The 134,757-nt window shown below is 36.8% G+C and overlaps 1 protein-coding gene across 1 annotated transcript; it reads left to right on the top strand.

Annotated features, from left to right (window-relative positions):
- The first annotated feature begins 44,158 nt into the window (after positions 1-44,158).
- On the top strand, positions 44,159-124,046 carry MBD2 (methyl-CpG binding domain protein 2). Its single transcript, XM_036741789.1, has 7 exons — positions 44,159-44,729; positions 63,945-64,104; positions 72,683-72,820; positions 100,792-100,882; positions 102,062-102,239; positions 113,626-113,764; positions 123,570-124,046. The coding sequence occupies exons 1-6, from the start codon at positions 44,179-44,181 to the stop codon at positions 113,750-113,752; spliced, it is 1,245 nt and encodes a 414-aa protein (XP_036597684.1). The 5' UTR covers positions 44,159-44,178; the 3' UTR covers positions 113,753-113,764; positions 123,570-124,046.
- The last annotated feature ends 10,711 nt before the right edge of the window (positions 124,047-134,757 follow it).

Here is a 134,757-nt window from a genome sequence, read left to right as displayed (position 1 = left end):
CAAGCTTCAGGTTTTTTTCCTATTACTCTTTACAGAATTAGTTCTAGGCATATGCAAGTTTTTGGTACTCCTAATGTGGTGTGACCCAGGGAAAGGTGTGGTCACTGCTCTTAGGGTCTATGCTCTGGTTTTATCTAGAAAGGGCCCCTGCTCCCTAAGTGCTAGCCCTCTTCTTGGCTCTAGAACTATGACCAGGTTCCCTACTCCCTTGTGACTAATCACAAGCATTCCTTTCTGCTCTGGAAATGTGATCCAGAAATGCATATGGACAATAGAGTTGCCAAACCTACACCATGTCCTGTACCCAGTGCCAGCATAGGGTCCCCTGCAATCTCTTTCTGGCCAGTTGTCCAACTCCCTTACAATCTTCTGGCTAAGATCTCCTGAAACTGCACTGCAGCTACTTCCAAAGCCCACCACTGGTGTTGCCACTGCTGAGTATGCACGCCAGGCCAGCCCCGACCCTGGTATCGTAGACCTCTCCTTCCAACCTCCTAAGTTGTCTTGGGCTTAACTTTTTGTTGGCTTTGCCTCTCCAGAATTCTATTAGAGGTGTTATTATAAAATTGTTTGGAGGAGAATGTTGGGAAAGTCCAGCTGGATTGTTGCCTCTACTCTGCCATCTTGACTCTACTCTTGCAATTTAATTTAGATTACACTTGCAGTGACAGGGATACACTGGGAAATTTTTGGTTGCTTTAGGTTATTTCAGTGATCTGGAGCATTTTGGTATGCTCTGTGTAAAAATGGACCCCTGGAGATTTTTGTCCAGGTCTCTAGTTGTATTCCCAATGTGTTTCAGGGATCCCAGGAGAAAATTAGGGCTGCCCTATGATGCTTCAGAGAGCCACAAAAATTTTACAGCATTAAGTTTACTCTATAAGCACAGGGTCAGAGCAGGAGATGCAGCTTAGCAGAAGAGGCAAAGAGTAAAATGCCCAGTCTCTCCCTGCTCCTTGGACTTACAGCAGGGTTATAATCACCAAACTGATTTGATTCCTCCTCTGAGGGTAGAAGGATTACTGCCAGTCTACCCCAGGTCCTAAATCCCTTCAGGGAAAGCTCCACATAGTCTGGGAAACTCTGTAGGATCCAGTTTTGCTTCTGAGATGGGAAGCTGCTTTTCTTTGTTTTTCTTTCCTTTATTGCCTTCTGGTTGGGGAGGGCCATTTTGAAAACATCAAAAAAGGCCCTTGGTAAGTACCAAGCAAGCAGTAATCTTTGATAAGCTTTGTAAAATAGTCTTTGTTTATTGAATCTTTATAACTCTCTTTTGGGGAGTAATTATCACTTTCACCTATACACGTAGGACTGTTTATAATCTGTGCCACGCTGAGTATTTTGATTCTTTTCTTTATGGCACCAGGCAACCATTCAAAGAGGACAGTGCATATGTCTCCCCACGGTCACAGAGGACTATTCTAGATGGGGATATGAACAATGTTTTCAAAGTGCATGCTAGCTAGTTTGCTGAGGACGGTAATTTTTAAATGCAGGAAGACGAGAAAGTGGAATTGGGGAAAGGGGGAAAATATATCAGAGGACTGGCCAATGACAGCCCAGCCCTAGGAGTATGCACGAAGAACTCACAAGGATTTTGGGTGAACATGCTTCTGGAGGTTCATAGTGACATGGAATGGAGGTGTGTGGGTCTCCACTTTAGAGCATATACAGGTATTCTGGAAATGTTTCCTACATATTTACTGTATCATAAAAAAGGTTTTCTGGTAGGCTATTTAACCAGAACTGAGTCTTTAATCAAAAGGCATTAACCGACCAAATCACATTCTTGTTCCTGGTGGTGATTGAGGCAAGTCCTCCCCTAAGTCAGTGGGTAGACACAGAAGTAGCAATGACCTACTGTTCCCACCTGGGCTGAAACACAGTATGAATATGCATAGTTTCTGAGTATTGATTGGCTGTTTTGGTGTCTCGGTTGTGTTTATTCTTTCCTGCTCTTTGGTGAAGGAACATTGGAGAAAACTATGACTTAGCAAACTTTGAAAGTTTGGAAAAGTGAGCTGCTAGAACTTTCCGAGGACTGGAGTCCATACCATTATTTCCTAGCAACTAAGTGCAGTGTGCCTATGTAGTCCTGAGGATCAGCCTAACCTGCTTGACCAAGTGACAAGATGCCTTGTCCTGCAAGCAAGGGAATTATTATATCCATCAGCTATGCCACATTAGGTAAAGAACTTGTTGGAGCAAATGAATTTTAATAACCACATTAAGTTTGAACCCACTGTCCTTAGGGATTGAGGTGGCAGAGGGAGGAGTATGCCCCTGCTTATGGGGGATAACATTTTCATACTTCTGTTCTTGTTGTATCTTCTCAGTAAATATCCCTATGTAAAAGCTAGTGGCGTTAATTGGTTACATTGATATTGGTATGTTAATCACTGGCTCAATCTATGATATAGGGAAGTTACTATCTACATTGGTGATATTAAGTAGACACTAACTGGCAAATGATATTGTGGAAAATCTATTGGAATTGAGGTTCAAGCTGATAGTATTATATGCTATATGCTATATATAGCTTATGCTATAACGTATCATGGACTTTTGGGGATGGTTTTAAATGAATAAAATTAAATACCTAGTATTACAAAGATAACCAATTATATTGAAATAGTTGTCAAAATATTAAGAAACAAACCTGATGAACCCTGTAAAATCTATCCATGGGTTTCTTTTAAGAACCCCTGGATTAGGAGATTTACTACAACCCCTCAGGTTTACCCCCATAGAACCTTGAATGGGAGCAATAATCACCCTCTAGAGACCTGATTTGCTAGTGCAAATGGGAAGTGGGATAAGGACCTGCACAACCCTTGTTGGGCTATAGTTGTTAATAGTTTGTAATCAAACAAGACAAAATGTAAAAACACTTTGTAAATCTTAACATAACGTATAAATGCTAGGTATTATTATTTGCAATTCATTTAAGAATTGTTTACTTGCGTCCTTAACCACTTATCTATGGGGGAATGACTTTTGATTTCATATATTTCTATTATTGGCTAGTTTTATCATTAGGCCATTACCAGTGATATTAGATACAAAATAAACTATCAAGAATTTTAAACATTATACATATAAAATCCAAACTATTCTCAAAAGGTGATATGTAAAAAGGACTAGGATTCTACCAAAACAAAACAACAGTCCAGAAGGTTCATTAGATACCAGAGTGGGGGTGAGGAAGAAACAGTGGAAAGGAAGAAGAGAGGTCGCTCACAATAAATTTTAGCTACTTTACAATTTTATATAGAACTGCCCCCTGGTAGTATGATATGGTGAGGGGAATACTGTACTTGTTAAGAAGATAAAGGGATGGATATTATTTCTATGAACACCATAAACCTTTAACTCATCTTGACTTTATAACAAATAATATATATTAGCACTTTATTCAAAATAATTGTCTAAAATACTGAAGGAAGGAAGATATCACTTCCTTTGGAATATAATTCTAATCTGGGTTAACAACAATTTCTCCTCCCCAATATCTAACCACATTTTTTTCTCTTTTAAAATTCCCTCTTCTGGTTATTCCTTCTTCTACAATGGTACTTACATGCTTATATTTCCTCTCCTTTGTTCATACTTAGGAAATATTTGGCAACTATTATGTTCCTCTTTTAGCTTCATTAGGCAAGTGATGTTGTTTTCCTAGACATCAGTAAACCTAGTCATACCATTTTTCTTTTTTTCTCATCTATTCTCCCTTTCTGCATAATGTATGTGTACATGTCTTTGTATATACATTAATCTTATATACACATATATGTGACAGTCATATTTGGAAAACATCTTTCAGTTACAGAATCTGCCTTACTAGAAATATATATCAATATATTTATATCTATGTTTATCTATTTATCTTGTGAGCACAGAACTAGGCTATTATCTTTCGTGTCCTGACTCCACTCAGAGCATAAAACACTAATCATCTTTGTGGAGACTATGCTCATGAGGAGCCTGGTGAAGACTGCTTGAATCCTGCATTTCTTTAATGAGGTATAAAATTCCTTTGACAAAGTTAATTTTTTTTTGTCAAGGTTAGTGCCTTGTTAACTATGGTAAAGCATATGAGTCTTTGTTCTGGCAGTGATGATGTCTCTTTGACAGAATGGGAACTTACCTTTTCTAGATCCCAAATTAACCCCACATTGATGATGAGGTTTATGAGTACTTGTCACATAGCTGGCAATTCATTACTGATGAGGTTATTTGAACTACGTCTTTGACTTGGCTTTTTAAAGAGAGATAAATGGAGCAAACCAGAGCAAAGACAGAAACTGTTTTGGATACACATCAAGTTCAGTTCCAAGGAGGGAAGTCTGTGTAGATACGTAGCCCTAGAGTCCTCTAAAAAACTATGTACATCAGAGAACTAACTATGTGGCACTAGGAGAGAGGGAAACAGTATGGCCTCAGACATGACATAAGATGAAGTCAGTGACTAAGTGGTGGGAAGTTTCTAGGCCAAGTGAGAACTACAAGATCACTAGTTTGCAACAGTGAGGCAGCAATGGTGGAGTGATAGAGGAGTTCCCAGACCCAACCTTTTCGACCTGGGAGAAGAACTCAGAGACAGTGCCAAGTTTATAGATCAAATAGAGGAGTTTCTAAGTAAGAAAGGAGCTGGATTCGAGGAGCAACAGAATCATAAGGTTCAGGAGCAAACCTAGACTTCTCTTTTCATGAATTCTATTTGTCATATGGACTGCATGTGCAGGTCCAGGGGTTGGGGCATAGTGATTTTCTCCTTGTTTTTGTTTGTTTGCTTTGCAGGGTCAACCCGAAGGAAGTACTATAAATTTGCAGTATTATATAGGTCTCCAGTGGGGAAGCGGGACTCACTAGAGAAAGGAAGCTGCTTTACTCTTTGACAATCTGTGTATATGTATGTATGAGTGTTTGTGTGTGTGTGTGTGTGTGTGTGTGTGTGTGTGTGTGTGTATGAAACATAAGGTAGTTCTATGAGTTTGAAGTACTGCCATACATGTCTGGATAAGACAAAGAATAGGGAAAGATAATTGTTTTGATGATTCATGAGTTTGTATGAGTCTGTTGTTTTTTTGTTTTGTTTAGTTTCAAGGGTGGTGGTGATACAAAGCCTGTCTTACGTTAGATTGTGATTTAGTATTTGCATGGAAGCTGAAGACCTTTTCCAATTGTTTGGGAGAATCTTGACATTAGACAAATTTTGATGTTCCCGAGGGAAACCTGAAGTGGGGGCATGAACCTAAAGAGATTTTTTTTGGTAAGAAACCCCAGAATTGAACCTAGTCTGTGGAAACCAAGAGCTTAGCTTCTGGGCAATGGGTTATTCTTTTATCACTTTGTCTTTCCCAGTAGTTGGACTTGAGGAAGGAAATATGTATGTTATTATTAATGCTTGATTAAGTCCAGTATTACTAGAATAAGCAATGTATGTATATTAGCAAATTAATAGCATCAAAATTCTATTTCCTTTTGGTATATGTTTTTATAATATTATGTAGAGTATAATATTTAGAAATAGTTCCAAAATCATTCAGTGTCATTCCCAGGAACTTTTTGATATTTCAAGTTGTTCAAGTTTCTCCTCGTTATTGTCACAGTAATGTCCTAGACAGTGAGGTAGTTAAGTTACAATACAGATACTCCAAGTTTCCTCTGCAAATTATTTTAAACTGTTTTACCTGATATCTTTTTAAAAAAATCACCTTAGTGTTCAAATATATTCATTCTTCACCTTCCCAAGGAGTCATGCCTTACAACAAATAAAAAGAAAAGAGAAAAATAATTAAGTAAAACCAATACATACATTAATCTGATATCATATGTAATGTTTTACCCTCAAAGTCTGCCCTCCTCTTCAAAGAAGAGAAGGAAGTTCTGCCAACTATTATGAGTTTTTTTAAATAGATCATCTTGGAGGCTGTCTCTCCTGCATATGACTAGTCTGGAGTGGGAGGACAAATAATTTGTTTGTTAGTCCACAGATCAGGAATTCTTAACCTCTTTTTGAGTTATAGAAACCTCTAGTAATCTACTGAAGCCTATGGACTCTTCTCAGGAAAATGTTTTTAAGCACACAAAATAAAATACATTGGGTTGCAAAGGAAACCAATTATTGTAAACCATTATTATCAAAGTATTTTTTAAATTCATGGACTATAGGTAAAGAAGCCATGCAGATGGTACTGTCTCCACTATTCTAGATATAATTGTTATGGTCAGACCTGGGCAAAATGGCAAAGTAAGGGAAATTTTTCTTTATTACTCCTCATTACTGCTTAGAGTTGGCTTTTGTAATGCAGAATAGCAAGATCAGAAGTACTAAGACTTCACTACCTTCAAAGGAATTCAAGGGAAACTATATGGCAGGGCCTCGAGAACCAAAACAGGAATGTGTCAATGGAACAGTACAGAAAATTTAGAGAAGTTTGGTCAAGCTTGACACCTTATTGCTTACCTTGGTACTGAACTACTGTTGCCAGATAGACAGATAGATAGATAGATAGATAGATCGATAGATCATTATTAAACTCTAGTGCCAAGAACTGAGCTAAGCACTAAGGATATAAATAAGAGCAAGTAAGATAGTCCTTGCCTTCAAGGAGTTTGTATTCTTTTTTTAAATTAGTTGCCATTTGTTTTTAAGGCTACATTTGTTTTTTTGTAATTCAGTTAATTAATTACTTATGCTTAACTTTTTCTTTTTGAATTTTGAGTTCCAGATTCTCTCACTCCCTCCCACTCCTCCCCTATGTACTAAGAAGGCAAACAATATGATATCAATAATACATGTGGAATCATGCAAAACACTTCCATATCAGTCACATTGCAAAAAAGCAAGAAAATTATACTTCAATTTACACTCAGAGTTCATCAGTTCTCTCTCTGGAGGTGGATAGCAGTTTTTCATCATGAGTCCTTTGGAACTGACTCGGACTGCTGTATTGATCAGAGTAGTCAGGTCTTTCACAGGTGATCGTCATTGCAATGTTGCTATTATTGTCCAAAATGATATTTTGGTTCTTCTCAACTTACTTTGTATCCATTCATTTGGATCTTCTCATTTCTTTCTGAAATCACTCCTCTTATCATTTCTCATAGCACAATAGTATTCCATCACAATCATATGGCATTACAACTTGTTCAGCCATTCCCCAATTGTTGGGCATTCCCTCAATTTCCAATTCTTTGTGAACACAAAAAGAGCTGCTATAAATATTTTTGTACACACAGGTCCTTTTCCTTTTTTTCTGATCTTTTTACGGTACAAACCTAGCAGTAGTATTGCTGGATCAAATGGTATGCACAGATTTGTAATTCTTTTGGGCATAGTTCTAGATCATTCTCCAAAATGGTTAGATCAGTTCACTACTCCACTAATAATTCATTAACATACCTATTTTCTCCCCTCCCCTCCAATGTTTGTCATTTCTGGTAGGTATGAGGTGGTACCTCAGAGTTGTTTTAATTTGTGTTTCTCTAAGCAATAGTAATTTACAACATTTTTATATGACTATAGATAGCATTTATTTCTTCTTATTAAAGCTGCCTGTTCATATCTTTTGACTCTTTTTCAATTGGGTAATGGCTCTTATTTTTATAAATTTGACTCACTTTCCCATATACTTGAGAGATAATGAGCCTTTATCAGAGAAATTTGGTATAAATTTTTTTGTGTTACTTCCTTGTCTATGGTACCTTTTAGCAAAATATACTGATCATCTCTTTCAAGTAGGTCTATTTTTCTTTTGCTTTGTCTGAGATCATGATTGCCTCCCTTGCCCTCTTCACTTTACCTGAAGCATAATAGATTCCACTCCAGCCCTTCATTTCAATTCAATGTGTATCTCTTGTACACAACATATTGCTGAATTCTGGTTTCCAATCCATTCTGCTATGCACTTCTATTCTATGGGTTAGCTCATCCCATTCACATTCACAGTTATGATTACTATCTGTGCATTTCCCTTCATCCCATTTTCCTCTGTTTATCCTTCTTTCTCTCTTTTTTTGGGGAGGCAATCAGAGTTAAGTGACTTGCCTAGCATCACACAGTTAGTAAATGTCTGAGCCCAGATTTGAACTCAGGTACTCCTGACTCCAGGGTCAGTGCTCTATCCACTGCACCACCTAGCTGTACCTCTTTTTCTCTTTTTATTCTGTCCCTCCTCAAAAGTCTGTCTTGCTTCTTACCCCTGCCTCCCTCAATCTACCCTTCCCTTTATCATCCCTCCCCATACCTCTTAACCCCTTTTCCTCCTGTATCCCTATTGGGTAAGATAGAATTCTATACCCAGTGGAATGTATGTATGTTTATGTGTGTGTGTATATATATATATATATATATATATATATATATATATATGTTATATCTGTATCTATATCCTCTTCGAACCAATTCCAATGAGAGTGAGGTTCAAACAGTGCCAGTCCTCTTCCATTCTTTTTCCTTTGGAGTTTATATTCTAATGAGGAAAGACAGTCTTGGAGGGAAGCTGGAAAGCTGTAGGCAGAGAATGAAGAGAAAGTCAGGAAATGGTGTGATACCTACACTTCAGTAAAATAAGGCAAAAGTTCTCCTAGCATGATGAGGGGGCTTATGATGTTGCCTTTCAACAGTACTCTTGGATTTTATTCTGATGCTTGTTTTGACCTTTTGCTTTAGACCTTTTTACTTACCACTTCTGGCTCTTCATCTCCATGACCTAAATTTTGGGAAAGTACTAGGCTTAGCTATGTTAAAAGCAAAGGTAAAAAAAGAGGTTAAAGGAAGAACAGGACTGAGCTATCCACTGCAGGGAGGGGATGATGATTATGGATGGGGGTAAGGAAGGACTGACTATTATAATCTTATCTGGCTTTTGTTTTCATTTTCAGGATGAATGTTGTTTTGACTGGGAAAAATAGGACGAAAGTGGTTGGAGATGGTGGAAATGCAAGATTAAGTGAGGAATAGGTGGCTTCTGGCAGCTTCATGAGTCACATTGCAGGTCTGCATCCTAGAGTACTGGGGAAAAAGGAAACAAACAAAAATCTGGCCATTGTGGTTGTGTTTTAAGACGGGAGAAGAATTCAGGAAAGTAAAAGGTCAAATATCCCAATTTTCAAAAGAAAGAAGAGTGTCAGTCAACCAATAAATGTATTATTGAGTGCCCACTATATGCTAGTGCTAACCTCTGGAGATTCAAAGAATGGCAAAAGACAGTCCCTGCCCCCAGGGAACTTCTACTCTGGGGGGGAGACAACATATATACAGATATATACAAAGCATATATACGAAACACATATGCGAATATATGCAAACAAATATATACAAATCAAGCCATATACAGGCTTACAAATGGGAAATATTAAACAGAAGGATGGCACTAAATTAAGAGGAATTGGGAAAGGCTTCCTGTAAAAGGTGGAATTTTAGTTGGGACTTCAACGAAGCCAGGGATGCTAAGAGGCATAAATGAAGAAGGAGACCACTCCAGACATGGGGGACAGCCAGAGAAAATGTTTAGGAGCCAAGAGAATAGAGGGTCTTGTTTGAGGAACAGTCAGGAAGTCGTTGTCACTAGATCAAAGAGTACGTGGGTGGGGCGTTGTAAGGTATAAGAAGACTAAAGGTGGGGTGTGTGGGGGTGGTGGTGGGGGTGGTGTGGTGTGTGGATGCTAGTATGTGAAAGGTTTTAAATGTCAAGCAGAGGATTTTATATTTAATCTTGGAGGTAACAGAGAGCTACTAAAGTTTGAGTAGGAAGGCAACATTGCCGTAATATGGAGTCTGCAAACTATAAACCCATAATTTACCATATTCATGGTAAAATTGTGGAACTCATTATTAAAGGGAGAATTTGTAAGTCCTTAGAATTGAAATCAGTAATTGTTTAAAACCCCTAAGGATTCCAGAACTTGCCAGGGCCTGACTTCATTGAGGGCATGCCAGACAAAGATTTCCTATTGACAAGATAAATAGATTGGTGGATCAGAAGCACATTGTAGACGTAGGAATGTAAGTGGGGAAAAGGTGATGGATATGAAAAATGTTACGAAAGTGGAACTGACAGATATTGCCATTGTATTGGCATGTGCAGGTGATGGAGGAAAGGCAAAGCATCAAAAATAACCGAGATTTTTAATCCAGGTGACTGTGAGTATTATGATATTGTTGATAGATATAAAGAAATTGAAAGCAGGAACTTTGCCTCAATTGAATCTTGTTGTTAGTTTTTGACAATATTTTTACCTTTCCTATATTTTTTCCCTATCTCTCTTAACTGGTATTTATAACATTTTTCAACAGGAGCATCTTGAATATAGTCTAGATATATCCATGTTCCCAATGCATCTTATTCCCTCGATTTCTTTACACATCTTGAAATAATGTGTAACCTTCCTGCTGGGCTCCTTCACCAGACTTGCATTCGTACTGGAAGGTTGAGTCCTCAGAGGTATGGCTGCTAATCTGTGTTCTATGGGAGGCTATGTGCCTAACACTATATCTCACAATCCTCCACTAGTGTGCTTCCTTTTGACAATCAGTAAGTACTTAATTACTGCTTAGCAAAGGCATTTATTCTAATGGCATAGCAAAAATAGTAGTTACAACACTTTTCCCAATAAAACAAAAAGAACCCTCCACCCCTAGTGCCACAATAGAAAGAACAGTGGGTACAAATTTATAGTAGAAGGGAAGTAATGCACACGTGTAAGGAACACAAAAAGCCAAAGCAACTCATAACTACAGAACTGCGGGGCTGTGATATCTTTTCTTTCTTCAGAGAGTCCTCATGACATTCGCTGGGGGACACAGGATTGGTGGTGATGGATGACTCATTTTGGTGCTCATGGGGGATGACATCTCAGAGGGATGGGTCAATTCACTGCTGGAGTGGTATAGATTACTCAGCTGCAGAGCTCACCAGGCTCAGCTACTTTTGGACTCAGCCAGGCAGGTCACTCACCCACTGGGGTAGTGCTGCAAGAATGGACTACGTAAGCTGATTGGCTGTTCAGCTGGGTAGATTTCTCAGCCACTGGACTCTTCACAAGGCACAGTATCTCTGATGGACAGGTCAATCTGCTGGACTCCCTGGGTTCACCCTTTGATGGGTAGCTCGAATCTTCACCAATGACTTCCCCCTGACTTTGCTGGGTTTTTACAGTGCTGGGGTGCTACCGTACTCTTTTAACAAGGACGATAGCCCTCAGCCTAGGATTAGCAAAAATCTCTCCTCTTTGATTCCTCAAGACTTTGTCTCAGAAGTTTTTCATCTCCAGGATGGAGACAGAAGAAATCTAGCCTCTTTGGCTTAACAATCCTCCCTCGTCCATAGGTAGCATCCCTCATTGAGGGCCTCCATCTTTATTTATGATGACAACCCCAGGTACACCTCTCAGGTTACTCCTGGGTTTGATGCAGATGAGTGGTTGGGGTCAACAGGTCAGTTTGTATACTTTTACTTTTTACTTTTAATAAGTATATGAGCCATTCAAGCCAGCCTTGGACTTTTTCTAAGGTCTGAAAGTTTCCTTTTTGCATTCAAAAAATAGTTTTAGCCAGTTAAACCTTCCAACCTGTTGAAGTCTCAACGGAACATATTATTACAAATATAATTATCATTACCCTAACTGAAAGTGTTACCTACATAACTGGAATCTACTCTTTTCTCTGTCTATACTCTGTTGGTGACCTCATCAGCACCAGTGGGCTTAATTATTATCTCTACGCAGATGACTCATAGATTCATGTATGTACCTGAAGTCCCTCCCTTGAGATTCAATCCCACATCACCAGTTACCTCTTGAATATTTCAAACGGCATGTCGTAGAGACATCACGGACTCAACATGCCAAAACAGAACTCATTATCTCCCCCCTCTAAAAACACTCCTTTCCTGAATATCCCAATTTCTTTCAAAGACACCATTATTCTCCTAGTATTCCAGGTTTGTAACCTTGGCATTATTCTGGATTCTTCATTCCATCTTACCCCACATGTCCAATCAGTTGCTAAATCTTGCCATTTCTACTTAAAATCTCTTGTATCTGGTCTCTTTCTCCACCTTAGTTTAGGCTCTCATTACCTCCCATATGGCAACAGCCTCATAATTGATCTCCTTGCCTCAAGTTTCTTCTCATTCTAGGGGTCTACTATTTCATCTAGGATAAAATATAAACTCATCTGTTTGGCTTTTTAATCCTTTCACAACTGAGCCTCTGTCTTTCCCTTTTTGGCTGTCATTTCTGTCTCCAGACTTCATCACCATGACTCAGCTGCTTTCTCATCCTGGAACTTCCCGTAGTGCTTGGGATGTTCTCAAACTGTAATATTCCTCTGCCGTAAACCCAATTCTTTCACTGGTCTTTTAGGAACCTCCATTTTGGTCATGGACCTACACCAGCCATGCATGCTTCATTCCCCTCCCAGTTGTGCTTCTGACTCTGGACTTTGCTAACATTTTCTGCTTGCCCCTCCCATCATTAACTTCTCCCTCCCCACCTCCTTTACCCCTAACTTTTCAGCTCCTTTTTATGTATTGTCTTCTTCCGTTACCCATTTCCTTGAAGGCAGGGACTATCTTTCATTTGGCTTGTATTTGTAGCCCCACCACTTAGGAACAGTGCATGGCATATAGTAGATGCTTAATTAAATATTTGTTGCTTGCATACTTTGTTACTCCAATTTGTGTTTCCAGACTCATTATACATTACTCCCCTTCCATAATGCTACGATCCAGTCGAACAATTCTATAATTTGTTCCTTACACACAAAACACTCCATCTCATCTTGGGTCTTTGCATTGGCTACTACTTAAATTTGAAATGTACTCCTTCCTCATCACTACTTATAGAATCCTTCCTTTCTTTCGAGATGTAGTTCAGGCACCACCTTCTACGGGAAGCCTGTCCTGATTCCTCCAACTGCTCATACCCTCTCTCCCTATCTTGCATTTATCTGTGTACACGTATACATGTATATGTATATACAAAAGTCCCAAAAGTCATTAAACTTTAACAGTTTAAATTAAAACTGCACTAACGTAAAAATAAGCCTTAGTCCTCTCACCTCTGTACTTATGGTTTCAAGATGGCAGAAAAGGGGTCAGAGGGTAATAAGAACATAGTTCTTCAACCTTCTAAAAATATTAATTTAACAGCTAGTACTCTACATGTAATCAAATGATTGATGAATAAAAATATTACTAGAGGAACTGAATTGTATCCATCTTAATGTACTCACTATAAATAAAACCAAGAAACAAAGGGAAGTTACACCCAAATGGAGGGATGACTCACAAGTTCTCACTGAAGAGGTGAATAAAGGAGATGGCAAGAGTCGATTTTATTGGGTGTCACACATCAACAAGAAATATGAGTTCTTGGAACACATGATCATCTTGTAGCAACATACGGTATTTATTTGCTTAGAAGACCTCTGTTGCAATTTCAATCTAACATCTATAGCAAGATATGAAGGAATTGAGAAATTCTACAAATTCAGTCAGACTTTCCAGTCCATCCTCAACTCATCTGTCAAAGTGATCTTCCTAAAGTACAATTCTGATCCTGTCACCCCACTACTCAATTGACCCCAGTGCCTCCATATCACCATCAGGACCAAATATATTTCAGTTGGGCATCAAAACCCTTCACAACTTGCCTTGCCAACCATTCCACTCTTCTTATACCTTACAGCCCTTCTACCCTCCATACATTCTGTGATCCAGTGACATTGGTCTCCTTGCTGTTCCATGAATAAGACACCATCTCCTCACTCTGGGTGTTTTAACTGGCTGTCCTATATGGCTGGAATACTCTTCCTCATCTATGCCTTCTGGCTTCTATGGCTTCCTTCAGTTCCCAGCAAAAATTCTACCTTCTACACGAAGCCTTTCCAGTTCCCTCTGAATTCTAGTGCCATCCTTCTGTTGATTGTTTCCAATTTATGCTGTTTATATCTGTACACAGTTGTTTGCACATAATCTCCTCCATTAGATTGTGAGCTCCTTGAAAGTAGGCACTATGCTTTACCTTTCATTTATTCCCAGGGCTTAGAACAGTGCCTGACACATTTGTTATTCTGTCTTTCAGATGTGACCCCATGGATTATATCACACCAATACTGTCCATGGGGTTTTCTTGGCAAGGATTCTGGAGTGACTTGCCCAGGGTCACACAGCTAGGAAGTGTCTGAGGCTGGATTTGAGTCTTCCTGACTCTAGGACTGAGCCATCTAGCTGCCTCTGCCTGGCATATAGGAGGTGCTTAATAAATGTTTATTGACTGATTATTGACTGACTCCAAATTAAATCAACTTAAATATTTCAATACTCTGACTTAAAGGAAGGCATAAGGGGAAAATGGTAAAAAAAAAATATATATATATATATATATATACACACACATATATATATAGGAAAACATGGTTCAAGAGTAAGGTTAAAGGATTTTAGACACTACAAAGGATTAAGGAGGTTAAAGGATTTTAGACAATACAAAACCTCATATCTATGTAATATATTTTCTTCAAGAAGTTGTACATGTTGTACAAATTGAGCAATGAATAATATCACAAAAATAGCATTGGTTATATTTTAACAGACTGGAAATGGCTGCATATTAATGTGAATCATTTTAGGATCAGTTGTCTATATGTAAGCCAGTCTAACAACTTATTAAAACAAAGTTCAAAATACCCAAATAGAAGAATAAATATAAAAAAAGACATACTTGAGGTAACTGATCTATCTATATAAGCTATTGATGCCCCCAAACAAGAAATAGATAAAGTGACAATGGCACAGATTATTATTACTTCCTAAGGAACTATGGTTGATAAAAATCAATTGCTACAACGAGACAAACAGCAATTTATATTTGAATCCCATTTGTGAAATCTTGTGGAGGAAATTGGTAGGAAGTTATGAGCATCATCTCACAGAAGTGGGAGAAACTTTGAATAGAAATACAAATTCTTAGAGAGCTTAGCAAAAGGCTCAATTAAGCCAGATCATCTTAAAAGAATTTAGGGATAAAACTAGAGGGAGAACAACAGATATAAAAAGTTTAAATATCTGCCAAGACTTCTATAACAACTCTTTTACATTTAGATAACACTGAAGTCACCATACTTAGACTCTAGCAGTACAGTCCTTGGTGTGTTTCTTGAACAAGTAGAAATGACCCTCGAAAACAAGTTGCAAAGAGTAGCTAAAATACAGGAAGTACATACAAAGGAGATCCATGCCCAAGATGACACAATTCTAAGAACATTAAGGAATTAATTCTCAAGATACATTAATGAGGTGAGGATGTAGAAGGCTATAGTAGAAAAAGAATGCTGGATTTGGAATCAGAGGACCTGGATTCAAATTCCTCTGTCATTCTTTGTATAAAATTGGAAAAAGTCACTTAACTTCCCTGAGCCTCAGTTTCTTCATCTGTAAAATGGAAGAGTTTTACCTTCTGTAAAGTCCCTTCCAGTTCTAAATTTATGATGCTGTGACAAAATCCTAAGAAAAAGCCACAGATCTTATTATTACAAAAAGAAAATGACAGTGAGAAAATATAAATAATTACCAACCCATATGGCTACTTTTCTACCTTTACCTTTAATAAGAATAATTATGCACATATTAAAGGCGTTTTTCTTTTTTTTTTTTGGTTTTTTTTTAATTTATTTTTTTAAAGGCATTTTTCAGAAACAGGTTTGAGAAGAAAACATATCATAGTCTCATCATTTCTTAATAAATGTTCGTTAAACTGAATTTCTTTCTTTACACAGTGTCACTGTATCAGTGGCAGTATGAGCTATGTCTCCAACCAACACCAAGACCTGTAAATACCTCCCACCTACCACAATGATGACACACAGGAAGCTACTCATGACTAAAACTGCAAGTCCTGAAACAAGATACTCTATACTTCTTAGCAGTCTTTGAGGCCTCCCCAACTCCAACTCGGATGTACATTTTGTATACTCAACATTCATTTTTCTTGTACTATTTTGTGTGTATTTATAGATATACACATTGTCTACTCAGTAGAGTGTAAGCTCCTTGAGGGCGGGAACTATTTTATTTTTGGTTTTTTGTTTTGTTTTGTTCTTAGTTTTTTTTGCCTTTGCATCCCCAGGGCCTACCACATAGTAGGTGCTTAATAAATGCTTGTTGACTGGTTGGTTGCTTGATTGATTAAATAACCACTAATTCTGTCTTCACCAAATCATTCATACAATAGCAACATTCTATTTCCTGGCACTTCCAAGTGCCTTTTGGGAAATGTAGGCAATGTCAGCCATTGTCCTTGTTAGCTACTTTCATTGAGGCAGGTGTTACAAAAGGAACTTCCTTTCATCCTTCAAATGGAAGAATCTTTTAGTTTCAAAGTTTCCCAATACCTGTTGACGCTTCATCTCTCAAGCCTATCTCCACCTTTCCTAAAGAAAAAGGGTAAGAGAGGCTGACCCATATGCCCCAGAGGATATCAAATAACATTTTCAAGGACTATTCCTTGCTTAACTGGAAATCTGCTAACTAGTCTTATGCCTAGGTGGTTAGGACAAAGTGCTAATGTGTTGCCTCAGTGAGTCTTTATCCCAAACTGCCCAAATTTAATGTTCCTGTCTGCCTGGATATTTACTAGCTGTGAGACTATGGGTAAGTCACTTATGCCCTTAAAGCCACAGTTTCCTCATCTGTCAAAATTGGTATAATAATATTTGTATTATCTATCTCACAGGGTCATTATGAGAAAACTGATTAACAAACCTTAATACTCTATGTAAGAGTGAGTTCTTGTTATTATCTAGGGAAGATTTATTGCCCAGGGCTCCTATTGAGAAGGGATTAGTTCTGTTTAAAGCTTTGGGCCAGGTAACATACTACCACATGAAACTTATGGGCCAAAACTTAGAAAAGCCATCAAGAAGCATATAATTATATACATATAATTGTATGTCATATACTGTGCTAGGCCTTGGGGAGACAAAAATAAATATGAAATAGCCTCCGTCCTCAGGTAATTTACATGCCTTCAGTGGAAACAACATGTACATATATAAGCATAGACAAAATAAATATGAGGTAATTTTGGAGAGATAAAGTATCCACGGGCCTCAGGAAATGCCTCATGTGGAAGATGGGACTTAGGTGAACTGAATTTTGATGGGACAACCAGTGTGCAAAGATGCAGAGATGGAAGGAAGAGTGTTGTGTATCAGAGGAATATCAAGGCCAATGTAGCTGAACTATAGAGTACATGAAAGGAATAATATGTAATAAATCTGAAAAGGAGATTAGTATCAGATTACTGAGCATCTTAAGTGCAAATAGAGGAAATTATATTCTATCAAAGGGGTAACATTACTTTATCTGAAATTATTGAGAGGAAGGACTGGGTTAGATTTTTTGTTCTTATATTTTGCTTTTTTTTATATCTCTAGGACTTAGTGTATTGCCAAGCACACAGTGGTCATTTAGTAGATGCTTATTGATTGATTTTCATCCCATCTCCTCCTATGAAAAAAATATTCTTTGTCTTCACCATAACCTCCAATCTCTTTGTTCCTCAGGACTTTTCACAGGCTTTCATTTTGCTGTAATGGCATTCTCCTTCTTTCCCAATCTTGACACTTTAGAGAAACTAGTTCAACTCTATACTATCCTTTACTCTTGAACCCCTTGCTCCCTTGTTGTATTGTTAGCATACTCCCACCCAATCATACTCTCTCCATCCCAGTGCTCTGAGATCCTGGCTTTCATTGCAATAACCCTATTCCAAGTCCCCCACTGCTTACTCCCTTATGATATCTCTCTCACCCTTGATATACTCACTCCCTTCCATTGTGCTCTCTGGAATTCTTGCTCCATAGGTAACAAGCTTTATCACCACCTCTCACTCAATCAATTTTTGGAAAACTGTTATCTAGCAAACCCTAGGGCATCCTTCTTCATTCCTCAATGAGTTCAACGCCTGGCTCTCTGCCCTTCTCTCCTCCCCAACTTCTGCCGATATACTGAAGGATTTTGACATACATAATGATAGTCCCTAACTTCCTCACTTCCCAGTTTCTCAATTGAGTAATTTACTATGACCTCCATTCTACCTCAGCTACACAGAGATGATCATACCCTTGATCTTGGCATCATCTACAAGTGTTCTACTTCCATATTCAATTAATGAAATTTCTTTATCTGAAAACAGTCTTCTATCATTCTATCTTTCCCTCTGCTTGACTATAAACTATATGACTATAAACCCTGTTCTTTGTCTTCATGATGACTTCCAAACCCTCCACCCTTCAATTATTCCCAAGGCCATTACCGCTGCATTGGATGCACTTTTCTCCTTTTCTAATCTTGATCACTCAGCAAAGCAGTCCAACTCTACACTAACCTCTATGCTTAGTCCCTTGTCTCCTTAACTTACTATTAATCCATCCTCTGCCAAACCCCAGCCTTGGATTAATTCCAACATTCACTGCTGTTGTTTATATTTGTGTGCTGATAAATTGAACTAGAGAAAATCAGAAAAATGTGCTGTGTTCATGATAAATTTATGTTACATAATTTTAATTGGGTCCTCACTACAGCAAGCCAATCATTTTATACCTTCATAATTGATTTACTATCCCACTCACCACAATAATTTTTCCAAATCTTTTCATTTCTTCTCAAACTTCCCATGACTTCCCCTCTTCCCATTTTCTCCGCTAAAAACCTTGCCTCATGTTTCACTGAAAAAAAAATTGAAGTCATTTTTTGAGAGTTCTGTTTTGAGCTCTGTTTTCCCCCTCCTTATCTCTTATCACTCAGATGCTTTCCCACTATGTCCTCCTTTACCCCTGTTTCACATGAGGAGATAGCCTTTCTCCTTGCGAAAGGAAACTCCCTCTATACGCACATATGGTCACATTTCATCCAAATTTCTCCCACAGATTGCCCTCTCTATCATCCTCACTTTCTCACTAATCTTCAATTGGTTGCTTCCCTATTGCCTATAAATATTCCTACTTCTCCATCCTTAAAAAATATTCATTTTACTAGTTCAATCCTGCTAGATATAATTCTATATATCTTCTCTCTTTCATGGCTAAATACTTTGAGAATGCTATTTACAATTAGCGCCTCTACTTCCTTTCCTCTTCCTCTCTTCTTAACTCTTTGAAGTCTGGCTTCTTACCTCATGATTCAACTGAAACTGCTCTCTCTAAAGTTACCAGTAATCTCTTAATTGCCAAATTGAATGGCCTCTTTTCAGTCCTCACAATTTTTTCTCTCTCTGAAACCTCTGATACTTGATCACCCTATTCTCCTTGAAATTCTCTTTCTAGGTTGCTTTTGACACTGCTCTCTCTTTAGTCTTTTCCTACCTGTCTGACTACTCTTTCCTAGTCTCCTTTTTTTGTCTAGGTCATATCCACCAACTGAAGGTGTTTCCCAAGGCTGTGTCCTGGGTCCTCAACTCTTCTCCCATACTATTTCACTTGGTGATCTAATCAGCTCTCCCGTATTCAATTATCATTTCTACATAGATGATTCTCATTTCTGTCTATCCAGCCCTAACCGCTCTTGATCTCCAGTATCACATACCCAACTGCCACTGAACATCTTGAAATGGATATTTCATGGATATCGTGAAGTCACTATGCCTCAAACTAACTCATTAACTCCTCCTAACCCCTTCCCAAGGCTTTCCCTCTTCCAAACTTTGTTATTACTGTTGAGGGCCTGATCATACGCCTATTCATCCAGGCTGGCAATTTAGGTGTTGTCCTCATTTCCATTCTCTCTCCCACCTCCCATAGCCAATCTGTTACCACATCCTGTTGATTCTCTCATCAAAACATTTCTTATGTGTGCCCCCATTTCTCCTTTAACATTGCCACCTTCCTGGTACAGGACCTCATCAACCCAGACCATTTGCAATAGTCTTCTGGCTTTAATTCTTTCCCTATTCCAGGCAATCCTCCACTCAGCTGCCAAAATGAACTTCTTAAAACACAGGTCTGACTGTGTTTCTCTCTATTCAACAAACTTCATTAGCTTTTTGTTTCTCCTAGGAGTAAATACAGAGTCTTCCATTTGATTTTTAAAGTTCTTCATTACCTGGCCTCCTTCTTTCTTTCTAGTCTTCCTAATGCTATTCCCCTCAATGTACACTGTGACCCAGTGACACTGGCATCCTTTCTTTCCCTCACGTAAGACACTACATCTCCCACCTCTCATTTTCACTGCCTGTCCCCCGTGCCTGGATTATTCTTTCTCTTCATCTCCATCTCCAGGTTTCTCTGGCTTCAAGTGACAGCTGAAATCCCTCCCTCTACATTGAGCCTTTTCCAGTTTCATTCAATACTATTGCTCTCCCTTTGAGATTACCTCCAATTTATACTGTATATATCTTGTATGTATATAATTGTTTGCATGTTGTCTCCCTGTAAGGGGTGGGCCTGATGTATGTACTGTGTTACTTAAGATGTGCTACTGGGACAAAAAGATGCACTTATAAGCCACTGGACAGTCAACCAAAGGAGGTTTATTTAGAACTAACATATCAAGAATATGCAACAATGAATCAGTGGCACTTCTATAGTTGTTGCTCCCTGTTTCCATATGGAAATGCATCTACTTAGCATGGTAAGGCATGGTCCCTAGATATCCACCAAGTCTGAGGGGGAATTCAACTGGATGGGACTCTTAATGCCTTTAGGTGAACACCTAATGTGCTTAAGTGAAGCCCATCAGTACAGCCACAGGCTACCAGGAAGTCAACCATGCTGGCCCAGACTGTGACAAATTTATGTTAGCTAATTTCAGCTGGGTCTTTGCTGTAGCAAGACAATCCTTTTATTCCCTTTAGAAAATTGTCTATCCCACTCATCACAGTGACTGTTTCAAATATTCTTTGTCACTTTCAGCCTCCCATAGCACCCCCTTTCTTCCACTCCCTCTGCCATAGAACTCACTTAATACTTCTCTAAAAGAATCAAGGCCATTAGGCCATGAACTCACTTTTCTCTCCTTTTCGTTTCAGTCTCCCTGACATCACTCCCTCTATTTCCTCTTTTATCACAGTGTCTGGTGAAGAGGTGGTTTTTCTCCTCACCAAACCAAACCCTTCTATATGTACTCTTAATCCCAGTCCTTCCTGTCTTCTCTAGCAGATTGTATCCATTATCATCTCCTCTCTAATCTTCCACCTCCCCTATCTCTCAGGTTCTTTCCCTGCTTACTATAAATATGACTACTTCCTCCATTTAAAAAAGTCATTAGTTCCTACCATTCCTGCAAGCTATCAACCTATGTCCCTCCTTACCTTCTCAACTAAACTACTTGAGAAACTGCTCTCTCCAAAGTTATTAATGGCCTCTTAATTGAAAAATCAAATGACTTCCTCTCAATTATCATTCCTCTTGAACTCCTGCATCAATTGGCAATGTCAAACACCTTAACCTCATGAATATTCTTCCCTTTCTGACTTTTTATATTAGTTATTGCTTTTCCTCCTACCTGATTCCTCCTCATTCTCCTTTGCTGGCTCCTCATTCATATCACACTGACAGCTATGACGTACCACAAGGCTTTGTCCTAAGCTCTCTTCTCCTTCTGCTCTATCACTTGGTTATCTTATTAACTCACATGCATTCAATTATCATTTCTATGTGGATAATTCACACATATGATATACATGTATGTATATGTGCATCTATCTATATCTATCTATATGTGTGTTTTTGTGAATATATATATATATATATATACCTACATATCCCTAGGTATATATGCATGTATGGGTGTATATACACATATACAGGTGCACACACACACACATACATATACATGTATGCCTCTTTTCTGAGCCCCAGTTCCACATCAAAACTGGATGCCTGTAGACATCTTGAACTCAATATGTCTAAAAAAGAACTCAATAACTTTCTTCTTCAACCCATCCTTCTTCTTCTTATTCTATTTTCATAGTATTATTCCTATTAAGACACCACCGTAATCCTAGTTACTTCACAACCTTGGTGTTATGCTCAATTCTATAGCCTTCCTTACTACCCATATCTAATTAATTGCCAAATCTTGTTTTGATCTCCACATCTGGTATATATCTCTTTCTCTCAACTCACACAGTCACCACCCTAGTTCAGGCCATTATCATCTCTTGACTATATGATTGCAATAGCCTTCTATTTGTTCTCCCTGTCTCAAATCTTTCTCTAGCCCAGTCTATCCTCCAGAAAGCTGCCAAAGAGAGTTTCCTAAAGTACATGTCTGGCAACTTCACTTTCTTCCTCAATGAATTCCAAAGTCTCCCTACAACCTCAAAGTTAAATATAAAATTCCTCTGTTTTGCATTTTAAAACTTTCACAACCTGGCCTTTTTCTATCTTTCCGGTCTTGCATATTACTCCTCTCCACACACTCCACATTCTAGCCTACTGTCCTATTCACTGTTCTTCACATGTAGCACTCCAATCTCTATCTGTCCCTTTGAACTAATTAGCTCCCATACTCCCATCCTCATTTTCACCTCTTAGAATCCTTAGCCCCTAAGAAATGATGAGCAAGCAAATTTCAGAAAAACTTTGAAAGTCTTACATGAAGAGAGCAGAACCAGGAGAACATTGCATACAGTAACAGCAACATTATGTGATGATCAACTATGATTGACTTAGCTCTTCTCAGTAATACAATGATCCAAGACAATTCCAAAAGACTCATGATGGAAAATGTTATCCACATCCACAGAAAGAGTCTGAATGCAGATGAAAGCATACTATTTTCACTTTATTTTTTGTCTTTTTCCTTTGATTTGTTTCTTCTTTCACAACATGGAAAATGTTTTATATGATTGAAAATATATGTATATGTATATATATTATATATGTATGTGTATGTATACATATGTATATACACATGCACATAAAATCTATATCAAATTACTTACCATATTAGGGAGAAGGGAAAAAGGAGAAAATTTGGAACTCAAAATTTTATTAAATGAATGTTAAAAATTATCTTTACATGTAACTGGAAAAAATGAAATATTATTTAAAAGAAAGGAAAAAATCCTAATCTCCTTGAAGATTCAGCTTAAATATTAACTTTTGAAGGAGGCCTTTCTTGGTTCTCCCATTTGCTGGTGCCTTCGCCCCAAAGCTTACCTTGTAACTATTTAATTTATTTCTATGTATGTACATGTTGTATGCCCCCATTAAAATGTAACTTTCTTGAAGTCATGGACTATTTTAACTTTTTTTTTCTATCCCAGTAATTAGCATAGTACGTGACACATAGTAAGGGAGAATGAGGAGTAGAAAATGATTTTGATGTTACCAACTTGGATGACTGAAAGGACAAAGAGAAGAAAGGGGGGGGAAGAAAGTAAGTGAGCATTTAGTAAACACATGCTGTGTGCCAGTTTCTAGTTGAATTTCCACAAGGAGAGGGAATTCACTACAATTTGAGGTGGAACATTCTGTCTGTCAGCTCTAATAGTTAGGAAGCTTCTCCTGACATCAAGCTTAACTTTGCTTCTTTGCAGCTTCCCCTCATTGCTCCTGGTTCCACCTTCTTTGGCCGAGGAGAACAAATTTAATCTCCCTTCCATGTGATAATTCCTCAGGTACTTGAAGGAGGCTAGTTTGTCCTCTCTAAATCTTATGCAGTTTAAACATCCTCATCCAATATTCATACGTGATTTGAACTTAAGGTTCTTCATCATCCTGGTTGCTCTCTTCTGTATGCTTTTCAGCTTACCAATGTCTTTCTTAAATTGCAGCGCTCAGAACTGAACACAGCATTTAATATGTGGTCTGACCAGGCCAGAATACAGAGGGTCTCTCATCTTCTTATTCCTAGAAGGTACATATGCATAATATAGACCAAAATCACTTTTGGGGGAAGGCAAAGACTGCCATATCACAACTACTACTGACTCACATTGAGCTAGGAATTCACTAAAACCCCCAGATTTTTTTTTAGTCTAACCATGTACCCTGTACTGTAAAGTGGATATTTTAAAGTCAAAATATAAGCCTTTGTTTCACCTTACTAGATTTATCTCACTTCTTTCCGGATTCTTAACCTGGAGTCTATGAATTTTGGTTTAAAATATTTTGAAAACTATTTCCATGGAATTAGTTTCCTTGGTAATTCTATATATTTTATTTCATGCATTTAAAACCTTCTGAAAAGAGGCCCATAATTTTAGCTAGATTGTCAAAAGGGTCCATGATACAAAAAAGGATAGGAATCCCTAATTCAGCCTGTAAATATATTTTTTGAATTTTCACTCTTATCCAGCCTGTCAGTGATGTCTCCTAGTTTTGTTCCATCTACAAATTTGATAAATATTCTGTCTATGCCTTTATTCAAGTCATTGATAAAAATGTTAAACTGAACAGAGATAAAAACAATAACATTCTGCTGAAGATATATTGCCAAATTGACATTAAAACAGTTTTGACTACTCTCTTGAGTCTAGCCATTCAAACAGATCCAAATTCATCTAACTGTACTATTGTCTCATTCCCATATATGTATAATTTTTAAATTAAAAGCCTGATTTTATCTGCATAAACAATATCAATAACATCCTCCTGTATGAGTATAGTTACCCTATCAAGAAAAAAGTAAGGTTAGTCAGGCATGACCTGCTCTCACTGCTTCCTTTCCTAGATATTCACTAATAATATCTCTCATGATCTGTTTTAGAATTTTCCCAGGAATTAAAGTCCAGTTAATTGACCTACATTTTGCACACTTTATTATTTTCCCTCTAAAGAAAAAATGAGGCAAGTGCCTTCTCCAGTCCTGCAGTATCTCCCCTGCTCTCCACGATTTTAAAAATATTTCTATCAGGCCTTTGGGTCCCTAAGGATGTAGTTTATTTGAGGCATGGGGGAAATTAGCAAGGGAGGGGGAGGAATGAATTATAGTTATAAAACTGGGTCAAGAAGATCTGGGGTGGGAATATGGAATAATAGCTGAGAAAATGTGTCTTAAGTCATGTAGAAAACAATAGATGAGGGAATAGGGAGAGAGAAGAGAAGATGATTTGTGACAACTGGACAAAGTTTTGTGAAACAATGGTTGAAGATCTTATATCTACTCTGAAGATGGGCCCATGGGAGCTACTGAACGGTCCAAAGAGGAGAAAAACATAATCAAAGCAACAGGCTTCAGAAAAGAGTATTTTGGCAATGGTATTAACAATCACCTGGACACACTGTTGAAAGCCAGGTCTGGTGAAGAGTTATTTGTGTTAGTCAAGAGCAGGTCTGTGGCCTGGCAAATAAAGAGAGGTTACATCAAAGCAGCTCAATTAGGTAGAGCTTTTGTATACATAGCAGTGTAATTACCTGGGTTCTTTAAAATGCCTGACAAAGCATTGGGGATTATTGTAGCCATAATTGCCCAGCTTTTCTTAAGTAATCCTGTTTAGCAACAAGGATAAAAACAAACTCACCAGGCAAATCTACAAATCCATACACTTTGGAAGCAGTGTAAACTTGATCCAATCACGCTTTCCCTTGGAGTTGCTTCTCATCAGGCAATCAAGTATCAATTGAGTGCTTCCTATTCCACTCAACAAGTTACTGGGGAAGAGCAGGACAACTCCAAGTAGCTCTAGAAAGCATGAAGCATCTGGGCCAAAGCTGAAAGGAAGCTTAGCTGCAGATGTGTCTGGTGAAAGTTTGATGCTGTAAAGATCAATATTGCCGAAGTAGGAACCTGGAATGTAAGACCGATGAACCAATGTAAGCTGGATGTGGTCAAACAGGAGAAAGATTGAACATCGACATCTTGGGGGTCAATGAACTTAAATGGACAGGAATGGTTGAATTTAATTCAAGTGATCACTATACATACTACTACCGGCAAGAATCCCCAAAAAGAAATGGAGTAACCCTTATAGCCAATGAAAGGGTAAGAAAAGCAGTACTGGGCTTTAATCTCAAAAATGACAGAATGATATCTCTTTGAATCCAACTCAAACCATTCAACATCACAGTAATACAACTCTATGTTCCAATCACTAATGCCACAAAGGCCAAGGTGGTTGGCTCAGTTCTATGAAAGCCTACAACATCTTCTAGAAATAACATTAAAAAAGATGTCACATTCATCATAAATGCTAAAGTAGGAAATCAGAAAATAATAGGAATAACAGGCAAGTTTGGCCTTGGAATACAAAATTAAGCAGGGCAGAGACTAATAGAGTTTTGTTAAGTTAACTCACTGATCATAGCAAACATTCTTTTTGCGACAACCCAAAAGGTGACTCTACACATGGACATTGACAGATGGTTAACAGAGAAATAAATTTGATTTGGTATTTTCCAGCCAAAGGTGGAGAAGCTCTATACAGTCAGTTAAAATAAAACCTGGAGTTGACTGTGGCTCAGATCATAAACTTCTTATTGCAAAATTCAGACTTAAATGGAAGAAAGTAGGGAAAAGCTATCAGACCATATAGGTATAAACTAAATAACGTCCCTTATGAATATCAAGTGGAAATGAGGAATAGATTTAAGAGATTAGATCTGGTAGATAGAGTGCCTGAAAAACTATGGATAGAGGTTCACAATATTGTACAGGAGGCAGCAAAACCAAACCAAAATGAAAACAAAACAAAACAAAAACTTCCCAAAGAAAAAGAAGACCAAGAAAGCAAAATGGCTACCTGATGAGGATTTCCAAATAGCTGAGGAAAGGAGGAAAATAAAAGCAAAGGAGAAAAGGAAAGACATATGCAACTGAATGCAGAATTCTGGCCAGTTCCAGTTGAGCAACTCAACTTCTCCTCTCTTCTCCCCTCCCCTCCCCTGCTCTCCTCCCTCCCCTCCTCTCTTTTCACCTCCTCTCATCTTTTTTCCTCAGGGCATTCTACCCAAAGGAAGGTAAATTTTGATGGCCAAAACCTACCTAGTTAAATTGGGGTTTACTGGCTAGATTTCTTTCTCAAAGACCATGCCTTAAAACCTATTCACTCCAGATCTCATTGATAAGACAATAGGTCCCATCCAAGCACCACTTAATGGTTATTTTGGGGGGCCAATCTCAGAGTGAATATTGTATAACTTTCCCTTTTGGCCAGCAACCCTGAGGGTCTTCCCCTCCCAGTTTGATTTTTTAAAAATTTATTAAAGGGTCAATCCCTTGACTCACTTTTTAAAGAGGCCTATTCACTGAATGGTTGTTGCCTCAGTCAAAGGGAGTACCGGAAAAGACCATATCTTCAAAAGACCAGTCTCTCACTGCATCCTGGGCCACCTGCAGTGATCCTGATCTATATTTGGCCAGTAGACCCAGATGTCTCTGGAGGAGAAAGTGAGGCTGGTGACTGCATAGCTCTTCCTCACTCAAATACAATTCAATTACAAGTCAGGTCATCATCTCCCTGATGTTATGGTCCTCTTCAAGAACAAAGGACAAACCACAACCACAACCACACAATAATGTTATATTATTTCTTTCACTTATATACAAAGTACACCATGTGAAATGCCAGGCTGGACAAATCAAAAGCCAGAATTAAGGTTGTAGGGAGAAAAATCAACAATCTCAGATATGCAGATGATAGCACTATGAAGACAGAAAGTAAAGAAGAATTAAGAAGGCTCTTGATGAGGGTGAAAGAGGAGAGTCCAAAAACTGGTTTGAAGCTTAACATTAAAACAAACAAACAAAAACAACTAATGGTATGGAAACTGGTCCCATCACTTCCTGGCAAATAGAGAGAGAAGAAATAAAAGTAGTGTCAGATTTTATACCCTTGGACTCAAAGATCATTGCAGATGGCAACTGCAGCCAAGGACACTTGCTGAGACACTTGCTCCTTGGAAGGAAAGCTATGGCAAATCTGGAAAGCATACTAAAACACAGAGATATCACTTTGCCAACAATATTGAAAGAAATTAATTCAGACTATTCATTGGAAGGATAAATAATGAAGCTGAAGTTTAACTATTTTGGCCACTTAATGAGAAGATGGGACTCATTGGAAAAGATCCTGATATTGGGCAAGATTGAAGGCAAAAGGAAAGGATGAGATGGATGGATAGTGTCATGGAAGCAATGAACATGAGCTTGGACACACTTTAGGAGATAGTGAAGGATAGAAGGGTCTGGTGTGCTATGGTCCATGGGGTCCTGAAGAGTCAGACTGAAGAAATGAACAACAAACTCCTATGTGACCAGTATAGTGATACCTACTATGCTAGGAGGCTATACAAGGATCAGAAGCAGGCTTCATCAATCAATCAATAAACATTTATTAAACACCTAATATGTACCATAAACTGAGCTTGGAATCTAGATACAGATTATATTAGACAATGAGAACAATGAAGTGTGAAAATGTGTAGTATTGGTCTTTTCTCTTTTGGTGTCCTATGAGGACACCTTGAGAGACCCATTGTCATGCTTTCCATCCCTCTGCATTAGGAATGTTTTATCACAGGTAGGCACACCCTCCACTCTATATTTTTCTCACAGAGAAAATCCTCACATTCTCACAGGTCAGTGTAACAGTCACATGAGGTCTCAAATTTCAAAGTATGTTCAGATAATATTCCCTTATCTCAACAGTTTTATGATAAACCATGATTAGCCAAGAAAAAAAAGTTGTGAACAAAAACCCAAATGTTTCCTTTCAGATTACATTGCTGACTCTTTTCTCCCCTCCCCTATGATGATGAAATTTCAGGATTTTGAAATTCCTCTGAAATATGTCTGGCACAGTGGATACAGTATTGGATCTGCAGTCAAGAAGACTTCGGACATTTACTAGCTGTGTGATCCTGGGCAAGTCAATTAACCTGTCTCAATTTTCTCATCTGTAAAATAAGAATAATAATAGCACCTACATCACAGAGTTGTTGTGAGAATAAAATGAGATAATAATTTATAAAGCACATTTCAAGCCTTAAAGTACTATATAAATGCTAACTAATTTGGAATGCAATTTTTTTAAATGAATGTTTAAATTTTTAAACGTAATTGGGAAATATATCTAAAATTTATATTACAAAATATATCTAAAACATTTTTAAAAAGAAAAAAAAACAACAAAGCCAATTTATGACTGTGAGACAAAAGGAAATATTAAGAAATGTAGGAATGAAATGGACCCCACAGAAACCTTCCACATGACAAAGAAAAGACTCTTCTATGATATTCTAGTGAAGTAGTCATTCTTCCTCCAAGACTTCCACTATCTGGGAATCCACTATGACCAAAGGTAGCTCTTTGCATGTCTGGGTTCCTCTAATTTTAGGAATTTTTTTCCCTTAAAATTGAACTGAATTCTTCACTTAGCAATTTCTACCCATCACTTTAAATTCTCTCTTCTGGGGCCAACCAGAACAAGTCCAATCAATTTCCCACAAAATAAATACTTTCATGTTCCTCCTAAGTCTTCTCTTTTACAGGATAAATAGTTCATCCAAAGATTTGGCATGCTTGACTATGATCATACTACCTTAGTTACTCTTTCATAGAAACTCTTCAGCACAGAGATATCTTTTCTAACATGAAGTACCCAGAACTTCTCCAGATAGAATCTGACCAGTTTCAATTATAGCAGGATGATCACTTCCACAAGTATGCTGGTAAATCAAGCCTTGATTTGTAGCTGGTTTCTCAGCTGTAAATGTTCACACAGAAAATTTAACAATTGGATCTTGAGAGCCCATTCAGGCTAGCTCCAGAATACACCTGTCACATCTTTGTTCAAACATTGTACTTTTATTAATGCAGCCTAAAATAGTCATGCTTTTTTTTTGCTGTTATGTGCCAATGTTGACTCATATTGAGATTGCAGTACACTAACATCCTCAGATCTTTTTTATACAAATTGTTGTCTAGCTACATTCCCCACTTCCTGCATTTAGCTGATTTTTTTTGAAGCTAAAGATAAGAGTTTTAGAAAAAGTTCTATTATTCTCATTAAGCCTAATGCTAACACATTTATTTGAGTCAGCATGATATAATGGAAAGATCATTGGTCTTGTTATAATAGACATGAAATCCATGATCCCATAACCTAGCAAAGCTCTCACCCAACTAGTGATCTGATCTTGGTGGTGTGCCTGATGCTGTCACGTGGCTCATGTGCAAGCATGAGTCTGTAAAGCCAGAGTGGCACAGGATCATGTCACCAAGCAAAGCAATATTATTTACTTGGTCACCTCTGTGAGACTGAATGATCATCACTATTACTATATATCACTGCTTGGCCAGTATAATTTTTCCACGCAGTGCCAGCAACAAAATAGACACTGTTGTGAGTAGAAATAACTACAACACAACACCTTAGAAAAGAAAGACAGAGGTTACTTAGTGAACCCAGCTATAAAAAGGGCATTGGACTAGTAACTGACCTCTGAGATCCCTTCCAGATCTAAATAGAGGATCCTATGATTTAGGTAGTATATATCTTATTTTATTTATATTAATTTTATTTGAAAATAGTAATATTATAATGTAATTAATAGTTATATTATTTATTATATATTTACTTAAATGTCTATGTGTTTCCCATTAGACTATAAAGCCATCAAAGGTAGGGACCCACTCATCTTTGTATCTCTAACAGAAAACAAAATATCTAGAACATAGATACTGACAACTAAGTAGAACACTAGATAGTATTGGAACTGGAGTCAGGCAGACCTGAGTTTAAATCCAATCTCAGACACTTACTATCTTTGTGACCCTGGGCAAGTCATTTAACCCCTGCCTGCTTCAGTTTCCTCATCTGTAAAATGGGGATAAAGGTAGCAGTTACCTTCCAGGAGTTGTGAGGATAAAATGCAATAATAATTGTAAAGCACTAAGTAAACACTAAAACATTATATAAATGATATCTAGTTAGGTAGTTAGTAGTAGTAGTAGATACATTTGTTGATTACAGGATGTTTTAATCAGTTAATGCTTATTGAGACAGTGGCAAAACAAGCCATTGAGCATCAAGTCTTGATCAATCATATTAATTTATCCAACTTGAACAATGTTTAGTTATAGCACATGGCTACCAGTGGTCTTGACTTTATTGCAGATGGAAAAAAAATGTCTTTGTATTTTCTAGGTCTATTTGAAGTTCATTTGCTGTCTGATTGGAAGAACTTCCTAGTAAGGACAATATTTATGTACAATAAATAAACCTATAGTAGATAAACAATGCTTGTTAATTAATAGATTGCGATTATTGGGTCCTCTCCACTGGTATTCTTTCTGTATTGTGCCTGCTATTCTTTTTGGTTTCCAGTTTGACATATTTTTATAGAAAATTTTCTTCCTGCTTAAAGGCCTTGATCATATTTATGTCTTTTGGTAGCTATATTTTTAACTGCCCTCATCAGATAAACCCTATGGCTGGCCAATAAAAGATTATACCTATATCTTAAGGCATGATACAGAAGTCCAAGTCCCATTCCCAAATACCACCTTCTTACTTAGACACCCTCTTCCCAAATCTGTCCTACCTTCAGACACCAGTGGTGATGAAAATACCTGTGTGTTACTTTAAATTGTTTTCAGTTTCTACCTAGGACTCAGTAATTCTAACACTTTCCAACTTTTTTCTAGTGTTATGGTTTGTTCCCAAATGAATCACGAAAAGTGGGTAGGGGTCATCAAAATTGTCAAGTCTGGAGAAACAAGTCTCTACCAACATGTTTAAAGTAAATGCCTCTGAAATGCCCCTTTTAGTCTGGTCAGTATATGGTCAACTTAGCACCCCTTCTTAGTGAGCTGCAAACCATCATTTATCATCTCTTTTTTCTCTGAATAGTATCTGATCTCTTTTGGTTGCACTCTCTCTGTGGAAAAAGCATGCAGCATGTAACCCCCTTCTTTACCAGGTTGAGGTTCTTTGGAGGATGAATATCCCAGGTATTCTGTTCGTCTGCATTTATAGTTTCAGTCTTCTTTGATGGTTTTTTTCTTAACCATTTGGTTGACACAATTAAAGACATTCAATGAAATAGTATAGTATTTATATTAGCACATTTTCCCCAAAGCAAGGGTGTATTCTCCTACAAGTACACATTCCATAAATGAAGAAACTTAGGAATGACAAAGGCTGTCCTTGAGGACCCTCAGAAAGGGTAATTTCCCAATGCTACTGGACTCCTGATACCCTCTCTTGATATTTTTGTCCTCTTCCTTTATGGGATGAGGCTCCTCTGCTTGACCAGTTTCTACCGCCTCTACCGCTGATTCTTTTGAAGTTCTTATCTAGGACATTGCTGGACTCCTTCAGAACTTTACCATAGGATTAGTGGGAAGCCTTCCCAGTTGTATCATCTAAGTCTCAGCAGAAATTCTACTCTAGTCACTGAGATCTCTTTCTTCCAAAATCACTCACCAGGGTTACTTTCTGTTTCGAAAATTGCTGGCAAGACAATCTCTGGTCAAGTACAAATTCACTATTTCTATAAATCATTAGCCAATTTCATGACCCTTCCAAATATTTCTAGGCCACTTAAAATCTCTTGCTCTTTGTGAGCTGCAAATGGAGCTCCAATGTCCAATAGCCTTACAATAATAATAGAAATAATAATACTAGCTAACATTTATATAGAGCTTACTATGTACCAGGCACAATGCTAAGTGCCTTACAATGTTTATCTCATTTGATCCTGACAACAACCCTGGGAAGTAGGTGCTATTATTATCCTCACTTTACAGATGAAGAAACCAAGGCAAACAGAGGTTAAGTGACTTGTTCAGGGTCACAGAGCTGATAAGTGTTTGAGGCAGGATTTTAACTCAGGTCTTCCTGACTCCAGGACCAACACTCTCTCCACTGAATCACCTAGCTGCCTAACAACTCAAAAACTACTACTTAACTCAAAAAGTTCAGTGATTCTTCTTCCCTTGCTTCTGATGATCACATTCTTCCTTTATCTAGTATTCCCATCTCTTCAGATGCTTTTCCCTCTCTTGTCCCACTTTAAGCATTTCTTCCATGACATCAAACTCTTCCTTTGTAGTAGTGAGAATAGAGTATAGAAATGTCTTTTGAGTCTGTGTGAGTGGGTAGAAAAGGAGTAGATGAGTTTTTATGTGGTAATATACTTAGGGATAAATAAACTAAATTATGTCATGAAAGTTTCCGTCAGTTATAATACAGTGGGAACAATTTTGTGCGCAGTTTTCTTGTAGGCAATTTTCTTCCTCCTCTACAATTTTAGCTTAATATCATCTCAATCTGGACAGCAGACTTTGAAGATTGTAGCATGTTTCCCATTTCCAATTGACTATAAAGAATATTCTGATACCTTTTTGTTGAGCAGAGAGTTACCTGCTCTAATCCTTAGAGGACCATGAAACCTTATCTAGCCTATGACATGATCCTACAGATCCCTGGGTCTTATCTTCCATCCTGTCTCTGTGCCATCCAGATCCCCAGGCATTATCATTCATGTTGCTACCGAACCTTAAGGACCTTAGGGCCTTTCTATTTGCCCAGCAGCCATGCCCTCCAAATGCTGTATTTACTCCAATTAGAAGGTAAGCTCTTTGAGAGTGAGGACTGACTTGCTTCTCTATTTGTTTTCTTAGCATTGTGATTGGCACATAATTTCTCCATAAATGCTTTTCTCCTCAATTGCTGGAAAAGGGACCAGATAGTCAGGATAGTTTGTTCCCAGAGGATACTGGATCAGTGTGCTCTATAAAAAAGGTCAATACAATGTTGAATATCATTAAGAAGAATATTTTAAATACACTAGGATATGTTTACTTCTAAGGTCTCTTCTAGCTCTATGACATTAGGAACTTTCATTTTGATAAAACAATGTCATTTCTATACTTAGCTTAAGAGAATGATAGAAATAGAACATGTCCAGAAAAGGGTAACTAAAATGATTAGAAGAAACAAGGAGCTGCTATATAAGGACAAGCTAGAAAGATTAGGATTTAGCAGTTTGGAGAGATGAAGGCTTAGGAGACAGGATTAATATCACAAATAACATGGGGGAAAAGGACATATTAATTAATTTTTTAAAAGGTAAGGAAAAATGGCACCTTTTAAAAGAATATAATTTAGAAAAGATAAAACCAAATACTGAAAATTGCAAGTAATAAACTTTTGGATCTCAGTCCTTTCCCTTTCCCCTCTTCCCATCTCCTCTCTCTACCTAAATGTAGAACTGAAAGGAAAAATAAATTATTCCAAAAGGGTTTGGACAAATTAGTGACAGCACCATAAATGGCTACTAAGAAGAGCTGAATCTTACCTGACTTTCAAGATGAACTTCAGGGAGAATGATCATACTCTTTTACTTTAAAGATTCTTCTGGTCCTGAGTAAAATAACTTGGTCCATCTCATTGTTGTGAGATATCCCAATATAAATTTTAAATTGCTTTAGAAGATGAGGACTGCACAAGAGAGGAGTTAAATCAAAAGTTCTGGCCATGAACAAACTTTGGCATCTGTTCTTTATAGAAGTTCATGACCACCTGTGCAGGGGAACTTTTCTCAGAAGTTGAGCCAAGCCCATGAAGAATAGGATCCTATATTTATGAGAACAGGCCCAGAGTTGGCCTTGGGATGAGTCAATCTCTCCCCACTAGCTTTTCCTTCCTTTTCCCTCTCAAACACCAACAAGACTCAAACCCTCCCAAACAATTACAAGGCTCAAAAAAACAAAGCATAGGTCTAGAAGTGAAGGAAACATGCTGCATCTTGCTTTCTCATGAGTCACCACCCTTGAACCCCCAGGAAGGGAAGCAGCATTATTAACAGGTCAGAGATGGTACTTTTCCCATATAAAAATGAAAAACTAGGAAGTCATCTTCAGATCTGCATATCCCACAACTCCAACCTTGACAAAGTCTTTGAGGACCACAGTATTTGTACCATCTCCAGACAGCTATAAAGAGTATCCTTTACAAAATCATGTTGGATATGTAAACTTTATGTGTGGTTTTTTTCTTTTCCCCTTAATGTGGACATTGGTTTACCATATAATTGCTCATTTAGAGAAACACTTGAAGCCAAATGTGTAAGTTGAAGCAGGTAGGAGAAACAGATCAATTCTCCTAATTTTAAACTTGCAGAATTCACAAAAACTTTCTCCATTCAAATTACTGCTGTGAATGGCCCAAAATCACCTCTCTTGGCAAAATCCCTGGACTGTATGACTCAACTTGGCAATTCTACTCTGCTTAGATATACATGGCAAGTATAAAGTAATATGATTAAAAAACCTATAAATACAAAAGAAGTTGTATCCCCAAATAAGTGGCATTCTTTTCAAAGTAGTGATTTTTAAAGCTATGTGTTTGTTCTATAGATCTTGCCATCACTCAAAACATTGTTGGGATCTCTTAATCATCAAGGATATTTACTCCCTCTATGAGGATTGTCACCTCTAGATGCCCTTGAGCATGAATTTGTCAATAAGTTGGGTTAACAAATTGGATAGTGTGTTAGATTATAAGTTAGTGTAGCTATAAAGAAGTTCTTAACCAGCAGTCTATGACCTTGTCATAAAGATAGTGACTGGAGCCAAACAGAATAACAGGTTGAAGGCAGGAATATGCTCATTTTACTATCAGTTCATACAAGTCTTCCCAGAGTTCTCTGAAATGACCTTTTTGTCATTTCTTGTAGCACGATGTTATGTTTATACACCATAATTTATTTAGCCATTCTCCAACTGATGGGCACTTCCTTAATATCCAGTTCATTGACAACAATAACAACAAAAAGAGTTTATACACACACATACACACACATATACACACATTTAACATACCACTTAATGTTCTTAAAAAGGAAATTTACTAAACAAACTCTAGAGTCTTGAAAAGACATCATGTGCCTCCAAAATATGAGTAATGCACAGCCTTTTCACCAAGAGAACTTTTCCTCTTTCTTTGATCTCTTTGAGGTATGGGCCTAACATTGTCAGAAAACTGATGATGAAAAATGTTAGCCTCCTCCCAACAAAGAGATAACGGATTAAATATGCACAAGGTCATATAAATTTTTGGACTTGGCCAATGTGTGAATTTGTTTTGCTTGACTATGCATATTCATTACAAGGAGTTTTTTCTGGGGGGGAGGAGAGTAGTGGGAGGTGGGGAAATTAATGCTTGTTAATTAAAAAATAAAATTTGTCTGAAAAACAAATTTTATTGTAAAAGAAAGCATTGGCATGTCTGTGTTGAAGAATATCGCATTTCAAAATGATTGTTTTGAAGGATGGCAGTAATTTGTTGTACAAGCTTGTTATATTTGTTTATACATATACATGCACACACACACACATACACACATACACACACAATATTTCCTGCCTCATCATTTTACAGTTAAAAGTTACACAATGTGCCCAGTAGGATATCATGTAGCCAGGAATTTGACTAAGAATGTTTATTGGGGAAAATTCTGGGTGTTGCAATGGAGAATCTTTAGAACAAGGGTTCTTAACCAGGAGTCTACAGATCCCAAAGAGGTTCACTGATAGATGTCAAGGGTTCTTAGAACATAATTGAAAAAGAAAGCTACATTTTCAATCAAATATTTTCTTTTGTAATCTTATATATTTTGTTTAATGCATTTAAAAACATGTTTCTGAGAAAAGGTTCCTAGTTCTACATGCAAAAAGGTCCACAACATTAAAAAAAAAAGTTAAGAATGCTTGCTCTAGAAGAAGAGGGAGTTTGAGTTGGTTTGGAATTAGAGGAGCATCTTCATTCTTTGCCCAGGAAGTCATATTTTCAGTATAAAAGGAAAGGCAGAAGTCATTTTTTTCTATGAATTTGATTTGAGAATTGTACATTCTAAAAAACAAAAGATTAAAATTCTGCAACAAAAGGAGGTGCTTGCAAGTCAAACATAAGTCTTATTCTCAAATTAAATTTAGTCAGATTTATTGATAGCTTTCTCATGGAATATAGAAACCTATCAAAAATGTATATGGACAGGACAGTTGTCAATGCTATCATCTTATGTAAGTCCATGGGAACTGAGTCTAATTCTCTTTGTGAAAAGGCTGTGCATTACTCATATTTTGGAGGCACATGATGTCTTTTCAAGACTCTAGAGTTTGTTTAGTAAATTTCCTTTTTAAGAACATTAAGTGGTATGTTACTAGTGGCCTAAAACCTAACACTTACTTTTCTTCCTAGTATTAAACTCTTTGTTTCTAGGTAATTAAACCAAACAAGCATCCATCTTGTCTCCTTTCCCCTCAATGCCATTATTTAAAGCATGTACCTCTGACTAAGTTACTAGCTAGCATGCACAAAAGTTCCAGGCATTGAACACTTAAGTTTTTCCTCAGTTTATTTTTCTTCCCCTTGTTTTCTCTGCCTTTCAACTCATAAATTCCCTTTTTCATGTGAACTTAATAGTGCAAAATTCCTCTGTAGTCTTTCCAAGTAGAAAGTAATAAAATCTTTATTTAACCTGTAAGTATTTGAAGGTATCATTCTGCCTCCTGATATGCAGTGCCAACGGCATTTAATTTTAGTTGGAAGTTAGGGGAATAGTAGTTGAGCCAATTTAGGTGAATCATAAAACTATATTAATTACAGCTTTAAAGTTGTTTAGTTGAGTTCGAGTTTCTCTTTAGTTTTTTAAAAATAAATTCTAGCCATTCATTTTAGACTCACGATAGGGAACAATGAACAATTCCAAATGAAAGGGGGCATTTTCTTGAAGTAACATATGTATTGGTCAAAAATGAGAAGATTTCCACATTAGCTCAAGAATACTTGAATTCTGTGTGACTGTAAAAAATGAAATTAATGCCCAAAGATTATTTTGAACATGAAATGGAATTTTTGTTTGAACTCAAAGCATAGGTTTAAAAATGGGTAAAGTGCTGTACTTGATGCAAGAAAGTCTTGGGTTTAAATCCTGTCTTTGGCACTTAGTAGCTTTATGACCCTGAGCAAGTCACTTAACCTTCTTGTACCTTATTTTCCTCATTTGTAAAAGGAGGGGTTTGGGCTTGATGGCCTCTAAGGTCTTATCCAGCTCTAAATCTATGATCTTCTCATCCCATGAAGTGTATATGTATGTATGTATGTGTGTGTGTGTGTGTGTGTGTGTGTGTGTGAAGGGATTTGCTCAAATTGGAAAATCTAACACACACACACACACACACAACACACACACGCACACATGCACACGTGCACGCAGGCACATGCAAATTTCCAAGATTAATATTTTATCACAATCCAAACAAAAACTTAAGTACAGATTCTGTACTTGTCAACAAAATATTTTTGTGAAGTCATCATATTTCTAAAGAGCTTTTAAACATTGATTCTGTGAATTTCTTCTCTTTTGTCTAATAAAAGTCCACATTACCACTTATTTTAAAAAAGTGAGAATTACTTTCAGTTGCATGACCTTACTAAAGCCTTTCCTGGAAAGTGGAATGAACATCATTATAAAGAAAAAAATAATACATCTTCCAAGAGGTGACAGTTGGCTTTTCAGCATCTGCTTTCTCACACCTGTTAGGTAAAAGATCCGAGCCTATTCAATTTCCATTGTTTGCTTGACTGGCTGGTTTCACACAAAATCCTTTCTTGTTGCAACTCTTTTACTTCAATCCAAAGACATAACTGGCAGCACCCTGGGTTTAAAATGTCAGCCTGGGAAAATTGGACACAACTTAATTCCCTAAGGAAACAATGTTGCTGTGCTTCTCCATGCAGCAAAATATACAGTATTTTATTCCTGTTACAAAAGGTTATTTGTAAAATGTTTTGAGGAAAAGAAAAAAAGATACTTTTAAAATACAAAGTGTCTACACTTGGTACTTTTAATACTCTCTACCTAATTGACAAGGGAATTTAACTCGTCACCGCCAGACTGTTTTACTCACCTACTGGCAGAATAAACATTAGCTCTTTTCTGTTCCTTGATTCATAATATAAGAGCAGAAATATTTAAATATTACAGAAACTGCTCCTGAAACGCCTAAATTGTCCCCCTTTCAACACAATGCTATTGAGGCTGGGTCTGCAGGGAACTACTAGAGAGAACCAGAAATGAAAACTGTGATTTAATCAGGTCAGCCTGCCCCATGTGCATGAGTTTGATCAAATGGAAATTTACACTTTTATCTGCCCTCAAATAGTACATACTGCAGCCATAAATAAACCAGCAATTATTTTTTGTTTGAACTTTCATGCTACTGAGTGTTCTTACCTGTGATTATGATTACTATTATTATCATTAGTAGTAGTAGTAATAGTAGTAGTAGTTTATGTGTATATGCAATAAATGCTTGTTGAATTTGAATTGATGGTAGTAGTCATGGTAATGATAGTACTGGGGGAAGAAATGCCTATTAGTAATTGTAGCATCTCACATTTATACAATTCTTGGTTTCTAAATATGCTTTTATACCTATCAACTTTTTTCATCTATAGCCCAGTGGCCTTCTGATTTATTGTCATAACTATGATGAACTTCTATTTTTAGTAGTTAGAGTTCTATCACTTTTGCTAGTTAACCAAGCTCTAAGTTATATGGTAAATGTTTAACAACCAGCTCTCTTAAAAAATGTGTGCATGACACAATTTAAGTTTAAACTGAATAATTGACATTCTCCATCACTTTCTTAAGTATAAGCTATCAATAAAATAATAAATCAGGCCCTGATTTGTAGCAGTTGCAGATTTCTGAGGTATAAGTGCTCACGCTGAAAATTTTATAGTCAGCTCTTGAAGCAGTGTGAGCTGGTTCCAGTGCACTCCTGGTAAGACAGGTGACTGATATTGAATCGTAGAGGGATGTGCTTCTTCCTCTGTAATCTTTCCATCTGTCACTCCCATCTACCAGTCCTTTGCTAACCCTGCTTGACTAGGTTTTCTCCTTAACCCAGACAAACTTATTGGAGCTCTGGGCTGTCAGTCTTTCCTTACACTGCAGATACCTTGTTACTCCCCTTTCTGCTTAATTTTGAATTATTTCTGATTCTATATTAAATTACATACTGCTTTTTCACAATATAATTTAAGCCATCATGAGAAAGGAACAGAAAATGAATTATGTCATTTAAGATGTAAAAGTAAATAATTATAATAAAAATTCAGTGTTATATCTATCTACCCTAGGATATTTAACAGTGTTTCTGATCTCTGACAAGTGTTGCATAGTTCTACCTACCTACTGAGCAAGTTTGAATGTAGCAGTGTGGAGCTGTACAGGCTGAGTCTTTGCTTTCACTTTTGACAGCCAGCACAGTTTCAAAACCTCCCTTTAATTCTCCTTCTACTTCCTTACCTTATTCTTTTCCTTCCTTTTGCTTTCTTATTCTTAGCAGCCTTTCTATTTCAGTTATTGTGCTTTCCCTAAGCCTGAAATGGCTGGCTACTAGAGAGTTTGCCAAGAGTCCAAAGTTACAGAGGGCTGTGTTGGGGACAGGGAAGAAATTGTTCGTGTTTCTTCTTTTCCTCAGCCCAAGCACTGGTTATACATATCTAAAGAAGCTAACCAGTATATTAAAACTATATCTAGTTGAAGCTATATTTTTGGAATGCATAGTTTAATTTGGTTATTAGTTGATCTTCCATGCTTCAAAGATTCATAATTTTGTTGGTGTGGGTCCACCTTCCCGAAATGCATATCACAACCCCTTTATGTATCGGTAGACCATCTTGGTGAGTTGTTACTGCTAAAGAATTCATTACCCTGTGGCCACTGTGGTAATAATCACTCTGTGCTTAAGCAGGGTGATTCATAAATAACAGACTTAAAATTCCTGGGTCTCTCAAAGCTTCTCTCCTTAGGTGGAGCTTCTCCTTTGTTGATTGCTAGCTTCAACAACCCAGAATTACCTCAATTTCACCAGCAGGAAGAGAGTTTTGAAAGAATATCTTTAAAATAGAGTAAAAGTTGTGCTGTTAGAAAATTCATTTGGAAGACAATATTTTGGATATTGACAATTTAGTATACTGTTAGCTAAGATGTCTCTTAATTATGATAAGGGAGCAAGCTGGTCTCCTGGCTTTGTCATTTACTTCTGGTTTAGCCTTGGGCAAATTACCTAACCTCAGTGGATCTTAGTGTACCCTTCTGTAAACCAAGTGATCTGTACTACATGACTTCTCAGGTCCCTTCTGTGTCTAAATCTATGGTCCTATAAGATCACAAGATGCAATTTGAATTAATTCTTGTTAACTGAGTGATTTTAAAATAAGCAATATATTTCTGGGCCCCACTGCTTGCCCTACCTCATTATTTAATATTCTGGCTAACAAAACATTCTTTACTATAAATGTCTGACATTATATGCATAGTCAACTCTTGATTAACCACAAATGAGTTGTGTTGACTTTTTTGTTTATCTAGGTTCAACAGGAGACTCCTCCCCACTGATGATATGCCACATTCCAAGTTCTAGTCCACAGATAAGTTTGGGAAAAACCAAGTGTAGATTAGGGTCAGGAGGAAAGAAAGGTGAATAAACATATGTGAATATATTAACATTTCTGTATTTGAAAGACTAGTTTATACATGAATAATGGGCAGTTGATTGAACTTAAATTGACTCAAATTTTAAAATATTTTTCTTTCCCCTAGGATGTTACTATATGACAAAGAAAATGCAATTGAATTAAACATATAAGTATGACAATATCTTCTAAAACATTCCCTTTTATCACTGTGCCCTCAGAAAAGAAGTTTGGGTTATGAGTTTACATATGTAATTAATTCTGCATCAAACTCCAAGAGTCTTTGGCAGTGGATAAAATGATCATTCAATATTTAAGTAGAATCCATTGAGACAAAAGCCATTTAGGTTATAATTTGAATCTGGTTTGGGGAGAGGCTTTAAGAGATCTGGGCATTTCCAGGTTAACCCAAGCGTTCAGATCCACTGTACTGAGGGTCTGGAAATAATGCTGGGGAGCTGGAATGAAACTTTTTACCAGGCTGCATGGTATAGTGACAAAGGCAATGAACAAATAGTCATGTAACGAGGCCGTTCAACGGAAAAAGGAGAGAAGAGAGCCAGAGAAAGAGTCACTCCTTTCTGCCCAGTGATCAGTAAAGGGGTTGCTTCATCATCTCAAATTCAAGCAGTTCAGCACTTAGTCACAGATGACTGGAAGCAGCCAGGGGCTTGTTATCTCCAAAGGATCCAAGTTCTGAGTCACACATGTGGTTGATCAGAAGCAGGAAGAACAGCTCTATTTTCCATGGAGTAGTCCCATTACACTGAGAACACCAGGGTCCCATTCAGCTCTTTAATTTATTGGTTATATAAGGCTGTGTAAGTCATTTAATCTTGCTGCCTCAGTTTTCTCACTTGTAAAATGGGATAAGAACATTTGCACTTTATAATGCCTGGAACATGGTTTTTGTTGTTTCTCCTTCATTTTCAAAGAGGACCAATGACATCACTGGGTGAAGTCTTAACTCATGAGTGAATTAAATTGAAGTGAGGCAGAGTTGCACAAAGTTGTCAGCCTCACTCTCTGTCCTAGAGTCATAGAAGTCCAGTGGCAAGACAAAAGTCAGGATGACTACTAGCAATGGCCCAGGATGGAAAGTCTGACCAAGCTCTAAGCTTTCCACAGTGCCTCCTTCAGCCAGCTTCATGGCTGTTGGAACAAATCGTTCTCATCACCCCATTACACCCTGGGGACATCTTCACATGCTTGGGGTTGACATCCCCCTAACTCACAGACAGGTTTGAGGCCTGTTGGTTACTCTCAACCTGGTTTATCCAGTCTGCCCAGACAGTTTTACTGGGGTGTGGCCACTGTACATGCTATATAGCTCCTTGGAGGCACAGGTTAGAGTTGAGTGACAAGTGGACACCAAAGGTGGATTAACAGCTCAGCAAGCCCTCACACCAGAGGTGCTAATTCTCTCTGAACACCCCATACACAAGTGGCACATAGTAGGTGGTATATAAATGCTAATTATTATCGTTTACCTACCTAAGCTGCTTGTTGAAAGCACCAAACAAAAGGCTTAGGGCAGTGCTTTGCAGGGCTCTTAGCTCCTGATTGGTTAAATTTCAACATGTCAAGATGCCCCCAGGCCCATAGATCTCTGGCCATCTTCTTTCCATAATGTCACAAGCCTACTTTTCTTCCCTTCTCCACCCCCACCTTTCTAGTTTTGGGAACAATAATTGAACTCACTACCATTCCTGGAAAAGACCAGTCAGCAATTGTCCTATGACTCAAAACTCACACTCTCCTATATTTGTATTATTCCCTATTAAAACGTAAGTGACCTGAGGGGAGAGATGTTCCTGCTTTTTACATTTGAATCTCTAGCACTTAGGATTAGATTGGCTCTTGGTAAGCACTTAATAAATGCTTTTTAATTCGTTCATTAAATATAAATATGCTATTAGGAGACCTTCACTCTTAGGACATCTCTATAACAGGTATATATACCGTGTAAAAAAACACCATTGGATTGAGGATCAGGGTTCAAATCCCCACCCTATTTATAACATGCCCCCTATGAAAAGTTACTTCCTTTTTGCTAAGGCCTCAGTTTCCCTATCTGTAAAATGAGAGGGCTAGACTAGATGACCACTAAGGTCCCTTTCAGTTTTGACCCCCTAAACCCGTGACCGGACCGGACCTCTTCAGAGCTCCCTGGACACTGGAAAGTCAAGGCTTTTTAAAGTGCTTTGAGATCCTATTGGTAAAAAGGAAGCTTTGAGGAGAAGGGATCACTCTCCTGAATTTCCCAAGTTGATTTACAAAAGTTATAAACTCTCTTTGTCATTCCCTTATCCACTGGGAGTAAACTGGACTAAGACAAGCAGAAGAGGACACCCCTTGAGCCAATCTTAAAACCGTCGACTGCTGCTCCAGGGCCTCAGAACTTGCCCCATCAACGGCGCCCGCCCTTCCCCCACCCTGGGGTCGGGCACGCGCTCGGTGGCGGGGTGGGGTGAGTGGAGGGTGGAGGGAGGCGAGGGGAGGGGCTTCGAGGGGGCGGGGACAATATGGCCGTCCGGGGCACTTGGAGGACCTGAGAGGCGGTGGCCGCGGCCACGCCCCGCGCGGGAGGGCCTCTCTGGTGCGCGCCCGCCCTGTGATGCTCGCGCGCGTCCCCCGCGCGCCGCGCCGCGGGCGGGGCGGGTCTCCGGGATTCCAAGGGCTCGGTTACGGAAGAAGCGCAGCGCCGGCTGGGGAGGGGGCTGGATGCGCGCGCACCCGGGGGGAGGCCGCTGCTGCCCGGAGCAGGAGGAGGGGGAGAGCGCAGCGGGCGGCAGCGGCGCTGGCGGCGGCTCCGCCATAGAGCAGGGGGGTCAGGGCAGCGCGCTCGCCCCGTCCCCGGTGAGCGGCGTGCGGAGGGAAGTCGCTCGGGGCGGCGGCGGCGCCGGCCGCGGCCGGGGGCGGTGGAAGCAGGCGGGCCGGGGCGCCGGCGGCGGCGGCGGCGTCTGTGGCGGTGGCCGGGGTCGGGGCCGTGGCCGGGGACGGGGTCGGGGACGGGGCCGGGGCCGCGGCCGTCCCCCGAGCGGCGGCGGCGGCGGCAGCGGCGGCTGCGGCGGCGGCAGCGGTGGCGGCGGCGCCCCCCGGCGGGAGCCGGTCCCTTCCCCGTCTGGGAGCGCGGGGCCGGGGCCCAGGGGACCCCGGGCCCCGGAGAGCGGGAAGAGGATGGACTGCCCGGCCCTCCCCCCCGGATGGAAGAAGGAGGAAGTGATCCGAAAATCTGGGCTCAGTGCCGGCAAGAGCGATGTCTACTACTTCAGGTACCGCCCCGGGGGCGGGGGCCGGGGGGGGCATGTCGGGGTCGGGGGGGAAGAGGGTTTGGGATGATGAAAGGTGGTGGGATGGAGCCGAAGGACCAAGGACAGGGGCACGAGCGAGCTCCAGGGACAGGGGCCTTAGGTCAGGGGTCAGGGCTAGGGGCCAAGGGCAGAGGGGAGGATGTGACAGCTGTGGGTTTGGGGGTGGGGACGGAGGCTTGGCTCGTTGAGCGCTAAGCTGGGTCTAGGAACTGCTAGGACCATTGGCTAAGATGGGGACCAGAGAAGAGCAAAGATAAAAGGTCAAGGAGCCTTGAATGCTTGGGACAGGGGGCGGGTGTGAAGGCATGTGGAGTTACAGACGTCAAGAGAATAGGTTTGAAGAGAAACAAGTTAGGCTACTGTGGTCCTCCAGTTAGGCAACTGAAGGGTTAAAAGAAGGTGCTATTCACCAGAACTGTAAAACCAAGTCACTGTTGGCTACCATCCCAGTCAGCCACGGATTAATCACCGGAGTGTTTAATCATACACATGTGGAAATACTAGGTGTGTGTACAGATACACATATATGTATGTATGTAGATATATAGTAACAAGGTTTTAGTTACTTGTAACTTTCAGGGAAGTTTCACAGAGTAACTGCTGTAGAATGCGTAGTGTTCCTTTCCCATTCTTTGATGTAGTACAGGACCGTGTTCTCCTTTGAAACTTAAGTACTAATAACAAAGTTTAGTGGTTCAGAGGAGCAACATAGTCTTTCCACCATGGGTGAGGAGCAGAAAACCTTTCCTTTGGGCTGTTGGTTGTCTCTAAAAACAACCTACTAGCAGTAGTTTGAGGGTGATTTTTCCTTCCTTGTTCTCATTAAAAGAAAAAATCAAGTTTATTTACTCATTAACAGTGAATTAGCTCTTCTAAACCTTTGTAGACTCATGGGTAATTAATTACCCATATCTCCAGAAAAGATTACTCAATTTTTCTTGGCAAGTTTTCCCCCTGGAATTTAGGATTTTTTTTCAGGAATTCATGATCAAGAAGTTTCCCCCCCCCTTTCTGTCCTCTAGTGTAAATAGAGAAGAGCTAATCAGGGTCTTTTTCTTTATTACTCTTCACAGCACTTAATAATAATTATTTAATCTCATCTTAACTATTTTTCAGGATAAAGAATTCTAACTCTTTTCACCTTTAAAAAAAAGTTTCTTACGATCCGATTAGTCATGCTGTGTCTACATGCCTGTTAGGTTTGATGACTTAATAAGCCCAGGCAACAAAGCAGCTATGTCTTATGATGTCAGTGGAACTACTTCACAATAGATAATTCTATTGTTTTCCCACAGTGTTTTCAGTAAATAGAACAATAAAAATGAATGTATTACACTTAATGGTTTGTTAGTGTTCTATTTTAGTAGGCTACTTTTTTTTTCCCTCAGAGAATGGCTTTGTGTAAAGTTAGGATGTTCTCATTTCATGAAGTGGGGTTGAATTTTATGATTTATTTTTCTGTCTTTGATATCCACTTGATTAATATTTTTTGAAGTGAATATCCTTTGTGTCAGTATTTGACAAGACTGAGACAGATGTAAAGAGTTTTTAAAAAATCTACATAAGGATATGGTTGCTGATTCAAATTTGCTGACTGGTTCAGTATATTTAAATATAAAGTACTATTTTAGCATAGTTGGTAATAACTGATTAGTTTTGCCTTTTAGTATAATCCACTCAAATGGTCATTTATGTATGGAGATTCAGAAAAGGTCAGAATTTCAGCAGATCCCCTCAATTTATGGATTTGATTAGGAAGAAATATAGCAATAGATGATATTCTGCCATCTGGCCTGAGTCCGTTGGTCTTGAAAAAACAAAAGACACAATGAAAAACTGTCTAAAACAAGCATGTGATGCTGTTTAGCTGGACATTTTATTTTCCCATAAACAAACCTATATCTCTCTTTTGGAAGAGTGTACATTTTCAGTAAAAGTGTACACAAATTTCCTCAATGTCATTAACTACTTCTTACCTCTTAAGTTCATCTTAGTAAAATATTGCATTCAGGGCTAATTATAATTTTTGTTCAGTGTATATAAGTATCCAAATGCTAGCCTTCTGCTTTTCTAACAGATTCTTCTGGACATCTTTCTCTCTAGATGGTACATACAACGTACAAGAATTGTATCTTGTTGATGTTCAACAAGTTATTAGATTTAACAAGAGTATCTATGCCCAAGACTGAGCTCTTAGAGGACTAGGCACTTAGTAAGTGTCCTAGTAGGAAAACCTTTGGCTTTGGACTTTATTGCCTGTAACATTTCTTCAGAGAAAGATTTTATTTGCTTTTAGAATGAGGTGTTTTATTCAAACTGTATTTTGGTTATGAAGTCTTTATTGTTTCAAGTGTAAAGTAACTTAGAGTTATTTAAATAATGACCATTTGTAGTTATCTTTCAAAAAATGACTTTTTAGTCATCTTACATTATTTTGTACAAAATTGGAATAAAAATGATGGGAAGAACATATGAAATAATAAATTTTACTGGTTTTCAAATTGTTATGCTTCGAAGGCTAAAAGTAAAGTTAGTTTAATTTGTTTGCTCTTTAAAAATGACACTTTTAAAATAAAACTGTTTCTCATAATAGTGAACACTCTTCATGTTCCTGCTCTTAACTGATTTCTACCATGAGGTATTTACTTCAGGCAGCAACAAAATATTACTGAACCCCTATAAAGTATATGATGAGTTGATTTTATTAAATTCCAAGGCAATATCATATATACAGCATGTGCTGTATGTACAGCAAATTTATGATACCACACATATGTATAACAGTTACATTTTATGACAACTTTCTATTTTGAATAACTGTTAGCCTTAGTTATGAAGGAGTTCCTTTATGAGTTAATTTTAGCTTGATTTGTTAGTACAGATGCCTATTACATCTTCCCCAAATTGATACTGGTTATTCCTTCCTCCACACTCATCTCCTACCTGAGGTTTACCACTTCTCCTCCCCTCTCCACTAATACCCATGAAATCTGCTAGAAGACCAGGTAATTTAATCCATGGAAAGGAATAGGATTTGGGGTGTGTGTGTGTGTGTGTGTGTATGTGTATGTGTATAAAAGAGTTAATTCTGAGTGATAATCTGAACACCTGCATCTATTGTTCATGCAGATGTTAAACTCTGCTGTAGACGGCCCTGAGGGAGGTTGGTTTTTTTTTTTTTTTAACAAATCAGTGTCTGTTAAAAGGGTGTGGCTGACACTTATTAATTGAACTAAAAATAGGCTATTTATGACAGCTTTCAATTGTGGAACAATTTGAACTGTTCCCTGAGACTGACAGGTTTTAGTAGGAACCATGCCTTTGGTTGCCAGTTAAGTAGTAGGACATTTCAAGATTCTTGATAGCACATTGACTACTATGATATCATTCAAATTCTGTTTTTTTAAAGGGGTGTCATTTGAGGACAGTAGCATGACATTTTTATTGTTCTCCATTCCTACTGTCAGCAAGCATTTATTAAGTACCTGCTATGTGCCAGGTACTGTGTTAAGTGTGCCATCCTAGCCTAAGACTTTACCACTTCATGCCTCAGTTGTTGTTACACTCTCCTAGCTGGTCTTCTTGACTATTGTCTTTAAATCCTGCATATCTCTGCAAGACTAATCTTTCTAAGACATCTTCTCATGTTATCTGTCTAAATAAAAAATGTATAGTAGTTCCCTACTTCTAACGACTGCAAGACTAAACTTGCTGGTGCAGATCTATCAGTTATAATCCCCTGAAAAGGACCTTGGAATAATTGGATACTATCCCCTGAAGATATTGAACCAATGTGACTGTTGTTAACAAAATTTTGGATGTAATTTTCAATTCAACAAACATTTTGTCTGTCATGTCCTAAGGCAAATAACGAAGTGAGACACAGGACCCTGCCCTTGATTTTATAGCCATATATAAGTTGTTCCAACACAAGGCTGAATGTGATAAAATACAAAGAAGAGAACCAGACAATGTAAAATAATAAATTTGAAGCAGTTTGGCTTCTTTTATTTGGGGAGGGGGTGAGCATCAAGGAGGGCTTCATAGAGGAAGTCTTGCCTGTTTTAAGCCTTGCGGGAAGGAAAGATTTTAAATTGGTAAAGCTATGGGGAGGGGAAGAATACATTCTAAACATGGGATGGGCGGAGGGGAGAGATGTGAGGGAAGGTTCTGAGGTAGGAGAGTCCAGGACAAGAATGGTGATAGTAAATCATCTAGTTTGGCTAAAATATTAAGTATATGAAAGGGAGTGCTGTAAGAAAAGGCTGGCTCCATCCAGCCCAGTTGTGGAAAGCCATGACTATTGGGTGAAAGATTTTATTATGCTTAGGTAGACAAATATGAATTGTTGAAGAGTTTTAAGGAGATGAATGTGGCATAGTGGTTTGAGTACTTTTCTTGAGGTCAAGAGGCCTAGATTCAAATGCACTAAGACACTTTAAGCTGTGTTAGTATGGTCATGTTACTTGACCTCTCAGTCTTAGTTTTCTCATTTGTAAAATGATAATACTAATACTAGAATTATTTACTTCATAGCCATGTGGTAAAGAAAACACCTTATAAAGCTTAAATTGCTACAACCATGTGAATTATTAGTATTATTAGAAATTGATTTGATTGGAGCAAGGTATGAGGAGAATTACTCTGCAATGTGAAGGTTGGATTGGATAGAGGAAAAGCAGTTAGAAAGCTATTACTGTAGTCCAGAAGAGAGGTGACAAATACCTGAATTAGGGCAGTGGCAGTGGGAGTAGAAGCTAGGGAGCATGTGTGTGTACGAATGTGAATAAGTATCTATTAAGCACTTACTGTATGCCTGTCAACTGTGTTAAGCTCTGGGTGCACAAAGGTTTTGGAGGCAAATTGTTAAGGACTTGCCAACTAATTGAATTAAAACTAAATTGGAGTTTTCAAGTCTGAGTAGTGTGGAGGATTCTGGTGCCATCAACAGGCATAGAAGAGTTGGAGAGAAGGCCAAGTTGTTGGGAGGATAATATTGAGTTTGAGGCACTTGCACAACATCTAATTGGGGATTTCAGCGGGCTTTTGGAAATACAGGAGCTCAAGGGGTAGAGGTTGCAAATCATCTACATAGATGTCGTAATAAAAGATACAAGAAGTAGTCAAGATTGTTGTCCTTTGTTCTCAAAGAAGACCAAAATGACATCACTATATTAGAGTTAAGTTACAGTGTGTCTGACTGTGGCTGATCAATACTAGCTTGGAATGCTCTACTATAGGTCAAGCACAAGTAGTCCATGTGAACATTTGGGGTGGATTCTCTAAATTTGAAGATCTTGAGTTTCTTTTGAGCTACTTCAATTATGCTTTGCTTATAGAGCACAGCACCTTCTTTGATGAAGGCTGGGCATGCTGGGCAGTCCTGTACCATTGTCTCCCATGTCACACAAGCAATTCCAAAATTCTTAAGAGAGACCTTGAGAATGTTCTTGTATCGCTTCTTCTGACTACCATGTGAGTGCTTACCCTGTATGAGTTCTCCATAAAATAGTTTTTTAGGCAAGTGTATATTTGGCATTTGAACAACATTAAGACAATCAAGGGAAAAGATAGAGGAGAAGAGAGGAGATTAAAAAGATTTAGAGAGCATCCATATTTAAGGAGATGGAAGGAGTATGAGAAGTCTACAAAGGAAAGGGAGTGGTCTTAGATATATGAGAATTTGTAGAGTATGGTGTTTTAGAAGCTGAGGGAGAAGAGTCATAAGAAGGAGGAGGTGAATCAGTAGTGTCAAAATGCTGCAGAACAAGCAAGGGGAGTGAGGGTTGAAAAAAGTCCACTGAATGTAACCCTAAGCAACCTCAAGAAAGAGTAGTTCTAGTAGAATGGTGGGGAAAGAAGCCAGGTTCCTAGGGATTGAAGAGGTGGTACAGGAATTGAAGCAAGGAACATTAACTATAAATTTGGTAATAACCTGGTATAGAAAAGAGGACAATAGCTTTAACGATGATGTAAAGTCGAAAGGTGGCGTAAAGTCAGTTTTGGTTTTTGTAAGTTTAGGGATAACCTGTATCCACTAATGTGGCATTGTTGGAGATTGTGCTAGTAGAACACAAATCCTAACAGATTCTACTGAGTTATTAAACGGCTTTTAGTATAGGTCTGATGATGAACAGTATATTTACTGTTCAAAGAGCAAAGCAGCCAAGTTCATAGAAAATTATCACTAGATTGGATACAGAGCAGTAATTTTTTAATTAAATTAAATTAATTTATTTTTGTTACATTTTAAGTTCTGAGCTCTTTCCCTCTCTTCCCACCCCACACTAGAGAAGGCCACAATTTGACACAGATTTATAAATACATGTAGTACCACTGTTTGTCAGTTTTTTTTTCCTCTGGAGGTGGATAGCATCTTCCTTCCTAGGTCCTTTATAGTTGATTTGAATTTTTATAGTACTAGGAATAACTTGGTTGTTCACAATTATTCCAATATTGATGTTACTATTATACAACGTTCTTTTGGTTCTGCTCATTTCACTTTCCATTATTTCGTGCAAGTCCTCATATATGACTCTCCTCTGGACCATTTCCAATTTCATTGCTGTAACTTGAGAATTAATTACATAAAACATTTTAGGTACTTGAAGGATATGCATGTTTTCTGTCTTGCTTCCAAAGAACATTCTTAATTATGATCCTGGAATCAAAACAGACAGTCTCTGTTCCAAGAGACAAACACTACTGGGGAGAACAATTACAAAATCACACTGATTTAGTCCACCTCAAATTTATGCTGTCTTTCATCAACTGAACCTAAATTGTCATGAAACAATTTATCTAAATATTGTTTAGCCACACATTACCCACAGGAACTGTTTCACATATTCTTTTCTCTTTTTTTCTCCTACTCTATCTTAACCCCTTTTTCTCTTTCATCAGATAATTTCACCTCTAAGATGACCTAGGCCAGAGCTATCAAATTCAAACAGAAAAAGGTGCCACTAAACTCTACCTAAGGATCCCTATGGCTGCATGTTAACTTAGAAAACCACATACTGACATTATCTATGTTCTGTTGTATTTTTATTTTGTCATTATTTCCTAATTACATTTTAATCTGGTTCAGGAGGCCAGCAGGGAGTTTGACATCTCAGATCTAGGCCATCTATCCTTAAGGATCTCACATTCTAATGGGGGAATGAACATGTACATATATAAATATATACAAAACAGATACAAGGTAGTTTTGATGGAGAAGGCACTAGCAGCTGGCAGCATCAGGAAAAGACCTGATGGGGAAGGTAGCACTTGTGCTGAGCTTGGAAGAAAACCAGAGGATTCCAACAAGTGGAGTTAAGGAGACATTCCAGGCCTCTAGGACAGCCAGTACAAAGGCAGAGATGTGAGGTGAAGCATTGTGTGTGAGGAACAGCAAGGAGGCCGTCTGGCTGGACTAGAGAGCATGCGCAGGAGAGTAATAGGTACTGTCTGGAACGCAGGTTGTGAAAAGTTTTACAATTTTAAATGAAGGAGTTGATCTTAGAGGCATTAGGGAACCACTAGAGTTTATTGTGTAGGGGAATGACATGGTCAAACCCATGCTTTAGAAAAATTACTTTGGCAGCTGGAGTTGGAAGAGACTTGAGGCAGGGAAACCTATTAGGAAGCTACTACAATAATCTAGGGAAACACAATGGTGGCTGGAGCTAGAGAATGGATATAAGTGATGTTGAGGTAGAAATGATAACATACTGGTTGGTTATGTGGGATAGGAAGAGAGAGAATGACACTTATGTTGTGAATCTGGGTGAGATAATCCTCACAACTTGGTGAGATATACATATTATTATTGTCCTTATTTTATAGATGAGGAAACTAAGCCTGAGATCAGTTGCTTGCCCAGGGACACAGAGCTGCTAAATGTCTATAGTCCATCAACAGTGGTACGGGAGTTTGGGAGAGGGGTTATCACTGCAAGTCGGGAAGAAACATCTCACTGTTGTTTTTGAGAGCAATTTCAAAACCGATGGTGTGTTTCATAGCACAGTGAGCCAGGGAAAGTGAGTTTTAAAAATTTAAAGATCCCTCGGAGTACAGCCAAATAAGGGTAGGTTTGCTATTGGTGAAAGTGCCTCAGGATACTGGTTCTATGCACATATATCAGTGTGAATTAGAAGTTGATTGAACTAAGATAAATTTGGAAGTAAATTCTGAAGAGGATTTGAATGGGGAACATTTTTCATACATTGAGTCAAATTCTGAAGGAAGGAAAAACTATTAAGTTCAATTTTGGACTTGTTGAGTTTGAGATGTACATGGGATATTCAATTTGAAATGTCTAATAGGCAGTTGATAATGCCAGACTGGAGCCTCAGAGAGAGACTAGTGTGGAGTAAATGAATCTGGGTGTTATCTTCAAAGAGATTTTTATATTATCCCTTTAATAAATCACCATCCATATCCCCCCCTTTAAGTATGGATGGACCCCAAGGCTCTGTCATGTATCCTCTCTATACCTAAAGGAGTATAGAGAGGCTACGTCAGCTTCCATTGGTCATTCGTCCAGGAGCTTTGCTTTTATTCTTTTACTTTCCAACAGAGTGTTGGGCATTTTGCTTAGGCCTAATAAGTACTTAGTGATTGATATATAGTTTTTAAAAGATTAAAAAAAAATCTTTACAATGAATTAATACACTTTTAATGCCTTTCCCTTATTGTAACGTGAACTATTTTTCTACCTGGGTCCTTGTGTTGCCATGAAATTGGTTGAAATAATAAGAAAAAATTGCCCATGTAGATTGCTTTTTTTCTTGTTTTTTAGTTTCTTTTTGGTTCTGTAGTTAAAATATTAGAGTGCTTTATGTAATACTGATCATTTTGGATAGGTGCTATTTCAGCTCTGTAGGTATTTCCATAACTGTTTAGTTTCATTGCTTCATCATCGTGCCTTGTATCAAAACTGTTATGGGGTCTATATTACAGTGACTATACAGCACTCAAGTGTTACAAAATTTCTTACTAGTTGTTTTATCACTGAATTTGTATGATCAAAATAAAATATAAAATAGTTTGAAAAATTATCACTGCAAATCAGGAAAAAATATCTCACTGTTTGAGAGCAATTTCAAAACCGATGGTGTGTTTCATAGCACAGTGAGCCGGGGGAAAATGAGTTTTAAAAACTTAAAGCTCCCTCAGAGTACAGCCAAATAATGGTAGATATGCTATTGGTGAAAGTGCCTCAGAATGCTAGTTCTATGCACATACATCAGTGTGGATTAGAAGCTGATTGAACTAAGATAAGTTTAGAAGTAAATTCTGGAGAGGATTTGAATTTGGAACATTTTTCATACATTTAAGTGATAACTTGAGTGGATCTGTGATCTAGTCAATATGGATACTCCTACAATTGGTGCAGATTAAAACTCATCGATGTCTTGTCACGTGCAACTCTTGCCTATATCCTTCTCTCAGTCATCCACAGCAGATCCGTTTCATGTGCTATTGGTATTCTTCTAGGTTATCTGACATTCTGTGGGTACTAGTAGAACATATGAATTAGTCCTTCGGTTATCGCTTCCTTTTGCTTTATGAATGGCCCACCATTTCTCTCTATGTGTATGTGTGTGTGTGTATACACACACATAAACACATATAGGTACACATGTACATATATGGAGAACTTTTAAGCTACTTAATCGTCTATATGTGACTGAGGGAAATTGAATCAAATTCTAAATCACTTTAAAAAACCCACATATAGAATTGCTTCCTCTGAATATATGGAAAAATTACTCTCTTCCTAATTCACAGTATACTAAGAAAAGATTTTAAATTTAATTTTAATTCCCCTTGGTCTGTTTAATATACAGAACATATCTTTTTGTAGAGTTGGCTTAAAGTCTATACTTTTACATTTGTGGTGAAACATTGTTATATACTCTTATTATATAATTATTCAATGATGGCATTACCTTACTTCCACTTCAAACTTATCAAATAAAGGCTTTATTTATTTTAAACAATTAAAAAAACCCTACCAGAATCAGCATTGTAGTTTTTTGGAGAATGTAATGAGCTAGCCTCATAAGTTTAAAAATAATTTTGGAGGAAAATTTCAAAAACATTTAAAATTTTAATCATGGTAGTAGAGTTTTAAACAGCATTGCTGTTGCTTATGTGTTATGTTTTATAGAATCTTAGTTACATATTTGCCTTACCAGTTTGCAGTACATAATTATATATACTTCTGTAGTTGATGATGTAATTTTTATATGTTTATTATGCTATGCAATATATTTCCTTAAGAGCGCATTACATTGTAGGACCTTAACTTTTACTTTAGGAATCTTCAAGTTGCAATTTGAGGGTCAGCTATAACTTGTGAAATGGTAGTATAAGACTTCCTCAAAAAATGAGAAATGATATTCTTCTTTGGTATCCATTTTAGTTTGTAATTGAAATAGAGCCTCACAAGAAATGTGCTATAGTGTACATGCACACGTGTTTCTTCTTTAGAATGTTCTTTCTCAATTTGCAATAAGAAGATTGACAAGACAGAATTATAATAGCTATAATTCTCTTTCTTTAGAGTTGCTTCATAATAGTGAGGATTCAGAAAGTTAAAGCTGTACAGTCATAGTAGAAATGTTGATTTATAAAGACAATGCACTGTTAAAATTAATCACTCAGCATGCTTAATTTCTTTTCCATCAGTAGATAAATTCCAGTTCTGTATAAATACTTTATGATGGGTTAGATTGAGTTTTCAGTTGGGGTTTTATTTTGCATTGCTGGCAGTTACAAAAAGACTTGTGGTCATTAAAAAAAAAAAGAAACTTCTCACCTGCCAAAACACATAATTGAAGTAATTAGATCTTGTAAAATGAAGAATGACACATATCTTTCTAAAAATAGGAGTCAACCAAAAGTATTAAGTTGCATTTTTGTTTTTGTTTTTTAAAAAAATTGGTCAAGATATGTAGGTATAATTCTACTTCAAATTAATGAATATAAGAGATGCTGATTCAAAGAAAGGGGAAATAGGAACTTTATGAAGGGATGATCCAGATCTGTAGACAAAATTGTGACTATTTCAAATGAATGTCTTTAAAGACTGGCATGATGAATTAAAACTTAAAGCACCATCTAATTCGGTCATCTGTTTTCCATTTTCTGTTTTTTTTTGGTTCTTAAAATTATGTTAATATCTTGTTTTTATCTCACCTTTGTTCTTAAATATTTCCTTCCCCATTTCCCTACCCCAAAATCTATCCCTCCTAGCAAAGAATTAAAACAGAAAGAGGAAAAAAAGCACAGGAATCTAACATTTCTTCTGATGTCCCATACTCATAGTACACTGTGAAGAAGTGAGTTGGAATTTTCTCCTCTTTTCTCTGTGTCTTGGTCATTATAATGGTTCAGTAGTGAGGATTTTTTGTGTTCTTTTGCAGTGTCTACTTTTTGTCCATTTCGATATTGTAGATGTTGTATATGTTGTTTTCTTTGTTCTGCTGACTTTGTTTTACATCAGTTCACTTACATCTTCCCACATTTTTCTCAACTCTTTATACTCATTATTTCTTGCTGTGCAGTAATATTCTATTAGCTACATTACTTCTTTGGTTTTTCCTGAAGAGAGTTGTTGAAGAAATGAAGATGAAACTAAAGCTCCAGTAGCTCATTTTGCTATGTGAATTTTTGAAAACGATTGCTGATAAAAGTTTTTTTTTCCTAGTGGAAGAAGTTGAAATTATTGGTTAAAGTAGTTTGGAGGATCTATGGATTTAATTAATTCATCCTTTCAGTCTTTTATTATTGTTTTCTATAACTGAGTCAGCTCATTTGTTGAGTATTCAAAAATAAATGATACTAAATCACATTTAAAATATAGAAATTAAATAATCAATTCTCTTTTCTATTTGTATCCCCAGTGCTTAGCACTATGCTTTGCATAGAGTAAATATATACTTAATATAAATATAATATATATACTTTTTTATTCATTAATAAAACACTCATGGATGAATTGGACTAAATGATCTTTAAGATGAGGTCCCTTCCAACTCTAAAGCTGTGATCCTAGCTAATAGTAATTAGCAGTTGTATAGTGCTTTAAGTTTTACCATGTGCTTTCCTTACAATAGCCTTGTGAGGGGTAGGTAGCACTAGTCTAATTCTCATCGTACAGAGAAGTAAACTGTTCAGAGATGGACAGTGACTTAACTGGGGCTGTAGGGCAAGTGAGTTCGTATTGGATTTGAAGATGGATCTTCTGAGGCCTACATCCCCCACTATATTAAACTATCCTCTACTGGGGTAGAAGTGCATGTTAATGCCTCTTTCTATATAATAAATATTTAATAATAAAATATACATAAATATTATAATATAATTATATATTTATATAATATATAAATTTATATAAATAAATTATAAATATAAATATTTCTCTGTCTTGTTAGAAGATGCATAGTAGCAGGACTTTGTTTATCTGTTACACATCATAATCATTGACACATTTTTTTTAAATTTAAATTTATTTATTTAACATATTTGGTTTTCAACATTGATTTTCACAACAATTTGGATTACAAATTTTCTCCCCATTTCCACCCTCCCCCCCACTCCAAGATGGCATATATTCTGGTTGCCCTGTTCCCCAGTCAGCCCTCCCCTCTATCACCCCCCTCCCCTCTCATCCCCTTTTCCCTTCCTTTCTTGTAGGGCAAGATAAATTTCTACGCCCCATTGCCTGTGTATCTTATTTTCTAGTTGCATGCAAAAACTTTTTTTTTTTGAACATCTGTTTTTAAAACTTTGAGTTCCAAATTCGCTCCCCTCTTCCCTTCCCACCCACCCTCCTTAAGAAGTCGAGCAATTCAACCTAGGCCACACGTGTATCATTATGTATAACCCTTCCACAATACTCATGTTGTGAAAGGCTAACTACATTTTGCTCCTTCCTAACCCGTCCCACTTTATTGAATTTTCTCCCTTGACCCTGTCCCCTTTCCAAAGTGTTTGTTTTGATTACCTCCACCCCCATCTGCCCTCCCCTCCATCATCCCCCCCACCTTTTATTTTTTTTTTATCTTCCTCCCTCTTCTTTCCTGTGGGGTAAGATACCCAACTGAGTATGTATGGTATACCCTCTTCAGGCCAAATCTGATGAGAGCAAGGTTCACTCATTCCCCCCTCACCTGCCCTCTCCCCTCCTCCCACAGAGCTGCTTCCTCTTGCCACCTTTATGCGAGATAATCCACCCCATTCTATCTTTCCCTATCTCCCTCTCTCAGTATGTTGCTCTCTCATTCCTTAATTTCATTTTATTTCTTTTAGATATCTTCCCTTCATCTTCAACTCACCCTGTGTCTACTCTCTCTCTTTTACATATATATATATATATACACACACACGCACACATATATACATATACATACATACACATTCACTTATATATACATAAACATATATATATATACATATATATGAATATTCCCTTCAACTACCCTAATACTGAGGTCTCATGAATCATACGCATCATCTTTCCATGTAGGAATGTAAACAAAACAGTTCAACTTTAGTAAGTCCCTTGCAATTTCTGTTTCTTGATTACCTTTTCATGCTTCTCTTGATTCTTGTGTTTGAAAGTCAAATTTTCTATTCAGTTCTGGTCTTTTCACTGAGAAAGCTTGAAAGTTCTCCATTTTATTGAAAGTCCATATTTTGCCTTGGAACATGATACTCAGTTTTGCTGGGTAGGTGATTCTAGGTTTTAATCCTAGCTCCATTGACCTCCGGAATATTGCATTCCAAGCCCTTCGATCTCTTATGTAGAAGCTGCCAGATCTTGGGTTATTCTGATTGGGTTTCCACAATACTCAAATTATTTCTTTCTGGCTGCTTGCAGTATTTTCTCCTTGATCTGGGAGCTCTGGAATTTGGCCACAATATTCCTAGGAGATTTCTTTTTGGGATCTATTTGAGGAGGCGATCGATGGATTCTTTCAATTTCTATTTTGCCCTGTGGCTCTAGAATATCAGGGCAATTCTCCTTGATAATTTCTTGAAAGATGGTATCTAGGCTCTTTTTTTTGATCATGGCTTTCAGGTAGTCCAATAATTTTTAAATTATCTCTCCTGGATCTATTTTCCATGTCAGTGGTTTTTCCAAGGAGATATTTCACATTGTCTTCCATTTTTTCATTCCTTTGGTTCTGTTTTATAATATCCTGATTTCTCATAAAGTCACTAGCTTCCACTTGCTCCAATCTAATTTTTAAAGTAGTATTTTCTCCAGTGGTCTTTTGGACCTCCTTTTCCATTTGGCTAATTCTGCCATTCAAGGCATTCTTCTCCTCATTGGCTTTTTGGAGCTCTTTTGCCATTTGAGTTAGTCTGTTTTTTAAGGTGTTGTTTTCTTCAGTGTATTTTTCAGTATTTTTTTGGGTCTCCTTTAGCAAGTCATTGACTTGTTTTTTATGGTTTTCTCGCATCCTTCTCATTCCTCTTCCCAATTTTTCCTCTACTTCTCTAACTTGCTTTTCCAACTCCTTTTTGAGCTCTTCCATGGCCTGAGACCAGTTCATGTTTTTCTTGGAGGCTTTTGGTGTAGGCTCTTGCACTTTATTGACTTCTTTAGGCTGTATGTTTTGGTCTTCTTTGTCACCAAAGAAAGAATGCAAAGTCTGAGACTGAATCTCGGTGCATTTTCGCTGCCTGGCCATATTCCCAGCCAACTAACTTGACCTTTGAGTTTTTCAGTGGGGTATGACTGCTTGTAGACTACAGAGTTCTATGTTACACGTTTGGGGGGGAGGTGCCAGCTCTGCCACACCAGCACTGCTCCTTCCCCAAGAACCCCCAACCCGAACTGGGCTTAGATCTTCGGCAGGCTGTGCACCCCTGCTCTGATCCGCCACTGAATTCCTCCCACCAGGTGGGCCTGGAGCCGGAAGTAACAACAGCTGTAGCTGCCCCACCTCTGCTGCCCCCAGGGCTGGAAGCCGAACCACGAACTCCTTCCACTCCTGCAGCTTTTCCCACTAACCTTCTCCGCAGTCTTTGGTGTTTGTGGGTCGAGGGGTCTGGTAACTGCCGCAGCTCACTGATCCAGGGCACTAGGGCCCCCTCCGCCCGGCTTCTGGTCTGGATGTTCCAGGCCGCTCAGGCTGGGCTCTGCTCCACTCCGTTCCCAGCTCCCAGCTCCATGTGGGATAGACCTCACCCAGATTCCATCCAGGCTGTCCTGGGCTGGAGCCCTGCTTCCCTCTGCTGTTCTGTGGGTTCTGCCGTTCTAGAATTGGTTCAGAGCCATTTTTTATAGGTTTTTGGAGGGGCTCCGTACGGAGCTCACTCCAGTCCCTGCTTACCAGCTGCCATCTTGGCTCCGCCCCATCATTGACACATTTAAAAAATAAAGACACTGGTATGGTATTTATTTATCTTCCACAACATCAAGTTATGCTATCTTTTTAAAAACTTCCCTTGTAACTCTTGTTCTCTTTTGCTGGTTTCTCTTTTTATTCCCCCACATTAAATATTAAGCCCCTTCCCAAATATTGTCCTTCAGCTTTCTTCTTTTCTTTCTATTCTTGGCTTTAGCAGTTTGGTGAGTGAATGAATGAAAAACCATTTATTAAGCTCTTACTCTGTGCCAAGCCCTGTATTGAACACTGAAGACACAAAAAGAAAAAGTGGGACTTGTTTCTGCCCCAAGGAGCTCATACTCTAAATGAGGGAGAAGACACATAAAAAAAGTTCAGCTGCAAGGATGAAGAGGCTCAGAAGTCCCAAGGGCTCAGTGGCAGTGAGGTTGCAAGGCTCAGTGTTCATTAGGTTATATCAGCAGATCAGATGACAGAACCACCAGGTGTCTTCAGAACCTGGAAGCAGGGTAGATTGTAAGGATTAGTTGTCCTCCATCTTGCCAGAAGGAATAGAATTTGTGATTTTCATCTCATTCAAACTATGTGAACAGTCAAGAATCCCAAATGGATTCAGGGAAGCCAGGAGAGGAGGTGTAAATGGGGAAAAGAGAAGGGGAAGGACATTCCTGGTGATATTGGAAGAGGGTCTTGCCTGGCCTTTGGGAAAGGTTCAGGGTTGGGCCAGGCCAGGGGAGAGGGGTTAAAGAGAGGAGAGGACCTCTAGCAGTCTTACTTTTACTCCCCTAATTTCAACTATCATCTCTATGTGGTTGTAACCTGAGCTTCTGTCCCAGATTGAAGTGGCTGTGGTATACATATTTTTTTTTTAAGGTAAGAAGCTTTAAAGGGGAAGGAGAGATAAGGAACTTCCATTACTTGATGAAATAGATTGTAAGTATCATAATTAGGGTCTAGTCATTGACTTAAGAGGAAAAGGTTTGTAACAGTATTGTAGGGCTATGAGGCATAGGATTGATAAAAATAGCATAAAGGAATTGTCAGGCATCAGTGAGGGCCCTGTAGTTATGACAACAAACTGATTTTACAACTTTTTTCGTATGTTCATCAGCTGAGTAGGAACAGAGAAATCAGATGGTGGTGCTTATTCAGACAGGATTTGTAGGTTGGGAATACTTGGTTGGAAGATGAGAGATTAAGATCATTAAAGTGCCAGATTAATGCTAGGTATGGAGGCAAGTGGAACTAGAGTGGACTGGTAGAATAAAGATGAATGAAGAGATTGTATGTAATAATAAGGGCAAAGAAATTACTTTTGTGTCAGTCGAGTGAGTACAAGAAGAGGAAGGAAGGAAGGAAACAAGCATTTATTAAGTGCTGTTGTATGTTAGAGGATTTGGGGACTGCTTATCACCAAAGTTAGAAAATTAAAGTATCCCCTAAAATTAGGAGTCTAACAAATGTACTCTTGCCAATAAATCTCTCTAAATGTGTGATTACTATTTTCAAAAGAGTTGTAAGTTCTATTCAGTCACTTTTCCTTTAAAGATTATTAATGAACTTTGTAACTGTCAATAATAACAGTCTAATATGCAACCTTATGAATTGTGCAAAAAAACCCACAAAAACAAAGTATCTTTGTACATCTTTTAGACCTGGCTGAAATTTTGTCACCTTTAAAAAATCTATTTTCTTTCTTTTCTTTTAAAAAACACAGTTGTAGTTAGAGTGTGTACAGTTTGCTTCTCTGGCTAATAATCTACCTCACCTCATACACACATACACATACACACCCACACACACCCACACCCACACCTTTCCATCTTTCCTTATGTAATTAATATTTCCCCCTTTAGTTTTTATGACATTAATTGATATTGATGGAATAAAACAAGCATTTCCGTAACATAGTATAATAAAAAAAAGATGATTGTACTGCAAATCTACTACGCACAAATTGCTATTCCTTTCAAATATACAACAAAATTATCACGTAGATTTCTTTTTCCCTCCTTTTTTCCCCTGCTCCACTCTGATCTAGAGATGACTACCATTAGACGTAACTAGGTATATACATATACACATGCATGTATATACACACATATACATATACACGTATGTATAAAATTATTCTATACCTATTTCTATCTGTCAGTTCTTTCTCTGGATACAGATAGTGTTTTTCTTCATATGTCCTTTATAGTTAATTTGAGTATTTATAATAGTCAAAATAGCATTCACTCAAAGTCTGTTCTTAAAATAATATTGCTGTCATCGCATACAATGTTCTCTAGGTTCTGCTCATTTTGCTCTTCATCATTTCATCTAAGTCCATGTTTTTCTGAGATTACTGAGCTCATCATTTCTTATAGCACTGTAGTATTCTATCACAATCATATACTATAACTTGTTTAGCCATTCCCCAATTGATGAGCATCCCTGCAATTTCCTCTTCTTTGCCACCACAACTGACATAAACACAAGCTGCTATAAACATTTTAGAACATATAGGTTCTTTTCCTTTTTCCCTAATCTCCTTTGGAAATAGACCTAGTACTGGTATTGTTGGATCAAAGGGTATAGGCAGTTTCATAACACTCTGGATAATTCCAGATTGCTCTCCAAAATGGTTGGATCAGTTCACAATTCCACCAACAATGAATTAGTGGCCCTATTTTTCCACATCCCCTTGAACATTCGTTACTTTCCCCTCCAATCATTTCAACCAATCTGGTAGGTGTAAAGTGATATCTCAAGATTGTTTTAATTTGTATTTCTCTAATCAATAATGATTTAGATAATTTTTCAAAAGGCTATAATAAATTGTTTTGATTTCTTCATTGGAAAACTGACTGTTCATATCTTTTGAGCATTTATCAATTGGGGAATAACTCATATTCTTAAAGATTTGGCAAAATTTTTAAAATAGAAAAGTTGTATTAATTAAAATAGGCTTATTTTATATGTTCATTTTTGTTGACATAATCAATTGTGTTAATATAGCATAACTTATTTAATCATTCTTTAGTTTTGGATGCATAGTTTCTGTATTCTTTTCTTTCTTTTTTTGCTATTATATACAGAGCAAATTTAAGTATTTTTGTACAAATACGTTCTTTTTTTCTTATGAATTTATTGAGATAGAGACCTAGCAATGAAATTGCTAGATCAAAAGATATGCTTAATTTTGTTATTCTTACTGTATGTTGCCACATTACTTTCAAGAATTGTTTATTTATTTATTAGACTGTAGTCCAATAAATAATATATTGTCATTTCTGTTCATTCTTTTTTTAAAAATCTTATTACTGGTTATGTCCTTGGGATTGAACAGCCCTTAGGCACATGATGCAAATCTCTTTAAAAATTATTATAAAAATCACTTAGCAAGACAGTCAAGTCAGAAGCACATTTGTAATGTACCTACCTTGTATTGGCACTATTTTTTTATGTAATTGATGGTGCTTCTTAGGTAGGTAGTAGTCATTACTTGACGAGTTTTTTTAAGTGGGAAAAAAAGTGAGGTGACCTAATTTCTCTCTTTTGTACCCATTCACTGTGCTATATATATAGTGGCACAGTTAAGTTTTATATGAAAATAGTTTAATATAGGTAAAATATATTCCTGCTTTGAAAAGAACTTTTGTTCTTTAGCACAGGAAGTCATATAAAGATGATAGTAGGGACGTTATTATTATTAATTTTGTTGTTAGGTAGAAAAAGCAGCAGGATGATGGCTCTGTATTTCCAAAGTCTGAAGATAAAGACTACAGTGTCTTGTAAAATAAAACATAATGAACTTTTTTTTTTTTTTATTTTCTAGTCCGAGTGGTAAGAAGTTCAGAAGCAAGCCTCAGTTGGCAAGGTACCTGGGAAATACTGTTGATCTTAGCAGTTTTGACTTCAGAACTGGAAAGATGATGCCTAGTAAATTACAGAAAAACAAACAGAGACTGCGAAATGATCCTCTCAATCAAAATAAGGTTTGTTTGTTCTTTATGGTTATATATAAACTCTGTAGGATTGTGAAGTGCATTTTATGGTATACTTAACCATCATATTTTTCCTTATTAAATTTTTAGATTGTCATTAGCTTTTAATTGTCATTTCCACTTATCAGTGTTTTTCTACTGCTGCAAAGACGATAAACCTACAAATCTACCATGTCAAATATAAACAACTTATTTTCTTACATCTGGCAATGTGTATCTATATAGTGTGAATCATTTGTAAATCATTTAGAACAAACATCTCAATCTCCCTTTGGCAAAGCAAAATATGCCATGAATTTTTTTTAGGGGGATTGTGGGGAGGGTAGAGTGGGGAACCTTCTTGGGCTGTTACTTATAAGAAGTCTTTCTGTTCATGTTCACTATTATAATATCTATCTTTGTTTTCTGAATCGAGTAATCAGATCGTAGATTTAGAGTTGGAAATTACCTTACAGGTCTTTCTTTCAGTTCAATTCCCTCTCTTGTGACTTTCCAGATCTTTCCAGTGTTCCTCTTCCCCATCTTCAGTAAAGTGTATTTTAGACAACATTTTGTGTAGGTTAAGGACATAGGTGAGCCTTGACTTACGTACAAATCCAATGTTCAAATATCACAAATATTTGCGTAGACTCTACTGTGTAAAGAGGCTATTTCACTTGCTGGGGGAACTACAAAATTTCAATTAGAACTAGTCATTTAACCCTTATTCAATTTGTAGTCTAGTAGCAATGTATGGACATATACATAAATGAGGATACTACATGAAAAGTGTATGAGAGAGGTGCAGAATGCTATGTGAGGTCAGAGTGGGGCTTATTTCCAATTTAAGGGAAGTATGGTGGGTTTTTTGGTTTAAGTTGAGGTAAATGCTTAGTAACAATTCTTTAGATTGCAAGTGAGAGAAAGAGCTCCTTGGACATTCTAGTTAGATGGTACAATGTGAACAAAAGCATGGAGATGGAAAATCAGAGGGGAACAAGAGAAGTCATCTAGTTTGATTTTAGTGTAGAACACATGGAACAGGGAATAGTATGAACTAAAGGTGGAAAGATGATGCCAAATTGTGAAGGTCTTGAACACTAGGCCAAGGAGTTTGAATTTTGTTTGTATTATTCCTGGATGATTTTGAGTAGAGGAATGACATAACCTTATCTGTTCATAAGGAATATTATTCTCCTATGAGGTATGAAAGATGAGGGTGACCTGTGGTTGTGGTTTGTCCTTCATTCTCAAAGAGGACCATGACATCAGGGAGATGATGCCATGACTTGCAAATGAATTGGATTTGAGTGAGGGAAGGCTGTGCAAAGTCACCAGCCTCACTCTCTCCTCCAGAGTCATCTGGGTCCGGTGGCCAGATAAATAGATCAAGACAACTGGAGATGTCCCAGGATGCATGGAGACCTTGGCCTTTTGAAACTAATGTCTTTCCAAGTTCTCACTTTGACTGAGGCCATACCCATTCAGTGATTAGGCCTGTTTAAGAAGTGAGGGATGGTCACTTTAATAAACAAAAATAAAAAAAAAATCAAACTGTGAGGGGAATACCCTCAGGGTTGCTGGCTTTAAAGGAAACAATTACTATTTACATTCAATCTGAGCCATCTGGGCCCAAAAAATAACCATTAAGTGGTGCTTGGGCAGGGACCTAATGTTGGTAAGTCAATGAGAGCCAGAGTGAATTGGGTTTAAGACTTGGTCTTTAAGAAAGAAACCTAGCCAGTAAACTCCAAGATAACAAGGTAGGTTTCTGCCATCAAAATTTACCTTTCTTTGGGCAGAACACCCTCAGGTAAAGGCATGAGGGTGAGCAAAGTTTAGGAGGCTATTTCAGTAGTCCAATTGGGTGGTAATAAACTATTGTGCCGGATCAAAAGATAGGAAGGGACCTTTGTTAGGAGATAATGTGATTGGAGAGACTGAGGATGTGCATTGCTTGAGCTCAGGAGTTCTGAGTTGTAGTAGGGTTAAAGATGACTGAGTGTCCATACTGCATGTAGGACCAATATGGTTAGCCCCCTGGAACAAGGGGCCACTAGGTTATCTAAAGAAATACAAATTGACCTAGGTTGGGAACAGGGCAAAGCTTTTATGATGATCAGTAGTGGGATAAGGCCCATGAGTGGCCAGTCTGAAAAAAAGATATTGAGGAGATCAAATGGGTAGGATTTCATGCCTGATTGCATATGAGAGAGAATAACACTAAATTTTAAAAAATGGCTTCTTGTTTTTATTATTTGGAGTCTTTTTCTTTTTCTCTTTTTCTATGTGTTCACTCTTTTTATGTTCACTTTTCTTCCCCCACTGGTTCCTGCAGGATTATTAAGTGAGATAATATTTCTAAAGCACTTATTAGGACAGTGCCTGGCATATAGGTGCTTAATAAATTCTTGTTCCCTTCCCTTTATTCTCCAGTACCTAGTGCTACCCACCCTTACTATGGCTAGCTTCTTATTCCTCAGAACTGGTAGGGAGAGGAAGATAACCTGTCCTGATAGAAATGATTATATTAAGGTAGGAGAGGACAAACTCTAATCACTTTTTCTCACTCTCATAGCTATCATTGATGATAATTGCTGTGTCTCAATACTGGTTTTAGCAATGCAGCATTCCATCTCTTCAACCTGTACCCAGAAGTGATTATCCCAGAGCCCTTGCTTCTACCATAGTTCCTGTGATAAGATGCTCAGATAGTCTGACTCTGGTTTTCCTTCATAGATAAGTCTTCATGCTTTTTTGTGCAAAGACTCATCATTAGTGTGTCTCTGCCACTTTCTTATAGGATCTAAGTCAAGGAAAAAAGAAAAAGAGATGTCAGTGGGAATGGTTTTACTCCCTGTCTCTTCCTTCATTATTAGTAAAAACTGTGTTTGAGATTGTTTTCTTCCACTCTGGTGCAAGAAAAGAGAAAAACTCCTGGTAGTGAGTTATAGGTAGGTAGTGGTCCTAGAAAGGGAAACAAGTAGATCATCAGAAGAACAGAATGAGAATAACTGAGCACTTATAGACAAAGAAGATTTTAAGGATTCACTTAGGGTGCCCTGATGATCCAGTTCCTTCTTATCCCCTTATATGTGTGGATCATAAATCCTGTGACTCAATTTCTTGGCTTCTTCCCTTCCCCCAAGAAGTAGCACCATGGAATTAGAGTAGCTGAGGGACTACAGATTCCTCTTGTCCAGTAGTTTGAGAACTGAAACAAGGTAAAGAGCCCCAAATGAGTAATTTAAATTCTTTAGCACATGGTATTTAAATTCTTTAGTACAATTAGTATAGCACAATGCTTAAAGTACTTTATAGGTTAAATGAGTTTGCATGATGGGAAGGCTTGGGAATCTTCCTATCGTTTGAAATATTGTTTCTTTTCTTTTTTTTTTTTTGCAGGGGGGAAGGCAGGGCAATTGGGGTTAAGTGACTTGCCGAAGGTCACACAGCTAGCAAGTGTGTCAAGTGTCTGAGGTCGGATTTGAACTCAGGTCCTCCTGACTCCAGGGTCGGTACTCTACTCACTGTGCCACCTAGCTGCCCCTTGAAATACTGTTTCTTTAGGGGAATACATTCTGATTTCCAAACAACCAATTTATGAGGAACTTTTGAAATACAACCTGTTAGTAAGTTGAAGATTGTTTACTATAACTAGTAAGCTTCTGGTAGTCTAAAAAATGTATCTAGGTCATTTGTCTTGGTGATTAGACTTTGGAAAGCTAGGATTTATTTTTGAGGGTAGAAATCAATGAACTTTGAATAATTTTGGTGACTGATTTTTAAAAAAAAATCTTATTTTTATTGCTTTATTTTTTTTGTATTTATATAACCTTCATTTCTGAATATATCCCTCCCCATCTCCTACCCAATGAACAATCCTTGTACCAAAGGAAAAAAAAAAGAGGAAAACAAGTAGTTCAGCAAAACCAAAGAACATATGAACAATTTCTGATGACATATGCAGTATTCCAAATCATTCACCTCCATCTCTGCAAATAAGAGAGGTGTAGTTTCTCAATTTTCTTTCTTGTTCACTATATTTACATAATATTCAGATTCTCTTTTTTGCTACTTATATTTTCATGGTCATTGCATTTTTTATTTTCCTGATTCTGCTTACTTTATTCTGCATCAGTTTATATGTATTTCCATGCTTTTCTGAATTCTTCACAGTCATTATTTTTTAGAGTGTAATAATATATTCAATTACATTCATGCATCACAATTGTCCATTTTCCAAACACTGGACATTTCTTTATTTCTACTTCTTTGCTGACACAAAAAGTGCTGTTATAATTATTATAGCATATTCAGGACCTTTCTTTCTGTCTTTGACTTCTTTGGGGGTATACATAGCCTAGCAATGGAAACTGTGAGTCAAAGACTGTGGACATTATATTTCATCATTTCAAATTGTTTTCTAGAATGTTTGGACAAATCATAGCCAATGTACCAACAGTACATTGATGTGCTGGAGACAATTATATTTAAGAACAATATTTCTGTCCTAATATTGTCAATCAAGATTTTTTCCATTAACTTTAATTTTTGTTAAAGCCATTTCTAAATATACTATATAGTCCACTGCTGTGGAATCCAGACAAACAGCAGTTTCAGTCATGAGATGTCAGTTTACCCAATGCACACACATAATTTATTTCAAAACTTGCATGTATACAGGAGATATGGAACAGGAGATATGGATAACTTTTCCTAACTGAATTTATTTGATTTTTTTTTTACTTCCTTGATTAACTCTTTATCACATTCTCCATAGTGGCTATTATAAATCCCCTCTCTCCTTAGTTCTCTTATACCACCCTTTCCCCCTCTTAGAAGATTTCTTTCCATACTGAAAATATAGATATATAAAGGAAAACTCTTCACTTGTGCTTTTGATAACATTTCCTCCCATCTCTTTCAGTAGCTTGTTCATTTCTTTTCTTTTTCTCTTCAGTCTCTCCAGATCCAATAACATGACAAATTAACATGTCCAAGAATTACAGCCTTAAAAATCCATCACTTTATTCTTTTGTTCTCTCAAGCTGTCCTTCTAATCCTTTTTTACAACTAACCTCCTAGAAACAGTTGTCTACACTTGTTAACTCTTTGGTCTTTATGTCCCACTCACTTTTTTCAATGGCCTATGACCCTAACATTTGATCAAAACTGTTTCTCAAAGGTTAGCAATGAATTCTGAAGCACTAAATGCAATGATCCTTTCTCATTCTTTATACCTCTTGTTCTTTGTACCTTTTGACACTGTGGAACACTCCCTCCTCCTGTTATTTTCTCCTAGATAGGCTTTTGTGACCTTACTCTGTCTTGATTCTGTTCCTGCTTGTCTTATATCTCATACTCAGTCTCCTTTACTCCTCTATCATCTTTTTTTTTTCTGGCTAAGTGTGGTTATTCTTTTTTTATTTACTTTCCATTGGTGATCTTACCAACATCTGTGGATTTAATTATCTATATGCAGATGACTTTCAAATCTATATATGTACCCTGAGCTTATTTTTACTCATTTTACTCCTTATTTGTTTGTTTGTTTGTTCGTTTGTTTTACTCCTTATTTTACTCCTGAGCTTCAGTGACATATTGTGAACTCTGGCTGTTGATTTTCAGCTGTAACATCTGTGGCCCATAGGCATATCAAACTCAACATATCCCAGTTTGAACTCATTTTATTTCTGTCCTCCCGCCCCCACCCACACCTGTCCTTGGTCCAGACTTCCTCATTTATATTGAGAGTACTGCTATTTTTTTCCAGTCACTCAGGTTCACAATCTTAGTCTTGTTTAACTCTTCCTTCTTCCTCACCTCCCATATCCCACTAGCTGTCAAGTCTTGTCAGTTCTACCTCTGTTAAATCTCTCGAATCTGTTCCCTTCTCTCCATATATATGTGGAGATATATATGTATATATCATATGTAAATATGTATATGTGTTATATATATGTTATATACACATTTATTTGTTCTTAACTTAAGCACCAAATCGGATTTACATTTTAATACATATAATATAACAAAAAGATTGTACATGAAATTGTGGATATCTAGTATGTACAATTTGTTGTTTTGAAAAAATATATAATAGATTCAATGTATAACTTCCAAAGCTGTCATCCTTCTCTGTGATTCTGCCTTCTGTTCTCTTCACTCTGTTTAATAATAGCTAGCATTTTAAAAAGTACTTTAAGGTTTGTAAAATACATTGCAAATATTATCCAATTTGATCCTCACAATAACCTTGGGAGGTACATGTTATATTATCCCCATTTTACTGTTGAGGAAATTGAGAGAAAGATAGTGCTTAAATGACTTGCCCTGAGTCCTTAAGTGGCTGAGGCTGAATTTGAACTCAGACTGGACATGTCATGCATGCCCTGTTTAAATATTTTCAGTGGCTCCTGATTGCTTTTTAGGACTCTGGCTTTAAAAACTTCCACAATCTCACTTCCATTTTCATTTCATATTATTCTCCTTCATGTATTCCACATTCCCATCAAAATGGTTTCCAGTTGTTCCCCACACATAACAAAGTTCCCTTCCCCTCCCTGATTCTTTTGCCCAGGTGGTTGTCTTGAATGCACTCTTCACGTATACCTTATAGAAATGCTAGCTTCCTTCAAAGCAGAGGATAGATGCCTCCTCCTTTGTGAGGCTTTTTTTTCCCCCCGTTTCACTCCCCTCTCCTCACTCTTATCTCTCTAGCAATTATTTTTATTTGTGTGCATGTTTTCTTCCTAGTATATAATGTAAGCTCCTTAAGGGCACAAATTGTTTTGTTTTTTGTCTTTTTAATCTTTAAAGTCTGGCACAATGCCTTGCACACAGTAGGTGCTTATGATGTTTCCAAGTGGCATTAAATATATAAGAAGGACTTTTAAAAAAACTATAATCTTGAGGAATTGTTTACTTTTTATAACTCATGTTGTGAGAAAAAGGTTTTTTTTTTTCAAAGTAAAATTAAGTAGTTTTCTCCTTGGATAGAGTGCTGGGCCTGTAGTTGGGCCAACTTATCTTCCTGAGTTCAAATCTGGCCTCAGACACTTGCTAGCTGTGTGATCCTGGGCAAGTTACTTAACCTTGTTTGCCTCAGTTTCCTCATCTGTAAAATGAGGTGGAGAAGGAAATGGCAAACCACTCCAGTATCTTTGCCAAGAAAACCCAAATGGAGTCACAAAGAGTCGGCCACAACTGAAATAACTGGTCAACAACAATTTTGAAACTAAGTTGCACAGGAACACTAAAAATGATTTTCATTTTTTTTGTAACTGCATACCTTGGTTTCAGGTTTTCACATAATTTATACCTTACTGAAAGAAGGATTAATGAAGGTATACAGTTTTCCTTGAATTGATCTGTGTGGAATTGATTTGTTCATTAAAGAGAGTGTTCACAGAGATCAAATCATTTCTCATATGATGTCAGATAACTTTTTCACAATACTAATGAAGGGTATGTAAAGCATTTGGGGTATATAAAGATTTTTGAAAATAGGCACCTGTAAACTTGGATATTGCTGCCATTTTTCTGAAAACAATAAATTTATTTCAATATATAAGGTGTTGGGGGATAAAGGCATTTTTAGCTTAGGAAGAAAGATAGTCGACTGTTTAATGGGACACATTCCTCCCCTCTCCCCCACTCCCCCAGCTGTGTTGGTCCCATTCTAGCTCTATAGTGCAAAATGTGCTGCTTAAAGGGAAGGGGAAAACCCTTCATTTATACTACAAATATAAATTCAGGCTGAGCTTTCCTTTGTGGATTTATGTAACACTTAGGTTTTCAGTCAAGCAGTCAGTTTAATGCTGAAATATGGTTTACCTTTTGGTTTTCCTTTTGGTAAGGTACTTAAATGATTTGAAATCCTGAAACTAGAACGTACACTATAAGTCTTATTCTTAGTACTTCTGTACAACTGTCTCAAATTATTCTACTTAAAGTATTTTAAATTATTTTAGGATTATAGGCTAAAGACTTGGAGCTTTGGCCTTTAGAGGCCATCTAACCCTACCCTTTCTCCTCATTTGACAGATGAGGAAACATGCTTCAAGAGAAATAATTTGACTATGGTTACATAGATAGTGTCAGAGGTGCGATTTGACCCCATATCTTCCTTTTCAAAGTCCACCTGTCATGATGCCTCTCTTACACACAAATGTAAAAAGCCTTTTCATCCTGCTATAAAAGTGAATACAGGGTTTCCCAGTACAGTTTGTTGCACTAAGACATTTGCAGCCCTATATAAGTAAGTTTATTTCAATGTATTTAAAGTGCCAAGAAGATTGACTTAGACATTTGAAATAATCTTCATTGGATTACATATTTCATAGAACTAGGACATTTAGACTTAAAAGGAATATCAGAGTGCAGAATCCTTATTTTTACCAATGGGAAAAAACAAAGTCCCCAAGAAGAGGTCACACAACTAGTTAATGGTGGAGTCTAGGACCCAGTTCTTTTGATTTCAAGATTAGTATTCTTCAGTATAGCATTTCACAAACCAATAAAAATTAATTTGATTGTCTTCATGTGTGTTATTTTTGTCAGTAAAGAATTATATTTGCATTTACAGGGTAAACCAGATTTGAATACAACATTGCCAATTAGACAGACAGCATCTATTTTCAAACAACCTGTAACTAAAGTCACGAACCATCCTAGTAATAAAGTAAAATCGGACCCTCAACGAATGAATGAACAACCACGTCAGGTAAGGGTATCATCAGTTTTTCAGCCTTACAATTCAGGATTCAGTATTATGACTGGAAGAAATTCAAATAAACTAATATTAATTTTCATTATGTTTGGAAAGTAAGCCTTATATGTTAGAGAACTACACAAAAATAAGAAAGCAAAGATATGATTGTAAAGTGGATTTTAAAGATATTTTGTGGAATTTGTCTTCATACTATTAATATGTAATTTCTTAGTTTTACTATTGGAATGCTTTTAGGATACCCACTTAGATTTAAACTCTAATAGTTTGATAATAATGAGTATCAACTTTAGCATGTTATAGCCTTTCACCCTTCCCCATTAGAATTTGAATTTTTAAAAGTGAAGTTTCTAAGGATAGTGTTTCATAAGGGGGTGAAATGTAAAGCATTTATTTTTAATAAAAGACTTTCTTATTAATTCAAAACTGACTTGCTTTTGATTCCTTATTTCATTAAGTCCCCTTTAATTATATGAAATAATTATTTTTATCAAAACAGTATATTATATCCCTGTACATCCTCCATTTTTTATAAAATTTAATTTAAACTCCCTTCCATCTTTATGTCCAGCTATTCACTAACAGAATCTATTCTCAGAAATTAAAATATGCAGTTATTATCAGAAAGGCCTACCTGTTGTGTAATAATGGCACATAGCTAGAGGACAGAGACTTTTCAAAGGTTTAGAGAGATCTTTTATTCCTGTTGGTGTTTGAAAAGTTTAGCTACTTCATTAGTTCTTAGTGCTAGTTGGGGGTAAAGACAACAATAAATAATTATGTTCTCTTTTTTCCTGCTTCTTCCTAGCTAAGGAACAGAAAGTAATGATTTACTTACAACTTTGACTTTTGCTCTTTCATTCCCTTTCAGATTCAGTTGTCTCGCTCTACCCTTTCATTTTAATTTTGGTTTTCATTAGTCCCTTAAATTTTTCATCTTCAGACTTCATAAGGATTTGGCCAAACTTTCAGACAGTTGCTCTAGAAGAGACTGTACATAAAGAAATTCAGTTCCCACATCCTCTGTAGTGTTTTTTCCTCTTCAGGTGAGCCAGGAAAACAGAAGATATTTGGAGCCACATTGGATCAGCATCTTGCTATAGATGTCTCAAGAATTGAAGGTCTAAACTTGCTTTACTGTTGGTCCCCAAGAGAATCAACAGGGGCCATGTAAGTGTATCACATCCAATCTAAAAGATGCATACCTGCATGTGCCTTTAGGTTCTTGTCACCACTTAGGTTTTCCTTTGAGCCATTCATTTTTTTGGTACCAGGCTTTGACCACTGCTATAGTGATAGTCATCAAATTGCTAGTACATTCATTACAACAGTGAAGAAATTCTGCCATTCAGAACTTTGTCTCCTGGGGTAAAGTTCTTCTGGGTATTTTCTTTTTTCAGATACTGTCTGAAGTCTTGAACATCTTTTCCTTTGGCTTTTTGGTGAATAAAAATCCTCTCCTATCCTAAAGATTTTTATTTAGTAATAACTCGTAGTACGTAATTGGGTAAGACTTTACTTTTAAGGGAGGGGGAATGGATCCAAAAGATAAAGAAGGTGGAATGATATCTTTAAATAATGCCTTTTTGATTGTAGATTTTAGTTTCCTATATAGAACAGATACTATTTTACAGACTCCATCTTCATCTTTTCCTTGCAAGAGCACATTCAGTAAGCTCTAGTGTCTTGACCATAGACTAAAATGAGGAGTGTTTCAGTCATTTGCAAGACAAATTTAGTGATAATTGTATTTTTAATAATACTATGTAGCATATATATAGTGCTTTAAGGTTTCCAAAGTGCTTTATATATTATCTTATTTTTTAACCATAAATTTTAGATACCATTAATATTCATGTTAAAATGGTTTTGAAGATATTAATATCCTGAAGTGAGAAATTAAATAATAATTTTGAAGATCTGAAGATGACTTTAGCATGACTTTATTACCAAAAAACCCTTAAATTTTGTAATCAATTTATGTTGGAGTTTTTGATCTTCCTTTCTTCCCAGTGTAGATAGGAAGTATTAAAATTATGGAGGAAATTGCTTCTTCTAAAGTATGGACTATTACCTAGTTTTATCTCTTATTTTCTAGGTAGGAATATTTCCTGGATGATAATAAAATTTAATTATCATAGGACAATTACCTATTTTTCCCCTTCTTTATCTTCTGTGTAAACATCAAGTTGATATTGTTTCATAGTTCCTTTTTCAATATCTTAAGTTAGAGAGAGGACTCTTATTTTAGAGTGGCATAGGAAAAGATAGAAAGAGGAGGAAAATTTATTCTGCTAGTGTTTTTAATAGTTTTTTTTTCTGTCCTATATCAGCCATTCTGGTTAAAATTAATTATAACAGAAACCAATCTTTGACCAGTAACAATTTATTGTAAAAGATCTTTGCATTTTAGCATTTGAAATGAAAGGAACCTTAAAAGTGGTTTTTCTAGGTGAAGAAACAGATTTTACATGTTTAGTTGAAAATAAGTGACAGTGAGTTCTTGTTGTTGAGATAGTACTAGGACATACATAAATAGCCTCACCCTCAAAACCCTTAATTTGACTTTGATATTTTGTAAATTTATCGAATTGAATTATTGGATGGGTGCTAAAGTTCCTTCAGGGGAAATTCTTTTTTCAACTCATTGAACAATTGAATTAAGTGTTGAGTTTTGTTTTATATTCTCATAGTTTAATAATTGAGTATTTTTTTTTTTTTACTAAATCAAGGTGCTTCACTCTATAAAATAAGATGGAAAGTAGGAAACATAGCTCCTTTTAAGGATTTTTGATATTAAGGCATAGACTGGGATTTAGGTTTCCAGACTTCTGGTATAATTTTCTTCCCATGAGTAGTTTTGAAGCTATTTATTTATAAGATAATTATTCGGATGATAAAGTAATTCTGCCAGACTTTGCATTTAAGTAGCGATAATAATGATGATAGTAATAGCCAATATTTCTGTAGTGCTATGTGCCAGGCTCTGGGCTAAGTGCTTTATGATTATTATCTCATTTGATCCTCACAACAACCCTGTGTGGTAGGCACTATTATTATCCCCATTTTACACATAAGGAAACTGAGGCAAACAAGTTAAATGTCTTGCCCAAGGTCACACATCTAGTAAGTGGCTGAATCAGGATTTGAACTCAAGCCTTCCTAACTCTAGGCCCAGCATTTTATCCATTGTGCCACCTAGTTGTTAATAATGTGTAGTAACCTAATTTGCTATACACTTTGTATTCTGTAAGTATTTTAAAGATTGATAGATTGTGAATCTGTTTAGTTTAATGACTTTGGTAATTCTATAGTTGGAAAGACTAAAAATTGTTATCACCAGATAAGGTAATATAAAAAGAATGCCTTAAATAGAATCTACCTGTGTTGTGCTTGTTTACATCTAAGGAGATTAATTTCAAGAAATCATATTTATAAAACATGGTAGAGTAAGTAGCCAGCCAGTGTTGGATATATCGCCTAAGATGATTTGATCTTTGGTATTAAATAACAATTAATGACAATTCCATACTGGGTAGTTTAGAAAAGTATTTTGTGTATTACTAGTAAGTTTTGCAACAATCATTTTAATATAGCCCCCACTGGCATTTTTAATGAACAATTTAATTCTCATGGGTTGATTGATATCCAAATGAGAAAAATCTATTGGAATTTTAATCAGATTAGTAGGGCTATTAGAATATTTGCCAGTCAATTTCATAGTACCCTGAAGAACATTTTTCTAAATTTATCTTTGTCAATACAGGAAGAACTCACTGTATGCCATACTCATTGTTTTGACATTTTTCTTCCTGACATGTTATTTTTTTTATTTCATAGGTCTTCAATTGAGAGTCTCAGTTCTTTTGATATTGTTGTTACATGTATTTTTAGCTTATAGGACTAGAAACTTAATGTTTTTGCTATTTCTTGATTAAGTCCTGGAAGCTCTGTTGAATGTAATAGCACACTATAAATATTTATCTCCCTAGGTTATCAAAATAATTTCTTAGATAGTTTTCATTGTATTATTTTTTCAAATGGGGAAAATATTTTCAAAGCTGGGGTGAAGCTATTTAAGGATCCTTTTGTTTTCTATTTGTATTGCTCTCATATAAAAGAATGTCAAACTTTGATTTATTTTCAGAAACCAAGCTTTTAAAATGTGTTCTTAGTAGAAACTGTACAGGCTGCATAAACAACCTGGGGCAATGTAATCTATAAGGAATCTTTGGCCCAAGATTTATGTATTATTAAAATTTTATCACCAAGAAATATTCTAGTCAATGTGAGAAATTTCAGGCACATTCCCTTCAAAGGCACACTCTACTGCCAGTTATTTCCAGAAGAGTTTTATTGCATTTTTTCTATTTCTTAAGAACTGGATTAGCTTATTCACCTAGTACCATATAGAGTATTATATTCCTTATTTTAAGTAGGAAAAGTAAATCTACACATTCTCTCTGAAACCATATTTTTAAAATTTAGTTTTAATGATATTAACAAGATTGTTATAAAACATCACTAGCGCATTCAGTGTAAACTTTACATTTTTGCCTGTGGATTAATATTATTACTAAACTTCATAGTTTTCAAAGCATTTTCACATCATTTTTATATATATATATGTATATACATATGTATATAATATATAATATGTAACATAATATCTGTATATATGTGTATATTATGGTAATCTTGTGAAGTAGACGCAACAGGTCTTTTTGTTGTTGTTCTTCTTCTCCTTCTCCTTTTCCTTCTCCTCCTTTCCTTCCTCTTCCTTCTTCTATTTTAACCTTTATTGACATCTATGCTTTTACATCACCTTCATTTCCAAGTGTGCCTCTCCCCTCTTCATTACCCAGTATGGTGTCTCTTGTAACAAAAAATAAAAAGAAAGGCGGGGAGGAGGAACTCATCACCTCTAATCAGCACATCAGCCAAGTCTTTACAATATTCTGTACCCTTCACATCTTACCTGTGTAAAGCAGGTACATTTTCTCATTTTGAGAAAAAGTAATTTTTATCCCTGTTTTACAGATGAGAAGACCAACGCTCAGAAAGATTGAGTGACTTGCTCAAGTTCTTAGAGCCAATGGTAGAATCCAAGTTCTAGAATTCAGGTTTTCTGTTTCCTAATCCACCAGTCTTTCCACCATTCCTTGATGTATTTGTAAACCTGATATATAGAACATTGCATTTTATCCAATAGGAAATGGGAAACTACTGAAAAAATATTAGGAGGGCAAAGCAGAGTTTTAGGAAGACTAATTTGACAGTTGAATTACGATGGTATGTCTATACATACTTTTGCCATAATGAGGTGATGAAGATTTAGACCAGAGTAGTAGTGGTAGGAACAGAAAGACAGAGGTGGATAGAAAAGATGTTATTAATGAAGAATTAACAGAATATGGTGATTACCATGTATAGTGCAACTTAAGGAGAAGGACTGAAATATTCCCTTTCTTGGTGTCTTGGAGAACGGTAGAATCACTGACAGAAATAATGTGATTGTATTGGGGCTTTTGGTTTTGCTTAGGTGAATTTGATTTTAGACATGCTTGGTTTGCAATGATCACAAGAGAGTCAAATGGGAATATTTAGTGGATAGGAAGAAATTTAGTACTTGAACTCAGAAGACAGGTCAGGACTGGAGATAGTGCAGATAATGCAGAGTTTTAGAGTTAGAAGGAGTATCAGAGGCTTTTCAATGCAAGCTATGTTGGCATTGGAATCCACTCTATAACACTCTAACAGTTAAGTGGTCATCTATATTTCACTTTATAGTATTTAGCCTATTGGCCATTTGGATACCTATAACTATTGGGAAATTTTCCCTCAAATTGAGTCAAATTCTCCTCTTTGTAGTTTCTACTTTTTATTCTTAGTTCTGTCCTCTGTTGTTAAAAAAGACAAATTGAATACCTTTTCTTTATTACAGCCCTTCACATACTTAAAAGCAGCTGCCATGGCTACTCTGTGTCTTCTGTTCTCTAGGTTCCTTCAGTTGATTCCCTTATGGCATGTTCTTTAGTTCCTTTGCTAAAATAATAATATGTGACACTTATATGGCATTTTAAGGCTTGCATACCATCCTGCTTTTCCTCCTTCATGTCAGTTTCCTTTCTGAATGTGTGGCACTATTAATTAAATGCAATAAATTAGGCGTGGTCTGACCAGGAAAGAATACCATCACCTTTTTCTCTCCCTTTGGACTTTGTCTCCTCAAATGTCATCTAGAATTAACTTTTTGGCTGCATTGTCTGTCACACTGTTAACTCTATTAAAACCTACAAATAATTTTCACTTGAACCATTGTCTAGCTATACCTTCCCCTACTTCTCTTTGGAAAAGAAAACAAGTAAAATAAGTAGGGAGGCAGCAGGACATGATTGAGAGAGCAGAATGCTAGTGGTTATAGGACGTAAGCACAAATTCCAGTTCTGCTACTTGGTATCTGTGTAACCTTGGCAAGTTACTGAACATTTTGGGGCCTTAGTTTCCACATCTGTAAAATGAGGAGGTTGAACTTGATGACATATAATGTCCCTTTCAACTCTAACTCTATGAACCTATTGCAAGTTGAGTAGTTTTGGCTTCTAACTATCCAGTTATGGTTATTAAATCCACCCTTAGGCAGATGTAGTCCTTTTCAGATCTTCTGGAACCCGGAATAATATAAAAAGCTCTTTTCTTTCTTTTTTTCCCCCAGAACATTCATTACCCACCTCATTTTGATTTGGTGTCTTGGAGAATGATGGAATCATTGACAGAAATAATGGGGTTATGTTGGGGCTTTTTGTTTTGCTCAGGTGTATTCAATTTTAGACATGCTTGAATTGAAATGGTGGCAAGAAGAACAGATGGCAAGAAAAGATGTCAATTTGGGCCTTAGAGCTCCTGGAACCTTTCTTATAGAATGGTGTTACTCTTTGAATTTATCATCTAGGCATCATGAGCCAGTTATGTTACTAGGTGACATAATGATGAGAGCCATGGATGACCTAGAATCAGGAAGACTTGAATTGAGTTCATACCTTCTTTCACCACTGGCTGGGTGATCTTGGGCAAGTCACTTAACCTCTCTCAGACTTGTTTTCCTCATCTGCAAAATAGGGACAGTCACAACACCTATCTCTTAGGGTGGTTGTAATGATAGAATGGGATTATATATGTAAAACTTTTATCTGTTGTAGTTATTATCTGTAGTTTTGTGTTCTTGCTCCCATCTTCTTTATCTTTTAAACCTAAGTTATTTTTTGTTTTGTTTTGTTTGTTTTTTGCTTTTTTGGGGGGGCAGGGAAATTGGGGTTAAGTGACTTGCCCAAGGTCACACAGCTAGTACATATGTCAAGTGTCTGAGTTCAGATTTGAACTCAGGTCCTCCTGACTCCAGGGCTGGTGCTCTACTCACTGCGCCACCTAGCTGCCCCTTAAACCTAAGTTATTGACCAAGTTGTAAATGGAAGTGGCTGTATGTACTTGTTTATTTGGGATCTCATTCTTAGTTAGTAGCATTTTCAGCTGTTGGGTCCCATATCACTTTGATTCAGGGACACCTCTCACATTTATCCATATAGCTAGTGGTTCTCCTAGACTTAAACATTTATCTTCTATCTCAACAATATTATGAAAATAATTCCTCAGAAAGTGGGGTAGGAAACAAACATGAAAACAGTAACAAAAACAATAACATTTTACATTGATGTAATGCTGCAAAGTGTACAAATGCTTCGCATACATCATCACATTTAACTTCCACAACCTTCCTGTAAGGGCATTGTTGTTGTTCAGTCATTTCATTCTTGCCTGGGCTCTTTATGACCTCATTTAGAGTTCTCTTGGCAAAGACACTGGAGTGGTTTGCCATTTCCTTCTCCAGCTCATTTTCCTGATGAGGAAACTGAGGCAGACGGGGTCACACAGCTAGTAAGTGTCTGAGGCTAGATCTAAAATCAGGAAGATGAGGCTTCCTGACTCTAGGCTTGGCACTTTGTCCACTCTATCCTAGCTGCCAAGAGATATTGGAGAGGGGTACAAATGCTACAGGACTTCATCTCGGAGTCTCAGTTTCATCATCTGCACAATGGGTTATTATAAATAAATGAGATAGTAAAGCACTTTATAACAAAAAGCCACATATGTCTGTAAATTATAATTCTTAGAGCACAGGTGACTTGGTTACTTAAGGGCAATACAGCTAACTTATTCTAATTTACAGAAGAGGAAACTGAGGCCTAGAGGTGAAATTTCCAGCCTACACTCAGACTGTGGAGAATTGAGAGTTAAGTCCAGATTTTAACTCAGATTATAGTGTTTTTGCCAACATAGTAATGCTGTCTCTTTGTCTTTGTCTCCTTAGGGCTTAGTATAGCTGTTGCAAAGAGGAAGCATGTCACCTACTATGTACCAGAAACTGTTCAAAGGACTGGGGTTACAAAAGAGGCAACCCTGCCCCCCAAACCCAATCACTCCTCTCTCAAGAAATTTATAATCTAATGAGGGGAGCAACACGAAAATTACTATGTACAAACAAACTATATATACAGGATGTTCACCCACAAAAAGGAAGAATGAAATAGGATAGCTAAGTGGGAATGGAACCCAATAAATGTTTGATAAATTCTTTCACAAGTATTAGTTCATTTTATCTAAGTTTATTTGGGCTGCAGTCACTTCAAAGCAATTTTTTCATCCCTGAAATCCTGTCAGAGAGAGAGAGAACATGAACATTACCCATACTTGGCAAAAGAACACTATTTTGTTTAATTCCTCTGCAAAAATGCCCTGCTCATTGGTACCAATTGACAGAATATGTTACTGGGACTAAAAGGTCTCCACAGAAAAATTATATGATTCAGTCACTTTTAAACAGCCCTTTATTTGTCATGTTTAAGGGAAGGCCTTAAAAGACAGGTATACACTTCAATCTGAAGGACTTGGAGGTGGGAACAAGGAGAAAGGTGCTTGAGTAGCCCAATGAACTCCCCACGCTGAGGGACCAGGGGTATAGTGTCTTCACGGTGGGAAAGGAGTGAGGATGGGCTACAGCCAGGGAAATCACCAGGGATCCTTGAGCATGATGCTGTTTAGATCAAGGTGAGAAGAGTGAGTCTTTATGATTTAGGGCAACTTAAGCAGTTTCAAAGTCTAAGACACTCCTAGATCACGGTTGCGCAGGTGCCTATATGGGGGTAGAGGGGTACTTCTTAGGTAGGTGCCATTGAATCCCAACCCTGAAGTCACAGGTGGAGAGCCATTGGTTAGCTAACAACCTGGAAGCCTCTAGCCTGAAATATGTTTTTAGCACATGTGTTTTCAGATTTAAAGGTTTCTGGAGAAGGGGGAGAGGTACTGGTCAGAAAGACTAGGCTCATAAAAAACAGAAGTGTTTTCAAGACTACAGTAACTTCTTATCACACTCCACAGAACAGCTATTTCAGACCTTCCCTTCTTTCCTAAAATCTTGCTGTCATTGCTTTAGTTTCTTTACCAAATCTAATCTGCCCTTCATTCCCTCTCATCTTCATTATCTCCCTATATACTAACTCCTTTGCTGACCATAGTCATGCTCAGGGCTCACTTTATCTCTATGGGAATAAACAACTGTTACAACTTGGTGTGGGTTTAACTTGTAACTAACTGAAGCATGAACTTTCTGAAAAACTTGCCAGGAGAGATGCCCATTATTCAGTCCAGCATGTTCAATGAATTTTCAAATGCAATGAATGTGAAAGTAGCCTTGTTTAAAAAAAAAGGAAAAGAAAACATGAATGAGTATCAAATTAACTGCTATAAACTTAGTGAAGAGTGCCATACATAGATTATAATCTCATCCCTCGATTCACTTTCTCTTAGTTAATCTCTTACAAGAGGGCATTGTCAGCAACTTGAGGTCACAGGTCATATTCATTTGCTGAGATGCAGCTTCTTAGCTACTCTGAACATTTTCATTAACAGACTAAAGATCCTGCAAACTCAGAAGACCATTTTATTGCCTTTCTTTCTTCATGCATTTCAGCCTCACTCTTAAGTTATGTTCTGTCAACTTAATGAAATGAAACTTCCCTTTTTCAAATTTAATTGTATCCTGGATAAAAATAATTTAGTTCATTCACAAGGAATGCTTATTTTCCATAATTTAATAGTCTGTGGTGAACACATTCAGAAATCTCTATGACAGGAAGCAGTATTAAGGTTCAATATGCCATTGGTAAGTAATTTTCTCCCCTAGTTATAAAACTGGTCGTATTAGAATCAAATCTTCCAACCCATTCTCACTCACAATCCAACAAATCTATATAGGTGCACCTCTAGCAGAATTCAGATTAATGAAAGTAGAAATGTAAAACATAAAGCTCTTCAGATAACCATGTTCCGACCTATAAATTGAGCCTTTAAAAAAATTAGTTTAGGAGCATTTATTAAAAACGAGGTGAGAAGAACCAGGAAAATGTATGCAATAACAGCAATAATGAAAAGAAAAAAAATGTTGGAAGACTTAAAAATTTTGTTCAGTGTAATGACCGGGATTTCAGAGGATCAGTTGAGGAAGCTTAATATACTCATGATAAGGTCCTTCTCCCTCCCTTTTTCTCTCCTTCCCTTTCCTCCTTTTTTTTTTTTTGAAATAGGAGCAATGTAGGTGAAGGGAAAAGAAGCAAGGCCAGAAGGAATCACAGAAAAACAGGACAGTCTTGAAGGGTATATGATGAATTTATTGTTTGTTTGAGATGAAAAGCAAGTTCTACACAGTAGAGGTTCACAGTTGGATGTATAAAGCCCCCTTTCTGTTTTCTAGTATATACGAAAATGCTCTTTTTGTTTGAAATTTGTCAAATACAGAAAAAAATAAAGAAAAATTTAGGAGCTCTCCAGTGGAGAGAAAGGGACCTTCTAATCAAAAGTTTTGATTTGCTTTGTGTAAGTTTGTTTTCATATCAATTCTGAAATACATCTATTGTGAATAACAACCAGCAGGGTTTTTCAGATTTTTAAAACTGAGGAGATTTTGAGTAAATCTATGCATGGGCTGTTTTTATTAAGGTTAGTATAAAAATAGGGAAATAGATGAAAAATTGTCTATATGCACTGAGTGAAAGCTCTTTTCTCCCCATTTTATTTTCTTTTTATTACTTATTAAAATAAGTATTTCCATATAAAATGTTGAACAGATGATTGTGCGTGCAACTATGAATCTCTATTACATAGAACTTATTTTTCTTTTCAAATATATAATAAATTCAACATGTAACTTTCAAAGTTGTCCTACTTGTGTGATTTCTTCTGGCCTTTTTGTTCTTAGTTTTTTAAAAGTTTTGAATATTATCACTATCCACCCTCTTCCTCCCTCTGTCCACCCCATTGGGAAAAAAAAGAGAAAAACAAAACTCTTGTAACAAATATATAGGCTCAAGCAAAACAAATCCTAACATTGGCCATTTGGAAAAATGTATGTCTCGTTTGATACTTTCTCTATCCATGGTTTATCATCAGGCCTCTGTAATTCTGATTTTTCATTGCATAAATCAGAGTAATGAAAGCCCTTATGTTATTTGATCTATTTAATGTGGTTGTGGGATGTGTGTATGTGAGTTTTTATACTATCACACCATCTATATGGGAAGATAAGAAAAGCTCAACTTTGTGAGACATTTGACTTATTGAAAACACTTTGTGTGAGGAGCTGTGGGTTAACTTGGGGAAGAACTATAAAATAGATGACCTTTTTTCTCTCCTATCTTCTACTTACATTTTGCAGTTTAGTGACAGGTCACTGAATAAACAAGCTTCTTTGTTCAACTTTTAATATGATAATAAGCTGCATTCAAAATAAGGTCACTTGAGACAATTCTATGAACTGAATAGTGATACAGAGAAGATGGGGCCAATTTGAGAGTAAGTTTAAAATACACATTATCAGTTTTTATTTTGTTACCTTTAAATGAGCAAAGGAGCAACCTGTTGCTATTGGCTATTAGGATTGGGAGAAAGCCATAGGAAAATCAATAAGCTATCTATTGAACTTGATGAAAACAAAAGCCCAGACAGTGTAATTCAAAATATTTTAAAGACTTTTATATGTACTTTATATTTTTCAAAATATTTGCATGTTTTCTTAATTCTCAAAACCCTGTGAAGCATGGAGTAAAATATTGTCCCCATTTAACAGAAGTACAAACTGAAAACCAAAGAACAGATGGTTTTCAAGGGCGTAGTCCTAATTAGTAGAGGAACCAGAATAAGACTTCAGATTCCTTGGCTTCCAACCCTATACTTTTTATACTATATCACATGTCCTGTAAGTATACGGGCATAAAATGTGTTATAAAAATATTGTTTAAAACTCTTGGTATTGCCACATGTATATAGCTTTGTGTTCTTATACTTTCCCCCCAGGTATGAAAGAGAAGAGTTTAAAGGAGACATATTTTCAATAGGGAAGGATAATAAATGAAGATCTTGTTTTTAATAATTAAACTAGCAGAGAGATGTAGTTTAGTTTCAAATAATGCATATTATCTAAAAGCAGAGTTTACTTGATAAGAATGTAAATTTATATTTCTAATTTGAGTTGAGAAATAGTTGGGTTAATGCTAAACAGAATAAAATTAGAGTTTGAGAGAAGGTAGATGCACTTTATATTGTTTTGCAGAGGTAGGGGGACTGTGGAACTCTGTATATACTGTCAGACTCATTCTTCTTTCCTTTTTTATTCTTTGTTACAAGGCTAGCTCTGGAAAATGGTACAAGTTGGGATGAAAGTGATATAATATTGAAAATATCAATATCTTCCTTCCCATGTTGCTCTGGTTAATCTTGCTAATCAAGTGTTGATTTTACTTCATTTTTATCTGTCTATCTATCTCCTTCTAGTTTTCCTTTGAGTTATCTTTGTGATCTCTTTCCTTTTCCTAAGCCTCTCATCCCTTAAACCTGAACATCATTCTTATTTTTTTCAAAACCAATCTTCCAATTAAATATTAATTTCAAGTACTTCAAGGGTAAGAGGAAAGTTAGTTTGGGGGAAATGGAGGATCTTTGATTGGAGAAAAGGATCTCCTTATTTAAAGTGATGGTGGTGGTAATAGTAGAGGTCTGATGAAGAGAAACTAGGTAAAAAATATGAGAAGAGATCTGTAGGATCTTGAAGTGGCGATGGTTCCCAGAGGCTATTTTGTTCAACCTGTATCTAAGAATTGCTGCACAGTTACTGCAGTGGTAAGTGGTCATGTAGTCTTTCTTCACTGTTCCTGTCCTCCCCTGCCTGGAATGGTTCTGCCTGTTCTTTTCCCCGTGATTCATCCTTAGCTCAAGGCCCATCTTCTACATGAGTCCCTTCCTACCATATCAGTTGTCTGTGATCATTGTTGTCTCTGATGAATGATGATCATGGGGGAGGGAGTGGTGGAGTTCAGTTTTTTGACATTGGAAAAATAGCATGCATTGTTAACCCAGGCACAGTGCTATGTGATATTTAGGCAAGAAATTCTTCTGTGTTTACAGGCTGATTGTTTTATCCTATTTATAATAAACCATAGTAAATTCGAATTTGAACCATTGTAGATTATTTTTTCCTTTTCCTTTTAGTTATTTAAAATTATTTTCCTCTTTGGGATGAATTTAGATAATAATGGTTCACATTTTACAGTTCTTTATAGTTTACAAGTACTTTGCTTTACTGAAGATTCTAATCTCAAATAGATTCATTTTAAGAGAGTGAAAAAGGCATTGATTCTTTAAAAAAAATATTGCTATTTTCATTACATCATTTTTATCCTAACTTCTTTTGTTTTCCAGAGATATCCCTTGTAAAAAAGAATTAAAAAAAGAATGAGTCTGATAATATACACAGAATTTCATGCCTATAGTCTGAACCTCTGGAAAATAATGCATTGATTCTAGAATCAGTTCTGAATTATGGTGGTTGCAGTATGAGGGGAGAGAAAGAGATGGATATGAGAGAGGTTACAGAGGTAGAACTGATAAACTTTGGCATCTGAGTGGATAGGAGGTGTGAGGAAGAATCAAGAGTTGAGGATGACTTGACTCCTAGGTTGCAAACCTAGGTGACTTAAGAATTGTGGTACCTTTGTCCAAAGTAGGAAAATGAAAAGGAGAGGTAATTTTACAAGAGAAATGAGTTCAGTTTTTGAGCATGTTGGGGTTCTGATGACCATGGGACATTGAATTGGAAATATCTATTACGCAGCTCTACATATGGGACTAGGTCTTAGGAGAGAAGGCTCAATAAATAGATTTATGAATCACCTACATAGATTTGATAACTGAACTCATGGGAGATAATGAAATCATCAGGAGAGGACAAAGAAAGGAGAGAAGACGACCCAGGTCAGAAGCCAAATGTAGACAAAAACTGCTGGGAAAACTCTCAGGACACTATACCTCTATTAATGCAACGTAAGGTCACGATGGCTCTTTTGGTTGACATATAACACTAATGAATAATAGTGAGACCCTCGTTCTTTTTCACATGATCTGACCATTCTCAAGAGCAATCTAGAACCATGCCCACAGATATATACCCTTTGATCCAGCAATACCCCTACTAGGTCTGTATCACAGTTTTTTTTTTTAAGGGAAAAGGACCTATTATACAAAAAAAATTTATAGCAGCCCTCTTGTGATAGCAAAGAACTGCAAACTGAGGAGATAGCTATTGATTGATGGAATGATTGAGCAAGTTGTATACAACTGAATTGGAATACTGTTAAGCTATAAGAAATGAGAAGCAGAACAATTTCAAAAAAACCTGGACTTACATGAATTGATGTCAGATCAATCCACAACTCTACCAACAGTGCATTAGTATCCTAATTTGCCCACATCTCCAACATTTGTCATTTTTCCTTTCTGTCATATTAGCCAATCTGATAGGTATGAGATGGTGCCTCAGAGTTGTTTTAATTTGTGTTTCTCTAATCAATAATGATATAAAGCATTTTTTATGACCGTAGATAATTTTGATTTCTTCTTCTGAAAACTGCCTGTTCATATACTTTGAACATTTACCAGTTGGAGAATGACTTAAATTCTTATAAATTTGACTCAGCTCTCTATATATTTGAGAAATGAGGCCTTTATCAGAGATACTTGCTGTAACCCCCCTCTCAGCTTTCTGCTTTCTTTCTAATCTTGGTTACATTGGTTTTGTTTGTGCAAAACCTTTTAAATTTAATATAATCAAGATTAATAATTTTACGTCTTGAAATGTTCTTTATCTCTTTGATCAATAAATTCTTCCCTTCTCCATAGATCTGACAGGTATACTATTCCAGATTCCCTAAATTTGCTTATGGTATCACTCTCTGTGTACAAATCATGTACACATTTTGACCTTATCTTGGTATATGGTGTAAGATATTGGTCTATACCTAGTTTCTGCCGTACTGTTTTCCAGTTTTCCCAGCAGTTTTTGTCAAATAGGAAGTTCTTATTCCAAAAGCTTGGATCTTTCGGTTTATCATAGCTCTGGTCTTTCTGACTCTAGTGCTCTATACACTATGCTACTTAGCTTTCCCTGAGAATGGTTGGTGATAGTCATATTTTACTCTGTCTTTACAGTATTGTGTGTAAGTCTACATGTTATATTTTAGAAGGGACATTGACACATTGGAGAGTGTACAGAGGAAGGTAGACAGTAAAATGAGAAGTTTAGGAACCATGTTTTTATGAATATTGGTTGAAGAAACTTAGGATATTTAATCCAGAGAACAGAAGTTGTCGTTGTTGGTTTTTTGGAGGGAGAGGATGGCAAGGCATATGATAGAACTTTTCAGATATTGAAGGATCTTATTTTGGAATGGGCCTGACTCAAGTTAGTCCCCTGGTAGCTTAGGTTTAATACTGGAACAACATGAGGCAGTTTTAGGTTATTTGATGGTCAATAAAAGGAGATTTACTAAGCCATAAGGATATTTAACAAGGTTATGCACTGAAGACACCATTGACTTGATTCAACCGAGTGAAACTTTCTTCCTTAAGTTACCCATTATGGTCTGCCAAGCATCCCAGAGAATACCTGGAATTCCTTGTGGTTGTTCTATACTCAGGCAGCCAGGAAGTGTTGTCAGCAGCCTAAGCCTTTAGCCCTTGAGCCAATCAGTTCTCAGTGATGGTTTCAATTCTTTTTCATAAAACAAAAACAAAAAAGTAGCCTAATTTTCATGGGGAGAAGGTGTTAGGATATTGCTCCCCCACAGATCCTTATATAGAATAGAGATTAATTTTGTTTCACTTAGCCTTGGAGGGCAGAATGACTTTTGAGTGGAAATTTGGAGTCAAATTTGGGCTTAACTTAAATGAAAACTTCCCAATAATTAGAGCTTTCCAAGATTGGAATGGTCTATCTTGGTATTGAGTTCTCTGTTTCTGGAGATCTTCTAGGAAAGGCTAAATACTATATCATAGACCTAATAGAAGGGATTCATGATTTTGTATGGATTATACTAGGTATCTTCTCAGGTCCTTTTCAAGTCTAAAATTCCTTGTCTTCATTTAGATAGCCTCACATTTAAAATTGCATCTTAAGTATACTGTTCTTTTTATCATGTTTTTCATTTGTTTTAGAATGATTTTGTTGAATAATATTTGGTTTGTAAAATCTATACAGATCCATTCAAAATATATTTTTTGAGTGAAAATGATAAAATTAGACTTTACTAGCGACTAAGGATTATAAGATTCATAGGATCATGGATTTAGAGCTAGAAGAGGGACCTTAGAGGTAACCTAATTTAGCCCTCTAATTTTATTGGTGAGGACACTGAGGCCCATAAAAGAATTGTCCAAGGTTTTGTCTGAGGTCACATAATAGGTGGTAGAACTGGTACTTAACCTCAGGTCTTCTGACTCTATATCCAGTGCTCTTTTCATTACCGTATGCTAGCTCATGATTTCAGAATTCTAGATAGACATCTTCTGCCTCCATACATTGGCATAAGCCATGTTCCATACCTGGGATATACTCTCCTCTTCTCTACTTTTGAGAATCCTTATCATCTTTCAGGTCTCAGCTCAAGCTTCCTTTTCTGTCTGGGGTCACTATCCTTTCATTTGTTAGTGTTCTTTCCCACCTCAGTTTACTTCATATAATGCTTATTTATATACACAATAAGCCTACCAAGTAGCATGTAACTACCCTGAGGGCAGGTGATTTTTTTGGTTTTGTTTTGATCTTTGTCCTTAAGAACCTGCTTAGCCCATAGAGGGACTTAACAGATATACGTGTGTGTGTCTGTGTGTGTGTGTGTGCATACACATACAAGTGTGCATAGTTCATTCTATGATAAACAACTTTACCTGATCATATGAATACAGTCTAAACAGGAATTTGCCTTTTTAAGTAGCCAATGACCTATTCACAAATCATTAAGCTCCCTTTGAGGTAGAAGACTTCTTAAAGGTAATTTTGGCACATAGGGAGTTACCAATTGAAAAATTAGTAGTGTTCTAAAAATGTGTAAATCAAATGTTGGAGCCCAAACAACCTTTGAATGTACCTGATGCTTAGAACTTAAACAGAATTTATAACAATGTATTTGATGGGAAAATGTTACTTCTAGTTATCCTCTACCCTCAGTGTGTGATCCCAGAAAACACAGAACTTGAAAACTTTATGACAAAATTATCTGGTACAACTTTATGCACTACATGGTTTGCAACTCACTGAGATAGAGGATCAGTGTGAGCTCCTAAATTCAGATTAACTGTTGTTTCCTGTTAACTATATCATGTTATTAGATACTTTCTGAAAACATACAAGGGTAATCCATATCTACTCTATCCACTATTCATTGCCCAGCTGGTATGTAGTATTTTCAGTAATTTACAATTAGCATATAAGTCTGCTTTTGGGTATGGAAAGTCTTTTTTGCTGAATGGTCTTGGAACTTCTTTCTCATTTCTTTTACTTGTTCAGTGATCTCATTTCCTGTCCCCCTGTTGCACTTTGTCCCCTTGGACGTCATGGAGGATTGGATACTAATTTTTCTTTCTTGGGATGAAAAGGCTATCTTTCTCCTTTATGGTAAAGGGGAATTCTACACTTCTATTCCTATGGGCTGGATAAGTGTACTGATGAAGGAGTAAGAATGAAGAATCCAGAAAACCTATTTGTTGGTGTTGTACAGTCTCTAGAATGTGACTGGGGCCATGAGAGAAAGGATCCTTGGGGCTGGGCTAGGATGTAGCAAATATGGCAAGGGTCATATAGCAACTTCATCTCTCTCTCCCCTTCTCTCCTTTTCCCCTTCCCCTACCTTCCCCACTGCAATGTGAGGCCCACGACCCTTTGCTAGTACAAAGTCCTGTGAATATTTTTCTAATCTAAAGATGAATCCCTATTGTCTCCTTTCTTTTCTTTCTTAGGCTTTAGATTTGTATACTTGATTCCCCCTTCCCCATTGCTATAAGTAGTTATTTATGATCAGGGATATAAGGCCATTCTCTGTACTTCAAATAATCAATCAAACATAATAAATCAACACAATTCCCATGTCTAAAATTGTAGGTCTCATTCCACACCTCTAGACCAACACTTGGGGTTAGCATGCTACTTCATTAGTTCTCTGAAGTTTTGATTGGTCACTTACTCTAACAGAGTTCTATGGTAGTCATCAACTATTAATGGGCATTGTAAACAGAACATTCTGCTAAGTGCTATGGTGTGATAATTCAAATAGATTTAGGTAATTATAGGAGATGCAGAAATAGTCATTAGTTCATATATATTTTCTCCCTTACAAAGCTGCAAGTTCTTTGATGGTAGGGGCTGTCTTGTGTATTTATTTATCTGTTAATTTGTTTGTTTATTTTTGGTATCCCTCACATAGACAAACAGACACTTCCCTCTCTAGTTGGGGAGATAAAAATAAAATCTGCAAAACAGCAGGGAATAGTTTATCACAGGTGAAATACTTTGAGGCATTTAGCAAAGAGGAAGTTTGGTTGTAAAGGAAGGTTAATTTAACATTTATTAAATGTTTGCTGTGTCCAAAGGATTGTGCTAGATTGTGCTAGACACACAATGGATACACACAAATTATAAAGACATCATCACTTTCTTTAAAAATAATTTTATATCTATTTAAAACAGACCATGCCTATTAAGTAAACTTTACTATTTAGGGCATGTAATTATGATAGAATCATCTTCTACTCAGTTACAAAGTCAAATTTTGTGGGACTGATTATATATCTTGAATGTTGAATTCATAAGCCCTAGTATATACGTTGTAAATATAAGATACTTTGATAGCTCTATGATTAGTTGATATAGGTACTTCAAAGAGGCTAATTGCAAAAAATTTTTCTTTAATCTTTCTGCAGACTCTTTTCCATGTCCTCCTACAATTCCTTCATGTTGGGGTGGGAGGTCCACCCAAATACTGGGGCTATTCCCCAAGATTTCTTACTATTTCCAGGATACCAGTGTAACATATTGGTTGGTCTCTCTGTTTTTTCTTGCTCTCACTGTTACTGGCTTACCTTATTCTCCAGTCATATTTTTCCACAGATGAAAATCTTTAGGCTATTTCTGTGTAGTTCTTCATTGGTAATGTGTTGTAATCTATTCATACTCATTGTGTATCTTCCTTTAATTCTTTAATTTAATTCTTCAATAACTAATTCTTTAGTATTCTGTGACTTAGAATATTATACTGCATTTCAGCTTCATTGGAAAAATACTAATATTAAAAAGAAGGACCTCTATTTCAGGGAAACATTTGAAATCATTAAAATTACTGTATTGTTTCACAAAGTCAATTTTGTCTACTCTGTTCCTCCCATGTGATACTGGGCCTAGTTTGCTATCCATCCATAGCGTCTGCCAAAATGAACTGCCTCTATAGCGTGCATATCTTAGAGTGGACAAGAGGCATTTTGTCCATTTATTTTTTCCTGTGTGGATTGTTAGGCTGAATCCTTTAGTGATTATTGTTTTAACTTAGGAAATTCTGGAATCTTTTGGAGTTTAATGCAACCATAACCTTATTATCTGCAAAAAGCAACATCAGGAGGCTCTTACTATTTATAGAGAATTCATCTTCATTATGGATTCCATGTTGTCCATCTTCTATGACAAAGGAAAACACCCTTGGAAAGTCATACACTTTCTACACTTTCAGTAAGTTTTGTGGTGCAGATTTGCGATCTATTTTAAGTTTTTTTTAAAGCCTGTTTCTTTTTTGTATCTTTATCAAGGGAGTTCTTGATATCTGTTTAGGTCAGGCTAGTTCATATTGTATAGACATAGAAAAAATATACACAGATCAGTACCTATTGCTATTTTTACATATCTTTTTTTTTTGGCATTAGCAGTGGTTATATGGTATATTCTTTCTAACTCAGTCCCTCAAAGCCTTCAAAATTCTATTGCCTCCACCATGGACTCCTCTGTATGTGCTAGACATTATGGAGTACAGCCAATCTTTCCATCTTTGTCTTCTTCAGTGCCTTTCTTCAGGGTAGAAGTGTGATGTAGGAGGAAGAGCACTAGATCTGGAGTAAGATAAGTAACCTGGGTTCAAGTTCCTGCTCTGACATTTATTGTGTGACCTTGGGAAAGTCACTTTACTTCTCTAGGTCTTAGTTTCCTCATCCACAAAATGAAGGCATTGGAGTAGATGAGTTTTGAGATTCTCTAAAGTTCTAAATCTAAGGCCCTTTAATATTTATTTGTCTTTCAACAAATTGGTAACTGTGACATTAGACTCCAGAGTGTGGTACCTCCACTATCACTAACAGAGAAAACAGTTTGTTTTTTTTTCTATTTTTCTTAATTGTTTGTCATCCTCCCAATTTCATCTTTAAATGCTCTTAGAATGATTTGGTAAAGTGGGTGTAATGCCAAACCTGTTGTACTCTTGTTTTTCCCTCCACTGATTTCTATTGTTTTATGAGGCATTTTCCTCCATAAAGTTTCAAAAACTAACCTCTAAACCAGCTTTGCCCTTAGCTTCCCATTGCCTCTCTGCTTGGCAAGGAGATCAAGTATTTGCTACCTAAAGATATGTCAAAGTTTTTTTTTTTTCAGTTTTTTGGGGGGGTTTTGTTTATTTTCTTGTGGCAAGTGATTTACATTGGTCCAATGCCTTTAGGAAATGGAGATAGTTTGTGTTGATTTCTGTTCTTTTATCCATTTCCCAAATTTTAATATTCACAACTTGTTCAATAGATCAAGTTGCTTTTGCATGAATCGCACACTGTATTTTCTCATTTCTTTTTCTTTTAGTTTGGTGTTGATTTTGATTTGTGATTATAAGTTAGTGGTCTGACCTGCACCCAGACACCTGTTTCAGAAATAACTTCCACATTAACAACTAGTTGTTTCCTGTCCTGTTGAAATATAATGTCTTTCAGCCAGATTTCCATTCAACTGCAACTTCTTTTTGTCTTCTGATTTCATTTATAGCCAGAATATGAAACTTGATTTGATTCAGTTGCTCCAGTAATATGTCACTGGACAAGGATCTTGTATTTAGAGTATCAGCAGTGTAGTTATTGTTTATAGATGGCCTCTAAATCCTCGTGATTCCCTGTTTCCACTTCTCTATCACTGAAGGGGAAGGAGTGCTGCATAGTGCTGTGGGCCATCTAAAATGTTTCTTTGTTTCATGTGTTGCTTTGGCTAAAGAATTAATTACTAAGTGTCTAGTGTGTTGGTTATAAATCTCACTGTACTTGGCTAAGCTGACCCTTTGGAAAGAAAACAAAATCGTAGGACTCTACTCAGAACTTTTCCAACATGATAGAACCTGCCAGAACTTAGGCTCTGCTGGCAGTTTAAGAATTTAGAGTCATGTTATTGACATACTGAGTCATCAGAATAGGGTTTTGAACAGGGCTTTAAGTTTACACCTTCCTTATCAGAACCTTGTGAGGTTGGCTGGGCAAGTATTTTTTTATCTCCATTTTACAGATGAGAAAACTGAGTCTCAGAGAAGTGAAATGATTTACTCATGGTCACACAGTAAAGATCAAACTTAGGTCCCCTATATTTAAGCCTAGAGATCTTTCAATTGTACCATATAAAGTGGGGACAGCAGTATCATAGCGCAATTCTTAAGAGTTTTTGGCCACTAATTGGATTCTAAACTAGGGATTCCCTGGATCTTTTGTAATTTGACATGAGTGACAGATTCAGGGAATTTTAATCTATAACTCTTAACAGTTAGCTAGTTGACATCTCAGCAGTCATTTAGGTATTTTTTTCATTTTTAATCCAGCCATAACATTTATCATATTGGTTTGAATATAGACCATGTCAGGACATAAGCTGGAGACCTTGAATGAGATTCCTTTGAAAGGAAAATAAAATACATATACACAGGTGTGTATGTGTATGCACACATGTTTTTGTTTGTATGCTCGAAAACATCCCCCACCAATTACACCAATTATATCTGGGCAATCAAAAGAGCACTCAACAAATGTGGAATCAGAGGACCTGAATTTGTTTCACCTCTGCTACTTGCAATCTTTGTGACTTTAGGCAAATAAGTCCCTTAACTGGGCTACAGTTTTCTCATCTCTAAAATGAGGGGACTGGATTTGACAGCCTCTGAGGGTCCTTCCAGCTTTAAGTCTATGATCCTTTGCTTCTGTAGGTTGTACTTAAGTTTTGTAGTATCCAGATTTGGGTATAAGGTACTGTTTATGTTTAATTAATATGATAAATCCCAACAAATTTGTCTGGTTCTCAAAGATAACAATTTCACAACTGAAAATTTGGTTTTTAAAAAGCAAGTGCAATACTGTTTCTAGAAGTTGTCGATTTGGAGACATTTTCTAGAAAAAAGAACTTCCAGAAAATATTTAGTTAACTAAAATACTATGCATTTTACACATCCTGTTTGGTGTTTCAAAAGAAATTTTAAGTATTTTGTATCTTACAAGCCTTATACAAGGGCACATCCAGTTTTTGATTTCTTGAGAACTTTAGCAACTTGCCTGATGCAATCACATAAAAAAGTAAATTACATCTAGGCTGACTTTCCAAACGTGTTCTAACTTGTTATGCCCTCAGGTTGCATCTTCATTATTACCCTAACTTGTGATTCATGCTTGGATCGGTAAAATAATAAGCTCTGCTGCTAGGTCTTGATAAATTTTTAACCAGTCATAGCAAAAAAAAATATTTTAAGCACCTCTACTGTGTCCACTACAATGTATCCTTGACCTTGAAGAGTTTATAGTTTATTTGAGAAGTTAGTAAGGTAATCCCTTGGACATGGTCACACTTTGCTTTTCTCTGTGTCCTAAAGCATAATGCTTTGAGCATAATTGACACTTGATATATACTGAATGGATGACTTACGAACAATAGAAGAATATATATGTTTAAGTGCTACAGCGAAGCATTATAGATATTTAGAGAAGAAAAGTATCCAGGAGGGATGGAGTAGCAGCAGTGGCAGTACTATTACTACTGCTGCTACTATAGTGGTATTCAGAATCCATTCCTCTGAATCTAGACTATTCTAAGACATAGGTCATAGTTCTTAAATGAGATCCCTTTGAAAGTAAAATAAAATACACGTGTGTGTACGTGTTTGTGTGTGTGTGTGCACGAGTGTGCTTTAGTGTATGTATGCTGAAAGAAAAACACCTAATTGGTGTATCTGTGTAGTGGAAAAAAACACTCACTGGATGTGAAGTCAGAGTATCTGACTTTAAGTTACAGTTTTGCAACTTGGAATCTTTGTTGGTTTGGGCAAAAAAAAAAAATCTCTTTACTAGGCTGTAGTTTTTCATCTCTTAAATGGGGGAAGTAAATTAGATGGTCTCTGAGGGCCATTACGGTGCTGGTGGTGGTGGTGGTAGTAGTAGTGGTAGTAGTAGTTGAAGCCCTAGGAAGAGATATATTTTGAGGAAATGAATATAGAAGAAAGACTAAGGACTGAGAAAGAGAAGGATTAAAGAAAACCCTGGGAGTTCCATGATGGAGGGAAGAAAGGACTCAGTGTGGAGGAAAGGAAGTAAGAATTACGTTAGTAGAGTTTATGTAATTTGAATAAGGAGAGAGTTTCAAATAGCAATGGGCATTCAAAAGTGTTGTTCTATGAACAACTCAAGGAGGATCAGAAAAGCTATTTGGTTCATTTAGATGACAAAGGGATTAAATTAGCCCCACTGGAGATGGTGCTATAAACTATTCATTGGAGAGGGTTTGTTGAGAAAGAAAGGAGAAGAAAATTAGTATGTTTGTTTGAGCTGGGTCAAATGTAACCTGTATGTGTTTGACAACTGGGGGAAGAACTGGTGAGATTAAGTGTGGAGGAAGTGAGAGACAGTATATTTTAACATTTAAAAAGGCAGGTGGGAAGTTCATTCAATGACAAATTTTTATTAAGCAGTAAACTTTTATTTTGCAGAGATTTATAACAGGCTCTCTAAAGTGTTGCTAGGAAAGATAAGACACATAAATAACTGGTTCGAAGTAGAATATGAAAGGTGCTATAAGAATGAAACACAGTATTATGGAATTTTCTAGATTGGAATGATCAGAAAAGACATCTTGGAAGAAGTGACATTTAAACTGGAATTCAAAGGGTCAGAAGAATTTCAAAAGCCATAAATGGGAAACAGTTGGGAAGTGGCAGGAACCATATGAGTAAAAGATTGGAAGGCATTTATGTGGAATGATGGTATAGTTTGTCTAAAGCATAAGGGAAGTATTGTGAGAAGAGGCTGGAAAAGTAGGTTGGGATCAGATTGTAAAAGATCTTCAGTGTCAGGCTAATTAATGGTAAGCAGTACGGTGACACTGAAGTTTTCTGGAGAGTTCCATCAGGGCTGTGCATTAGAATGATGTATAGCATGGTACTTTCATAACATGGTATAGGATTGATTAAAAAGGGGGAGAAACTGGAGGAAGGAAGATGAAAGGGAGGCCATTTCTGTGGTCAAGAGAAAAGGGAGTTTTGAAAGAAAATGATTGCAGGGGAAATGAAAAGGATTATATTAGCAAAATAAGAGGTCAGATAAGTAGCTTTAAATGAGAGTTTCTTAGGGCAGCTAGGTGGCCCAGTGGATTGAGTACTGGACCTGGAGTCTGCAGGACATGAGTTCATATTCTTCCTCAGACACTTGACACTAACTAGCTGTGTGACCCCAGGCAAGTCACTTAACCCTGATTGCCTTCCTCCCTCCCACAAAAGGAGACTGCCTTGCTTCATAGAATCCGACTTTCTGAGTTGGGAGGGCCCTCAGAGGTCTATACCTCAAGATTCTTCTATACAGCATATCCTACAAATGGTATGTTTTTGTTTGTTTGAAGACCTTTAGTATTGGGAGACCTTCAAACCTCAAATCAGATTATTTCATTCTTGGATGTATGCATCAGGAAGTTTTTCCATATTCTTAAATATTCAGATGGTTCTCTGATCTCGTAATTCCTCTAGGTTGCAGATTGCAACCTATTCATTACTCCACCCCTACCTCCCAATTGTGTGAGACTCTTGTCTATGTCCTCTTGACATCACATTTATACAAGGATATCTGAGTTTTTACCCATTGATTATCCCTCACAATTACCATGTGATATCTTTTTTAATGATACATTTCTTTAATGACATCCTTTATTCTTCCCTTCTTTTGTAGTTCCTTTTGATATAGTGAAGCCTGCTCATTCTTACCGTGCATCTCTGCATTGCCTTTTGGGTGACCATCATTTTTATTTATTTTGAGAAAGCAGTGTTGTTCCATGACTCACAGCCCTATAAAACTCTTGGAATATTGGTATTAAAAGAATAGAACTTTGTTTCAGAGAGAAATTTGGGGCCATTAAAGGAATTTTGCGATTTCCCCAAAGCATTCCAGCCTTTTCTCTGGCTTCTCCTTAGTTTTGTACCCAACTCATTGTCTATCTGGAATAGCTTTTGCCCATATAAAGGTACCTTATAATCTGGACAAAAGACATTCTTCATCCACTTGGTTTTTCCTATGTGAATGGTTAGGCTAAACACTTTTTTGAATATTCATTGGTATCATCCAGAAAGAGGCATTAGGTGTTCTTGGGCTTGATGTAATCAGTATAGTATGATTTGCAAAGAGGATCATCTGGGGACTTCCCTATCTACAAAGAACCTGTCTTCAACTTGTACTCTGTCCTGTATCTCCTCCATGACAGTGGCAAACACCTTTGTGGTTTTTTTGTTTTATTTCTGTTCTGATATGAAATATCAGATAGTTATTAAACATGAGTATTTCTGTTAAGTCTATCAAAATTTTGCAAAAATTTAATGTATGAATAAGGCAGTGTTTTCCTCTGGCAAATGAAATACTTTTTAAATTAACTTTTTCCTTACATCAAGGCAAACTTTACCTCTTTAAAGTTTCCACCAGTTGTTCCTAGTGCTACCTTGGGGCCAACTTGATCAAGTCTAGTCCTTCTTCTATATGACAGTCTTTCAAATACTTGAAGATAGCTATTATGTTTTCCTCAGTTTATTTTTTTCCTATCCTGTGCTAACCGTCTTTAGTTCCTTCAACTAAGCATGCCATGATTTTGAGGCTTTCACCATCCTGCTTGCCCTTCCTCCAGACAGTCTTCTATTTACCTGATTCCTTTCTAAAATATGGCACATAGAACTGACTAAAATATTCCAGATATGGTCTGCCCAGGACAGAGTGTAGAGAGATTATTACCTTTCCCTTTCTTGATAATGTATCTCTCTTTAATCAGACTGAACTTGTAGTCCAATAAAATATCCAGTGTTTTTTTAGATAAACTGCTTTCTCCCCCATTTTGTACTTAAGAAGTTGATTTTTGGTTCCAAAAATAAGACTTTACATTTTAAAAAATTAAACATCATATTAGAATTCACACAGCATTCTAGCTGAGCAAAAATTTTCTGATTCCTATTAAAAACACAAAACTAGAAAGGGATGAATGTGCTAGAAGTAGAATTGGTGATAGCTGACAATGAAAAAGGAAGCAAGAAGAACTGTCTCAAGAATGAAAAGCATAGAAATCTAGGCTCCGACAAGTATGCTATATTTAATAGGTCTTAAGTGCATTACTATTTGGTAACTGATGATTAATAATGATGACCCTGAATTATCAAGATGAGATTTTAGTTTTGAACTATTAGTTTCTTTAAGAAGACAGACATGTATATAATAAGTTTTAGAAATATTCTCATCAAAAATAGCTTATATAACAAAATCTTTTTCATATTTTTAATGAGTAAACTTCAGTATCTATAAGATTTACTTATTTGGATTGAAGGCAATGTGGTTGACTGGAAAGATTAATGAACCTGGAGTCAGGAGACTTGGGTTCAAATTCTGGTTCTGAATTGAGTGTAATTCACTTAACCATTCTGAGTCTTCATTTTCTCATCTTTAAAATGGAGATGAAGATATTCATTCTGCCCCCATGTCACTTGGTTGTTTTGAGGAAAGCACTTTGTAAACTGTAAAGTGAAAAACAAACATAAAGTTGATGTTGGTACCCAAGAAGTCTGGATTAGTGAGGAATTACTGCCTTTATTATTTATTCCCTGGTTAGGTACAACACCAAAACTTTGATGCAGCTTGGATCCTTGGAATTGAAAACTGTCAAAATTATCTTTTTCGGAGACAACTTTCATAATGATTTATCTCTAGCCATACTACAAGGAGAAAATAGGAACAAAATAGGACTGTTACTTTAAATTAGTAGGGCTATTTAAAATTAGAAATGCATGTTTTGAAATATTTAATGATACTTGTATGTTTTTAGCATTTCATTATTTGAGAACTTACAGAGCAAATAAAGCTTGTGTCCCTAGCACTTCTGTGCCCTGGCATATAGTAGGCACTTAGTAAATGTTTGCTGAGTTGCATTGAAATTACTTAGGAAGAAATATAAATCTTTAAATTTCATGATTCAGTAGCATGAATTAACTTTGTGTTTCAAGCATGTGTCTATTAATGGTACTTTTGCCTTTCAGCTTTTCTGGGAGAAGAGGCTACAAGGACTTAGTGCATCAGATGTAACTGAACAAATTATAAAATCTATGGAACTTCCAAAAGGTCTTCAAGGTAGCATATTTAGCATTTTATTATCCTTATTGGGTACTTAGCACTTATGGCACTTTTTTTTAAGCCGAGGAGAGTGAATTTAAATTTACTATATGTTGTATTTTGTGCTTTTACCCCCTGTATGAATAAGTCAGAACTTTGTGAAAATTCAAAGTTTACACTTATGCTATCACACCTGGGTTGGTGTCTTTCCTGCCATTGTTTTTAGCAGTAGCTGCTAATGGGCAGTAGAATCCACCTTCTGATTTCTTAATCAATTTAGTAAACAGGAATGAGAATCACATTCATTTCAATCAGTTGCTGCTTGAGAAGCAGCAGTAAGTGAAGACTTTCATAGAAAGTTCTTTTGCTAGTATGCTTGGTACCTTTTAAGTCTACTTTTTGGAAAATAATGTGTGCTGTTTTTTAATCTTTGAAGTCTGACTTACCCAATGTAAAATGTGCAGTTTTATTCACAAATATCTATATGTAATTAGTGGTTCAATATTATCCCTTAACATTCATGAAAATGATTGCTTTAAGAAGTTGATATTCAGTAATTTTGCACTTGTTGCTGTAGTTCAATGTAAATAAAACTAAATATAAATTAAAATTTATAACCATTTCTTCTATTACTTTGGGTGTTTTTAATAGGGATTTGAAGGATCATAGAGTTAGAGCTGGAAGGAGTTATAAAAGGTATTACTATAGCACAGTTTTGAAGCCTTGATATAATGATTATTGAGATATTGTTATATATGATTATAATACAAGTGGCTTGGAAGAGATGGTCTGGAGGTAGTGTGGAGGCCTGGTTAATGCTAAAATATAAAACTATTTGGGATCCAAAGGATATATTAAGGATATTCAGACATAAATGTTACTTTAGAAAGAAACTAGATCATGAAAATAGTTGGTTTGATGAAATGTAGCCTATTTATAAAAGTATAATACCTTGAAGTCTTTTTGGTTATTTTGAATGTTTATTAACATGCTCAGCCATCTTTATAGTATAATTTTGTGTAAATGTTAAAAAAAAAGAGTGTGTGTGCATACGTGTGTCCATCTGTCTGTATAGGCATATAAGGTTTGTTACTAAGTTAACTTGAATGCTGCTTTCTGCAGGATATGTTCATTAAAAACAAGCTATTTCCAGTTGTTTAATATATCTTGTTAATTTCTTGTAAACATTTATTTTAGGGGTTGGCCCAGGTAACAATGATGAGACTCTTTTATCGGCTGTTGCCAGCGCTTTGCACACCAGCTCTGCACCAATAACAGGGCAAATCTCTGCTGCTGTGGAAAAAAACCCTGCTGTTTGGCTTAATACATCTCAACCCCTTTGCAAAGCCTTTATTGTTACGGATGAAGATATTAGGTAGGTGATTTAGCATAAAATTGTTTTGTCTTTTAATCAACACTATTAGAAATTATCCCATTTCTGCTACTTAGTAATATTATTTTTTATTTTGGGTAAATCACTAAATCTCTCTAGGCTTTAGTTCTTTTCTGTAAAATAGGGTTGTTGAACTAGATGATCTATAAGGTCCCTTCTAGCTCTTATTCTATGATCTATATATTGTTCTTTGTGTTCAGCATGATTGCTGATTTCTAAAAATCATTTTGTTTTGATTTCTCATCTGTCAAATAATTGTTGTTTGCCTTAATTTCCTATGTCACAGACTTGTAGGGATAAATGAGATAATAAATGATGCTTTTAACATGTAACTGCGTTGACAATTATAAGTGCCATTGTGATGTTAATGGGGTTAACAAAAATGAATGTCTACCCAGTGGTGTCTTTTGTTTGCTTTGTATTTTTCCTTTAGTTTGCATGTATAATTGTTTTAGCAATGCCCTTCATCGTGGTTTAGCTTTTTTGTTTTGTAGACTTGGTAGTGTCCTTGCCTAAATTTATCCCATTTCTAGTCCCAGTTCAGATTAGTTTGTCTTGCTTTTATTTTGAAGCATCCTACAAACATGTTGTGTTGATTTAGTTGTACTTCAGGGGAGAAATTATTCATGTGTGTAGGCATATCACTTTATCTCCCATGAGTAATTGCTTTGGTATAGCAGGAAATTTAATTTTTACATGTCTAACTCAGCAGAATTGTGTGATAGGGAATATTGATTACTTTGGTGTTGGTAGATTCCTCTCCAGGCTCTACTTATGACTATCATGCCACGGAATGCTTGTCTGAAGAGAGTCTTCAAGATTGTATTTAGTGCTACAGAATCAAATATTCTCTTGAAATAAATAAATGAGTCCATTATCTTCTTGCCATCTCTTTCACCTTTATGATCCCAAAGATGTAGTCTCCTTTAGAAAGTCACTTATGGAATCCTGATTTCTCCTTAAATTTAAATAATAATGCCTTCAGTGTAGGTATAGACCATTCTCAAAGATTTTATAAAGATGAAGGAGTGTATTGGCCAGTGACTGTTAATCAGTTTTATCACTTATTTGGGTGATACATATACATATATTTATAGAAACCACATTATATTCTTTTCTCTATTTGATTTTTTTCTTCCCCTCATTTCCCAATATTTATTTTCTCCCTATATACCAAGTCCTTCTTTGTTCCCAAAATTCCCTCATGTTTAAGAAATTCTTAAGGACCCTACCTGTTGTCTTCTCTTGCTCAACCAAACCTCTTGAATAAGCTATCTACACTGATTTTTTCCACTTCCTCTCCTTTTACACTCTTTTAAATCCTCTGCAATATGACTTCCAACCTTACCACTTCTTCACCTAAACACTGTCTTTTCTCTTGGTTTTCTTGATATTGTGCTCTCTTGGTTCTCCTTCCTATCTAATCACCCTTTCTCAGTCCCCAATTGAATCTTCATTCACATTATGCTATGTTCCCTAACTATGAGTGTGCCCGAAGGCTCTGTCCTGGGCTCTTTTTTCTTGCCATAAATTCTAATTTTGGTGACATCAACTAACATTAGTTTAATTATCATCTTTATGCAGATGGCTTTAAGATCTATATATCTAGCCCAATTTTTTTCTCCCAATCTCCAGTCTAGTATCACCAACTAACTGCCCCTTGGGCATTTTGGACTGGATGTGCCAGAGCATCTCAAACTTAACAACAAAAAATGTGCTTTTTACCCCTAGCCCTCTCCCGAAACCACCCCTGTTTAAGACAAAACCATCCTCAACTCCTCCTCATTCAACTCTTACGTAGCCTGCCAATTGCTTAATCTTGCCATTTTTACCTCTGCAGAGGTAAAAATGCATTTCTCTCCTCTCCACACAGGTAGCCACTCCCCTTGTTCAGACACTCTTCACCTTTGTTCTCCATTATTACAATAGCTGTCTTAAATTGTGCCTAGTCTCTCCTTTCTCTACCATCTTGACTTTGTCTTACCACTGGACTCTGATGACTGCAGAGGAGAGAGCGAGGCTGATGACTTGGTGTAAGTCTGCCTTACTTAAACCCAATTCACACACAAATTAAAACTTCACCCCCTGATGTCATTGGTGTGCTTCAAAAGTGAACCTCTGAAAATACCTCTTAATGCTTTGTTTTGAATTTTTTGTTGTTCTTTCCCTAAATTCAATCTAAAATTTTAAACCCCACCATTGTTCAAATTCAGGTCAGCTTTTTCTCCCTACATATTCTTTTTTTTCTCATCTTTTCCATTTTTATGGGATATGCCCCTCTAGGAACATAGTACAGTGTATAAAGAGCCTTGGACTAGGGTCACAATTTATTAAGCTTCTCTGAAAACTTATTGAGGCTCTGTGACTATAAGGTGAACCTATATTCTACTCATGAGGAAAGCACTGAAATTGTAATCAGGAGATCTGGGTTTCAGCTTTGACTTTATTACCAAGTAGCTGTGTGATCTTATAATATTGATTCCCCTCTACGAGTTATTTCTTCATCTCTAAAGTTTTAATAAGATATGTATGGAAGACTAGAGGAGAGAGATTTTAAGAAGGTGCTTACTGTGGGAAACAGTTTCAAATGAGTCACATGTATGACTAGGTTTTAAAATGTAAGTTCTGTCCTTAACTTTTATGTCAACCTGTCTTTTAGGTTGAGGGTGGATCACATTGGGAATGGTTCCAACTTGTTTTAAAAACAATTTCTAAATTATCTTTTAAGGCTTTCCAAAAAAGGGAACATGATTTCTTTTGTCTCAGAATTTAACTTCACAAGATGCTCCAAATGATTGTGTGTGTGTGTTTGCCTTAACTGTTGTGCTTGAGCATGTACATGAGTGTGTGTGTGTTCATGTGTGTGTAGAAATATCTTAGTCTCTTCTGTTCATGAAATTAAATGGAAAAAAATACATCAGCCAAAATACATCTAAGAATGTATAGTATGTTCTTTTTTGGTATTTTTCTTCAGTGTTGTATTTTTAGTAGTCAACAATCTTATTTACAAATGTAATCTAATTTTACTGAATTATCTTGTCTCAAGTTCAGGTTCAGTGTGTGGATTAGCTTTCCCTTTACCATCTTTTTGAGAATGTTTGGAGAATTAAAGGTAGCCTATGAAATGTATTTTAGGAGGTAAGATCTATTCAAAATTAGAGCTTTTTTAGTTCCCTAGAGTCACAAAATATGTTTTGTTGTTGGTTATTTGATTAAATTAAATATCATGTTTCACTCATTAGCATTGGTTCTTTTACTCTCTCTCTCTGCTAATTTGTGGTTGAACTAGTGTCTTTCTTCCTGGAATACTTTCCCTTTACCAAGACAAGCATTTTTCTACATGTGAATTGTTAGCATCATTCCTTCCCCCAATTCTGATACTCTTAAAATTCCACATCATCTATAAAGCATTTCCTGACTAACTGGAAATGTAATGATGTTTCCCCTCCCCCCCCTCCATTTCACTTTGTCCGAACATGTAATTCCCATGACTCACTCTTTATTCATATTCAAACAGAATGAACTTATACCTTTGGCTTGGTACAGTGGCAAGAGCAGTAGATTTGGAGTCAGAAGATCTGAGTACAAATTCCATTTCTTTCACTCCCTGGGTGACTTGGGACAAATCACATCATCTCCCTGAGTCTCGTTTTTCTTGTTTTTGAAATGAGAAGTTGGAATGCATGGTCTCCAAAGTCCCTTCCAACTCTAAATCTGTGATCTTAAGTATTGATATTTATGTTTTTATAATTGTTTATGTCTATGTTGATTCCCAAGAGTTCTGTTTCTAAGATAGTATATTGAAACCTAAGTTTCTTAAGTTTCTATGGGATGGGTACTTTTTATATATAACATGTGCTACACAGTACCTGGCACAGAACTCTATAACAGAGAAGAGGAAATAATGAACTCTTTGTTGCATTGATAGCAATTACAAGGAAAAGAAGATTATTTCTCTGTGATTAAAATTAGCATATTCAATTCAACAAACATTTATTAAGCGCCTACTATTTCCTTGGCACTGTGTTAAATATGCTAAGTATACAAAAAGAGGATAAAAGTGACACTACTGGCGATGAAAATAGTATTTGTAACCAGAATGATCATGTTACAACTTAGATAACTCTTTCTACACTGAACTCATGTGAAATTTGGTATTTTATCAACATCTATAGCCAATTATTTGCCCGTCATTGTTTGCAACTATGCCTCTTAGATTTACAGACAGCACAAAGTTTTTACTCAGAGCAGTTCTGTTCCTAATAGCTTCCTGCTGACTGGTCTGTCAGCTTTGGTGGCTTCCAGATAGCCGGACATATGCCTCACTGCTGTAGACTGTCTCAGTGGATCTTAATTGAAGTGACTTGTTTCCTTGTTCCCATCCTTTTGTGATTACCACACTTTATCTGCTTTACATTTCTGCTTTAGGCAACACCACAGTAGCAAAGCTTTATGGGAAAAAATTGGTCTATTACTTTTAACATGTATAAAGACATTCTTTAATTTCTGGTAAAGCCAGATGATCTTTTTCTTGTTTACTTTCTAATAAGTTTTTAAAATTACTATGAAAATGTGTAATATACTTTTTTAAAAAAAATAAATGCAAGAAAACTCGTGATAGCTGGAAAGTCTGAACTTCTAATTCAGAATTCAATGTTGATAGTGCTTCAGTATAGAGAGGATTCTGGGTGTAGAAAGGCTAGAATAATTAAATTACAGAAAAGAGAGTAGTCTAAATAGGCAGAAGGACATTTTAGTTGTTTAGATTATGAGAATATCATTTGTGGCTGCTGCTTTTGAATTCACAATATTAAATTAGTTAAAGTGAAATAATTGATTTTTAGGATCATGAAATCCTAAATCAATCTGGGTAACAAATCTTTACTACTACATATTTGAGCACATTTAAATACTTTTATTGAACTTTGTTGCTGGTTGGAGCAGATGGCCTTTGAGGAACCTTCCAGTCCAGAGCTCTGATTTTAGCAATGTTGATGCCAACATAGCTCACAGCCTCTCGTAAGCTTAGTAGCTAAGTCTTCATAAGGTTTTTAGTTAAAAAAAAAAAATCTGCCCATGGGGGCTTGCCAATCTGGTGATGAGCCTTTCTGATCTTAGGTAACAGGCCACTCCACATGTAACAGATCTACAGTCCATCACCAGACCTGTACTTGAAGTCTTTGCAGCTTGGTGTAGGATGAACCTAAGCTTATATTCTGCTGGTGTAGCCTTAAAGGAGTTAATGCCATGTTCATGTCATTATAGAGCATTGAGTTCAGGCTATGATGGGAGATATTTGAGTAAATGTCTTAAGTATTCTGTCGTTAGATTTATCCATTTGGCCCTAGCACTCTTATAATAAAGAACCATTTAATGAGGACCTTGCAGTGGAAATAACAACAATAACAACTGCAGTAGCAGCAGCCAGCATTTAGGTGACATTTCCAGGTTTGCAAATACCTTTCCGTGTTATCTCAGGCAATCCTTGTAACCACCCTTGTGAGGCAGGTGCAGTTATAATCCCTATTTCACAAATGAGGAAACTGAAACTGGGAGAGCTTAAGTGACTCGCTCACAGTCACATAGCAGGTCAAGAGGCTGAGGCAGGATTTAAACTAGTCTTTTTGACTCTCTAAGTCCACTTCTGTATCAGCTATGCCAAACCTTTCCTTTTGAGAAGTGTTGAAACTTCACGTAGAGATTATCATACATTCATTAGTGAATCCTTGTGAAGTAGTTCTTTTCTCCTCCCTTATCAACAAGAAATGATTAAGATTAAATAGTCTAAAAAAAGATTAAATAGCCTAAGGAAAATCTATACATGGAAAATAGTCAATGCTTATTTCTATATTTATACCTATGAAGTTAATTCAACTCTCCTTCCTCTACACTGGCTCCTTCCTTTCTGTCTTACAAATATTCTCAGGAGTCCCTCATTAAAAAAAAAAAATCCTTCTCTTGGCCCTTCTGGTCTATCCATCTTGTGTCTTGCCTCTCTTTTTCACGTTCAGTGCTAAACTTCTGGAAAAAAATATCTATATTTGGAGTGCCTGTTTTCTCACTACTGTTTTCTCATCTTCATTCAGTCTGATTTTCACTTCCATGACTCTGCTTTCTCAAATCTGATCTTTCAAACAGAACTAGCAACCTAATCTTCAAATTCAGTGACCTTCCTTTCTGTCCTCATACTCAGACTTTTTTTTTTTACTACTTTTAACAAAGTTGACCTCAACCTCCTCCTGATAATTTCAACCCTATTGACTTCAGAGATATCATGCTCCCTTGTTCTTATCCTAACCTCTTTAACCACTTCTATTCTTTCTCTTTCATTGCTTCCTCAGTCTCTTTCCAACTTCTTTATGTGGGTGTTCATTAATAATTGGTTCTCTTCTTTCCCTACTTGATCTCTTTTTTGGCAATCTCATTAAGTCCCAATGTCTCACCTACTGCTCTTCACAGGTAACTTTCATATCAGAGAGGGATTTTATTTGTTTTATTTAGAGGGAAGAATAACAGGTAGAAATTATAAAGAGGCAGTTTCAATCTAGTATAAAGAAAAAATTCCTATAGTTATGATTGTCTCAAGATGGAATAAGATGCCTTGTGAGGTCAAGAATTTCTTGTCCCTGGAAGTATTCCAGGAGAGGCTTGATGATTCCTTGTCGGGGATGTTGTAGAGGATATTCCTGCTTCAGGTTGTGTGCCCAAATGATGACTGCTGAGTTCCATTTCTGCTCTAAAATTGAATGAGTCTGTATTTTTATCATGACTTGTATATCATCCTGACACTTCAAACTCAGCATGTCCCAAACCAGACTTGTTATTTTTCTCTGGTAAGTTTGTTCCTCCATCTGATTCTACAGTTTCAGCTTGTGGTGCCAACATTCATTCAGTTTCTTGTGCTCATAACCTTAGAGGATTTTCTTTCCTCTAATAACCTTTCCTCTCTCTCACCTCTTCTATCCAGTTACTAAATTGTTTATTTGACCTCCACAACATCTTTTTCATGTATTCTCTTTTTTATTACCACTGTCACCTTTCCCCATCACCCATTATAGATCCCTATTACCATTTGTTTAGCCCTAGACTGTTTCAGTAGCCTCCCAACAGGTTTTCCTGGTTATACTCTTTGCCACTCTCTAACTCAGCTTTTATATCCCTGCCATGATAATTTTTCCTTTGCAAAAATTTGGTCATGTCATTCTACTCACAAATTTCAATGGCTCCCCATTGCCTTATAAGTAAAGTTTAAACTTTTTTGCCTAATATTCAAGGTGCTCCACAATCTGATGCTAGACTTTCTAGACTTTCCTCATATTATTCCATTTTTATACTTGTTATAGTCTGACCAAACCAGTCTGTTCTCTATGCCCCAAATAACTTGTGTATCCTTCTGTTGGTCTGTTACCTGTATCTAGAGGGCATTTCCTCATCCTTTTTTTCTTACTGAATTCCTCTCCATTCTTTAAAGCCTAACTTAAATATTGTCTTTTTCATTAAGTCTTCCCTAATCCTAGTAGTTAGTGACAACTTTCCCCCATGGTCCACATATAGTGCCTGGTTTTACAGTGCATTTGTTTTATAATGCTTTTTTTTTTTAAGAGGAAGCTTGGTATAGTTGATAAAGAACTAATGTTGTAGAGAAGATGTCAATTTACATTGGCAGGGGAAGTTCCTTACCAGGAACTCTCTATATCAATTATGTATCATAGATATGTTTTTAAGAATGAATTGTTGGGTGCAATATTAGGTATTAGTTATGTTTTAAGAATTGTATTTTTTCTCCCACTAAATAATAAGAGCATGTGAAAAGACCCTTTTGTCTAAATTCTCTTGGTCTCCTAGAAGCTAGCCCAATGTTCTGCACATGTTATAAACTGATTTATTGAATGAATAATCTGGATTATGTTTATATTCACCTATTTTTTATTTCCAACTTCTTATACTCATTATCTTCTCCATGATCCATCTTCAGTATGGATTTTAATAGTCTTACCTTTAAAGGAACACATTCAGTATTTTACTCAACAAGTAGTTATTGAACATTTCCTTTGTATGGCCCCTCTGTACTTCAGGAGCTCTTAATTTGCGGCCCATGAACTTGTTTTTAAAAGTATTTTGATAACTTTTTCAGCATAATTTGTTTCATTTGGAATTTTATGTATTTTATTTTATGCATTTAAAAACATTATTCTGGGAAGGGGTGCATAGGCTTCACCAGACTGCCATCAGATTGCATGGCACAAAAATAAGGTTAAAAACCTCTGTTTAAGAGAAGTATGAGATACATAGGAATAATCCTACAAATAATTTTCAATGTAGATGATTGTTTTAAGAACTATAGTTATTTATGAAGAATTGATTCCTGTTTTTCTCTTTTAAAAAGTTCATAAAATTGACTTACCATATCATTTATGGTTTTTATAATTGTTGATTTTGGAATGAAATATCAGAGGTCTCCAAAGTGGGTACCCTGCATTGCTAGTGCCCTGAGGCACGACCTGAACAGGTAATCTAAAGGTGGGTGGAAATATGGTCTTATTTTACCACTCCACAATAGCCAACTTGCATGCAACATAATTATACCACCTCCTTCTATTTACCCATTATCTCAGCATTCATCCACCTTACCCTTTCCTACATCTGGTCACTGGTGGCTTTCTAATGTCCCAAAATCTCTCCCTCTGTGTTGGGTATAGGTTATAACCCAAACATGATCCAGGTACTTGCAGCAGCTACATGGACAAACTAATGCCATGCTCTTAAACCCCTAGCATTCCTACGCCCTGCCCCCAAATCACCTTGAGTCTAGATCAGAGACTCCTTAGAAGGTTGGCTCTCTTTTCTAGAATAGTGGGTTGAATAAGACTCCCTATCTCCTTTTATGTTTTTTATAGTAAAGAGCAAAAACCAGAGAATGGGTAAGCATGGATACAGATCTCATTATACCTCTTCTCCCTCAAACTCACACTTTTTTTTTGAACTTACATATCTCTGTCCAGGACACTACCATTCTTCTAGTTTCAAAGTTTGCAACATCCTCTTGATCCTTGATTAACTCAACTGAAGCTGTTCTCTTCAAAGTTACTAGTTTAATTTGCCAAACCTAATATTTCTCAATCTTGAACTTTTTCCAGGATTTGACAATGTTGACCTATCTCTCCTCTTTTATTGTTCTCTCCTCTCTGGATTGCTGAAAATGATTTGTGTCACCTATAAAAACTCACCTCTGTACACTTAAACTTGGAAAATGAATCTTCTAATCTGTTTAAAAATCTTCCTAATAAAGATTTTTTAGTGTTAAAACCCATTTGCTAAAAATACTAAAATGCAACACCTGATTAGTTTGCAAAAAACAACAATTGATTGACATCAAGGAAGATAGAATATTTACTAGCTGAATTTCAACAACAACAACAAAAAAAACCTTTGCTTAATTGATGGATGGGATTGAAAACATTAGTGTCATGATTTAATAATGATAGCCAACCATGTACTTATTCAGTATGGATCTCTGGGTCTTTGTGTGAAATCTTTTTCAACTACAGCCATCAAAACCAAGTATCAAAATACATTAAACTTCAAACTAGTCTTTTGGTTGTTGTATTATAAATTGTTAAGTTAAGATTTAAAAATAATAAAGCACATTGAATCATACTGCTCTCACTAAAAATAGATTGTGGTGTGCACTGGTAGAGGCCACATTTAATTCACATATTTCATCAAATTGTCAGTCTGGTTTTTATGAGCATCAAGAGGCCCTAGGAAAAAATAAAGAACAAGAACTGCACTGATTCTTTTCTAAGAATTTAATATTTACATTAATTAGTGTTTTTAGTGAGCAGGAAGAGTTTTTTTTTCCCTTACCATTAGTAATTACAAGATATTTATTTGTAAATAAATATTGTTTTTAAGAATATTTCATCTTTATCTCATTCTTTTTAAATTTTTAGATTTTGAGATAACTATATATCTATAATTTTAAGCACAGTAGTATATGTATGTAAGTTATAAATTCAAATATACTTATTGTAGAGGAACATGCTCTAATATTGTTTTTTAGTGGGTTATGCAATCAGAAATTTTGAAGATCTCTGTGATAGACCAATGATGTCTTAGGTATGAGGTGTTCATCAGTTGGTTGATATAAATACTACCTTTTGGGGCTTAACTTTACCTTGAAATGAGGAAATGAAAAATTGATATTTTGGTGAATAGGTCAGAGAATCTGTAAGGAATAATTATGTATATTCCAATAAAAGTCAGAATGATGTCATTGTGTATCAAAAAACAAAGCTATTCCTGAGAATTTGAGCCTAATTTCAATGGAGTATAATAGTTTTCTTCATTTGTTATATACAAAAATCTAAAGTTGATGTGATTGAGAAACTTTATTAGTTTCTTAAATCCTGCCTGAATAAATATTAAAAAATTAATAAGATTTATATGCGATTGTTTTATTTTCCTATTCACTGATAGTGTGGGGACTAAGTAACCTCGTAGTATGAGTTTTACTCAAGATGTTTAACCTTAAGATATTGTTTAGTATAGTATTTGGGATTTTGGGGGTATATTTTAGAAGTATGTTACGCCTAATAATTTTTCTCATTGAATTATTATCTGAATGTAAACTTAAAGGTCTTTTTTCCATGTGATCTTTGTGTGTAGTTTCATGATATCCACAAAATACTAAAAAGTACTAATGAAAGGCTTCTAGTTCATTGGGTTGATCCTCTATGAGGAATTTATGGAAAGAATGGGCAAGAATCATACAGAAAGAAAAGGCCTGGGTAGTTTGTGTTCTATTCTAGTGGAAGAACGTGTCTGATGTGGCATGGAGGATCTTGAAGGCTTTGTCAGCAGAAGTTAAGTTCTGATAATTCTCTGAGACTGGAAAGGCTTAGATTGAGTATGGTCCTGGTGGTAAACTATTTGTTTGTCCAAAGATCTGCCTACCAAAACTGGGTATGTTCATGGCCAGTTTGTTCATAAGGTCTTAAAGTTTTTAGGCCACAGCAATTCTTGGAAACCATATTCTGAGTCATCAAGGGGCTATTCGTGGGTATGCTTTCCACTATATGAAGTCACAGATCCTTCAAGTTTTTAAGGGTAGACAAGAATTGTATAGGATAAGAAGATAGAAATGAATTGAGGTCTGCATTGGTGGAGTCCATGTTGAGTTCACAGATTCATCACATTCTGAATCTGATTAAGTAACCAGAGGCCCTTAAAAACAAAACAAAATAACCACATTGTTTCTGTCAAGAATTTAAAACTTGGAACTTTCTGAAGTTGTAATAAAAGTATAAGAATGGACTTTTGATTTTCCTGTGAGTGTCTTAAATGTTTTCTCATTTTTTAAAAACAGAAAACAGGAAGAACGAGTACAACAGGTGCGTAAGAAATTGGAAGAGGCACTGATGGCAGACATCTTGTCACGAGCTGCTGATACAGAAGAGATGGATATTGAAATGGACAGTGGAGATGAAGCATAAGAATATGATCAGGTAAATAAAAAGTAGAGCTAGTAAGACTGCAATCTTGTTTTAGTTGCACAGAAATGAACATTTTTAAAAAGATCTGAATTTCTAAGATCATTTACTTATATCACTATATGAAAGAGACTGTTCTTTGAATGAATTGATTGATTAACAAGCCTTTATTAAGCACCTGTTAGTGCACAAGACACTTCCAGGTGCTGGGGATACAAAGACAAAATTAAAATAGGCTCTGACCTCAGAGAGTTTATATTCTATTTGGTTAGACACATATACATGGAAGTACATACAAAATACATGTATGTTATTTCCAGGGGTGTGAGGAGGGAAAAGTATCACTAGGTGGAAAGGTCAAGAATGCATCTTGGAGGAAATAGCATTTGAGCTTAGCTTTAACAGAAACTAGAGATTCTAAGAGGTAGAGGTACGAGGGAGGAATACATTCCAGGAATAGGGGACATCAGGTGAATAAAGCTTTTTTCTATAAATATCAATAAAGTTGAGTTAACTCTTAGTTACTAGGAAAGAAAATCTTAACAGAGCTACCCAAAGTAGGTGGGCTTCCTTGTGAAGTGGTGAGTTCCCCTTTCTTGAAGCTATTCTAGTAGAGGCAGGATGACCACTTCTTGAGGATGACAGGTATTATTGATTATGTAAGTAGCTAAGTGGTACAATGGATAGAGTGCCTGGTCTGCCTTCAGGAGGACTCATTTTTCTGAATTCAAATATGGCCTCAGACACACACGAGCTGTATGATCCTGAGCAAGTTACTTAACCCTGTTTGCCTTAGTTTCCTTATCTATAAAGTGAGCTGGAGAAGGAAATGGCAAGTCACTCCAGTATCTTTGCCAAGAAAACTCCAAATGGAATCACAAAGAGTTGAATATGACTGAGACAACTGTAGCAGCGACAAAGGATTCTTTTGACTTCCCTACTAGCTCTTAGAATCTGTGGCTCTGTGGTAATGATTTCTTTTAACTGAAGTTCTGACATTTCAGAAAACTGGTAGGATTTTTTTTCTTTTACTATTTACAGCCCTGATATTAGTGAAAGAAATCTCTTTTTAATCATCCAGTTATTTAGTTGAGCAGATAAAGATCCCTGTTATGAATACTCTTCAGTTAAAATTCATGGTCAAGGAACCAGGAATTGTAGTTAACTGAATTGTCCTGTTAAAATTTTTTTTTGCATATAATTGTTAAAAAGTAACATGGTGAAAATAGTCTTTAGTTGGAATTTCTAAAAACTTAGAGGGTCAAAATGTTTCACTATGAAAGATAGAAAATGAAATCTTTCTACTTTGAGATCTGGAAGTTAGGGTTTTTTTTTAGTAGTAATTTAAAATTGTGCTTGTTATCACCATGATTTTTAAAAGCACTTTATAAAAATGTTAGATCCATTATGTCTGATGGGACTATTGTCCCAACCCAATAGTTCCTTTCACCCTCCCCAAAAAAATTTGTTTGAAACTACATGGAAATGAAATGTTCTCTTTTTGTCATACATAGTTTGCATGAGGCTCGGTGATACTCTTTTATTACTTAAATTTCCTTTCCTTTTTACTTAAAAGTCTTTCTCCTGATCACTTGCTTGCAGATTTTTTGGTTTGTCATTAGAATTATTACATTTAACCAGTATGTGTCTTGGAATTTTACAGTGTAGGATTCTTTTTTCCTTGGACGTGATTTGTGGATTGATTCTTTTATTGGAACTTTCCTCCACCATGTTCAGAAGTTCTGGGCAGTTTTCTTATATTATTTATTATGTTATGATGTTCAGGGTTTTTTTTTAACTTATTCTTTTGGGGGGTCCATAGTCCTTAAGTTGTTTCCACTTATCCTGCCTTTGACACCGCTGTTTTTCTTGTCAGAGATCACATTTTCTTTTAATGTTACTTTTTATTTTTTTGCTTCTCTTCTTTGAGATTTGTCTTTTATTTCTGTTTCCATCCCCAATTAATTGTTTTGTCTTTTGTCTCTGATGAGGTTTGCCATTGTGGTTTCAAGTTTTTCTATTCTGCCAATTATTTCTGCCGTGCCTGCCATAAATTTACTTTCGTAATTCTTATTTCTCTTTTAAACTGCTTAGGAACATGTCCTGGTCTCCTTGTTCTTCCTCCAAATTATCCATTTCTCCTATGCCCAGAATGTTCTCCCTCCTCATATCTGCTTCATGGCTTTTTTAGTTTCCTTCATATCTCAGCTAATGTCCCACCTTTTTTCAAAAAGCCTTTCCCAGTCCTCCTTAATCTTACTGTCTTCTCTCTGAGATTATCCCCAATTTATCCTTTTAAATCTTTTTTGGTATGTTGTCTTCCCCATTAGACTGTGAACTCCTTGAAAGCAGGAATTGTTTTTTGTCTTTCTTTGTGTCCTCAGTACTGAGCACAGTGACTGGCACATAGCAGGTGCTTAATAAATGCTATGTGATTGATCAGGTATTGATTCATTTTCCTTTGTCTGGTTTTGTTTAGCTGACCTGGAGGCCAAATTCTTTGTTACAGATATCCCTGTTTATGTGCTTATTTATGCTTATGCTTTGAGTTTTATTTCTCCTGAGATCTTTGATAATTTAGGTATTTTTTCCTCATGTTCCCCTTTTGCTCATTTTCTAATGCTTTCTCCATTTGACAGTAGTTTCCTTTGGGGCTGTACTTCAAAGTAATCTCAGCTTCCTCCCATTCTAGGCAAATTTATATTTCACCAGAGTTAGTCTCTGCCTCAGGTAACTTCTGGGGGTACAGAACTGGTCACAGCCATATACCAGGACTCTATGCCTCAAGCTTAGTGAAGTGCCTCATGCGACATACCTGCTGGCAACCTCTATTCCCCAATTGTCTGACTGAGTACTGTTGGAGCACAGAGCACTGCCATAGCAGTGGGCACTGGGAAGTGTAGGCGTAAGAGGAGAAGCAGAGTTGGCTTCTCTTGCAAGCCTCTGAGTTGGCCAGTGGAGTCTTGGCAGAATACTGTGGACAGTGGGGCAAAGAGTGCGGAGTGAGTGCATTAGGAGTTAGAGATCAGCCTTCTCTGCTGTTAGTTCCATTAGGGTTTTACCTCATTGAAGTTCTTGGTGTCTTAGAACATGGAGAAAGCTGAAATTGCTTTATTTTGCTCAGAATTCCTATTCTTGAGAGATTATGATAATTAGAGAATATGTTTAGTCCTCCATCTTGTTCAATACTCTTTATAATTGTTCTGAGAGGAAGGGAATAATTGATTTTAAAGATAAAAAAATTGACCTTAATGATCATCTTGTCCAGCCTTCTCATATTACAAATGAGAAAGATGAGGTCCAGAGAAATGAAATAAGTTCTCTAAAGTGATACACCTAGTTTTCTGAAATTTGTTTCTCCACCCTGTTATTCGATATGAAATTATTGCTTATTAAATTGAATCCAAGGACCTTTATTAAGTGCCTATTCTTTTCAGAGCTCAAAAAGGTGAATTATGACATAGTTTGCTCTCAGGGAATATAGTCTTGAAAGGGACATAGGAAATTGATAAGGATTGATGTGATTAACACATTTATAGTCTTTCATTGTGACTTACGAAATTTTGTTTCTCTTTTCTGAAGAGCACATAGTGGAAAATCTAGATCCCTTAAGATTTGACCAAGTAAGTCAAAAATAACATCCCAAATGGAAACCCCTATCAAAATCCTAACATCAAATTGTGATGCACACTTGAACTTTTGGGACTTTTCTAAAGTGATTTTCCCTGGCTTGGACCTTAGAAGTGCCATTTAATTGAGTGGCCCTCTTATTTAGGTACCAGTTAACCTATGGTTTTCCAGATAGAAATAAAAATTTCCAGACAGAAATAAAAGTTAAGAGAATTTCTCAGTATATTTAAGTAAGTTTGTTCAACTTCTGCATTTTAACCTGTAGGCTGCCTGTAGGACTTGAAAAAAGGAGAAATTCAGTTTCCCAACAAGAAAGATTGAGAATAGTTTGCATTTTTGTTTTATTTCGAATATATGTATAGTTCTTTGTAGGTTTAGACCACAATATCTGATAGCCAGAAGAATTATTTGAAAGCAGGCTCAGATGCTTCAGAAGAATTAATGTTAATCATGCATCTGCCAGGAGCTGCTAGCAGAGACACCCTTGGGTATACTTCAGAAACTGACATTGATGCATCCATTTTTTAAAAAAAATTATTTATTTTTATAAGTTTGTTATTTCTCTTTCCTAATGTCTCCTTTCATTGAACAATTTTTGGACATGTTTAATTTTGGACAAGTCCACTGTTTTGGACGTATCTACTCCTGTTCAAGATGTCTGAAAGGCATTTGCAAATGTGAGATTGGAAGTCAGCTAAGAGGTTGGGGCAGGATAGATAGGTTTGAGAATCATCAGCATAGAGATGGTAATTAAATTCATGGGAGCTAATGAGATGTGTCCAGGTAACTCATTTCAGTCTCTGCCTTCTACTCCCCTTCTAAAAGAGCCCAGCTAGCTGCTGGGGTCCCTGGAGTCCCTCTTGTCTTGCTCCAATCAGGATGACTTCTGACAAGCACTTAGTTTAGCTATCATGTGGGGATTGCTCTGTGTTTTCCAGGAATACTGATATGCCATAGCAACGTTGAGTAATTGAGAGAATTGTGGCAAACTTTAGTTAACTGATTGGTAATACAGGTTTCCTCTCCTCAGGTTATATTTTAAATACTATGTTTGAAAATTGAGTTATTATGTCTTCTTTGATAGCCTCATGATATGCCTGTGGGTCATAAAAGATTCAGTAATATCTTTTATTGATAACTGCTATATGTGTCTAAATTGCTTAGTATAGGTGGCCATGTACAAAATGACAACAAACACATCCCACTTCATGTTAATTGGGTCAAAAAAAACTCCAAACCAACCCCAAACAACCCAGTATTGGATGAAATGATGTTATAGGAATCTGTAAAAAATTTACATCATAAATGGATAATCAGCCAAGTAAATTTACAGTAGCAGGTGATTATAATGATTAAAAAGTGAGATAGATTGGAGTAGGCTTATGCAGGGTATGCCTGTAGATGTTTAATTAAAACACTTTACACTTATTTAACACTTTCCAGGTTTCAGACAGCTTTCTTATATGTTATCTCATTTGTTCCTACCTGTGGAATAGATAAAACAGGTAGTGGCCCCTTGCCAGAAATCAGAAAACTGAGACCTTGTGTGATCAATTGATTTGCCTATGCTTTTGTAGCTAAAAGGTGGTAAAGTGGAGACAAACATGGTCCTCCTGACTTGCTGTCTTTTTGCTATTACATATTATTTCTCATTAATAAATGCTTATTATTGATGAAGCCACACTCCCTCTTTGTAATCACCATTTCCCTTTCTGGACTGCCAACCTTGTCTTTAATGATACATTCTATAATTTTCCTGGGAATGAAAGTCAAAGTCATCACTGTTAAAATCTGTACTCTTACTTCAAAAAAAAATTAAAACATTTGTTCTTTCCCAGCTTTGTGGGACCTGCCATACTTCCCATGGTTTTTCTTATATCTCAGCAATCACATCTTCCAGTCCTTTCAGTGTCCGAGGATACAGTTCATCTGAGCTAGATGACTTGGATTTGTTAAGGGTGCTCTCTTATTATCCTTACTTATCTCAGTCTTATTCATCATTTTTGTTCTGTCATTTCCACTACAAAGGTAATTCTTGGCAGAGAAAACAAGCAAAACAAGGACTGAGCAGGAATGCATTCTCTGTTGTTAGCTATCATTGTTTCATCCACATCAAACAAAGTTTCTATCCTTTTTTTTCTATATATATGGTAACTAGTAGATAAGAGAAATCCCCATAGCTATAGATTATCTAGCTTTTAGCAAAGCTTTAAAGATTTTTTATTCATATTTTTTTGCCTTTGTATCACTTCCATTTTCTAACGTATTCTTTCCCCTTAATCCCTCCTAGAGAGCAATCTTTATAATAGAGAATTAAAAAATGAAATAGAAATAGTTCAGAAAAATTAACTAACAAATCAAGGAGGCTGACATTTTTATCAATTACAATTAATAAGTGTTTATTTTCTCTCCTTCCCACTCTCCCCACCAATTGACAAAAATAAAACTTTTGTAACAAATATGCTCACTTTCTCTCCATGAGTCTAATATGGAAATATGTTTTGCATGATTTGCATGCATAGTGGGTATTACCATTCTTACCTTCTCAATGGATGGGAGAGTTGGGGAGAGAATTTGGAACCAAAAAAAAATATAAAAATGAATTAAAACATATGCATAGTCGAAGGACTAGAAAGTGAGAAGGTGCTTATAAATTGGGGAATGGTTAAACAAATTGTGTCCTATGACTATAACTGGAAACTTTTGAAGCATAAGAAATAATGAAGAGATTGTTTCAAAGAACCTTGGAAGACTTGTATGAACTGATGCAAGGTGTAGTGACCAGAATCAGGAAAACAATTTATACAGTAACAAAAATGTAAAGACATATTTGAAAAACTTGAAAACTTTGATCAATACATTATCAAGCATGATTTCAGAATACCAGGCATTGGTACCTATCTCCTGACAGAAAGGTGATAGACTCAAAATGCAGACCAAGTTGTATATTTTTGGATATGGCTAATATGGGAATTTGATTTGGTTGACTATGCATATTTGGAGTTAGGAGGGAAAGAATATAAATGTCAAATTAAAAAAAAGAATTATAAAATGAAACCAGGGGAAAAAAGAACTGCTTATTTGTATCTTTTGACTATTTATCTTTTGGGGAATGACTCTTGTTCTTAAATGAATCAGTTTCTAATATATCTTCAGTGTGAAACTATCAGAGAAATTTTCTGCAAAGATTTTTTTTTCTCCATTTGTTTCCCTTCTAATTTTAACTGGATTGGCTTTGACATTATTTTGGCAAAGCTGTTGACAAGTTATCTCATACTATTGTTGTGGAGAAGATAGATAAAATGATATTGATGAAAATAAAATTTAGATGGATTCAGAACTGGCTGGATAGCCAGACTGAACAGAGTTGTTCATGGTTCGATATCATTGCGGAAAGGGTTCTCGATAGAGTACCTCAGGGATCTCACCTTGGCCTTTTAGTATTGAATATTTGTATTAGACACAAATGGTATGCTTATCAATTTTCAAATTGCACAAAGCTTGGAGGGATAGCTAACAGAATAAATTACAATCAGGATCCAGAAAAATCATGATAGTCTAATTACTTGGTACTTAGCAAGTATTTATTAAACAGTTAACTATGTGCCAGGCATTGTACCAGCTACTGAAAGACGAAAGCATAGTTTCATCTTAGGGAGCTCATATTCTAATAGAGACAACATGCAAACAACTGCCCAAGATAGATATAGTGTAAAAGGGAGGTAATCTCAAAGAAAAAGGTGGAGGCCCAGAAAGGCCACTTGTAGAAGCTAGGATTTGAGCTTGGTCTTGAAGGGATCCAGGGAAGCCAGAAGACAGACAAGAAAAGAGAATATTCTGGGCAAGGGGACAGCTACTGAAAAGATACAGATGGGCCACTAGGCAAGGGGGACAACTACTGAAAAGATACAGATGGGTGCAGTGGATAGAGCACTGATCCTGAAGTCAGGAAGAGCCAAGTTCAGATCTGACCTCAGACACTTAAGTAGCTGTGTAACCCTGGACAAATCACTTAACTGTGATTGCCTCCAAAAAAAAATGTTTTTTAAAAAAAGAAAAGATACAGAGTTGGTAGATTGAGTGTCATGTGTAGGAAATAACAAAAAGGCCAACGTCACTGGGTTGTGTAGAGCAGTGCTTCTTAACCTTTTTGCACTTGTCACCCCTTTGCCATCCCTTTTCCTTTCGGTTTGGTGTTGAGTGGCCTAAGGGTATGCACAGTGCAAAGTGCACATGCTTTGTGTTCAGAACCAAGGCTGCTGTGAAGTTGCCCGGTGCAGCACAGGCAAGAGCTTCTAGAAACACCTTGAATTCATTGATTTTTAATTAATTTTTGGTTGTGCTCAGAAACATTTTACTGTTGCAAGCTTTTTGGGTCATAGCCCACAGTTTAAGAAGCATTGGTATAGAGTATGTGGAGGTCAGTAAAGTGTAAGAAAACTGGAAAGTCAAGAAGGGGCTAGGTTATAAAAGTCAAACAGAGTATTTTATATTTTGGCCTAGAGATAATAGGGACCCACCAGAATTTTTGTAGGGGGATGACATGGTCAAACCTGCACTTTAGCAATATCACTTTGGCACCTGAATGGAGGACTAAAGTGCAGAGAGACTTGAGATGTGGAGATCAATTAGAAGTCTAGGAGTGAGTGATAGGGCCTGAACCAGGCTGGATGTATGAGGGGACGGAAAGGGGTGTATATGAGATAACTTGTGAAGGTAGAAACAAGACATGGCAACAGATAAGCCATGGGAGTAAGTTCTTGTAAGAAGTTAAAGATGATACTGAGATTCCAAGTTGGGCAACTGGGAGGATATTAGTGCTCTTGGTAGTTATAAGAAATTTCCAAATAGGGGAGGGTTTGGAGGTAAAGTTCTGTTTTGGACATGTTGAATTTGAGATATAGAACATCCACTTTATGATATCCAATAGTTTGTTAATATGGGACTGGAAGTTAGGAGAGACATTAGGGCTGGTTAAATAGACTTGAGAATCTAGAACAGTGGTTCTTAATGTGGCTTCCAGGGGGTCTATGGATAGATTCAGAAGGTCTGTGAACTTGGATGGGGAAAAAATACCTTCCATTAATCTTTAATTGCAAGTTAGCATTTCCTTCATTTATAAATTAAAACATACAAAACATTATCCTAAAAAGGCTTTACTAGACTGGCAAAGGGGTCCATATCACACACACACACACAAAGGTTATGAACTTTGGTCTAGATCTAATTGATCTAGATTTAGTTGGAATCTAGTAAGCTGAAGTTCAATAGAGATAAATATAAAGTCTTATATTGGGGTACCAAAAAAAATCACTTTCACAAGTACAAAATGGAGGAGGCATGGCGAGATAACAGTTGTGGTGAAAAAGATTTGGGGATTTTAATGAATTACAAACTCAAATGAATCAATTTAGGAGCCAAAAAAAGCTAATGTAATCTTGGAGCATGTCAAAAGAGGTGAAGTTTCTCAGAAATGGGACATGATAGCCCACTGTAATTTATTCTTGTGGAACCTCATCTGGAGCATTGTTTTCAGATAGGTCTAAAAGGAGAGTGGGCTGCCAGGTAAGGTTCAAGTCAGAGGCTGGATAACTACCTGTATGCTAGAATGGAAATTCCTTTCTATTCCAGTTTGGGTGATCACGTTCAACTACCAAATTTTGTGATTCTGCAGTTATAAAGAAAAGAATTGTGTGTGTGTGTGTGTGTGTGTGTGTGTGTGTGTGTGTGTGTGTAGAGCATTGAACCTGGAGTCAGGAAGACCTGAGTTCAAATTCAGCCTTAGACAGTTCCTAGCTGTGTGACCCTGTGCAAGTCACTTAACCTCTGCCTGACAAAAGGATCCATTGGATCCACTAGAGAAGGAGATGGCAAACCATTGCAGTATCTTTGCCAAGAAAACCCCATGGACAGCTATGGTTCAGGGGTCACAAAGAATCTGATGTGACTGAACAACAACAAAATATATGTGTGTATATGTCATCTTTCCAAACACGTTTTCTCATAAAGATAGAATCTGGTAGGAGAAAATGCTTATGAAATAGTAAGTACATCTTGGTACTTTGCAGTATATATAAGAATTTCTTAACTGTGTAACTTTTTAACTATGTGGCCTTAAAAGAACAGTTTGCAGTCAAATGGAACTCTCACTTGGAAAACAATTGATTTTTTTTTTTTTGTTCTTCTACAGGTACTTTCAACGGACTTTCCCCAAAAGCAAATTCCTAGAAGTTGAACATAAAATGTTTCCACTGGGTTTTGCTTATAAGAAGAAATGGACCCATGCACTTATATAGCTTTTTAATAGCGTTAACCAATGCATTTTTAGACATATTTTGATGTATATATCTATTATACAAAAATTGATCTTTATTTTGAGTCCCCGGACTTAAAAGTAGCCTTTTTAAATATCAAGCAACACCCTTAAAATGAAGCCAAGCTTTTTTATACCAGATTGCAATCTGCTGGAAATATTGTATTTGTATGAAATACTTGCTACCCCTACAGTTTTAGTATGGATGGATCAGGAGAACTGAAAAATTACCCAATTAAAGATTATTGTGACTTCAATGTATATAAATAGATTTTTATACTTCTATTGAAAGAAGACGCCTGTACATTCTTCCATCATCACTGTAAAGACAAATAAATGATTATATTCACACACTGTTTGGAATCCTTTTTTTGTTTTAGAGAATCAATATAGGAGATGCCTTTTAGAATTCCAAAATTAGACTTAGCTTCAACCATTGGCATTAGATTTGGAGGGAAGGTGATGGAGAGTATATTTACTGTTTCCACTTCAGCCAATATCTCAGGTTATCCTGGAAAGTTGAGCTACTTTTACCAGTATGTATACTTTGGTTGCCCCAATATTTCTTTTTTTTTCTTTACCTGTAGCAAGTGCTTTTCTGTCTCTCCCTCTCTCCCTCCCTTTAAAGAAAACCATTCATTCCATCATTTGGTTATTTACATAGTAATCAGCTATACAAGTGCCCTCTAGCTGTCACTGATATTCTCTAGTTTCATCCAAAAATAGTTTGGAGTGTCTCATGTTCCCTATCACACTGAGTTATGTAGGTATAACTACATCTGTTGCAGTGAGAAGCACTCTCTGGGCAGAGTTTCATAATGAATTAGATTTTGATACTTTCCCAATCAGTGTTCAACCCCCAAAGTACAAACATTTATTTGCTGAATTTCATAAACATAATTTTGAGCAGTTATACTTTAGATTTGAGTGGTGATGAAAATAGTAATCGCTCTATCATAATTCATTACTAAAATTGGAACAGCAGACTAAATACATTGACATTCACCTGGTGGTAAGAAGAGAGGTATGGGCAGGTTTGTAAAAGAGAAATGCATCTGGGAAGTAGTATGTACTATTTTGGGGATGTAGTACAAGGTGGGGTGGGAATGGAGGAGGAGATACCCTGGACCTCTGGGTCTTTATTTCTAAGTTTAATATCTTTGAGCTCAGATCTGGGCAGATCCTGTAACCTCTCTGTACCTAAATTTTAACTTGTTTTTTAAAATGAAAGTTAATACTACACACCTTAGGAAGAATAATAATGTTAGCAAAATCTTTTGCAATCATTCAAGTGCTACAAAATATATTAGTCATACCAAGTATTTGCGGAATTAGTGCAAGTAAATGTTTAACAATGAATAAAGGTACTGCAATGAAGTTGGAAATATATCAGATTTTGTCAACCTTAATTCACAAAGTCTGTTACTTCCCTGATAGGATTTCAGAATGGATTGAGCTATTCTGAGAAAATTGGACCCTGAGCAGTTAAACTGTTTAACTCACACTTATTTAACTAATCACTTGTGAATAAGTGGTTTACTCTATTCTCAGGCTCAATCTATCCTGCCCATATCTCCTGAAATCCTATAATTAGTGAAGGATTGAATGGGCATCCCAAAGAGTCAACAGCAGTTTCTTGGTAGACCCATTGAGAGTAGTCTCCAAACCTCTTCTAGGGTCTTTGTCATCTCTCTTCCTTTGCTTCCATTTTTGGATTTCTCATACAGCCACCACATAATCCTTCACCTCCCCTGCCCATCCACTGCACCTGAAAGTTGCAAAAGAAATGGAGCAGGGAGGTGAAGGAAGTTACATTGTGGTAGGTTTAATTATTTTTGAGGTGTGGAGGCAGAGAGTTGTCACTGCATATTTAAAAGGGGTTACTGATAGGGATGGGAAGAGGTTTCAAAGTCCTATGAGAACTCTTTTAACCTTTTAACCCCAGTGATTTTCCCTTTGGGGTCATCTTAATATCTATGCCATTATAATTGCTCTTATAACTATGTGACTTTGAGTTTTGAGAGAGTATGGTTAGATGTTTACCATGAGAATTGAAGTTTCTGTTTTAATCTCTGACACTACTTTTCACTTACTGACTCCTTTCCTCTAAATCATTTTAGTCCTCATCATATAATCCGTTTCTTCTATCTACAATGAGTGGACAACACAGTAGATAGTCAAGCTATTTAGGACCTTTATTTGAGGGCATGTAAAGGGCAGGGTATTTCCTTCCTGATAAAACTTATTATTCGTGTGAATATTTAAAACATGTGCATTGAAACATGCATAGAGGCATGTCTTTACTAAGATTGCCTTATGTAAGTGGTAGAGACAGGTGCAACTTCAGAAGAAAATATCAGTTATTTTTAACCATGGATTAACAATCTATCTTTTTGTCACTTTGCCAGCTCTTTGCTTCACGAAGTTGGCAGCCTAAGAGGTCTCCTAAGGATTATACCTGTCTTTTAACTTCACCTGATACACTGTGTTTGGGCTTGGAGACTTTTGGCACAGGTCAATAATGGCCCTCATGTTAGAGCATACTGATCCTGCTTGTTGCCTCAATTGGAGAGTAGAAGGGATCTTAGTGCCAGCTTTTGTGCTTGATGAGTTCAGCCTAACAAGGTGCCTTTGGTTTACCGGATAATTCAAAAACTTCTGAATGATTGCATTTTCTTTGTTTCATTGCTTCCAGGCCAGAGCCTGGCCTCTGGGCTTTTTTATCTTGTACAACTTCAAGATGCTGTTCAGGCAATCTTAGCTCGAGCTTTGTGTACTGAATAGCTAATATATATCTTCTCCCTTATGAGACCCATGCAGCACAGAAGATCAGTTTGCTGGAACCTAGGGCCCATGAAGGGTAGTAATAGTGCATGACAAGGCTAGAAAGGTAGAAGGGAACCAGGTTGTAAAGGGCTTTTAAATGCTAGTGTATATTTGATCCTAGAGGTATTAAGGAGCTAATAGAGTTTATTGAGGATCAATAAAGATTAGCACTGCAGGAAAATCACTTTGGCTACTGTATGGAAGATGGATTGACTCTGAAGAAGTTAATCCTTTCTCTTCTGGGATTCTTGCCCAGGGGCCCCAACACGGTCTTCGATTCATCACTATTCAAATACACCATCATTACTCCTGGAAAGGGTGAGTCATTTTGCTGTCCCTATGACTACACTCATCATTCCAATAACTTCCCAAAGCAAAAATGTTACTCCCTGGCCACCACTCCCCTACATGAGTTTGTCTCTCTCTTATAATGTAAGCTACTGGAGGGCAGGTACTATCTTCACCTTTGTATTTATATTCCCAGTGTTTGGCACAAAGTGAGGTGATTAACAAATATTTTTTTTTATTCATTCACTCATTGAGGCAGAGAGACCAATCAGGAGGCTTATAGTGCAAGGGAGAAGTGATGAGAGTCTAAACCAGGGTAGAGATTGTGTGGGTAGAGAAAAGGGGATGGATGGGAAAAATGCGTTAAGTACTATGGGCCTCAGTTTCCTCACCAGTTAAAGGAGGGTGTTGGTTGAGCTGCATAGTCAAGAACCTGTCCATCTCTAAAATTGTTTAATTTTAAGTGGCATCTTGAAAGGTAACATGGTGTAGTGGATAGAGAGGTGACTTTGGAACCCAGAAGACCTGGATTTAATATCACTTCCTAGAAATACTGGGGTAACCCTTTACAAGTCTCTTAACTTTCTATGCCCCAGCCAACTCCCTAAGAAATTGAACAGCCAGTGTCACTCTGCATCAATAAAGAGTGTTTCTCATCACAAGCTCTTGTTTTTCTCTCTGTAAATCATTTCTTTGGTGAAGGGAACTTCTAGTGAGGAAGTTCCCTTGACTAGTGTGGTTCAGCAATTATTCCACAGTTTAAGAGTTCTAGAGTTGCTTGAGGCCTTGAGAAAAGAAATGGTTTTTAGGGCCTCACATAGCCAATAGGTGTTAGGTGGGAGACTTGAAGCCAGGCCTTCTCTTAAGACAGACTTCTATCTCTATTACACCAAGCTGTTGGAATGCAGTACTTTTGGCTGATTAGAATAAATACCTTCCTTGAAAATGAATTTCCCACAGTTCACTTTCTCTCCTCCTCAAAAAGGGGTACATGTGTTTCAACAATCTGGCTAGTAGCTTCTGTGGGGGTGTAAGATCCACCCACAGCCAGCACCCAGAAAGCTGCCAACAGCACAAGTTCTTTTGATCTGCTCAACTAAGGAAAGCAAGGTGAAGGGGTTGACGAGCTTACTTTAATTCAGCATACAAATATCATTCAGTTATCTCAGGGGAAAAGACCAACACACTGAACTTCAGAACAAATACAAACAAATTACAAACATCAACAGACAGACCTTGTCTGATTCAAATCCCAATACATAGTTACCAGAGTTTAACAAAGTCTCAGCATTCAGGTTACAAGCTGGAGAGCCCTTGGCTACAGCTGCCTGGAGTCTCTGAATCAACACCCTCTTAGTGAGAGCCCTTTTGCAAATGGCTCTGTCCTCTCTTCTTATAGGGCTTCAGACGTCATCAAACCTCATCTGAATGACCAGAACTTAGGCTGCTATGATGGCTCTTGAGTTAGCCCCTCCCCCTAGGACCCTGGGAGGTTCACATTCACATAGGTTAGGTTAGCGCCTAATAGGGGTTAGCACCTCCCCTTAGCCAGCCCCCACCTTGGGCCCCACCCCAGTCGCCAATCCACACCCACATAGGTTCCACACCTAATAGGGGTTTGGGCCTGGGGCTTAATGAAGGCTCAATGTAATATACTGAATTACGCAAAGGAGACAAAGGCCAACTATTCAAGGGCACTTGGTTGAACTAAGCGCTGAGGAGCCCATTTTGCTTACCAGCACAACATGTTCATCCAGGATTGATTGTTTCATAAATTAAGGATCTCCACAGACATCTCAAAAGCTATTCTTTTTAAACCAGGGATAGAAACTATTTCATTTGAAAGAAATATCTCTAAGGGGGAGGAGGGGTGCATTAGTCACCAAATATTGAAAATATGTAATAACTTTCAAGAAAGATAAAGAAAATTGTGCATTTTATTTTCATTGTTATTTGCTATATCTAAAACCGCCAGCCTTAAGGTCAGTGGTTCATCCTGGAGGCAATTATCTTCATTTTTTTTAAAGGCTTTTCTGTGTTCTTTTCAAATGAGAGCAAGTAGCCTTTACTTTTGTGGGGACCTTAAATTACTCATACCATTAAAATTCAGTAGTGTAGCAAGAGGAAATGCAGGCAAGGGAAAACACTGCAAACAGCAATACAGGATAGAATTTGGCTCAAAGGAGATATCCCAGAAGATAATCAGGAGAGGTCAGAGTAAGTCAGAGTGCCACATACACAATAGTATTTATATAGTACTTTATTTTGTCCTCAACAACATTCCTGGGAGGTAGGTACTTTAATTATCCCAATTTACATGTGGGGAAACTAAGGCATATAGAAGTTAAGTGACTTGCCCAGGGTCACACAGCTAGTAGTATCTAAGGCAGTATTAGAACTCAGGTCTTTCTGACTGTGGGTCCAGTGATCCATCCACTGCACCACCATCCAGCTGCCACGTAGTAAGCACTGAATAATAGCCACCTAGTAAACATTGAATTGGATTGGTTCTCCACTTGGGTGTTTAGCCATCACCTCAAATGTCCAAAACCAAACCATACTTGTCTTTTTCCCACCTCCATTCTTTACTGAATCACTCCTCTTCTCATCTGCATTTGTCAATGACACCATTCAATTAGTCTCATGAGCTAGGCTCAAAATCTTAGTCACTGGATTCTTCCACCTTTGTTTCCTAATTAGTCTGTTTTAACCTTTCTCCCTCCTCTCCCAGTCCTCCTTTAGGTTTTCATCTCCTCAACCCTGAATTACTGCATTTCCTTCCTCTTTACCCAGCTTTTCTCTCTCCACCCACCAGTCCATTCTGCATACTGTGACAAGGTGAATCTTTAAAAAAATATCCCTGTTGAAAATCTATAATACCTTTTTCTTTACTTACCAATGCCAAATTTCTCAGTTTGGCACTCAAAAGTCCTCCTTGCCTATCCTACTTTAGCCTGTTGAGAAGAACTCTTGACTCCAGCCTTCTCCCACACGTTTAGTTTCACTTCTGTGCCTTTTTTTATGCTGGTGCCATCTGCTGGTATGTCTTGGTACCTCTTCTCTCTCTATCAAGTTTCTGTTTTCTTCAGACCCACTTGTTTTATGAAAATTTTTCTTTCACACTTCCAAATCTCCTTCTCTTTAGCAAATAGTCTGCACTACATGTTTTAGCATTTGACTTTTATTTTCTGTCACATGTGTAGCCTGTCTTCTAAACTAAGATGTAAAATCAAAGGTGTGGATTTTGATGAGTATTTCTCGGCAAGCTAGGTGGTACAGTTGATAGAGTGCTGACTCATCTTCCTGAATTCAATTACAGCTCCAGACACTTACTAGCTGTGTGACCCTGGGCAAGTTACTTAACCTTGTTTGCCTCAGTTCCTCATTGTGAAAGGAGCTGAAGAAGAAAATGGCAAACCATTCCAGTATCTTTGCCAAGAAAACCCCAAATGGGGTCAATGAAGAGTAAGATATGACTGAAAAATGACTCACTCTTTTCTATGAAGCATTAGATACATAGCACTTTAATAAATCCTTATTAATTCATTAACAAGGGTGACCTGGTGATTTATTTTAGGAGAGATGCCCATCTGGAAGGGAAGATTTCTTCATCTGTAAGCTGGAGACGGTTGGGGCATCTAGCATCATGCCTTGCCTTTAGCAGTTACTCTGTGGATGTTGATGATTCAGTCATTGTATTCCAGAACAGCCAAACTGTAAAAGCAATTTTTCTTCAATTACTCCACTAACACTTTGTAACTTTTTTTTTGGTATTTTTTTGGAGGGGGGGAAGGTAGGGCAATTGCGGTTAAGTGACTTGCCCAAGGTCACACAGCTAGGAAATGTGTCATGTGTCAAGTGCCTGAAGTCACATTTGAACTCAGGTCCTCCTGACACTGTACTCACTGTGCCACCTAGCTGCCCCTATATTTTGTAATTTTGCTTTCTTGTTACTCAGGGACAGTTTCTTAAAGTTATCACATCAAAGAACAAAAGCATTGTTCATTCTTTACAAATTATGTGATAAGATAATGAAGTCATAATTGTTTCCTTGTTTTTTTTTTTTCTGGGTGAGATAAATGGCTTAAGAAAAAAAAAACAGGGCTACAGACTGGGTAGTTTTATATGCACTTTACCTCCTGGAAAGAGAAAGTAATGATCTCCATTAAACTTCAACAATAACACTTAATTATTGCAGCAATTACATAGTCTTATGTACTTGCCATCCTTAATTTAATTTCTTTCAAGCCCTCCCTTCTATTCTTTAACCCAGGGCAGCAGCATCCTCTGTACTAACTTTCTCTGTGCCATGAAATTTCTGAAGTCCAGTTTAGCTCTAAAGGTTTTATCCCTAAAACCATGGAGTTTAATAAACTCTCTGAGGCCAAGGGGCAGTAGAACTATGCTTAATCATGTTATTTCTCCATAATTATTCTATGAGTCAAGAGAAGACTGGATGTATAGTCAGTAGGGAATGGGTTCAAACCCTGTCTTTGCCTCCTACCTGTTTGACCTTAGGTACGTAACATAACCTCTCTAAGCATCAATTTCCTTATCTGTAAAATGAGATGGCTGGACTAAATAATCTCTAAGCTCCCTTTCAGCTCTAATTATTTTAATATTTATTTGCTTAATATTGCCTTCCATGTTTATTGCACAAACAGTTACCGAATATGTAATGTCAGTATACATTTACCGCTAGTGCTGGGCACTATGCTAAGGCCTGCTGTGCCAGAATTGTTCTAGGTACAGTGAAGTGGGCATGGAGGCCAAAGGAACTTCTCAGCATAACACATAACTACTCAGGCCTGACTCCTCACTTGCCCCTGAACATCCCTGGCATATCCATTGAGTTCTCTGTGGTTTTGGTGCTGCTATATTCTTTGCTGCCTGGAATAACCTCCACTTACCACCCCCTCGCCCCCCAAAAACCCTTGCTCTCATGTATCTTTCCATTGTCCTGTGAGTAACCCAAAATGTTAATCTCCAGAGTCTATGACATTTGATGATGTATACCCATCTAGCTTTTGATGCTAAAAAATGGATCTTGTCCATAAGCATTCCAGCTCATTCTATTCCTCCTATTCAATTCTGGACTGAGGTTATTGTCTGTCTCTTGTTCTCATCCACAATGGTTGTACTATTGGACTGATTCAAGAGACTGCCCTGCTCTCTGTTTACAGGTAGGTTGTAACATACATCACCAATGAAGAACTGTGCAGAAGTGGGGTAATGGGTATCATCAAAGAAATCTATGACCAGAAAAAGAAGTGTGCTGATCATTTATTTAAAGAAAAATATAACTAGCTCAAGTGCTTCAAAGATGTCCAGGTTATGTCAAGAGACCTAAGAAGAAGATCCTTAGTCAACCAGGTAGACCTCCTGGGAAGGGGTTACTAGGCTAAGAGTCTCATGGGATGAGAAGGTGTGGGTGAGTTGTTTGATCTGCAATGTGGGAAGAAGTTATTTAAATGGATGAGCTAAGGTTGAAACATTGCATTCAAATTCTGATTATTTTTCAAAGCTTGAGTCCTAGGAAGGTTTTCCTCATAACGACCAACTCCGATCTCTCCTCTTCCTGACTACTCATAGCTCTTACTGTTTGTATCCCACACTTCAGCTTTGGATTATAACAAATTTGGCACTTTGTTGTATAGATTGTTGATTTCCAATTCTTTCATATATACTAGCTGTCTCCCTAACTGAATGAAAGAGATCATGTTCATATACTATTTCTTTGGTATCTCCCATAATGCTTGGCATGCAGAAGATGCTCAAATACTTGACTGACAAATAGACATCATCCAAAAGTAATGTTACATATCTAAATGGTGCTTTGCAAGCCATTAGAAGAAATAAGATGTGGTTTTCTCCCTCTTTGAGCATATAATCCACACTTTATGCAATACAAGGAAAAGTGAATAATTTTAATAAACTATAGAGTTGGGACAGGTTTCTCATTTGATGTTTTTCTCTCAAGTATGTCTTGATGTGTTTGGGAATGCCATTTTTATTTGCTACAGTGGGTAGAGTTCTGGACTTGTAATCATGAAGGCCTGGATTTGAGGCCTCCTCCTCCCCTAACACTAGCTCTGTCACTCTTGGCAAATCACTTAAACTCTCTAAGCCTCATTTCCCCCATATATGAAATGGGATAACTATAATAATTAGTAAGTAAGTATTTCTTAAGCCACTACCTTGTGCCAGGCCCTGCACTTACCTACTGTACAGGGTGGTTGTGACATTTAAATTACATAATGCAAATTTTATAAATTTATAAATTGCATAATGCTATATAAAAGTTATCTTCTCAGAGATACAATGTGGCATGGTGAATAGAATGTTGGACTGGGGAATCAGCAAAACCTGGGTTCAGATCTCACCTCTGACACTTGTCAGTTTTTTTGTGACTATAGACAAGTTATATCACCTGAGGCAACCCTCCAAGACTTATCTCCTAAATTATAGATTGGTTGGGATCTGCCCTAATACAACAAATTCTCACACTAACAAAAATCATATTGGCAGTTTATCTAGTTTGCCACTAGATGGCCATTTGTACAGGCCACAATTTCTTTGGGAATCAAAGTGAGTATATAAATGGGGTCCTTGCACTATACTGGAATATGCTTTCCTTCCATACCTCTTCAATGGACTGATCTCATCAATGAGTTTATCTCCCATGATGCAGATAACAAGCTATTCATATCTGCTCATTCTATACAACTGTAGTCCCCATCAGTAGTGTCCAGCTCAAATAGAAACAGGGGCTACTAAACCATACATAAGGATCCCTGCTGTTTGCATATTGACTTAGAAAACCACATATCAACATTATCTATGTTCTATTCTATTTTTATTTATTTTGTTAAACGTTTCTCAACTGTAATTTTATCTGATTCAGCCCCCATGGAGTATTGTTGGCTGCATCTGACACCTCTGGTCTACATCTTTCCAAGACTTTACCACAGACATTCTGCCAGAATCTGCACAATGGGCTGGAGACCTCCTTCACACACTCTTGCAATTACATTGAAACAACTGGAGCACTTGAATTGGAGTTCATCTTGCTCACCATTATTGGCCTTAGATTTTTCCTTCTCTACTACCTGGAGGCTTTGTTATTTAGACACTTCTAGAGACAGTTTTCATGTGTCTGTACCCTAAAAATGGTTTCATATAATTTTAGAAATGCAGAGTTGAAAAGTATTTTGGCCCATGCCCTTAGTCAGAAAGGAGTACAAAGCATATAGCCCATTAAAATTTTGTTGGGCTAGAATGTTGGGTCAAATATAATAAGCTGAAATTTAATAGAGATAAATGTAAAGGTCTTATGTTTGTGTACAAAAAAAAATCAACTTTACAAACCACAAGATCTGAAAAATATAATTAGGCAGCAATTCTGAAAAAGCCCTGGTGGTTTTAATGGACCACAAGCTCATGGTTAGTTAACAATTTGATATGGAAACCAAGAAGTATAAAGTAATCTTAGGCTATAGTAAGAGAAGCATAGTGTGGAGGATGAGGCAAGCAATAGTCACTGTTCTCAGTTCTGGTCAGACTACAGCTGGACTACTGTCTTCAGTTCTAGATACTACATTTTAGAAAGGGCATTGATAAATTATGGATTATTTAAAGGATAGCTATGGCGATGGTGAAAGCTCTTAAGCTGATGCCATGAGGATATACTGAAGGAACTGGGGATGTTTAGCCTAGAGAAGAGAAGAATTAGGGGGTACCTGATAGTTATCTTCAAGATGTGAAGAACACAGAGACTCAGTAATATATGTGTTCTACTAGGCACCCCAGAACTTAGAGCAATTGTTAGATGCCAGAAAAAAAAACCTCTAACAATTATCATTATTCAAGTGTAATGGGATGCTTTGGGAGATAGTTCCCCATCACTTGAAGTCTTTTTTTCCCCTTCAGTTAAGCAGTATGTATAAAATGG

This window comes from Trichosurus vulpecula, chromosome 1, assembly GCF_011100635.1.
Source record: "Trichosurus vulpecula isolate mTriVul1 chromosome 1, mTriVul1.pri, whole genome shotgun sequence".
NCBI lineage: Eukaryota > Metazoa > Chordata > Mammalia > Diprotodontia > Phalangeridae > Trichosurus > Trichosurus vulpecula.
The sequence above is the reverse complement of the archived record's forward strand: the minus strand, read 5'-3'. Positions and strand labels throughout refer to the sequence as shown.

Bases quoted from the DNA above. Each gene is read 5' to 3' on its own strand.
- MBD2 (XM_036741789.1), top strand. From the start codon at position 44,179: ATGCGCGCGCACCCGGGGGGAGGCCGCTGCTGCCCGGAGCAGGAGGAG. The intron at 44,730-63,944 runs GTACCGCCCCGG...TTTATTTTCTAG, and splicing joins AGCGATGTCTACTACTTCAG to TCCGAGTGGTAAGAAGTTCA. The intron at 72,821-100,791 runs GTAAGGGTATCA...TTTGCCTTTCAG, and splicing joins TGAATGAACAACCACGTCAG to CTTTTCTGGGAGAAGAGGCT.